The following is a 104,387-nucleotide window of genomic DNA, read 5'->3' on the forward strand; positions in this document are numbered from 1 at the left end:
TTCCTGGTGTTCCCTGTTCAGATTTGTAATTCACTTGTTAACTTGAGAGACAATCATTTCTTAAATCTTCTGGTGCCATCTCTTAAGTCTCAATTACTTTGTTGCTGTGGCCCCCAAGGCCAGATAACTGCTTAGAATGGGGAAGAAAGGTAATCCTGTTTCCTTGAGATTAGGGAAAGGGAGAGATGAGGGAGGAGGAAGAAGAAAGGACGAGAAAGAAACACGTCTGTTTTAAAAATAAATTGCTGTGGCAAAGCAGCCAGAGGTCTATTGAAAGCATAAAGTGATCCACTGTTACAATGTTGGGAGGAAAACATTTAGTTTTTCACCAAGAAGTTGTAGATTTCTCATTAAAAGACCCTTTATCAAGTTGAGGACGTTCCTTACGGAGTTTTTATCAAGAATGGACATTGTACTGGGCTTGGGGGCACACACCTGTAATCCCAGCAACTCAGGACACTGAAGCAGGAAGACTGAAAGTTCCAGACCAGCCTGGGCAACTTAGTGAGACCCTGTCTCAAAATAAAAAATAAAAAGGACTGGGCTGTAGCTCCGTAATAGAGTCCTGCCAGGTTCAATCCCCAGAATGGAAAAATAAATAAGATTTTAGAATATCAGGGGCTTGGAATATAGCTCAGAGGTAGAGCACTTGTTTAGCACGTGGGAGGCCCTACCTCCCATCCTCAGGACCACAGAAGAAAAGAGACTGATGTCCAATTCTGTTTCTGTAGCCACAGATAACTGTGTAGTTTTATTTGTTTTCATTTTGTTAATGTGGTAAATATGGTTATTGATTTTTGACTATTAAACCAGTCCTGCATTTGGGGTATAAACTTCAATAAATCTTGATTTTTTTTTTTTTTTTTGTTTTTATACATTGGTCTTAATTTGCAAAAATTCTGGTTTGAATTTTTGCATCTACGTTTGTTTTTTTGTCACTGTGCCCAAAATACCTGACAAGAATAACTCAGAGGAGGAAAAGTTTATTTTGGCTCATGGTTCCAGAGGGTCAGTTGGACCTGAGATAGAGATTCAGGATAAAGGGAGAGAAATACCCACAAGCCACTGAGATATAGAAAGCACAGCTGTAAATCTGAAGCAACATGCCACTGGCCCATGCCCTTGGCCCTTGTCCTTGTAAAATTAGGGAAATACGCAAGGGCAGAGAAAACTGGCCTGAAATTAAGCAGTTCTACCCTGGATCCACCTCCAGTCGGCCCCTGGTACAGCCCCACTGTAAATATTGGACACCTCAGCGCAAGTCAGGGCTGCTTCTCACTCTCAAGACAGATGCATTCTCCCTTGAATGTGGCTCTACCTTCCTAAGTCAACTCTGTCTTTGCCTGGCTCATGCTGACATTCTTTTCCATCCCGTAAGTCAAGAACCCCACTGGTCCTGAGTTCGATTCCCCCTCTGCTCTGGGAATTCCTTGGACGTTTCCTCAGAGACCTCTTCTCTCCTGTGACAGGCCAACTCCATTGCCCTGGGCCCAAGGAGAGGCAGAACGTGGTGGAAGGTAGTGGTGAAGGAAAGCTGCCCTGCCCCTGGCAGCCAGGAAAGAGGGAAAGTCCTGCGGCAGCTCCTGGTGGCCCCGCCTCCAGGCCCCTCCCCCACTACACTTGCAGCCTGGTCAGTCCTTTCAAACTGGATGGACTCACGAGGTCACAGCTCTCACAGTCAATCATTTCACCTCTGAATATTCCCGCATTAACGGGAGCTTTGAGGGGACACCTCATATTCACACCACAACGATGCTTAAGAGGAATATGGTTTATAGTTTTCTTGTAACGTCTTTGATTTGGTATCAGGGTAATGCTGCCCTCAAAGAAAAATTGAGTGTTTATGTAGATTTGTTGCTTCTGAAAGAACTAATTTATAATTAGCTTTATTTCTTCCTTAAATGTTTAGTAGAATTCACCAAAGAAACCATCTGGACCTGAAGTCATTTTGGTTTTTTTGGGGGGTACTAGGGATTGAACTCAGGGGCGCTTGACCACAGTGCCACATCCCCAGTCCCACTTTGCATCTTTAGAGACAGGGTCTCACTGAGGTGCTCAGTGCCTAATCTCTTTTTTTAACTGGTTATCCATGACAGTGGAATTCATTCTGACACATTGTAGACAAAAGGAGCCAACCGCCCCTGCTTTTGCTGAGGTTGGCTTTGAACTTGTGATCCTTCTGCCTCGGCCTCCCAAGTGTGCACCACCATGCCAGGCTGCACCTGGAATCTTCTTTTTGATAAGGTTTTTAACTATTAATTCCATTTTAAAAAATGCATATATAGTGCTAGAAATGTGGCTCTGTGGTGGGGAACTTGTCTGACGTTCTTTTGGGCTCTTAGTTTGATCCCCAACAACACAGAAGGGAAAAAATAAATAAAGGATATACAGCTACTCACATTTCCTATTTTTTCTTGAGTGGGATTTGGCCGTCTGACATGTAGAGAATCTGTTCCTTTTGCCTAGTTTGTCAAATGCATAGACATAGGTTGTTCATAATGTTCCCTTATTCTTTTAATATCTAAAAACTAGTGATGTCAACTTTCTCACTCCTGATATTGGTAAATTCTGTTTTCTGTCCATTCTTCCCCATCAGTATGGCCAGAGGATTGTCAATTTTATTTATGTTCTCAAAAAAAAAAATCATTTCTTTGTTTCATTTTATCCATTTTTCTAATTTTTATTTCATCTATTACCACTTTGATTTTTATTATTTCCTTTCTTCTTACTTAGTGTTTGTTTGTTCTTTTTAAAAACTTTATTTTTTTACTTTTGGGGTACCAGAGCTTGGACTCAGGGGCACTCGACCACTGAGCCACATCCCAGCCCTATTTTGTATTTTATTTAGAGACAGGGACTCACTGAGTTTCTTAGCACCTCACTTTTGCTGAGGCTGGCTTTGAACTCTCCATCCTCCTGTCTCAGCCTCCTGAGCCACTGGAATTACAGGCGTGGGTCACTGCTCCCAGTTTATTTGCTCTTGTTTCCTAGGTTAGGATCCAAGATCACTGGTTTAAGACCTTTCTCCTTTTCTAACATACAGATTAGCCTCCATAAATTTCCTTCCATGGCCCGCTTTAGCAATAAATTCAATATATTGTCTTTTAATTTTTTTTTAGTTCGAATTAGTGTCTGATTTGCCTTTTGATTTCTTCTTTGACCCCTGCGTTACCTGGAAACACATTATTTAATTTCCAAAGATTTGGAGATTTTCCAGCTAATGTATGTTGTTTGTTTCTAATTTACTTCTACTGTGATCATAGAATATATTTTAAACGATTCGAACCCTTTAAATGTCTTGAGCCTATTTCATGGCTCAGAATCCAGACAATTTTGGTGAATGTTCTGCATGTACTTGAAAAGAATGTGCATTGCACTGCTGTGTGGAACGTTCTACAAATGGCGAATGCATGGACTTGGTTGATGGTCCTGCTCATAACAGCTGCTGACATTCTGTTTCTACTCTTTGGTTAAGAGAGGGACATTGAAATCTCCAGCTGTAATTGTGACTTTTCTTATCAGTGTTTGCTTCATTTATTTTGAACCTTTGTTATTAAGAATACTAAATATTTAGCATTCTTATTGATCATGTTATCATCATGAAATGATGTTCTTGATCTTGATCCCTGATAATATTATTTACTCAACATCTACTTTGCTCAATATTAAAATAGCAATGCTGGGCTGGGGTTGTGGCTCAGTGGTATAGCACTCACCTGGGAAGCCTGAGGTCCTGGTCCTGGGTTCGATCCTCAGAACCACATAAAAATAAAATAAAGGTATTGTGTCCACCTACAATTTAAAAAGTATATTTAAAAAATAGCAATGCCTGCATTTTTTTTTTTTTTTTTTTTTTCCCTGTCTGGGGATGGAACCCAGGGCCCTGCACATACCATATGCTGGGTACCACCAAGCTACCTCCCCAACCCTCTGTTTTGAGACAGGGTCTCGCTAAGTTACTGAGGCTGGCCTTGAACTTGTACTCCTGCTGCAGCCTCCTGATGGCACCTTACCAAGCTGTACTTTCTTGTTGTTGGCTTGGTGTGTCTCCTGCATTCCTTTAACCTGTTCGTATCTTTTTGATGAAAATGTTTCTTATTGGCAGTCCGTAGTTGGGTCTTGTTTTTTAATTTCTCTATCAATTTCTTTTAATTGGCCTGTTAAGACAATTTATATTTAACATGATTACTGATATGATAAAGGTTATGTTTGTGATCTGGAGACTGCTGGGGAAGTCAGCTAGAGCAATCAAAGGGCTTTCCTTTTTTTATTTCCTATCAGGGATTGCTGTCTTTTGTTGCCTATTGTTCAATACCTTGAAACCATTGTTCTGTATATTTTGTCTGAGTTGGCTGTTTTAGGCAAGAGGATAATCCAGTCCATTACTGCATTGTCACAGAAGTCTGGAAACCTCTTTTAATAATTAATTGAGACATTTTAAATGTATAAGTTCTTTCTTTCCTTACCTGTCATGTAGATATTTTTAAAGTGAGAATTGCCCTGAATTCAGAGTAATTCAACTTATGCAGCATATGATAGTGATGCTCTGTGTGTGTGTGTGTGTGTGTGTGTGTGTGTGTGTGTGTTTGTGTGTGATGCTGGGGAGTGAACCCAGGGCCATGTGCATGCTAGACAAGTGCTCTACTATTGAGCTACATCCCCAGTCCAATGCGGCTACTCAGAGAGGTAACCAGGTAACCATGCGGTTCTGGGATCATAACATTTTTCAAGATATGTTTAATAAAACCCACAGAAGTTTTGTATGACTCTTCAGATTTGTAACATGTCATGAAATATTTATTTCAGATATAACCCATAGTCATTTTATTTCATCTTTCAAAATGCTTAATATTTTCAACCTCCCATTAACCAAAAATAAGTAAACAACTTTTCAATTTATGAAAGATATTAGGTGTTAACTTAAAATGTGGAAGGAGGCACATGGTTTTTCAAAATTCTTTTCGGGCGATCTGTAAGTTTTTATTGAAGATAATCATGAACCTCACCACGTCCTTTGCTGAGAGCTTTTTGAATGGTCTCCCCTGCTCTCAGGATGAACTCCAGACATCTCACGTTGCTCCCTGGGTACTTGGATCTGTGGCTGTGCCTGTTGCCCTTGCAGCCTGCTCTCTTACCACTGCCCCTCACTCCACTCTCTACCCACATTACATGGCTTCAGTTCCTTAATCAGGACATGTTCTCTTGACTCAGGTCTTTTGCCATAAATACTTTCTCTCTGGAATACTTCGGCTCCCCTTCCCACAACTGCAACTCTTGGGTTACATGTCTCCTACCCCTCTGGCCTCCTGTAATCTTTCCCCAGCATTATTTTATTTTTAATTTGTGTTAGTGGTTGATGAACCTTTATTTTATTCATTTATTTATGTGTGGTGCTAAGGATTGAACCCATTGCCTCACACATGCTAGGCAAGCACTCTACCATTGAGCCACAACCCCAGCCCTCCCCAGCATTATTGCTCACCAGTTTCTGCTGCATTTATGTGTTCACTCGTCTCTGTCCACAGACAAGCCCTGGAAGCAGTTCTCTGTCACTCAGCAGCAATGAGCAAATCCATAACCCAAACACACATTTCTAAACAATATTCTCCAGTAAGAGAAACCAGGGCTTCTTGGAGAAATGGCAGAATCCAAGACCAAGGCAGGGACGAGGTAAGGTGACTAGGGAAGATCTGTTTGTGCCAGTAAAGAAGTGCCAGAGAATGATGGGGATATGTCAAAGAACACAGAAGTCAGTTTGAAAGAGTTTTACTGGTCAAATCTGAGATAATGTAACAAGATAAACAGTAAACATATCCACAGAATCAGTTAGGAATCCATTAGTCTACACCCATATAAATGAACAAATGATTAAAAGGAGAGAAAAGCTTCTCTTATACTGGAATGTCAGCTAACAAAGGTAGAGAGAATAAATGAGCTAGAGAATCATCATTTCACAACCATTATAAAAAAAAAAAGTTCAGGGCTGGGTTATAGCTCAGTGGTAGAACACCTGCCTAGCAAGAACAAGGCCCTGGGTTCAATTACCAGCACCTCAAAAACATGGCGTTTCCGCCCTGTGGCTTGACAAGGTCCGGGCATGGGGAAGGGCTTGGCAAGGCCACCATCCTAGGAAATTGCCCACCATCTCTCCCAGGAATTGCGTGTTTTCTTGTAATTATCATAACTATGCAACTGCAAATCTTATTCCCTGGAGTATTGTGATAAGAATTTAACCTCAATGAGTCTGCAGAGCTTTGGGGAGGATGAGGAGTGCTTTAAAAATGTACCAATATCACACATAATAAATCTGAAGGTACAGAGTTTGAGGAGTTCTTCAGGAAACTATGGTTACAGGAATTGCTTGCTCCTATGCTGACCCCCACCTGCCCCAGTTAATGCTTTACCAGCAAAACAGCCTGACACACAGGAGACTTGTTGTCCCCACAGTACTAGGACCACCCTACTTAACTTACAAGATTGGGGGACATTTGTAGTATCCACCTAGAGGGAAACAAGTGAATAAGTATAAGGACCCACCTCCCACAGATCCACCTCTTCCCTAAACAGGAGTGTGCAATGAAAATGGTGAGTGAATAATTAATATTAATGGTAAATGGACAAATGTCCAATATTTGTCCTTCCTTCAAAGGCTTGGACATGAAGGGCTACCCTGGAAATGTAAGACTAAAGAACAAAGAAACAGCATAGGCAAACAACTAGAAAAATATTATCTTAAGATCAAATGCCTCTGCATGTTAACTGGTTATGAATAGTTCATGCTGGCTTAGGTCTCACATATGTATTACAGTAGGTAGAAGATAAATCAATAATGTAAAGAATATTAGGATAAAAATTAAGCACTCACACTCTTTGTTTGGCAGTAAACAACCTTAGTTTTAACTGAGCTTATTTAGGTAATAGAGTAGACCTTTAAGGTTAAATCAAAAACATAATAATATGAGGTAAAGATTAAGTGCATGTTCTGCTTAGCAGTTTGGTAAAATTAGCTTAAAACAAAATAGAGTCATTATGTTGACAATAGGTCTGACACCAAAGGGTAAACAAAGGCCAGTAGGAAAGAGGAAAATATCTTTCACTGTAATTTGCTTATGTGAGTAACTTTAAGTGAATATAGAAAGTTGACCTTAATGCACCTGCTGTGTTGGACACCTGCTGAAAAGTGTGGTTAATGACAAATCTTCTGGTAATTTCTCTATAACTTGTATCTTGTTTAATCCTGCTTTACTTAATATTATAAAAGAAGAGCTAACATAAATCTGAGTAGCACTTGCTTCAAGTTGCTCCAGGGGTTCATGTCGTTTCTCTGCGCTGACTCCACCCATTCTTCAGGGATCCTCCGAGTTGCTCAGGCTGGCTCCCGTCATGAAAATAATAAATTTAGACCAGGAACAGTGGTGTACACCTATAATCCCAGTTACTCAGGGCTGAGTGAGGCAGGAGGATAACAAGTTCGAGGTCAGCCTGGCCAATTTAGTAAGACTCTGCCTCAAAATAAAATAAAAAGAGTTGGGGATGTAGCTCAGTGGTAGAATGCTTGCCTGGTGTGCGCAAGACCCTGGATTCAATCTCTGGTACTGCAAATGATGATAATACTAAATTCAGTCAAGAAATATCAATGAAATTGGTAAAATCAGTGAATGAAAGTTGGATGAGGAACAGGTTTTATTTACATTGTCTCAGAGTATCTCCCTACAGAACAATTATTAATTATACAAGGCAAAAGAGTAACTTTACAGTGGCAGCATCTCCTTACTAAAGTGATCAATAGTAAGGAAACAGATCCACATCACATGTCACTGTGGGCGCAGTGAGAAAAGCACAGCACTATTCCAATAGTCCTGTACCCAAAATGCATAGCCTGAATCTAATGAGCAAACCCCAGGCACACCCAAAGGGAGGCAAATTCCACAAAATAACAGGCTTGCAGTTGTGCCAGTTATCTATAGGTCTGTAACAAACACTTCTAAAAACATGCATGGCTTAAAACAGCAAAACCATTTGGCTGCAATTTGGACAGGGTTCAGCAGGGGCAGCTTCTCTCTGCCCTGTTGTGACAGCTGGTACACCCCTAGCCTGGCTCACCAGGTCTCAGTTGGGTGGTTCACTAGCAGGGAGCTGGGTTTGCCTCCAGGCCTGCACAGCCGCACCTCTGCCACCCGGCTAGGACAGCATGGCTCTCCACCTCCAGGGCGCCTCTCCATCACTTCAGGGAAACTGGATCTCTCACCTTGTCTCAGGACCCCCAGGGAGGGCGTTTGGGTGTGTGTGCGAGAGCCAGTTGGTAGCGGCAGCTTTTCTAATCTAGCCTTAGATGTCACAAAGATTTACTTCCCTCCATTCCATTCATTGAATTGCAAGCCCAGCTCAGATTCAAGGAGAGGGTTCTGGAAGAACATGTAGAACTGGAAATTTGGCACAATGCTTGAAAAATACCATTAGCCACAGTAAGAATTTGTTAAGTGAAGGTCAAGGCAGGACAGCAGCTCTTCCAGTCTGAAGGGCGCACCCAGGACAAGTGGGCAGAATACATGATACTGGATTGTATCTGTTTGCTACAAAGGATCTTTTTGGGACAGTTGGAAAACTTGAATGGCTTCCCTAGGGGAAGGAATATGGGAGTTCTTTATGCTATTACTGCAACTTTTCTGTAAATTTTAAATCACTTGGAAATGTAAAAAAATCAAAATTCATTGCTTGAAAATCTTATGGTTAATCCTTTCAGAAAGGAATTACTGCTTATATAATAAACACCCAAGTCCCAAATATGATGCATTCACATTTTAATATTTTATTAAAGCTGAAGACCATTGGATATTATTAGTATTATTATATTTTCTTTGATTATTCCTGTTAAATTTGCTGTCCCACCTATGCTTTCAAATTTGGTCACCTTTTCTTAAAGTTAAACTGATTCACATGGTGAAAAATGATTCAAATCCAGTCCCTTCTTCATTTCTAAGAAAAAGAGGAAAACAACTTTGTTGTCCTGCCTTTGAAAAGTTTCTAAATCTGGTGATGCATAGACTCAACAATAGTAGGGATAGTGGTGATAGTGTTGGTGGAAATGAAGGTCATGGTGGTGGTGGTGGTGGTGGTGACGGTTGAGGTGTGATGGTGATGGTTATGGTTGAGGTGTGATAGTGGTGGTTGTGGTGATGGTGGTAGTGGTGAAGGTGGAGGTGGTAGTGGTGATGATGGTGGTGGTGATGGTAATGGTGAAGGTGGTGATGGTGATGGAAGAGGTATGACAGTGGTGAAGGTGATGGTGGTGATGATGGTAATGAAGGTCATGTTGGTGGTGATGGTGGTGGTGGTGATGGTTGAGGTATGATGATGATGGTGGTAGTGGTAAAGGTGGAGGTGGTAGTGGTGAAGATGGTGATGGTGATGGTAGAGGGTGACAGTGGTGAAGGTGGTGATGGTGATGGTAGAGGTGTGATGGTGGTGATGGTGATGGTAGAGGTGTGATGGTGGTGGTGGAGGTGTGGTGATGGTAGAGGTGTGATGGTGGTAGTGATGGTGATGATGATGGTAGTTGTGAAGGTGGTGGTGGTGGTGTTTCAGGTGTGGTGGAGGTGTGATGGTAGAGGTATGATGGTGGTAGTGGTGGTGATGATGGTGGTAGTGGTGAAGGTGCTGATGGTGATGGTAGAGGTGTGATGGTGGTGGTGGCTGAGGTGTGGTGGAGGTGTGGTGATGGTAGAGGTGTGATGGTGGAGGTGTGGTGATGGTAGAGGTGTGATGGTGGTGGTGGTGGTGATGATGATGGTAGTTGTGAAGGTGGTGGTGGTGGTGGTGGAGGTGTGGTGGAGGTGTGGTGGAGGTGTGGTGATGGTAGAGGTGTGAAGGTGGTGGTGGTGGTAGTAAACCATGTGCCAAGGCCTACTTGAAATTCTCATATGCATTAAGTCATTTAATCTTCACAGCAGTCCTGAAAGGCGGACATCATTATTATCCCCTTGTCACTCTTTTAAGATTGAGAAACAGTAGGGAAATTAACTGGTCCACGATCATACAGCCAGTACACCAAAAATGGGGACTCAAATTGTGCCAACTGACTTTAGCCTTCTTATTGCTTTTTTTTTTTTTTTTTTTTTTTGGTACTGGGGATTGAACTCAGGGTCCCTCAACCACTGAGCCACATCCCCAGCCCATTTTTATATTTTATTTAGTGACAAGGTCTTGCTGAATTGCGGAGGCTGGCTTTGAACTTGTGATACTCTTGCCTTAGCTTCCTGAGCTGCTGAGATTACAGGAGTGTGTTACTGTGTCTGGCTCTTATTGCTTCTTAAACATTCAAACTACTTTACCAAGGTAATCTCTGAAGGCTGAGGTATCACTGGGGACATTTTAAGGCAGAGGAAAATGTCTTGTTATCACTATCCCTTTTATCCATTTCCAGTACCATGATTTTATTCATTTATTTTTTACAGTGCTAGGTGTTGAATCCCAGGGCCTCATGCATGCTATACAACCACTCTGCCACTGAGTTATACCCCCAGCCTCCAATACTATGATATTAATGAGGGGGTTCTGTTTGGTTTTGGTTTTTTGGCAGTACTGGGCTGAACCCAAGGATTCTCTACACTGAGCTACATTCCAAGACCTCAGGCCTGCTTTTTTTGAAACTAGGTCTTGGATACTTACAACTAGGATACTTACAAGCTGACTGATGAACCAACAGCTAGCTAGGATGTTCACAGATTGACAAGTGGTTGGGAGGTGGGGAAAATGGCTGCACCTGATGGGCGGGAGAGCAGCTTTACACATTACATACATTTCCTAACATTGAACTCTATATTCAAAGGCCTCAATTCAATTAAGATACCACAAATTTGAGCTGGCTAGAAAAGAACAGGGTATTGATCAATTTTTTGTCATGGTGACAAAATACCCGAGAAAAGCAACTTGAAAAGGAAAGATTTATTTTGACTTGTGGTTTCAGAGGTTTTTGTCTATGGTGAGCTGACTCCATTGTTTCTGGGAATATGGTGAGGCACAGCACCGTGGTAGTAGAGTTTGGAGGAATAACCCCGCATGGCAGCCGGGAAGCAGAGAGAGAAAAGGAAAAGACTAGGGACAAGACATCACCCTCCAGAGCGTGCCCCCAGTGACCTGCTTCCTCTCAGGAGGCCCATCTTCTACAATTTCCACTACCTTACACTAATGCCAAGAGATCATGAGCCCAGCAGCGGACTGATCCACTGATGAGGTCGGAGCTGTCATGTTCCATTCGCTTTCCAAAATCCCCACCTGTGAACATGGCTGCACTGGGGACAAAGCCCTCAACACACGAGTCTTTGGGGGTGTTTCTTATCCAAACCATGACAAGCAGCATGGCCAGACTTTACTTAGGGACTGCTCTTCCTGACAGGAGACACTTCACACTGCCCTCCTAAGCCTACGCCCACTCTCTTAGATGCCTCAATAAACCTCTTTCTCCACCCCATGCCCCAAAACCAAAGGCTGAGGAAGAGGAGGAGTCTGAAGATGGCCCTGGGAAGAAGGCGCCCGTCCCAGGTTTCCCAGTTCCAGACCTGAGCAGCAGGAAGCTGCCCTTGGCCACGTGGGTGACTAGGGACTCACTACAGTTCAGCCCTGGTTGGTAAAATAGCCATAGAGACTAAGGTTAGAAACTTTGGACATGTAATAAGAGATATTACCTTGGGCCATGAATGTGAGTCCTGTGGAGGCTGACTCCTCACTTTAAAAGGAGAATTTTGGGGAAGCCCCTGAGATCCAAAGGTCCAGAAGAGATATCCTCAGCAACAGGGGCTGTGGGTCAAATCTCCTGAGAAAGCCTACAGAAAACTAATTATTAAAATGTTCAATGAACTAAAACCAGATCTAAGGAACAAATACAGAAGGTGAAAGACCATTTCAATAAAGTAAGACCATTTCAATAAAATAATAGAATATTGAAAAGAAGCTAATCAGAACTCCTGGAAATGAAAGACACAAAGAACAAATGAAAAATTTGCTTAGAATTATCACCAACAAATTAGATTGCATAGAAAACAAAACTTTAGGCCTTAAAGACAGGACGTGGGGACTTGAATACTTAGTATATAATAAAGGGAAAAAAATAAAAGACCATGATCAAAATATACAATAACTCTGGGACAACATCAAGAGACCAAACCTGAGAATCATTAGGATGGAAGGAACATGGAAATACAAGCTAAAGTCATTAAGAACCTCTTCAGAGAAATAATAGCAGAAAATTTTCCTAACCTTAGAATTGACAGACATTAGAGATAGACATTCACTTGCAGGATGCATATGGAATCCCAAATAGACAAAATCAAAAAAGAATTTCTTTGATTTTATATAGAAGATACATCATAATAAATAAAAATGCCTAACATTGAAAATAAGGAAAGAATATTAAAAGATGTAAAAGAAAAATATCAGGTCAATTTACAAGTAAACCAATAAGGCTCACTTCTGAATTCTCAAATAAGACCACAAAAGTAAAGAAAGCTCAGAAGAAGTTATTCCAAGCTCTAAAAGAAAACAATTGGCAGCCAAGATTACTATATTCTGTTAAGCTATCTTTCAGACTCAATGATGAAAACTTTCCATGATAAGGATAAACAAACAATTCATGACCACTAAGCCAACACTACAAAGGATAAATATATACTATCTATAGGAGAAGTAAAAAACAAATCCCAAACCTCCCAAATGATGCTCACTATAAGAGTAAGACCAACTTAAATACAGCAAACAAACCACAATGGCAGGAAATTACAAACACCTATCCATGATAACACTGAATGTAAATGGTCTCAGCTCTCCAGTTAAAAAACATACATTGGCAGAATGGATTAAAAAAATAAGATCCAACTATATGCTATTTACAAGAGACTAATCTCTTGGGCAAAGAGACACTACAGGTTAAAAGTAAAAGGATGAAAAAAATAATTCCATGCAAAAAGAATCTAAAACAAGCAGGAGTAGCTATTCTTATATCTGACAAAGCATATTTCAAGCAAAAATTAATCAGAAGAGACAAAGAAAGTTACTACATACTGGTAAAGGGAATAAGCCAACAAGAAGATATAATAAAAGTAAATATTTATGCCCAAAATGTCAGTGTACTTAATTACATTAAAAAAAATGCTTCTTGACATTAAGTCACCCATAGACCCCAATACAATAATACTGGGTGATTTCAACACACCCCCTTCACCAATAGACTAGTTATCCAAATATAAAATTAATAAAGATATTTCCAACCTAAATAATACAATAAATCAAATGAATCTAACAGACATCTACAGAGTATTTCACTAAAAAAAAAAAAAAAAACAGCTGAATTCACTTTTTTAGCAGCAGCTCAAGGGAACTTTTCCTAAATATACCATATTCTAGGTTACAATGTAAGTCTTAGCAAATACAAAAAAAAAAAAAAAATCATCCCCATCATCCCAAGGATCCTATCAGTTCATAATGAAATAAAACTAGAAATCAATAGCAAGTAAAAGAGAGAAAATACATAAACACATAAAGATTGAACAATACTCTTTTAAATGAAGAATGGATCATTGAAGAATGAGAGAAGAAATTTAAAAATCTTACAAAAACGACAACAAAGATGCAGCATATCAAAATTCCTGGAGTAATATGAAAGTCCTAAGAAGAAAGTTTATAGTATTTAGTAAAATGCTATAAAAATGCTATTTAGTAAAAATGCTGTACATTAAAAAAATTAAAAGATCCCAAATAAATAATCTGATGCTATACCTCAAGGCCTTAGAAAAGGAAGAACAAAATTATTCCAAAACCAGAAGACAGGAAATAATTAAGATCCAAAATTAAAATAAGATAATTAAAAGCCAAAATTAAAGACATTCAGAATTTTAAAAAAATTACAAAGGATCAATGAAATAAAATATTGGCTAGTTTTAAAGATAAACAAAATTGACAAATCCTTAACCAAAATAACCAAAAAAGAAGACTCAAATTACAAAATTAACAGATAAAAAAAAGGAAATATCATCAGAGACATTTTCTGAAATCCAGAGGATCATTAGAAACTATTTTGAAAATTTATACTCCAATAAACTGAAAATCCTAAAATACATTGACAACAATTTCTAGACACATTTAACTTGCCCAAATGGACCCAGGAAGATACAGAAAACCGAAAGAGATGACAATCAAGCAATGAAATTGAAACAGCAATTAAAAACCTTCCACCAAATAAAAGCCCAGGACCAGATGTATTCTCAGCTGAGTTATACCAGACCTTCAAAACAGAACTAACCACAGGAGGCTGGGGTTGTGGCTCAGTGGTGGAGCACTTGCCTGGCACATGAGAGACACTGGGCTCGATCCTCAGCACCACATAACACTAAACACATAAAGATTGATAAAGGTATTGTGTCCATCTACAACTAAAAAACATATTAAAAAAATAACTTAACACTAGTCTTTCTCAAATTATCCCAAGAAAATGAAAGGGAGGGAACACTCTCAAATACATTCTATGAAGCCAGTGTAACCCTGACACCAAAGCCAGACAAAGATGCATCAAGGAAAGAAAACCAAAGACCTATATCCCTGATGAACATAGATGCAAAAATTCTTAATAAAATTTTTAACAAACCACATTAAAAAACATATCAAGAAGAAGGTACATCATAATCAAGTAGGTTTCATCCCAGGGATGCAAGGAGGAACGATCAATAAAGGCAAATCAATCAGCGCAATTCACCACTTACATAGAATTAAGGGCAAGAATAATATGATCATCTCAATAGATGCAGAAAAAGCCTTTGATAATCCAGTGTCCATTCATGTTAAAAATGCTGGAAAGCCAGGCACGGTGGCACACCCTTGTAATCTCAGTGGCTCGGGAGAATTACAGGTTTAAAGACAGCCTCAACAACTTAGCAAGGCTGCAAGCAATCTCATAAGACCCTGCCTCAAAATGAAAAATATAAAAAGGGCTGGGGATGTGACTCAGTGGTTAAGTGCCCCTGGGCTCAATCCCTGGTACCAAAAAAAAAGTTAGAGAAACTAGGGATAGACAAACTTACTACATTATAAAGGCTATATATGACAAACCCAAATTCAACATCATACTGAATGGAGAAAAACTGAAAGTATTTCCTCTAAAATCAGGAACAAGACAAAAATGTCCATTCTCATGACTCCAATACAGTTCTTGAAACTCAAACCAGAGCAATCATGAAAGAGAAAGGAATTAAAGGGATACAAATAGGAAAAGAAGTCAAATTAGCTCTGTTTGCTGACTACAGGATCCTATATCTATAAGACCCAAAAAATCCACCATTAGACTTCTAACAAAGTAGCAGGATAGAAGACCAACATTCACAAATCAATGACTTTCCTATACTCCCAACAGTGATTTTGCTGAGAAAGAAATCAGGAAAACTATCAAAACAACATAAAAAAACCTTGGGAATTCATCTAACTAAGGAGGTGAAAAACCTCTACATAAAAACTAGAAAACTTAAAGAAGAAATTGAGCAAGACCTTAGAAGATCTTCCTTAGAAGGACCTCCCATGTTCTTGGATAGGCAGAATTAATATCAAAATGGTCATACTGCCAAAAGCATTATACAGATTTGATTCAATCTCCATCAACATACCAATGACATTCTTCACAGAACTAGAAAATAAAATAGTCAAAAAATTCATTTGGAAGAATAAAAGACCCAGAATGGCCATAGCAATCTTGAGTCAGAAGAGTAATGCTGAAGCATCACAATACCTGATTTCAAATTATATACTGAAGTATGGTAGCAAAATCAGTATGGTATTAGCATCAAAGTAGACATGAAGACAATGGAATAGAAGTCACAGAGACAAACCCACATACTTAGTCATCTGATACTTGACAGGTCCCAAAATATATGCTTAAGAAAAGACAGCCTTTTTAACAAATGGTGCTGGGGAAACTGGATATCCATCTGTAGAAGAGTGAAACTTGGTCCCTATCTTTCACCCTGTACAAAAGTCAACTCAAAGTGGACCAAAGGCTTAGGCACTAGAGCAGAATTTCTGCAACTGCTAGAGGAAGACATGGGGTAAGCACCCCAACATACTGGCACAGGCACTGACTTCCTTAGCAAGGCCCCAAAGCTCAGGAAATATAGTCAAGAATCAACACGTGGGACAGCATGAAATTAAAAAGTTCTGCACAGCAAAGGAAATGAGTGTGAAGAGAGAACTTACAGAATGGAAAAAGATCTTTGCAGCTCCTTGTCTGAAGGGCATTAATATCCCCAATACACATAAAGAGCTCAAAAAGCTGAACACCAAAGAAAGAAAGAAAAAAACACCCAAATAACCCAATCAATAATTGGAAATAAGAGTTAAGCAGACATTTCCCAAAAGCAGAAACACAAATGACACACAAATATCTGAAAAAATGTTCAACATTCCCAGTGATCAGGGCAATGCAAATCAAAACTACATTGAGGGGCTGGGGTTGTGGCTCCAGTGGTAAGAGCAATTGCCTAGAATGTGTGAGGCACTGGGCTCAATCCTCAGCACCACATAAAAATAAACAAACAAAATGAAGGTATTGTGTCCATCTACAACTAAAAAATTTAAAAAACTACATTGATATTTCATCTTACTCCATCCATAATGGCAATTACTGAAAATACAAATATATGCTGGTAAGAATGTGGGGGAAAAGGTGCACTCATACATTGTTGGTTGAACTGCAAATTAGGACAGTCACTCTGAAAAGCAGTACAGAGATTCTTCAAAAATTAGAAATGGGGAACCAGGCGTGAGGGGTATGTGTAATCCTAGTATCTCAGAAGGCTGAGGCAGGAGGATCAGTGACTGAGTGCCCCTGAGTTCAATCCCTGTTACCAAAAAAAAAAAAAAAAAAAAAAAAAAGGAACCACCATATAACCCAGGCATACCACTCCTTGGTATTTATCCAAAAGAACTAAAATCAGCATACTACAGGGATACATGCATAGAATATTTAGAGCAGCACAATTTATAATAGCCAAGTTGTGGAACCAGCCCAGGTTCTCTTCAATAGATAAAAGGATTAAGAAAATGAGGTATATATACACAATGGAGTTTCATTTACCCATAAAGAAGAATGAAATTATATAAAGGGATGGAAATGGAGAACATCATGCTAAGTAAATAAATCAGACTCAGCAAATTAATAGTCAAATATTTTCTCTCATATGCAGAAGATAGAGCAAAATAAGGTAGAAAAGGCAGAGGGTTAGATTTCATGATAATACAGGGAAGATCAGTAGAGTAGAAGACAGGGGGAGGGAGGGAATGCGGAATGAATTTGACAAAATGACACCGCGTGCACACATAAATATACCACAGTGAAGTCTACCTTTCTGTATATCGATAAACGCCCAATTAAAAATAAATAGATACACAAAAGGAAGACTATTAGAGCAGAGGAAGGAAAATAGGGGAAAGGAGGAAGGGAGAGAGGAGGCACTAGGGACTGAAATGGAACAAAGTAAATTTCAGATATGTACGGTCATGTCACAATAAACCCAAGACTATGTATAATTATAATGCACTAATAAAAGCAAAATGAAAATTATGAGGACGATAATAGTTCAGAATCATAGACAATACAGTTCAGGTGATCTTGGATTTATGGGGAAATGTCAACCCAGACCTAAGTACAGGAAGGAGCCGCTAGATGGTGGCATTGGTGCTTGTAATAGAGGACGGGAGAGACTCCATTCACATCGCAAGCCAGCAGTGGAGACCTGTTTTGGAAAATTTCTTGTAAGTCCACAGCTCACACTTCTGCTGTCTAGCCTGTAGCTCCTTGGTGTCTGTGTTTTTGCCAAGTCAGGTGTCCCCGTCTTTCCACTGATTCTGAGAGACCATCACTATCCTTTAGTAGATTCTCCAGTAAATAAAATATAAGCTTATTAGGATTTTCAGTAGTTAAAAAAGAGGGGGAAAAGGAAAAAGACATTATTCTTCAAAATTTCCCTAAATTCAAGAAATGCTGGGAACTTTCTTCCAAAAAGGTCTAATAAATGTTTGACAAGATTAATAGAAAAGCATATATGTTCACACCTTCATAAAGCCTGGTGAAAATTCTAAATTCCAAGAATAAAGATCTCATGTAATCTGCCTTGTAATCTGGTTTTACTTGGTCCCTATCATCCCTTTCCCCTTTCTCACTTCGGTGGGATTGGAAACAGTCACACCATGCCCATCCTGTCAGGTCTTTTAGGCCAAAGTAACTCTATTTTGAAAAACAGCACCTGCCCATCGAGGCAAAACTTCCCGGTAGTGACCCCCAACCCCCGCTCAAAAAAAAAAAAAAGAGTCCCAATAAGCCAATAAGCAAAACCACAGCAGATGTCAAGTAACAGTCACAGGGCCACACCTTCCTGATAGGCCCACCCCAAAAGAGTCCCAATAACCAAAATGACAGCAAAGATGTAAAGTAACAGTCACAGGGCCAGACCAGTTATTTTTTAACTACTCCATGGTACATGACCATAGTTTAGAAGTTTTTCCTGCAGGTTGCTGCTCCTTGCAGAGGGGCAGCCTGGCAGACTGTCAATAGACCTTTGCTTGAACTCAGAGCTGTATCTCTCGTGGATATTTGCACCAGTTACCGTAACACATCCCAGTGACATATTTTGGAAGCACATAACATGCTTGGTCTCGCAGGTTCACAGTTGAAGAGCAATTTGCTTCAGAATGAATGATTGCTTGAATCTTACCCAAATCAGAATTAGATATTTTTTTTCCCCCGCTTGGTGCTGGGGTCAATCCAACTGAGCTATATCCCCAGCCCTAGGTATTTGTTTATAGCTGCCACATCTATTTCCTACCACTCCAACACTTGAAACAGTGCTGTTGGAGTAGAGGATTCAACATTTGACACATCTCAACACGGTTCTGTTGAAAGATCATCCTCCTTCTTGGGGGCCATAGGCGTGTTATGTCTCCATGTGCAGTTGCTTTTAATAATAATAATCAATATATCCTTAGATTCAGATTATAGAGAATACTGGGGAGATTTCATGGTGCTGGGACACAAAATAACACACAATAAAGTTTAATATTAATACTTAGATGAAATCATAAATAAGCAATTATGATTTGCTCAAATGTGTAAGGAGCCTGTGATTTCTTTTAGTATACAAAGTCTCTAAAAGTTATATATAGGTATATGAGAGTATATTCCTCTGAGCTTTGATGTGGTGTTTGGTCTTCATTGCTTTCTTAGGATTTATGATTAAGTTTATTTTTCCCATTTAATAAAAAAAAATAGGTTGATCAAAGTACAGTTTGTATTCTTCCTATGTCTAGTTCTTTAAAGATCAAAATAGTTTTAGTCTGCCATTGAGTGCATGAAATAGAATAAATATTAACTATCAGATGATTCCTCTTTCTCTGTTAGTAATAACAAAAACTTTCCACTGTTAATAACTAACATTAGAGTTCTTGGAAAGGGGTAACTTCTATAGAAACTTAATGATGTATTCTTTCAGGGAAATTAAAACTAAACAGAGGATGGTGCCCTCTACCTTGCTGGGAACTGTTTTTCTTCTTATTAAAGCTATCATACAATAAGAACATGTTTCTTAATAAGATCATTAATTATACTCTTGAAGATTTTTTACTTAACATTTCATTGTATTAACCATGAAATGATGTAATCAACACCAAAGAAAAAACACACAAAAAGCTTCTGTGAACAATAAAGATTCAGACTCAGCCTCAGAACACTTGGTGTCTCTGCTGTTTCTCCAACGGCACCACCGTCTCCCATTCACCTAGTACCCCCGCCACCATGGCTGCTAGGGCTGAACCCCAGCATATAGCCTTTGGATTTAAAGGTGGTGCTAAAACAAGTCTTTGGGAGCTATTAGGATAGAACGTATGCATTTTGCACGTGAAAAGGGAGTCAGGGTGGAATGCAACAGATTGAATGTGTACCTCAAAACTCATATCCTGAGACCTAATCCCCAGTGTGATGGTATTTGGAGGTAATTAGGTCATGAGTGCCCTTATTAAACATTCCAGAGAGTTCCCTCATCCCTATTCCCAGGTGAGAACACAAGATGACAAAGAAAATGGCTGTTTATGAACCAGGAACCAGATCTGCTAACAATTTGATCTTGAATTTCTCAGCCTCCAGAACTGAGAAATTTGTTCTTTATAAGCAAGCCATCAGGTCTATATCTTTGTAACAGCCTAAATGGACGAAGACAATGCAAAAACTTGATTTATGTTTTAAATGAGATAAAGCTCATTGTAGGCTCACTTTTACAGTGTTTTTCCCATTGGTATTTAATTACTGCTATCTACTGAGGAAAATAGCATACATATAATGTACATATTTTATAAGGCTGTTTATAGGTGATGTATTTTCTATGCATTACAGATAATGCTATTTGTCCCCTAAGGTTTTTCCCCCCTTATCATTTGAATAATGTGTACACATTGACTTGGGTTAATGCAAGAAAATTTTTCCAATATTTAGCTCTAATAATTTTTCCTATTGTTTGTAATTTTGGCCTATTTGGATCCAACAACTAGAGGGATCCATCTTCTAGGCAAAGAGAATACTTGGAAAAAGAAATTATTTAAACATGGACATGACATCATTAAATGGTCTACTAGTACATAATTAAAAGGATAGTGGACATCTATTGAAACAAATATATTAACATCTTGGATGGATCTCAAGGACATAAAAAAAGAAGCTAATCCCATAGGTTACACACTCTGTGATTCCACTTGTATTTTTTGAGGGGGATTGAATCCACTGTGCTACATCCCCAGCCCTTTTTATTTTGAGACAGTCTTGCGAAGTTGCACAGGCTGGCTGGAATTCGTGATCCTTCTGCCTCAGCCTTCTGAGTGGCTGGGATTACAAGCATGCACCATTGCACCCAGTTGATACAACATTCTTCAAAGAACAAAATGGAACAGATTAGTGATTTTCAAATAATGAGAACAGTTTGGTGCAACTATAAAGGTGTGGTACCATAAAGGCAGAACACTTAAAAATGTGGAACAAGGGACATACCACCAACTAGTGCATGTAAAAATTGATGCAATCTAAATAAGGCTAGTTAATGTTTTACAGATGTTAACTTCCTGAGTTTGTTGTACTATAGGTATGTAAGGTGCTGCCATTGGGGGAAGCTAGGTGAAGAGCTACATGGGACTCTGCTGAATTTGCAATTTCCTGAGAGTCCAGGATTACTTAAAAATAAGGAGTTTTTTTTTTTTTTGGGGGGGGGGGGGGGGGGGACAAGAAACACTAGCTCATTAAATATTTTCTTATCTTTGAAAATAAAACCATCTGCTGACTGTTCATGGCTTCATATGTTGCATTCTTTAACCTTCCCGATGACTTGGAAATGTTACAAACTTTAAAATTCATTGAAATTGAGACTAGGATAGGTAATTGTCTAAGGCTCTTGGAGCAATGTTGCATACAATGTTGTATACCCGACTCTTGGGTGTTTAAATTCTGATCGGTCTCACTTACTTGACATTGTAAAATATTCTTCTATTTGGCAAAATTTAGAGGATTTTATAGCTGTCATTTTCTGTTGTTAAATAAAAAAGACTCAAAATTCCTAAGGGATAAATAGCGAAACAGTTAAAAAGGAACCATCAGTGGTTGGAAGTGCACATGTACAGGCAGCATGCGCATAAAATTACAAAAGTTAATAAAACGTAAAGTATTATCCCCAGCACCACAGAAAAAAAAGTAAAGTATTAAAGTGGAAAAAATGTAGTATTAGTACCAGAACAGGTTAAGCAATGCCTGAAATAACACACAATTGGGGATTCCATAAAATTCTTGGAAAACCTATCTCTTGGGCATCGCTGAACTATTAAATCTGATTTCTCGGTATCTCCAAGAGGTGGAGGTGGAGATACCGAGAAATCCACTTTGCCAAGAGTCCCAAGAAAGGGGAGCCACTTAGAACGCATCGCGCTGCCACCCGGCAGCTCCCAAGTCCTTCCACAGCGGCAGAGCGTCTCGGAAGCAGCCCCGGCCCGGCCCGCCCGCCGAGGCCCGAGCCCGCTCTCGGGTTCCCGGTACGTCTTCCGCCGCGGGGGACGGCGGCCGGCACTCCGCAAATGCCACTCGGCCAGGCCTTCTCCCACGGCTCTGGGGCGCGAGCGACCTGGCGTCCTGCCACCACTCTTCGTGTCCTCAGGTCCTCTCTCGTCCGGTCCACGCAAGCACCACGGCTAACTTACTACACTCGCTGCGTCCCGAACCCAACCCGCGTTCTCACCCCAACGCCAGCACCGCCTGGCGTGCCCTTCACGTGACGGCGCAACCCAATGAGCTAGGCCCACGCGGTCCAGACGGCCGCATGCGCTCACAGAGCCGCCGCGATACGCTGGCGTTAGTGCCCCCCGAAGATCCGGGCCGCAGGGAATAAGGGTTCCCATGGAGCGTTGTTTCCGAGCTTGGCCGCGGGAGCGGGTCCTGATTGGCTCGCTCTGGAGGCGGGGAGGGGACCTATTTGAGAGAGGGACCGCTTCCTGAAGCGCGAGGCAGGAAGTTACCTGTTCCTTGGGAGTCCGGCGGAGAAAGTGCTCTCTGCCGCGCTGGTGCCGGTGAGGGCTGGAGGTGGCTGGGAGCCGGCCGTCGGTTCACGCAGCACCACGGCCGCCTCCTCCAGCCCCGAGCCCGGCGCGGCCGCCCGGGGGGCTCCTCCGGGATCCCTGAAGCGGCTCCGAGGAACGCCTCCCCAGGCGTCGGCGCCGGCCGGGGGACGGGCTGTGCTGTTGGGCGCTCGGGGCGGCAGTGGGAAGAACCCCCGCCGCCTGTCCTGGAAGCCCGAGGCCCGGGTCCTGAGCGCCTGCCTTGGACCTGAGTCTAGACGGAGCCAACACGCTCAGCCCCGGCCCGCCGCAGGCGGGGCTCTGCCTCGTCTCTGACATGTCGCCCACCCTCTCCCACAAGGACAGCAGTCGGCAGCGGCGGCCAGGGACTTTCAGCCACGCTCTGGACATGAAGAGCGGCCCCCTGCCGCCGGGCAGCTGGGACGACAGTCACCCGGCCTCGGCGGGCGGGGAGGGGGACCGGGAGGCCCTGCTGAGGGACGCCGGCCCCGCGGACTTCCCCAAAGCCCCGCGCGGCTGCCGGGCCGAGCTCAGCAGCATTTTGCTGCTGCTCTTCCTTTACGTGCTCCAGGGCATCCCGCTCGGCCTGGCGGGAAGCATCCCGCTCATCCTGCAGAGCAAAAACGTCAGCTACACCGACCAGGCGTTCTTCAGCTTCGTCTTTTGGCCCTTCAGCCTCAAGTTGCTCTGGGCCCCGCTGGTCGACGCGGTCTACCTTAAGAACTTCGGTCGGCGCAAATCCTGGCTGGTGCCCACACAGTACGTACTGGGACTCTTCATGATCTATCTGTCCACCCAGGTGGACCGCTTGCTCGGGAATGCGGACGGCAGGACCCCCGACGTGCTTGCCCTCACTGTGACATTCTTTCTGTTTGAATTCCTGGCCGCCACTCAGGACATCGCCGTGGATGGCTGGGCGTTGACTATGTTGTCCCGAGAAAACGTGGGCTATGCTTCCACCTGCAACTCCGTGGGCCAAACAGCAGGCTACTTTTTGGGCAATGTTTTGTTTTTGGCCCTTGAATCAGCCGACTTTTGTAACAAATATTTGCGGTTTCAGCCTCAGCCGAGGGGAATTGTTACTCTTTCAGGTAGGGTATTGAACTCCTGCGCTGTCAGGTTTATTCCGTGTCTGAGCCCTTCGGACCGTGGGACGTTGCAGGGAAGCTCATTATTTAATTTGCTGGAAGTGTTTGCGGGAGACAGTCGGGGTGTGTTTTCTGTCTCGTTAAAGTGGGCTTTGAGGCATCGGTGAAGCTGTTGTCAGTACCCCGCAGTGGACAGGGAGCGGTAACCCGGAACATAACAAAACTCTCAGGCTGGGAATCCTGGGGCACTTGCTGAGTCACAGATGCACCTTTTTCCAAAGTCTAGCTCCCGGGGCTCACATTTTTCCTCTTTGTTTTGTTGGATTGAGATTTCTGACTCCCTGCTTTCAGATCCGTTTCCACCCCTAGTCCTGTGCCAGTTGTCCTCATCTAGCCTTCTGGTGAATGGAGCAGGGTTCATTCATTCACACAGGGAGGCGCTCATGTGACAGGATTCAAAGGACCTTCTGTGAATAAGACACTGTCCCCTGGCCCAGGAATGGGGAGGTGGTTCATCTTGGGGAGCCTAGAGTTGCAGGCCCTTGACTGCCTCCGGGATCAGGCTTTGCATTGCAGATAGCGGTTGATTTTGTTCTTTGTTGAATATATAAAAATATTTAGACTGACTTGTTCTTTTGAATAGTTGTTTTAGTAACTGTGGTATTTGAACTTTTTTCTCCAAGAGAGTCTAAAAATAGTTTACTTTTTGATTTAACTTATCTGCTTCTGTTTTGGGGTCAAACATTTTAGCTTTAGTCTCCTTTAAGTTTTTGCAGCTTTTTTTTTTTTTTTTTTTTTTTTGGTGGGGGGCGGTGCTGGGGATTGAACCCAGGGCCTTGTGCTTGTGAGGCAGGCACTCTACCAACAGCTGTACCCCTAGCCCCAGTATTTTTTTTTTTTTTTTTTTTTTTTTTTTTGCGAGAGTTCATGCTTGCTAGGTACGTGCTTTACCACTGAGCTACCTAGGGCCCTTGCCCTAAATTAATAATTTCAAGGAACTTAGAGTAGAGAAAGAATCACAAAATAAACATTGCTTAGATAATTAAAGAAGAGCCAAACATAGAGGCACTGTTTAGAAAATCTGAGTATTAAAAGGAGGCATAATTTTTAAAAATTATTAATATGTTCTCTGATTGCAAAGTAGTACTCTAAATAGTAAATTTAGAACAGAAGGCTAGGATGAGAGTAGAACCCCTTAGAAAGAAAGCCTTATTATGCTGAGATTGACTTTTTCATACCTTCAGGGATCCAGAATAATCCTGAACTTAAGAAATAGACTTTATGTTTTTCAAGAATCCCTAGAGGCAAAGAGAGAACTTTTAAGCTGCAAGAAATGATGGAAGGGGGCTGGGATTGTGGCTCAGTGGTAGAGCACTTGCCTAGCATGCCTGAGGCACTGAGTTCGATCCTCAGCACCATATAAAAATAAATAAAAGAAAGATATTGTGTCCATCTGCACTAAATATATATATATATATATAATATTAATAATAATGAAATGATGAAAGGAACCCAGAAGAAAAAAGATTAGAACATAAAGTTTTATTCCTTGAAAAGATCATACATTTCAATTTTTTTTTGTTGTTGTTCTGGGGATTGAACTTCCGGGGCACTCGACCACTGAGCCACATCCCCAGCCCTATTTTGTATTTTATTTAGAGACAGGTTCTCACTAAGTTGCTTAGCACCTCTCTGTTGCTGAGGCTGGCTTTGAACTCCATATCTTCCTGCCTCAACTTCTCAAGCCACTGGGATTGCTCGTGTGCACCACTGTGCCTGGCTCTTTATTCTTATATATGAGGAATTATATAATTAGTCAAGTGACTAATTAGTGGTAGACATACTGGTAGTTTGGTTCCTGGCTCCTTTTCTGGTGCTTTTCCTAAGGTTGGCAGGATAGGCAGTAGGAAAAACCTTGAAACCTAAACATAATCATTTGCTGACTGGGCTTTTCTACCAGAGAAAAGCAACACTGTGATTCCTGAGGTCTAAAGAGCCTGCAGTAGAAAGCCTGACTCCAGAAATCACAGATTGAAGTTTTAGTTTTAATTTTTAACTGACCTAGGCCATTTACTCAGCACTGAATGCCAGTTTGGTGCTAGCCAGGTGGTAGGTGTTAATGATTTAATAAAACCCAGGAATTTTCTGCTTCCAAGGAACTCAGTTTATAGTGAAGATTTGTGAACCACAGTGATGAAGTGAGTAAATGGATAATGTAAATGAGTCAACTGAGTTGGTGTGACAGTTTGTGAATTGGAGGGAACATTTTCATGTCAAATGATGACATGAAAACCCATGCCCCTATAAAGGTAAGAGCTCAACTCCAATCAGTTGTTGTCTTGTGGCAGTAGGATCCCAGGATTACTAGATCTTATATATATTCAAGAAAAGCTGGAAATTCCCTTGAGTGCAACTAGACCTGCTTTTTAGAATTTAATTCTAAAAAGGACTAATTGGCACAGTTATATAGACTAGCTATATCGGTTGTTATACATCACTTAGCATCCATATCTACGCTTAAAACATTACCTTGTGTTCTCCAAAAGGCAGAAATATACAAGTGGAGAACAGATCTGCAGTTCTTAGGGTTGTGGGTGGGGAGAAGATAGGTAAGTATTAATGGATTGCATGAGGGAGTTTGGGAGGTGATAAAATTGTTCTGTATGTTTTCCCCCTGTACTGGGGAATGGACCCAGGAACATTCTACCACTGAGCTACGTCCCCAGCCTTGTTTACTTTTTATAGTTTGAGGCAGGGTCTCTCTACATTGTCCAGGCTGACCTCCAACTTGTGAGCCTCCTGCCTCAGCCTCTGAAGTAGCTGGTATTATGGTTGTGTACCACTATCCCTGGACTGTTCTGTATCTTGGTGGTGATTTGAAATCTGTACATGTGTTAAAATTCATACAGCTCTATACCGAAAAGTTCAGTTTTAATGTGTAATAATTTAAAAGTAAAATGTATTTTTTAAAAACTTTAAAAAACCTCATTCATTATCTGAAAAGCTAATGTCATTCAAAGTATAGTGATATAAAATCCTTGAGTTTAGCTCCCTTTTTAGCTTTATAATTGTTATTTCATAAATGAAATCATTTAGTATGTATCCTTTGGAAACAGACTTTTTTTGTCCAGTGTGATTGTTTTGAGGTTTATCAAAGTTGTATGTATTGTTTGTTATTGTTTGTTTCTTTTTATTAATGAAAAGTATTTTATTTACTTTTTTTTAAACAGTACTTGAAATTGAACCCAAGTAGTATTTTAACTCTGAAAAACATCCCCCAACCCTTAACTTTTTTTTTTTTTTTTTTGGTGGTGCTGGGGATTGAACCCAGGGCCTCGTGCTTGCAAGGCAAGCACTCTACCAACTGAGCTATCTCCCCAGCCCCTTGTTAATTTTTTTTTTTTTTTTTTTTTTTTTGAGACAAAGTCTCACTAAATTGTCCAGGCTGGCCTTGAACTCATGATCCTCCTACCTCAGCCTCCCATGTAGCTGGTATTAGAGGCGTGTACGACCGTGTCCTGCAAAAATATTTGTTAGACATACCACAGGCTTTTCCACCACAGATCCACGAAAGAGTGTAGTTAGTTTCTAGTTTTTGATTCTACTATCTGAAGATAAGTCTTCCTTTCCCTGGAATAAATGTCTAAGATAACAGATGGTAGGTTGTATGGAAAGTTCATTTTTAGTTTTGAAAGGCCCTGCCAAACTATTTTCCGTAGTAGCCGTACCATTTAATCTTCCTGCCAGCAATGAAAGGGCGATCCAGCTTCTCTCCATCCTTGCCAGCATTAGTGTTCTTGCTGTTTTTTGTTTTAGTTGGTCTGATGGTTGTATAGTCTGTTAATTTTATAGCATAGTGTAAGTTGTAATAAAATAACATGGAATAATTACTGTCTGAAGACAATTAAGTTGCTGAACTGCAACTACTGATTCCAACCTCCCATCTTCATGTGATATGAGTGCTGAAAAACTCTAAGCAGTGCCAACAGTTTTATAAATATGAATTCAGCCCAAAAGATTGAAGGATATCACATTGTACAAAGGTTGTACAAAAGTTGATGCAAGAACCTCATATCATAAGCTTCAGAATGGAGGTGTATGTTTTTAGTTTTTGTGAATTTTGTATCTGGTCAGAATAGTGATTTACTGGCATATATTCCGTAATAAAAGCACCAGAGTTAGGATGACTTGGAAGCACTGAATATGTTGGCCCCTTAACCTCAGTCTTGTGTGCTGGGCTTAGTTTGAGTCTAGTATTTTGGAATAACACGCCCCTTAATCGCAAGCTGGCTGCTTCAACTGGTGCTTGGCTAATGAAATAGCAATCTCTTCTACCCGTGGAGGAAAACCTGACATTCTTGGAGTTAATGAAATGATATGTGATTGCATAAGTGGCATCTTCCTACTGGGTTATGAAATATAAGAAATTAGGAAGATTTCTAAATTAATCTTGTATTTACCCTATATTTGCATTACATGCTGTCTTTTAGAAACTGAACCCCTAGGAAGACATGACTGATGTATAAGCACAGGTGTTTTCTGTGAGTTCTCTTCGGTGGCTTGGGTATTTTAGCAAAGCTTACGGGAGAGATTTGTGAAATAAAAGAAAGGCTTATTTCTGCTAAAATGCAGGTGGGGACTCAGGGCCAGGCCATAATATTATTGCTTCAGTTTCCTCTGCTGTGAAATTGAGAGCCTCAAACTAGAAGGTGAATATTCAGAACCCTTCACCCTGACTGGTGGAGTAGAGCTTTGCCAAAACCAAGAAGGTGAGAGGAAGACGAAACAGATACTAGATCAGCAGGTGTCATTCTGCTTTCCCACCACGGGCTTCTGAAGGACTGGCCTTCCTCTCTGCCCTGTTTGAGAGAGCTGCAGGGAGGGGAGCTGAGCCCGAGGCAGGTTTGTCAGTCAGGGCTGCTGACTTCTTCTCTCTCCTGATCCTGGAAGAGTCCGTCTACACTGCAAAGGCCCAAGGGCCTCAATGAAACCCTTAAAGCGTAAAGTTTTTTCAAAGTCTAATGTTTTATCATAACTCTTGGCAGTTTTGCTTTCTCCAACATATTTTTATTGAAGTATTTCCCTATAAATTATCAAGAAAGCTGGCAGTGGGTTTGGTAGCTCAAGCCTGTAATACTGTGGAGGTTGAAGCAGGAGGATCTGTTTTTTGTTTTGTTTTTTTCTTTTTGAGTTATAGACAGACACAATACCTTTATTTTATTTATTTATTTTTATGTGGTGCTGAGGATCAAACCCAGTGCCTCACACATGCTAGGCAAGTGCTCTACCACTGAGCTACATCCCCAGCCCAGATCTCACGTTTTGAGACTAGACCTGAGTTTGAATCCCACCATTGGCACTGGTTCATGATCTTGTTTGCGTACAAAGTAGGAATAATAATACCTGTTTTGGTCAGAGGTTTTTGAAATCTAAATGAGATATCCTGTGTTTTTTCCCTGTGCTTAGAATAGGTGCTAGTTTTTGTATGCTTTTGGTCTCTGATGAATTGTTCCATGCCCTTAATTTTTGCATTGGTGATACGCTGGATGAGATCTTATAGCTACTTTACAATATTTAGTCTTTTTAAGGTTTGTTTAAAAATCATGTTTATGAAACTTGAACATCAACTTAGACATCGGGAGCGTATGTTTACATATGAATACTTTTGCAGATAAAATACATGTATCAGAATTAATCAAATTGTTAATGCAGTATTTACATATTTTGGTAATGATATACTTTTGCAGTGATTGGCATATCATGCTGTGGATGTTCTCTAACATCAAAGTAAGATTAGTAAGTAATGCTTTGCTGGGCATAATGATGCATGTTTTTAATCCCAGCCACTTGGGAAGAGGGTCACAAGTTCCAGGCAGCCTGGGCAACTTAGTGAAACCCCAAGTTAAAAAAAAAAAAGAGTTCAGTGGTAGAGCACTTGCCTAGCTTGGGGAGGCCCTGGATTCCATCCCCAACACCACAAAATGAAAGGGTGAATAAATGAACTTTTAAAATAAGTAATATAATGGTCAGTATTTATGTATTATTATTTATTTTAAAGTAAATAATCTAATAGTGTTTGTAAACTTCTGGGAGAGTCCAAATTGTTTCTTGGCTATTGGTTTTTTACTCTTTTGTTTATGTGAGGTATGGAAAGTCCTCGAAGTAGGCTCTAGGGACTCATTGTCTATACTTCCTTTCCAGTGTACTGTTATTTTTTTCCTCATAGCACAAAGAAATTAAAAATGATCTTTGCTGCAAGCATTACTGAAATCTGATTGTTCTTGTTCCACACTTGTAATCCAAGATACTTGTGAGGCAGAGGCAGAAGCAGGAAGATCATAAGTTTAAAGCCAACCTGGGCAATTTAGCAAGATCTTGTCTCAAAATGAAAGAGGGTTGAGGATGTGGCTCAGTGATACAGTGAGTGATAGCCTAGTATATGTGAGACCATGGATTAGTTCATAGCACTACCAAAAAAAAAAAAAAAAGGAAAGAAACAGGAAGTGAGGAGGAAGGAGAATACACTAAAGAAATTAACATGGTGGTTTTTTTTTTTTGAGGGGTGGGAGGATTTGTTTGTTTTGTGCCGCAGTCCAGCCCTAGCAGGGGTCAGGAGTCCTAGGTGGATGGGAGGCCTCGGCACGGTGGAGAAACAGCACACAGAGACAGAGACACCAAGTGTTCTGAGGCTGAATCTGTCTTTATTTTTCTGCCAGCCTTTTTATAGATATTTTTCTTTAGTAATGATTATGTCATTTTTGGTTAGTTTAAAACAAGAAAAACTTTCAAAAGTTATAATCTATGCTTCTTCTCAAAGTACACATTCTCTCTGTATGACAGCCCGGACCAAAGCAACCTTGTCTCCCAGCCAGATTAAAACAACCTTGTCCCTCAGCTAAACTGAGGCACCATGATCTGCCCGCCTTCAACCTTCAGAACAAACACGTCACCAGATTTTCTGAGAAACCACCCCCACCATGAACTCCAGTGTTACAGTGAAAAGCTTTTACTGATATTAAAGGGCAAAGAAATCAACTTATAATTAATATTTAGTCTATTCTAGTTTCATATAATGACGGACTACAATCTTATTCTGATTCTCAAAGAATTAGACTAAACATAGGAAAAGTACAAATTATATTTATGACTAACCTAAATGTTTTTATTATGTAAAGTATCTCTAGAATCAACTATTGAATCTAGGAAAGCAACAAAGTTTAAACACTGCATCCAAGCTCAGAGGAATGTGTCTTTATCCATCTATTATACTAAAGCAATCACAGGCTCCTTTTAACTTGAACACTGCTATAATTGTTTATTTTCATATATTTTATCTATGTATTACTGCTAAATTTTCATTGTGCACTATTTTGTGTCCCAATACAGTCCAATAAGTTTCTAAATGATATATTGATTATTAATATTAAAAAGTAACCACACATGGAGACATGCCAAGCCTATGGCCCCCAAGAGGGAGGACTATCAACAGAACCGTGTCAAGTGTTGAGTCCTCTATTCCAACAGACTGTGTCAGGTGTCGGATCCTCTACTCCAACAGAGCTGTGTCAAATGTCAGAGTGGCAGGAAATAGATGCAGCAGTTTTGTTTTGTTCCTAGAGAAATAGAACTCTTGAAGTAGTATATAACTGGAAAACATTTTTAAAGATTTGCATAGAAACCACTAATTGGAATTTCTGGTCACAGTGAAAGTAATATATATATTTTTCAGGGCTCCTGAGTTGCTGGGATTACAGGTATGCACCACTGTGCCTGGCTAATTTTTTATTTTGAAACAGAGTCTCACTAAGTTACCTGGATTTGCTTTGAATTTATGATCCTTCTTTCTTTGGGATTACAGTTATGCACCATCATGCTTTGTAAGAAGATTTAAAAAAAATTTTTTTTAAATTTATTTTTTCTACATGTTTTGATGATGTATTACAGTTGTACACAGTGATGGGATTTATTGTTAAATATTCATACATGCATACAATATAATAATAGAGATTATTCTTTTATTTTTAAAAATTTTTTTTTTTTTACTATTATTATTTTTTTTACGATGCCAGGGATTGAACCCAGAGCCTTGTGCTTGCAAGGCAAGCATTCTACCACCTGAGCCATATCCCCAGCCCCGAGATTATTCTTAAACATTAAAAACATTGGAAAGTTTAAAAATGGAAAATCTAATATAAATAATAATCATCTATTGATTATTGTCTGCATTGTATTCATGTAATAAAGAGCTGAAATGGTGTGTGTAAATGTTACTGATGAACCTTCTGGGATATGAAAGTCATCTACCCCTGTCCCTGTCCTTGTATCATTCAATTCAGTTACACTTTTTCCATGTTAAAGTCTTGAATGTCTATTCTGGGTCTGTGTAATTAATGCAGGTTTAGTAGAAATAGCACTGTTGTTACCTGCTGTTCCTCGTGGGAGGCCTGATAGACACATAAATGTCAGTTGTTTTTGGTTTTTATTTTTTATTTTTAAATTTTTTTTTAGTTGAGGAAAAATTGTAAATGGAATTATTTAGCATCAATGAAGTTATGTCATTTCAAAAGTTAATTATAGATTTAAAACATTCTTAATTTCAGATTTTCTTTTTTTCTGGGGAACTATATTTTTAATAACAACAACATTAGTTGCCTTTCTGAAAAAAGAAAACAAAGAAATATCGGTAGTAAAAGAAGAAACGCAAGGAATCACAGATACTTACAAGCTGCTTTTTGCAATTATAAAAATGCCAGCAGTTCTGACATTTTGCCTTCTGATTCTAACTTCAAAGGTAAGAAACTGATACAGCAAATGTACCATTCTGTTATATAATTACCAATATCATGGAGTAGTTTCAATAACTTTTCATAGTCCCTTTCTACCACCATTATAATTTAACAATAAAAAATTTGTTTATTAAATGTATTTTAAAGCATGTGATGATATCAAATATAATTTCAAAGTAAGCTAAATGGGGATCTTGAAAAGAGTTATATCAATGTGAAGAACTACTAATTTATTTAATTAATGACATTAATGCTGGAAGTAGAAATGAATGCCTTAAAAAAGCAATAGTTTTCTGTACTGTTATAACAAGTATACCATTAATTCTGGGGTAGTGAAATTATTTACTGAGAATGTGTTTTACAAAGGTATGGAAGTCTTTGAGTATTAGAAATCTGTTTAAAAATCCATTGAATTGTTTTTTAATATTGAAATATCCATAAAATACATGAGATTACTGGTGACTTTTACTCTGTATTAAGATGTCTCCATTTTATAGTTCTGGAACATTTACAACATCATGTTAAAAGAAAGGTAAGTGTAGTTTGTTAGAGGGAGCTTTCCTACTGGAGGGATTCATATTCCTTAAATTTGGAATCTTCTGGAATTTAAGTTTTATCTATGTAAACCTATCCACACACACACTTCACTGCTATCTTTTGATTCCCCTAGAGGAATTAGTACAACTTCATTGCTTTCTTCTCTCTCTCTCTTTTTTTTTTTTTTTTTTTTTGGTTGGTTTGTTTTGTTTTCCACCGTACTTAGGATTGAACCCAGGGCTTCCCACTAGGCAAGTGCTTTTCCACTGAGCTACATCCCGGCCTTTTTTAAAAGTTTCATTTTGAGACAGGGTCTCAACAAGTTGCTGAGGCTGGCCTTGAACTTGTGATCCTCCTGCCTAAACCTCCAGAGTAGCTGGGATTACGTGGTGCACCACCATGTGTCTGGCTTTGCTTTCATTTTAAATAGTGAGTTTTTCCTCCTCTTTGGTGATAGGGAAAGTAAGTTTAGAAAATGCTGAAAAGACTAATTAGAACACATTTTAAAAAGTGAAAAAAAAAAAAATGCTGAAAAGTTCAAGCAAGATAGCATTACCGAGGTACATCATTTAGAATTTTATTGCACATGCTTGTAATCTTACTGGCTTGGGAGGCTGAGGCAGTAGGATCACGAGTTCATAGTCAGCCTCAGAAATTTAGCAAGACCCTGTCTCTAAATAAAATACAAAAAAGAGCTGAGGATGTGGCTCAGTGGTTAAACGCCCCTGGGTTCAATTTCTAATACCTAAATAAATAAATAAAAGTTATTGGCATTTTTGGCATCTTTTCTTCTAGCACCCTTTTTTTCTTTATATGTGTATACATGTCTATATATATATATGTTTCGTATGTATATTTACAAATACACTTTAGAAGTAGAATTGGATCGTATTGTATGTAATTTTTTAATCTTATAATACATTCCTGTATCATTAAGTGATGTTTGAAAACATGCCTTTTTTTTTTTTTTTTTTTTTTTTTTTTTTTTGCAGTGCTAGGGATTGAACCCAGGGCCTTGTGCTTGCGAGGCAGGCACTCGACCAACTGAACTATATCCCCAGCCCGAAAGCATGCTTTTTAATAGATACAAAATGGCTATAGTAGTATCAATTTGCCCTAACCCACTCAGTCATTTTTTTGTTTTGTATTCAATTTGCTTATGTTTTTTAATGATAAAATGCACCATTTTTGTGCTTCTCTTTATTTGGTGTTCTATTTTTTCTAATAGATTATGCAATGGGCAATTAGTAGGTCAGAGAATGTGATTACTAAACTGCTTTTCAGAAGGTTGTACTAATTTTTACTGTCCCTAGCTATGTGTAAGGAGTTGCTTCAATTACAGAAGCCATCATCCTATATTCTCCTTTTAAGGTAAACCTCGCCAGAAGTAACATCTCTCCCAGTATTAATTAAAACTATACATTTATTTTCCGTGCTTTTAAGTTTTATATATAAATGGACTATACAATGTGTATCCTCAAATCTGATGCTTGTATTCTTCAACTCAACACAATAGTGCAGTATGTGCAGTTTACTCATTAATATTTATTTATTTTTGGTACTGGGAATTAAACAAGGGTACTTTACCACTAACCTATATCCAGCCCCTTTTATCTTTTATTTTGAGACAGGATCTCACTAAATTGCCCAGGCTGGCCTTGAACTTGTGATCATCCTGCCTCAGCCTCCCAAATCACTGGGATTACAGGTGTGCACCTCTGTGCCTATCTTTTAGTTGTTGTTTTTAAGAATTAACTGCACTCCCCACCCACCGCCACTGCCATTTTTATTCACTCTCTGTTATACTACAGTGAAACATTAGATGACCTCAGGAGCATTATTGTGATCTATTAGAAATCATAAAAAATATATACATGTGGTAGCAACACCTCATTTCAACCGGACTTATTTGTAGTTATTTAAAAGTTTTTCTTTTAAACTTAAAATATACAATTAAGTAAGTGTGGATTTTTCATACTGTTTGTTCCAGCAGATTGAACTTTTTTGAAGTAGAGATTTAATTGTAATCAAAGCCTATATAACTATTACAGATACTAAATTTTCTGTTGTTTATTAAATATCATTAGTAAAACATAGGGTAAAGTGTACCTTATATAAATTGATTGTTGTACCAAACATAATAACATGATACTTACTTGTAACTGTCATGGGTCAATAATGAAATTGAGGGTTCTTAAAAAAGTCTGTGCTTGAAAGAAAGTATTTCATGAGTGACAAATTAAAATACTTTTTTTTCCCCCCAGATTGGTTTTTCAGCAGCAGATGCAGTAACGGGACTGAAATTGGTAGAAGAGGGCGTACCCAAAGAACATTTAGCCCTACTGGCAGTTCCAATGGTTCCTTTACAGATAATATTGCCTCTGATTATCAGCAAATACACTGCAGGTCCACAGCCATTAAATATATTTTACAAGGCCATGCCTTACAGGTAAAAATGAAAATTTACCACAGATTAAAGTGGAGCATTCATCAGTAGCACTGATATCTGAGTTTAGCATGTGTGGGAAAAGGCTTGAAAAGCATCTTCAGTGTCAATGTCATTTGTATGCACTTTCATTTCTTCAGCTGGTTTTAGATTACAGGCTTCTTTCATATGATAGGCACACGAATTTCTCTTTCTGGTTGTTTATTCTCAAATGGAAATCAACTTAGTGCTCCTTTTTTGCAGATTACTGCTTGGATTGGAGTATGCACTCCTGGTTTGGTGGACTCCTAAAGTAGAGCACCAAGGAGGATTCCCTCTGTATTACTACGTCATAGTGCTGCTGAGTTATGCCTTACACCAGGTGAGCTCGCGGTGGCTTTCCCAGGAGGCGAGCTGTTCTGTGCCAAATCAAGAAGGTGTTTTTCTTCAGCTGTCTTAAAACAATAATGCATGTTAATATTTCAGCATGAGTCTCACACTGAAGAAATTAGCTAATGGTGAACTTTAAAATTTAGAACTTTTGATTTTTAATGAGTTCTATTCCTGGAAAGGGAGCTTTTTATTTATTCATTGATTGATTCATTCATCTTTTAAGAAAGGTGTTGTTTGACTTTAGATTTCATTAGAGAGTTTCTAAAGTGTATTAAAGAAATTCAGATAACCAGACACTTTGTGGGAAAAATGGTATAAGGACAAGTAAATTTGGGAACTAATCCTTGACATTTAGAACTGATTCCAAAGCCAGTTAATTTTACTCTTGTTAAGTATTCCTCTCTGTCCGTAGATTTGGGTTCTTTCTTTCTTCATTTTCTAATATCTTTTCTTTCTCAAAGTATTGAAAACTAATGATGGTCATTGGATTAAAGGCACTAGGATAAGATTTAGCTTCTGTATTGAAAGTTACAGTTTACTGACTTCGGAAGCCGTGTGTTGAGCTGGGTTTGCTTTGTTACTTGTGTTTGTAATCCCTAAAAGCAGCTATCTCCACTTTGCTTTAGCTTCACCTAAGCTACTGTTGCAGAATGAGGTATTTTTGTTTTGGATGCAAGTGATTTGAGTAAATGGCAGAGCCCCACCCAGCAGTGACTTTGAACTCAATTGCAGTTATTGCTAACATATATTTCAAAGTCACTTTGGATTTTTCTATGAAACCTAGCCTAAACCTTTTGAAAGTTATATTTACTAACTTCCTAATATAGTTTTTCATGGAAACCTAAAGATATGGCTACCAACTAATCTGAAGGTGTTTTGTTGTTGTTTGCATACAGTTAAATCATTTAGGAGAATTCCAATAGTGGAACATGTTAGATCGTTTGCAAAATCATTGAGGCCAGGCTAGACTTTTCCCCCTGTTTTGCCCATACTTAGTTAATGCTAGGCACATAATGGAACTTAAAAGAAGTGTTTTAGCCTAGGTGTGGTGGCACACACCTGTAATCCCAGTGATTTGGGAGATTGAGGCAAGAGCATCACAGTTGGAGGCCAGCCTCAGAAACTTAGTGAGACCCTGTCTCAAAACAAAAATTAAACAGGGCTAGGGATATAGCTCAGTGGCAAAGCACACTGGGGTTAAAGTACAGATAAGTGAATGAATGAGTGAGTGAATAACTTATTGTCTCTCAGTGTCTGAAGGAGTACTCCTAGAAACACTGTTTCCATCTTCCTAAATGGAAGGTTAATTTAGGACTTTTTAAGTTCTTTTTGCTCTGACAAAGGTTTTTCTCTTTAGTTTGTTACATAAATTTTGAAAAGTTATTTTCCTTATGTGTATGTATAGGATAAAAAAGTTCTATTTTTATGTTTCTTTGGATGTTTACATGTATAACACAGGTATGCATATACATCTCACATATACACACAGTCACATACACAGTATGTATTTAGGTACAGAAATGACGTTTTACGTTTTGCCGTCTGCACCCTTTAGTGCACCCGCCGCTTTCTCTGTGGAGCTCCCTGACTACTCATGGTGGAGTTGATACCTGGTGTCTGAGCCCCACTGTACTCACCACAGCTGTTTATTCCTTGTTCCTCATCTGTCACACATTCTGCAGGCGCAAAAGGACTGTTTCTTATTTGTCTTTGTGTTGCCATGATCTTAAAGCCTGCTTATACTATGTGCCCAATAAACGTTTTTTGAATTGAGTTCAGTAAGATAATGAAAATTGGTTTTCAGGATTATGACTTTGATGTTTTTGTTTTGTTTGTCTTGTTTTGGTGTGTGTGTGGCACTGGGGATGAACTCGGGGCCTTACACATGCTGGCCAAGCCTGCTACCACTGAGTTATACTCCTAGCCCAGTTTTGATGTTCTTAGCTTTATAGGTAAAATCCTAGGGGTGGGGGTGTTGTGTAGTGGTCGAGCATGTGCTCAGCATGTGTGAGCCTCTAGGCTCAATCCCTGACATCAAAGAAGAAAATGTCTAATCATATGAAAATTTTACATTTTTCCTGTAGATTACATTGTACAGCATGTATGTGTCTATAATGGCTTTCAATGCAAAGGTCAGTGATCCCCTTATTGGAGGAACATACATGACCCTTTTAAACACTGTATCCAATTTGGGAGGAAACTGGCCCTCTACAGTTGCTCTTTGGTTGGTGGATCCCCTCACAGTGAAAGAGTGTGTAGGAGCATCAAACCAGAATTGTCGGACACCTGATGCTGTTGAGGTAAGTGTGTTTTAATATTAGAAAATATTAAATCAGGGCTGGGGATATAGCTCAGTTGGTAGAGGGTAGAGTGCCTTCCTTGCAAGCACAAGGCCCTGGATTCAATCCCCAGCACCACAAAACAAAAAGAAAAAGAAAAAGAAAAAAAAAAAAATTGACATAACTTTCTTGTTTGCCTCTAGGAGTACTATGTACCATACTATGTACCATATCTTTTTTTTTTTTTTTTTTTTTTTGCAGTGCTGGGGATCGAACCCAGGGCCTTGTGCTTGCAAGGCAAGTGCTCTACCGACTGAGCTATCTCCCCAGCCCCCATATCTTTTTTTAAAAAAAATCATATTTGCCTGTAGTTTCTAGCAAATGCAAATGGAGCCAGGCATGTTGGAGCATGCCTGTAATCCCAGAGGCTTGGGAGACTGAGGCAAATTCAAAGCCAGCCTCAGCATCATAGTGAGGCCCTAAGCAGCTTAGACTCTGTCTCAAAATAAAAAATAAGAGCTGGGGAGATAGCTCAGTTGGTAGAGTGCTTGCCTTGCAAGCACAAGGCCCTGGGTTCGATTCCCCAGCATCGCCAAAAAAAATAAAATAAAATAAAATAAAAAATAAAAAATGGGCTGGGGATGTGACTCAGTGCTTAAGTGCCCTGGGTTCAATCCTTGGTACCAAAAAAGAAAGAAAGAAAAAATTGCAAATGGAAATTTGCTTGTTGTTTATCTGTCACAACTGATAACAACTGTAACAATGTCTGTCAATCAGACAAGCAAAGAAGGGAAACTCTCCCTCATCCCACCATGAGGGTAACTGTCCTAATGCATAAATAACAGCCAAGTTTTATAATAATAGGAAAGAGGGAAAATTGCACTGGCTATTCATATAACAATTGTAGCTAAAACTGAATGGTGATAGTTTGTTGATAAACTATTTCAAAGTAACATTAGTCGTCTTCTAGAGTAAGTTCATTGAAAACTTATTTGCATTTTCAAATATGAAAAACTTCATTTTGAAAATGAGTATTGCTCACAGCAAGAACCGAAAATTATTTTTACTTGTTAGTAGTATTAGGTTAAGATACATTAGCATATTTTGTCATTTTGAGTGAAATGTTGAAATGTTTTAACAAAATGTATTTTGATTAATCCTTTTAATTAAAAAGTGGAAACTTTAATTACTGGATACCTTCCATTTTGAAATTGTGGAATACTTCTTATTATTTCTTTTTTAACAGCTTTGCAAAAAACTTGGTGGCTCATGTGTTACAGCACTGGATGGTTATTATGTGGAATCCATTATTTGTGTTCTTATTGGATTTGGTTGGTGGTTCTTTCTTGGTCCCAAATTTAAAAAGTTACAGGATGAAGGACCATCTTCATGGAAGTGCAAAAGAGGCAATTAATGCACACACTATTGGATATTCTAGAAGGTAACCATAGTTTAGTTTTAATTCAGAGAGCTATGATAATCAGTGCACAGGAGTATAAAATATTATTTTAAGCAAGGAAATTATTAATATAAAATGCCAAATGTTAAAAAGTAGTAACCTTTATGTATGATCATATTTTTTCCTTGTCTTTTCAATATATTTAAAGTTTTCTTAAGGCCAGGATATTGATTCTAAAACAACTCTTCTGGCCTTTTTATTTGATGTATGTCTTTTTAATTTACTGACCAAAGCATATTTTAAGCTGCAATGCAGTAGTCATTGGTGGAAACCACACAGTCAAGTATTATCAGTACCTGTCATTGAGCTGAAACCTTGGTATAGTATATTAGAAGGAAGACAGCTTGGTATTCAGGTTCTAACTACAACTAATCTGACCTTGTTGCAGTTAAAGTCTTATTCGGAATTATAAATTTGTTAATTTTATGTGGAATTTGCTGAGAAGAGAATGTAGACTACTGAAACATCATTTAGTTGTTTTTTTTTTTTTTTTTTTACCATATCCACATTTTTCAAATGGATCTGTGTTAAAAAGACTATTTTAAAATGTATTTCCTGCTTTTGTAAGCATTAAAGGTTTATAAGATTATTCAAACTATTTTTTATAAAATGATTCTGTTTTTAATTTATTGATTTCTCCTGCTCCTACCCTGATTTTGGGGAAAATATTTTGATTCCTTGTTAACTTTTACTCTGAAGCTTACATATGTTTTAGTTTGTCACAAGTGCTTCGTGGCACACAGACGGCTAACGAAGGGATCGAGTTTAGTCTTGTTTGTATGTGTGTGGCAAAGTTTTGAAAATAAAAAATTAAATGTTATTAATCAAGTAGTTCTTTTTTTAATTATCGAAAGGGGGAAAACAGTAAAACTTTCCAATTAAGTGAAATTTACTATATTTTAAAATTATATTTAAAGAGACAGACATTTTGTGCCTTTGACAAATTAATGTGGTAGGAGAAAGTTGAATGTTTCTTAAGCACTTTACTAATGAAAATATCTCATGATTCCTTTATGCCAAATCAGGTACTGTATTTTCATTTATTAAAACCGTATTTGTGAACTGTAGTTTCTAGTGGAGAGTTGCTATTCCAGAAGAATTAAGCTCTGAGTACACTAGTGATTTCCAGTCTATAATGTGCACCCAGGGATACGGCTCTTTGCATATTACATGTTGGGTTGTTACTCTGACTCTTTAGAAATTACAAAATTTCTTCAAAGGCGAGGGGAAAGAGATTGAGTTATGAATCTTAGTAGTTTTATCTTTGTGGGAAAATACATACTAACTCCTGACTTTGTTAATTTTATAACATAGGTTGACTTTTAGAGAGGGGTCTTTGTAAGTAATGGAGGATGAATGGGTGGGATAAACAGCACCCTGAAGAAAGGTGGGCGGTGGCCTCTAGCATGCACGCACTGCCGTTGGGGAGCCTGTGTCAGGCGTCAGAGTCAGATATTGAAGAATCACCCGGAAAAATACTCACCTGGAGTCAAGGAAGGAGGCTACACAAAGCCGGGGACTGCAGTACTTTGTGACATGGTTGTCTCTTATTATGTATTATAATCAAAATGTTTACTTGAATAAAGAAAATCCACTTAACTATCACATGTGAAATGAATTTTGATTTTTAATTTTTGGATTAAGAAGCTCAGATTTCTTTGTTGTTTCACATAATACACTTTCATAATTTTAAGTCCATATGTTTTTAGTATCTTGAAGTTTTAAAACATATATTAAGCCTTTATAAGGTGAAAGCCAATGATTGCATTTGTTCTAGAAATGAACCAAAAATTATTTTCAATTACAGTCTCTAGTAATTTGGGAACATATTTGTAATGTATCCTAAAAATGACTTGTTAATAGTGATGTGCAACTGTGTTGCATACATTGATCATGAATGGCATTTTAAAATGATTTACCTGAATCTCATTGTAAATTAATAGTACTAAAAAATGCTACCTTATTTTTATGTGTGTTTTTTGATTGGTTGATCCTGATAAATCAGGTTCTGCTTTCAAATCTGGGCATTAAGTCTTCCAGCTAATGCATATATGTTGACTGGCTAATCGTGGATTGAATATATCTCTCTTTTTGTCAGTATCTCCGTATGTACTTTGGTTTACAATCTGAATACAGCTGAATTTGAAGAATTCAAGATAAGCTAAGACTAAAACTGAAAAATCTGTCCATTTATGAATAATTTTTCCTTATCAGTTGCAAAAAGTTTAACACCTCAGCAGATTTCTCTAGAACTTTTTTGTAATAAACTTTTAAATCTAATCTGCAATCTAAAACTATTGTTGGATTTTATCCATTTGTTTCAAGGGTAGCCTAACCAGATGTCAGTGGGACCCTGAAACCCTTGAATTGCTTAGAAAAGTCTGAATGTGTAATTTTTTATATTTCCGGATAGAACTTTTGTTAAAATCTTGAATGGGCTGCTGTTCAAAAACATGTAATAGCCTTGGCCTTGATTGTGGGCTGCACTGTGAATTACAATCATAAAATTGAAGTAATAGCTATAGATGTGTTCAAAGCATCTTAAAAAGAATATGTAGAGAAGAATCTGTGATGAACCTTGAAGATGGCTGCGTGGATAGTTCTGAACTTGAACCTTGAAGGGATGAGAGCAGATGAGGCACTGTTAATAGAAGAGAGGACACAGTGGTGGATTCTGTCCTACAAAAGTCATCTCCTAGCCATCTCCCCTATGCATGGCCTTTATTTTTGCATGTTGCTGTATATTAAATGATTGAGATCATTGTTTCACATAACAGATGATCAGATTTGTTTTTGCATTTTGGGGAATCGTGTTTTCTCAAGTAGTTAGAAGAGTGAGTGAAGCCGTGAAGCACAGGCCTTGCTAACAAATGAAGAAACGACCTCTTGGGAATGTCCCATGCAGGTTTCCAAAATATATTTTACCATAGTATTAGAGAAAGAAAATAAACTTTAAAAATCATTTCAATATAGATAGGATTAACATTTAATAAAAAACATTTTAGTTTTAGAAAAGGTGATATTGTGCATTGTGGCTACTGAGACTTTTTTAACCCATGCCTTTATTAGATAAAGTATGATTATTTTCTTAGAAGATGTGACATATTATGATAGACCATAGTATTCTGTTCCATTTCAGTTTGTATCTGCTGAATTGACAGTGCTAAATTTTTAATGTAATTACTGTTTGATTTGGGACTTCGAATTCATACAAGTAAAAACTGATGTGAGGGTGTTCATTTTACCTCACTGATTTGTTAGCAAAGATAGAATAGGCAAAGAGAGTGCATTTTTGTTCCTAGAATTCTGTTCTGGTGGAGGCAGGTTCTGTATCAGGACAGACTTATGTGCAGAACTCTTCCTTAATGAAATAGGAATGTTTCTTTGATAATTGGGTTATAAAATTGCCTTTAGGAGGTATGTTTTGTTGTATGGGAGGGGAGTAAATAGTGTGTAGGAGAAAATAGTTTTACATAGCAGAATGAAAATTTTATAATAATTATATTCAATCTTTAAAAAGTTTTTACCCAAGTATATAATTAAAGAGATAATGTTAAAATATTAGCAGTTAATTTGCATGACTCATGATGTTTTGAATCATTTAGAAAAAGGTTCCTTGGCACATACCTGTAGTCCCAGCTACTTGGGAGACTAAGACAGGAAGATCACAACTTTAAGGTCAGCCTGGGCAACTTAGTAAGACCCTGTCTCAAAATACAAAATAAGAGGCTGGGGCTGTAGGTCAGTGGTAGAGGCGCTTGCCTGGCACATGTGAAGCACCAGGTTTGACAAAGTAAATAAAATGAAAGTGTTCTGCCCTTCTACAACAAATAAATAAACAAATAAATAGAAAAAGGCCAGGGGTGTAAGTCAGTTCAATCCCCAGTACATTAAAAAGAAGAAAGAAGACTGGCTGCTACATTTGGATAGCTTTTTATTGTCAATATTGACAATACAACTTTATAACAGTTTTTTGTGAAGAATAATGATTGACATGAACAAGGTATTAGTACATTTCATAGGGAATTGTCATAGATCTCTAAATTTTAATACCCTTCTCAGTTGCAGTGAATCAGTCACTAATACAGAATATAAATATTAAGGGCTATTATTTTCCTTAAAGTGAAAATGTTGAGAAAGTTTTATAGTCAGTTATTGAAATAGAAGTTTATTACATAAACCTACAAAATTAGGAAAATGTAAAATTAAAACAGTTAGATATTTTTAAAAGTTAATTTGACATATTTGATAAATTTCTGTATATATTGTCCTCAGATATTGCCTTGCAAGAGTTAATGTAAGGGTAGTGGGTGTAGCTCAGGAGTATTGCATTTGCCTAGCATGCTCAAGGCCCTGGATTCGGTCCCCAGTAGCACACACACACACCAAAAAAATGTATGAAAGTATTAAAAATATATATATATCTATATATCGAAAGCTGTCATTATTGAAACCTTTACAAAGTTGTTGCACCCAGGTAGTACTTTGAATCAAATGTGTAGCATACAACCATTTGTATTATCATTTTTGGAAGATCTAGCATTAGTCTTGATAATTTTGTATTGTTTTAAGTGTTTCGAGTGTATGTGAAATGTTCAGTTATGTTTGGTTAATTTAATAAAAAATGTGCATTAAACTTTGATATTTATGCAGTATTTTAGGATTTGGAATAAATTATAAATCCAGATTTTTTACATGAAGGATTATTTAAATGTTCAAAATGATTGTTATACAATCTCTAAAAAAATAAAACATTAATGAAATATCTTGTTTTATTTTAATTAATAGCTAAATTCACCTTAATATTATTGTTAAAATTAGAGTAGATGGCATTATTTAATTAGAACCAACTACAGTAATTTCCAATTACAGTACTTACCACCAAACATTTCTTTTTTTCTTATGAAGCCATCCTTGGCTCTAGTTATCTGTCATTTATAACCTGAGCAAATGGAGGGCAGATAGGTATATGATACTTTCCTTTAAGAGCAGATGATATGTAGGTAATTTGAGATCATAAAAAATTTCACTGAGGCATTTTATTACAAGATCTCATATTTTTGAGACACTTGTATTTTGGTATTAGTGATTACAATTTTAAAGGAAAGTGGAAATGCATAGAAAAATATTTCCGTACAAGTTGGTGCTATTGGAGCAAATTTTACTTAAATTTGGAATCTTTGCTGAAAAAGAAGTCTTTGAAGTTAGATTATGACTGCATAAATAGAAACAATCAAGAACAAATTCATTTGTAGGCTGCCAAAACAAAATACCACAGACTTGGTGGCTTAAACTATGGAATTTTTTCTTTTCCCCTCACAGTTCTGGAGCTGGAAATCCAAGATCATGGTGTCAGAGGTTGGGTTTCTCCTGAGCCCTCTCCATGGTTTGGAGACCGCCACCTTTTCAGTGTCCTCACATAACCTTTCCTCTGTGTGTTTGCATCTCTGGTGTCTTCTTATAACAGTCCTGTCAAATTAGAGCCCCACACTAATCACCCCTGGGGGGCCTCATCTCCATGTACAGGGTGATGGGACCTGGTACCTGAGAATCAAGTTCAATGCTAGGCTTCACAACTTAGTGAGACCCTGTCTCAAAAATATAAAAGGCTGTGGGTGCAGCTCAGTGGTAGAGTGCCCCTGACTCCAATCCCCAGGACCACAAAAATCACTGGAAAAAACACAAAACACAACTAAACCCACACAAATGTAGTCAATTGGTCTTTGACAAAAAAGAAAAGCAATACAATGGAGAAAAACAGTCTTTACAATAACATTGCTGGAACATCTGGACAGCCTCAAAGGAAAAATGTGGACACACTTCTCACCAAAATTGATTCAAAATGGACCTTAAGCACATGTGAACACAAAACTATAAAACTCCTAGAATGTAAGAGGAAGACGCTAGGCGGTCTTGGGTCAGATGATGACTCTTGAGATACAACTTGAACACAATCCATGGAAGCAATGATATCTTGGTCCAATTGTGCTGCTGCAATAAAATTCTATAGATGGGAAAATGTACAAACAAAATTTATTTCTCACAATACTGGAAGCCCAATATCAAGGTGCTGGCATGCGTGGTCTCGTGAGGGCCTTTCTGCTGTGTCCTCTCTGTGTCCTCTCACGGTTAAGAGGTCAGTGCTGTTTTTCCATGGCAGAAAGCAGGTCAGGGGAAAGCCTGTACTGGGGCTGCTTGGTACTCACCAAACGAATTGAAAACCCATGTCCATGTAAAAACTCGCAGTGGAGAGCAGCTTTACCCGTAATTGTTAAGACTTGAGAGCCACCAAGAGTCCTTAAGTAGATGCAAACAAACTGGTACAGTCATACGACGGATAAGTATTAGGCAATAAAAAGTGAGTTATCAAGCCACAATGATGTGGCCATGTGACATATATTCCCAAGTGAAAGCAGCCAACCTGAGAAGGACGCAGACCATGTGATTCCAGCTAGATGACGTTCCAGAAAAGTCGAAACAAAGGAGACGGTGAAAAGATCAGTCATTGCTAGAGATTACAGGGAGGCAAGGAGGGATGACTTAGGTGGAGCAGAGGATTTTTAGGGCAGTGCAAATATTCTGTGTGGCACTATAAGCATGGAAACGTCAGGATACGTTTGTGCAATACCAAAAGTGAACCCTAACAGAAGACACGGATGTTGGTAGTGGTGTGTAGTTTAATTTGCATTTCCCTAATGGCCAGTAATGCTGACACCCTGTACGGTTATAGCATATGCACATACCTCTTTGGTGAACTGACCACATCTCTTGTTCTTATTCTAATTGCATTTCTGCTCTTTTACTATTGGGTTTGGGTGTACTTTCTATATTCTAAATATGAGTCCTTTATTAGAAATGTGGTTTGCCTGTTTTCTCCCAGTGTATAGTTTTAATCATGCCTCTTATCAGGGTCTTTCACGGAGCTAAAGTTTTACATTTTGGTGAAACCTAACATCAATTTTCCTTTATGGGTCATGTCTGCGGCCAAGCACAATTCAAATACATGCCTGTGGTTATGTTTGGGGGCGGTGGAAGGAATTACGTGCTTCAGTTTCCTTTCTTGCTGGCACCTGCGAAAACCACCCCGCGGCTGGTTTAACTGCAATCACAAACCGATCACCTTCCCGGCGTGAACAGGTGTGCTCTCAGCGCTGCTGCCTGGGCCTTGGGAAAGCGCGGACCCCGCTCGAGGCCGGCCGGAGCGGCCAGCCCTCGCGCGCCCCCTGCCGCCGCCCAGGAGCACCGCGGCCCCGGAGGGACCCGCCCGCGCGCGCCCCCTGCCGCCGCCCAGGAGCACCGCGGCCCCGGAAGGAACTGCCCGCGCGCGCCCCCTGTCGCCGCCCAGGAGCACCGCGGGCGACATGGCGGGGCGGCCTGCGGGTCCCGCGTCGCGGCCACCCGAGCCCGGCGCGGCGGCGCCCAACGCGGTGGCGCGGGTCTCTCGGTGGGCGGACGACCACCTGCGCGTCGTCCAGGTGCCGCGGCGCCGTCGGGAGCTCGGGGCCTGCGCGGGGCCGCGCCGGGAGGACGGGCGCGGGGAGGGCCGGCCGGGGCTCCGCGATGTCGCCCGGGAGCGGGGAGGCGGGGACGGCAGCCGTCGGCCTGGCGCGCGGGAGGCCGGGCGTGCAGGGACCGGGGCGGGCGGGACCCCGCGCGGCCGCTGGAGCAGCGTGGGAGCGAGCCAGTCGGGACGGCCTGTCTGATTTTTCTAGTCTATGCCAAGTACGGTCCACACGCTCCGATTGTTCCTGTTACTGCAGAGTAGACCTTTCCAAAAGCAGCATCTCGTAAAAAGTCGCCGTCAGTGGGATGCGTGTGGCTCCGTTCAAGCCCCCACAGGTGTCCCCGGCCGGGACGGTGGGACCTCAGCGGTTACTCTGCCCCTGAGAGGCGGCCTGGAGCCGGGGTCACAGCTGCAGAACTGAGACCGGGGCCCTGACCTGGGAAGGGAAAGGAGGCCGGGAAAGAGGAGGAGCCGGTGACCAGGAAGGCCAGTGAAGAGGGAGTGAGAGCTGGTCGTGGAAGGATGGTGGACTCTAAAATCCTGTTGTCAAGCTGGATGGCTCTGCAGCTGAGCCGCCCAGGCCGTGTCTGCCTACACTGCTGGGCAGCCTGTCCTTCGGCTGCCCCTTGTTAAGTGGACCTAGCTTTCGTGAATGGATCTCACGTGGATCCCAGTAGATGAGGCCTTCTCTCTTGCGGTTCAGTGGGAATAGATGCGTGAGTGATTTCAAATTAAAAATTGGCCTCAGGACTGGGGGTGAGGCTCAGGGATTGTGTGTGCTTAGCATGTGCAAGGTCCTCGTCTCAGTCCCCAGTGCGTGCACACACACGCGTACACACACACACACACACACACACACACACACATCAATTGTCTTCAGAAGGATCATGGGAGGAAGCAGTGTTTAAGTTAACATGTAGGTAGATTACTCCAGATAACTCAATCATAGGACCAGATGTACCCCTGTGCATATCTCCATTCTTTCCTTATGCACCTAGTTGCCTTTATTGGAGAAGGTATGTTAGATTCTCACTCTTTTTGAGGGAGTTGCCATATTTCTATTTTTTTCATTAAAGTCCTTTAAGTCTACTTCAGTTTAAATGAATTAATTTAAAAGCATCATTAAGTTTTCCCCAATCATTTACCCCTAGATCTTTACCAAGGTGCTGTATTTTAAGGTTTTAGTGTTAAGGTTTTCCACTAAATAGTTAAATTCTCACCGTGGATGCAAAGTTATGCTTAGGACTACAGGCATAGAACAGAAGTGTTGAACTCTTCACAGTTCAAGGAATTCATTGGTGAAGTAATACCGTTTAGTTATTGTGTAAGCCAGATTGCTGGAAAAGACGGAGAGTAATGGGTGGAGAGTTTTGGGAAGAAATGGGTGGTCTGGGGAGGGTGTGTATCATCCACACTGTTTGATACAGGGAGGAGAGTCTTCTCTTTCCCCTCCTGATTAGCACTTTCACTGTTGTGACTGATAACTACTGAGAATTAATCACTAAGTCTCTTTTCTGTAGCACATCAGCACTGGAATGGCCATAGCTGGAATAATATTATTTGTGAGAAGTGTTCGACTGGTGAGTTAAAAAAAGAAAAAAGGCAATAGGCAATTTATTGTCCCTTTAAATAGTTTTCATCTCAAATCATGTATCATTTTGTTATCTGCATTGGAAGCTTCAGTGTTTTACAACAGTGGGTATATGTTAAGATCTTGGTTCAAAAGTAACGTGCACAGGATTTTGCAAAAAGTAATTGTATGCCTATATTCACTTAATCACTTCTTTCTCATTTACATATGAATCTGAGCTGGGTATTTTGGCACACACTTCTAATCTCAGTGACTCAGGAGACTGAGGCAGGAGATTGCAAGTTTGAGGCCAACCTCAGTAATTTAGTGAGGCACTGAGCATCTTAGCAAGACCCTGTCTCAAAGTAAAAAGAATAAAAAGCACTGGGAATGTAATCCAGTGATAGAGTACCTGTGGGTTTAATCCCCAGGATCAAAAAAAAAAAAAAAGAGAGAGAGAGAGAGAAAAAAGGATTAATTGTTAAAATATTTTAATTACTAAGTTTACATTCCAAAACACTGCAAATCTCTCTCTCTCTCTCTCTCTCTCTCTCTCTCTCTCTCTCTCTCTCTCTCTCTCTTTCTTTTTTTAGAACAGGATTGAACCAGGGGTGCTTAACCACTGAACCCCATCCCCAGACTTTTTATATTTTATTTTGAGCCAGGGTCTTGCTGAGTTGCCTAGGCTTCACCAACTTGCTGCTACTGGCTTTGGATTTGTGGTCCTCCTGCCTCAGCCTCCCATATTGCTGGAATTACAGACATGCACCACCATGCCCAAAACACTCAGATATCTTAAAAAGTGATTTTTAGTTTAATTATGTCCCTTTGCACTGAATAATTTTTGCTTTCAGTTGATTTTTGTGTGTGTGTGTTATTTTGTTGTCATTTTGGTCCTTTTGACAATGCTTTAATCATAGACATAGTGTAGATCCATTTGATAAGTTGTGTTGGTCAGCTTTCATCTCTGTGACCAAAATATCTGACGAGAACAAGTTTAGTTTGGCTCATGGCTTCAGAGGTTCAGTCCATACTAGGCCAACACCATTGCTCTGGGCCCAAGGTGAAGCAGAACATCATGGCGGAAGGGCTTGGTGGAGGAGAGCTGATCTGTTCATGGTGACTGGGAAGCAGAGTGAGGGCCGGGGACACGGGGAAGATGCACCGTCCAGGGCAGGCCCTGGTGACCCACCTCCTCCTGTCACACCCCACCTGCCTGCACTCACCACCCAGTCAGTCCATGCAAACTAGGATGGGCTGATTCCTTTACAGCTCTCACAGTCTGATCATTTCACTGCCGAACATTCCTGCATGGACACAGGAGCTTTTGGGGGACACCTCACATCCAGATCATAACATCAGTCAAGTTTTACAAGTATATTTTGTTTTTCAGTTTTTTTTTTTTAATTGTGGCATCTTAACCACTTCTAAGTGTACAAAAAATTCGGGGGTATTAAGTGTGTTCCTATTGTTGTGTGGTGGTCACCAGCTTCCCTTCTTAGAACTCTCTTCATCTTGCAGAACTGAAACTCTGCATCCATTAAACAGTAACTCTCATTCCCTTCCCCCCAGCCCCTGGTGACTGTCATTCCTATGTCTGTGTCTCCGACTTTACTACCCTAGGACCTCAAATGGATCCAGACTGTATTTGGTGTCTTTTTTTTCTTTCTTTCTTTTTTGAGATTGACTTAATTTACTTCGCCTGATGCTCTCTGTGTTCATCCATATGGTAGCATATGTTGAAATTTCTGTCCTTTCTAAGACTGGTCATCCTGGTCGTATGTGTGTACCACCTTTGTTTGGCCACCATCAAGCAATCTTGATGGCACCAGATTGCTTCAGCATGTTAGCTATTGTGAATAACCTGCTCTGATCAGTCAGGGACAAATACCTCTTTGAGCTCCTGCTTTCGCTTCTTCCGGGTCTGTGCACAGTAGTGAATGAGCTGGATCGTGTGTTATGGAACTCTCGTTCCATTTCCTGTAGTGGCTGTGCCACTCTGCGATCCCTCCAGCAGCGGTGAGCTTCCTGTTCCTGCACGTTCTCATCAGCACTTGTGATTTTCTGCTGTTTCGACAGGAGCCACCCTAGTGGGTACCAGTGATTTTTTTCCATTGTGATTTGGACTTGCACTTGCCTTTCCCTGGTAATTTTTGCGTTTCCCTAGTGTGTTGAAGGCCTTTCTGTGGGATTTTTGGTCTTTCATATATCTTCTTTGAAGAAGTGTTTAGGATTTTTGCCCATTCCTAGTCCGGGTGCTTGGTTTCTGTTGTCGCTGAGTTTTAGGAGTTTTGCCTGTGTTCTGAGTATCCATCCCTCGTCTGGTGTTTGCAGATGTTCCCTGCTCTGTAGGCTGCTTTTTCACTCTGTGGATAGCTTCCAGCCAGGGGCAGTTCTAACATTTCTATGCAATCTGATGTGTCTGTTTTTTTCTGTATGACCTGTGCCTTTGGAGTCACATCTGAGGTAAATCATTGCTGATCCAATATCATGAAGCTTTTGGCCCTGTATTTTGTTTTAAGAGTTTTGAAGTTTTAGGTATTCTGTTTAGATCTTTGATCCATTTTAATTAATTTTTGTAGATAAATGAACTAAGAAAAAAGAACAGACTCAAAGGATGAAAGTCAGAAGTGAAAGTGAGTGTATTACTACCAATTCTACAGAAATAAGAGAGCACTAGAGAGCTGGGGATGTGGTTCAGTGGTAGAGTGCTTACCTAGCATGCACAAGGCCCTGCGTTCAGTTCCCACAAACACAAACACACACACACACACACACACACACTAATATGATACATCATATTGGGTAATGTATATGAAATGGATAAATTCCTAAAAACTCAAAGCCTTCTAAGACTGAATCATGAATAAATAGAAAATCCAAATAAACCTATAACGAGTAGGGAGGTTAAATCAGTAATCACAAATCTCTCAAGAAAGAAAAGCACAGGACTTGTTGGCTTCACTCTTGAATCCTGTCAGGCATTTAAAGAACTAACCAATTCTTCTCAAACTTTTCCCCAAAACTGAAGAGGATAAATATTTCCTAACTCATTCTATGAAGCCAGCATTCCCCTGATCCAAAAACCAAAGAAAAATACAAGTTAAAACCACAGACCAATATTCCTTGTGTCCCTTACCTTATGCAAAATATCCTCAACTGAGTACTAGCAAACCAAATTCAACCCCATACTAAAAGGATTATGCATCATAAACAAGTGGGATTTATTCCTGGAATGCAAAGATGGTTCAGCATACAAACATCAATAGTATAATACACCACATATGTAGACTGTGGGGGGAATACTAAGTGAAGGTTTCAATTGATGCAGGAACAGCAGTTGGCAAAATTCAACATCCTCTCATGGTAAAAAGCACCCAACAACTAGGAATAGAAAACATAAAAGCCATACAGTGAACGTCAACATATGGTGAAAGACTGAGAGCTTTTCCTCCTGTATCGGGCCAGGAGGCCCACTCTCGCTGCTTCTATTTGGCATGTTTCTTTATCTTGCCTGATTGCTCTGGCTAGAACTTCTGACGTTTTGTATACATGGTTTCATTTAATGCTTATAATAATCCTGTGAACAAGGTATTCTTGTACCCGGTGCCTGTGTAGATGAGAAGCTATGTGGATGCTTAGGGAAGATGGTCCCGCATGGTTGGATTTCAGATGTGTGTCTTCTTGACCTTGAAACCCTTAAGTTTCTCCCTCTGGGATGCTTCTAGCTTTATCCATTTGTCCTAGGACACCTCCTTCACCTTCTGAAGCTCGGACTCGGCCTGCTGGTGGTGGCTTCTCTTTCTGAGTCTTCAGGAGAGCGGTAGTGTGTACCACGAGTTCGGGACTCACTTCCTTTCAGGGCATACTCCTGTGTTCCTGTACTTTGGGTCTTTCCCTTTTTGGCCCCTTTGCACGTGTCCTTTGTCTGAAACCTGCTTATCTCCTGCCCCCCGCTGTTCCCTGGCTGTTCTGTGTGGGCCTGTCACGGCAGCGCAGCCTTGAACTTGCTGCTGCTGCGGGACCCAGAGGAGCGGAGGCAGAGGGTCTTTCTCATGTGGACATGAGCTCCTTGGGAGTGGGAACATGGGGCTCTATTTCTGTCCCCTCCTCAGCTCCATAGCGATGACTCCAAACATGAAGGCACCTTGGACTGTAGTTGTACGTCCTGAACCAGCGACACCTCAGAGTTGAGGTGCGACTTGTGAGCCGACCTCTTCAGTGGCCTCGGGTGGATGCTCGTGGCTCTCTAGTGATGTGGCTTCCAGCTCTGTCCCTCCTCTCCACCTTGCTCTGCTTGGTGAAAGCCTTCGTGCACCGGAATCCTGGGAGAGGAGCAGAGGGCGGGTTCCCGGAGCCCACTGTCACTTCTCTCCCTCAGGATCCTGCTCCTGTTGATGCCGCCCCAGGCGGAAGGTCTTGCTTTTGGACGAGGAGAGGGGTTGCACGTTTTGTGTTTTTGCTGTTTTCTGTCTTGGCGTCTTTATCACACTTGCCCATTTTGAATTCCAGTTTCCGAAGCCTCTGAAGCTTCCCCATTTGCTACCCTAATTAACCCTCATTCCTTCTTCACTAGCCTGGGGAGCACAGGGCCGTCATTCACATTTGGGCCACCATTCTGCTTGCTGGGACCCCTTGAGCACTGGCCAGGCGCCTGGTGTTCACGTTCCTGCATGCACCAGCCCCCACCCTGATGCCGGGTCCTGATGCAGCACTCAGGTGGCTGGTGGTCAGACTGGAAAGGACCCTCGCTAGAGTTCTGTGGTTTGTTCATGGCAGTCCCTGAGTGATGTCCCAGCCTGAGAGCCGTCTGACAGGCGGCCTCTAACCCACGCTGGTGTCCTCACGCCTGCCTTAAGCACCTGTGTCGGGAGACCGGACTCTGGGGCTGATGAGCCTGCAGTAGAAAGCCTGACTCCAGAAATCACAGATTGAAGTTTTAGTTTTAATTTTTAACTGACCTAGGCCATTTACTCAGCACTGAATGCCAGTTTGGTGCTAGCCAGGTGGTAGGTGTTAATGATTTAATAAAACCCAGGAATTTTCTGCTTCCAAGGAACTCAGTTTATAGTGAAGATTTGTGAACCACAGTGATGAAGTGGTAAATGGATAATGTAAATGAGTCAACTGAGTTGGTGTGACAGTTTGTGAATTGGAGGGAACATTTTCATGTCAAATGATGACATGAAAACCCATGCCCCTATAAAGGTAAGAGCTCAACTCCAATCAGTTGTTGTCTTGTGGCAGTAGGATCCCAGGATTACTAGATCTTATATATTCAAGAAAAGCTGGAAATTCCCTTGAGTGCAACTAGACCTGCTTTTTAGAATTTAATTCTAAAAAGGACTAATTGGCACAGTTATATAGACTAGCTATATCGGTTGTTATACATCACTTAGCATCCATATCTACGCTTAAAATTACCTTGTGTTCTCCAAAAGGCAGAAATATACAAGTGGAGAACAGATCTGCAGTTCTTAGGGTGTGGGTGGGGAGAAGATAGGTAAGTATTAATGGATTGCATGAGGGAGTTTGGGAGGTGATAAAATTGTTCTGTATGTTTTCCCCCTGTACTGGGGAATGGACCCAGGAACATTCTACCACTGAGCTACGTCCCCAGCCTTGTTTACTTTTATAGTTTGAGGCAGGGTCTCTCTACATTGTCCAGGCTGACCTCCAACTTGTGAGCCTCCTGCCTCAGCCTCTGAAGTAGCTGGTATTATGGTTGTGTACCACTATCCCTGGACTGTTCTGTATCTTGGTGGTGATTTGAAATCTGTACATGTGTTAAAATTCATACAGCTCTATACCGAAAAGTTCAGTTTTAATGTGTAATAATTTAAAAGTAAAATGTATTTTTTAAAAACTTAAAAAACCTCATTCATTATCTGAAAAGCTAATGTCATTCAAAGTATAGTGATATAAAATCCTTGAGTTTAGCTCCCTTTTTAGCTTTATAATTGTTATTTCATAAATGAAATCATTTAGTATGTATCCTTTGGAAACAGACTTTTTTTGTCCAGTGTGATTGTTTGAGGTTTATCAAAGTTGTATGTATTGTTTGTTATTGTTTGTTTCTTTTTATTAATGAAAAGTATTTATTTACTTTTTTTTAAACAGTACTTGAAATTGAACCCAAGTATTTTAACTCTGAAAAACATCCCCCAACCCTTAACTTTTTTTTTTTTTTTTGGTGGTGCTGGGGATTGAACCCAGGGCCTCGTGCTTGCAAGGCAAGCACTCTACCAACTGAGCTATCTCCCCAGCCCCTTGTTAATTTTTTTTTTTTTTTTTTTTTTTGAGACAAAGTCTCACTAAATTGTCCAGGCTGGCCTTGAACTCATGATCCTCCTACCTCAGCCTCCCTTGTAGCTGGTATTAGAGGCGTGTACGACCGTGTCCTGCAAAAATATTTGTTAGACATACCACAGGCTTTTCCACCACAGATCCACGAAAGAGTGTAGTTAGTTTCTAGTTTTTGATTCTACTATCTGAAGATAAGTCTTCCTTTCCCTGGAATAAATGTCTAAGATAACAGATGGTAGGTTGTATGGAAAGTTCATTTTTAGTTTTGAAAGGCCCTGCCAAACTATTTTCCGTAGTAGCCATACCATTTAATCTTCCTGCCAGCAATGAAAGGGCGATCCAGCTTCTCTCCATCCTTGCCAGCATTAGTGTTCTTGCTGTTTTTTGTTTTAGTTGGTCTGATGGTTGTATAGTCTGTTAATTTTATAGCATAGTGTAAGTTGTAATAAAAAACATGGAATAATTACTGTCTGAAGACAATTAAGTTGCTGAACTGCAACTACTGATTCCAACCTCCCATCTTCATGTGATATGAGTGCTGAAAAACTCTAAGCAGTGCCAACAGTTTTATAAATATGAATTCAGCCCAAAAGATTGAAGGATATCACATTGTACAAAGGTTGTACAAAAGTTGATGCAAGAACCTCATATCATAAGCTTCAGAATGGAGGTGTATGTTTTTAGTTTTTGTGAATTTTGTATCTGGTCAGAATAGTGATTTACTGGCATATATTCCGTAATAAAAGCACCAGAGTTAGATGACTTGGAAGCACTGAATATGTTGGCCCCTTAACCTCAGTCTTGTGTGCTGGGCTTAGTTTGAGTCTAGTATTTTGGAATAACACGCCCCTTAATCGCAAGCTGGCTGCTTCAACTGGTGCTTGGCTAATGAAATAGCAATCTCTTCTACCCCTGGAGGAAAACCTGACATTCTTGGAGTTAATGAAATGATATGTGATTGCATAAGTGGCATCTTCCTACTGGGTTATGAAATATAAGAAATTAGGAAGATTTCTAAATTAATCTTGTATTTGCCCTATATTTGCATTACATGCTGTCTTTTAGAAACTGAACCCCTAGGAAGACATGACTGATGTATAAGCACAGGTGTTTTCTGTGAGTTCTCTTCAGTGGCTTGGGTATTTTAGCAAAGCTTAGGGAGAGATTTGTGAATAAAAGAAAGGCTTATTCTGCTAAAATTCAGGTGGGGACTCAGGGCCAGGCCATAATATTATTGCTTCAGTTTCCTCTGCTGTGAAATTGAGAGTCCAAACTAGAAGGTGAATATTCAGAACCTTCATACCCTGACTGGTGGAGTAGAGCTTTGCCAAAACCAAGAAGGTGAGAGGAAGACCTAACAGATACTAGATCAACAGGTGTCATTCTGCTTTCCCACCACGGGCTTCTGAAGGACTGGCCTTCCTCTCTGCACTGTTTGAGAGAGCTGCAGGGAGGGGAGCTGAGCCCGAGGCAGGTTTGTCAGTCAGGGCTGCTGACTTCTTCTCTCTCCTGATCCTGGAAGAGTCCGTCTACACTGCAAAGGCCCAAGGGCCTCAATGAAGCCCTTAAAGTGTAAAGTTTTTTCAAAGTCTAATGTTTTATCATAACTCTTGGCAGTTTTGCTTTCTCCAACATATTTTTTGAAGTATTTCCCTATAAATTATCAAGAAAGCTGGGAGTGGGTTTGGTAGCTCAAGCCTGTAATACTGTGGAGGTTGAAGCAGGAGGATCTGTTTTTTGTTTTTGTTTTTTTCTTTTTGAGTTATAGACAGACACAATACCTTTATTTTATTTATTTATTTTATGTGGTGCTGAGGATCAAACCCAGTGCCTCACACATGCTAGGCAAGTGCTCTACCACTGAGCTACATCCCCCCCAGATCTCACGTTTTGAGACTAGACCTGAGTTTGAATCCCACCATTGGCACTGGTTCATGATCTTGTTTGCGTACAAAGTAGGAATAATAATACCTGTTTTGGTCAGAGGTTTTTGAAATCTAAATGAGATATCCTGTGTTTTTTCCCTGTGCTTAGAATAGGTGCTAGTTTTTGTATGCTTTTGGTCTCTGATGAATTGTTCCATGCCCTTAATTTTTGCATTGGTGATACGCTGGATGAGATCTTATAGCTGCTTTACAATATTTAGTCTTTTTAAGGTTTGTTTAAAAATCATGTTTATGAAACTTGAACTTCAACTTAGACATCGGGAGCGTATGTTTACATATCAATACTTTTGCAGATAAAATTCATGTATCAGAATTAATCAAATTGTTAATGCAGTATTTACATATTTTGGTAATGATATACTTTTGCAGTGATTGGCATATCATGCTGTGTTCTCTAACATCAAAGTAAGATTAGTAAGTAATGCTTTGCTGGGCATAATGATGGTTTTTAATCCCAGCCACTTGGGAAGAGGGTCACAAGTTCCAGGCAGCCTGGGCAACTTAGTGAAACCCCAAGTTAAAAAAAAAAAAGAGTTCAGTGGTAGAGCACTTGCCTAGCTGGGGAGGCCCTGGATTCCATCCCCCACCACAAAATGAAAGGGTGAATAAATGAACTTTTAAAATAAGTAATAATGGTCAGTATTTATTTATTATTATTTATTTTAAAGTAAATAATCTAATAGTGTTTGTAAACTTCTGGGAGAGTCCAAATTGTTTCTTGGCTATTGGTTTTTTACTCTTTTGTTTATGTGAGGTATGGAAAGTCCTCGAAGTAGGCTCTAGGGACCATTGTCTATACTTCCTTTCCAGTACTGTTATTTTTTTCATAGCACAAAGAAATTAAAAATGATCTTTGCTGCAAGCATTACTGAAATCTGATTGTTCTTGTTCCACACTTGTAATCCAAGATACTTGTGAGGCAGAGGCAGAAGCAGGAAGATCATAAGTTTAAAGCCAACCTGGGCAATTTAGCAAGATCTTGTCTCAAAATGAAAGAGGGTTGAGGATGTGGCTCAGTGATACAGTGAGTGATAGCCTAGTATATGTGAGACCATGGATTAGTTCATAGCACTACCAAAAAAAAAAAAAAAAAGGAAAGAAACAGGAAGTGAGGAGGAAGGAGAATACACTAAAGAAATTAACATGGTGGTTTTTTTTTTTGAGGGGTGGGAGGATTTGTTTGTTTTGTGCCGCAGTCCAGCCCTAGCAGGGGTCAGGAGTCCTAGGTGGATGGGAGGCCTCGGCACGGTGGAGAAACAGCACACAGAGACAGAGACACCAAGTGTTCTGAGGCTGAATCTGTCTTTATTTTTCTGCCAGCCTTTTTATAGATATTTTTCTTTAGTAATGATTATGTCATTTTTGGTTAGTTTAAAACAAGAAAAACTTCAAAAGTTATAATCTATGCTTCTTCTCAAAGTACACATTCTCTCTGTATGACAGCCCGGACCAAAGCAACCTTGTCTCCCAGCCAGATTAAAACAACCTTGTCCCTCAGCTAAACTGAGGCACCATGATCTGCCCGCCTTCAACCTTCAGAACAAACACGTCACCAGATTTTCTGAGAAACCACCCCCACCATGAACTCCAGTGTTACAGTGAAAAGCTTTTACTGTATTAAAGGGCAAAGAAATCAACTTATAATTAATATTTAGTCTATTCTAATTTCATATAATGACGGACTACAATCTTATTCTGATTCTCAAAGAATTAGACTAAACATAGGAAAAGTACAAATTATATTTATGACTAACCTAAATGTTTTTATTATGTAAAGTATCTCTAGAATCAACTATTGAATCTAGGAAAGCAACAAAGTTTAAACACTGCATCCAAGCTCAGAGGAATGTGTCTTTATCCATCTATTATACTAAAGCAATCACAAACTCCTTTTAACTTGAACACTGCTATAATTGTTTATTTTCATATTTTATCTATGTATTACTGCTAAATTTTCATTGTGCACTATTTTGTGTCCCAATACAGTCCAATAAGTTTCTAAATGATATATTGATTATTAATATTAAAAAGTAACCACACATGGAGACATGCCAAGCCTATGGCCCCCAAGAGGGAGGACTATCAACAGAACCGTGTCAAGTGTTGAGTCCTCTATTCCAACAGACTGTGTCAGGTGTCGGATCCTCTACTCCAACAGAGCTGTGTCAAATGTCAGAGGCAGGAAATAGATGCAGCAGTTTTGTTTTGTTCCTAGAGAAATAGAACTCTTGAAGTAGTATATAACTGGAAAACATTTTTAAAGATTTGCATAGAAACCACTAATTGGAATTTCTGGTCACAGTGAAAGTAATATATATATTTTTCAGGGCTCCTGAGTTGCTGGGATTACAGGTATGCACCACTGTGCCTGGCTAATTTTTTATTTTGAAACAGAGTCTCACTAAGTTACCTGGATTTGCTTTGAATTTATGATCCTTCTTTCTTTGGGATTACAGTTATGCACCATCATGCTTTGTAAGAAGATTTAAAAAAAATTTTTTTTAATTTATTTTTTCTACATGTTTTGATGATGTATTACAGTTGTACACAGTGATGGGATTTATTGTTAAATATTCATACATGCATACAATATAATAATAGAGATTATTCTTTTATTTAAAAAATTTTTTTTTTACTATTATTATTTTTTTTACGATGCCAGGGATTGAACCCAGAGCCTTGTGCTTGCAAGGCAAGCATTCTACCACCTGAGCCATATCCCCAGCCCCGAGATTATTCTTAAACATTAAAAACATTGGAAAGTTTAAAAATGGAAAATCTAATATAAATAATAATCATCTATTGATTATTGTCTGCATTGTATTCATGTAATAAAGAGCTGAAATGGTGTGTGTAAATGTTACTGATGAACCTTCTGGGATATGAAAGTCATCTACCCCTGTCCCTGTCCTTGTATCATTCAATTCAGTTACACTTTTTCCATGTTAAAGTCTTGAATGTCTATTCTGGGTCTGTGTAATTAATGCAGGTTTAGTAGAAATAGCACTGTTGTTACCTGCTGTTCCTCGTGGGAGGCCTGATAGACACATAAATGTCAGTTGTTTTTGGTTTTTATTTTTTATTTTTAAATTTTTTTTTAGTTGAGGAAAAATTGTAAATGGAATTATTTAGCATCAATGAAGTTATGTCATTTCAAAAGTTAATTATAGATTTAAAACATTCTTAATTTCAGATTTTCTTTTTTTCTGGGGAACTATATTTTTAATAACAACAACATTAGTTGCCTTTCTGAAAAAAGAAAACAAAGAAATATCGGTAGTAAAAGAAGAAACGCAAGGAATCACAGATACTTACAAGCTGCTTTTTGCAATTATAAAAATGCCAGCAGTTCTGACATTTTGCCTTCTGATTCTAACTTCAAAGGTAAGAAACTGATACAGCAAATGTACCATTCTGTTATATAATTACCAATATCATGGAGTAGTTTCAATAACTTTTCATAGTCCCTTTCTACCACCATTATAATTTAACAATAAAAAATTTGTTTATTAAATGTATTTTAAAGCATGTGATGATATCAAATATAATTTCAAAGTAAGCTAAATGGGGATCTTGAAAAGAGTTATATCAATGTGAAGAACTACTAATTTATTTAATTAACATATTAATGCTGGAAGTAGAAATGAATGCCTTAAAAAAGCAATAGTTTTCTGTACTGTTATAACAAGTATACCATTAATTCTGGGGTAGTGAAATTATTACTGAGAATGTGTTTTACAAAGGTATGGAAGTCTTTGAGTATTAGAAATCTGTTTAAAAATCCATTGAATTGTTTTTTAATATTGAAATACCATAAAATACATGAGATTACTGGTGACTTTTACTCTGTTTAAGATGTCTCCATTTTATAGTTCTGGAACATTTACAACATCATGTTAAAAGAAAGGTAAGTGTAGTTTGTTAGGGGAGCTTTCTACTGGAGGGATTCATATTCCTTAAATTTGGAATCTTCTAGAATTTAAGTTTTATCTATGTAAACCTATCCACACACACTTCACTGCTATCTTTTGATTCCCCTAGAGGAATTAGTACAACTTCATTGCTTTCTTCTCTCTCTCTCTTTTTTTTTTTTTTTTTTTTGGTTGGTTTGTTTTGTTTTCCACCGTACTTAGGATTGAACCCAGGGCTTCCCACTAGGCAAGTGCTTTTCCACTGAGCTACATCCCGGCCTTTTTTAAAAGTTTCATTTTGAGACAGGGTCTCAACAAGTTGCTGAGGCTGGCCTTGAACTTGTGATCCTCCTGCCTAAACCTCCAGAGTAGCTGGGATTACGTGGTGACCACCATGTGTCTGGCTTTGCTTTCATTTTAAATAGTGAGTTTTTCCTCCTCTTTGGTGATAGGGAAAGTAAGTTTAGAAAATGCTGAAAAGACTAATTAGAACACATTTTAAAAAGTGAAAAAAAAAAAAAAATGCTGAAAAGTTCAAGCAAGATAGCATTACCGAGGTACATCATTTAGAATTTTATTGCACATGCTTGTAATCTTACTGGCTTGGGAGGCTGAGGCAGTAGGATCACGAGTTCATAGTCAGCCTCAGAAATTTAGCAAGACCCTGTCTCTAAATAAAATACAAAAAAGAGCTGAGGATGTGCTCAGTGGTTTAACGCCCCTGGGTTCAATTTCTAATACCTAATAAATAAATAAAAGTTATTGGCATTTTTTGGCATCTTTTCTTTCTAGCACCCTTTTTTTCTTTATATGTGTATACATGTCTATATATATATTTTTCGTATGTATATTTACAAATACACTTTAGAAGTAGAATTGGATCGTATTGTATGTAATTTTTTAATCTTATAATCATTCCTGTATCATTAAGTGATGTTTGAAAACATGGCCTTTTTTTTTTTTTTTTTTTTTTTTTTTTTTTTTTTGCAGGTGCTAGGGATTGAACCCAGGGCCTTGTGCTTGCGAGGCAGGCACTCGACCAACTGAACTATATCCCCAGCCCGAAAGCATGCTTTTTAATAGATACAAATGGCTATAAGTAGTATCAATTTGCCCCTAACCCCTCAGTCATTTTTTGTTTTGTATTCAATTTGCTTATGTTTTTTAATGATAAAATGCCACCATTTTTGTGCTTCTCTTATTTGGTGTTCTATTTTTCTAATAGATTATGCAATTGGGCAATTAGTAGGTCAGAGAATGTGATTACTAAACTGCTTTTCAGAAGGTTGTACTAATTTTACTGTCCCTAGCTATGTGTAAGGAGTTGCTTCAATTACAGAAGCCATCATCCTATATTCTCCTTTTAAGGTAAACCTCGCCAGAAGTAACATCTCTCCCGTATTTTAAAAACTATACATTTATTTTCCGTGCTTTTAAGTTTTATATAAATGGACTATACAATGTGTATCCTCAAATCTGATGCTTGTATTCTTCAACTCAACACAATAGTGCAGTATGTGCAGTTTACTCATTAATATTTATTTATTTTTGGTACTGGGAATTAAACAAGGGTACTTTACCACTAACCTATATCCAGCCCCTTTTATCTTTTATTTGAGACAGGATCTCACTAAATTGCCCAGGCTGGCTTGAACTTGTGATCATCCTGCCTCAGCCTCCCAAATCACTGGATTACAGGTGTGCACCCTCTGTGCCTATCTTTTAGTTGTTGTTTTTAAGAATTAACTGCACTCCCCACCCACCGCCACTGCCATTTTTATTCACTCTCTGTTATACTACAGTGAAACATTAGATGACCTCAGGAGCATTATTGTGATCTATTAGAAATCATAAAAAAGATATACATGTGGTAGCAACACCTCATTTCAACCGGACTTATTTGTAGTTATTTAAAGTTTTTCTTTTAAACTTAAAATATACAATTAAGTAAGTGTGATTTTCATACTGTTTGTTCCAGCAGATTGAACTTTTTTGAAGTAGAGATTAATTGTAATCAAAGCCTATATAACTAGTTACAGATACTAAATTTTCTGTTGTTTATTAAATATCATTAGTAAAACATAGAGGTAAAGTGTACCTTATATAAATTGATTGTTGTACCAAACATAATAACATGATACCTTACTTGTAACTGTCATGGGTCAATAATGAATTGAGGGTTCTTAAAAAAGTCTGTGCTTGAAAGAAAGTATTTCATGAGTGCAAATTAAAATACTTTTTTTTCCCCCCAGATTGGTTTTTCAGCAGCAGATGCAGTAACGGGACTGAAATTGGTAGAAGAGGGCGTACCCAAAGAACATTTAGCCCTACTGGCAGTTCCAATGGTTCCTTTACAGATAATATTGCCTCTGATTATCAGCAAATACACTGCAGGTCCACAGCCATTAAATATATTTACAAGGCCATGCCTTACAGGTAAAAATGAAAATTTACCACAGATTAAAGTGGAGCATTCATCAGTAGCACTGATATCTGAGTTTAGCATGTGTGGGAAAAGGCTTGAAAAGCATCTTCAGTGTCAATGTCATTTGTATGCACTTTCATTTCTTCAGCTGGTTTTAGATTACAGGCTTCTTTCATATGATAGGCACACGAATTTCTCTTTCTGGTTGTTTATTCTCAAATGGAAATCAACTTAGTGCTCCTTTTTTGCAGATTACTGCTTGGATTGGAGTATGCACTCCTGGTTTGGTGGACTCCTAAAGTAGAGCACCAAGGAGGATTCCCTCTGTATTACTACGTCATAGTGCTGCTGAGTTATGCCTTACACCAGGTGAGCTCGCGGTGGCTTTCCAGGAGGCGAGCTGTTCTGTGCCCAAATCAAGAAGGGTGTTTTTTCTTCAGCTGTCTTAAAACAATAATGCATGTTAATATTCAGCATGAGTCTCACACTGAGAAATTAGCTAATGGTGAACTTTAAAACTTAGAACTTTTGATTTTTAATGAGTTCTATTCCTGGAAAGGGAGCTTTTTATTTATTCATTGATTGATTCATTCATCTTTTAAGAAAGGTGTTGTTTGACTTTAGATTTCATTAGAGAGTTTCTAAAGTGTATTAAGAAATTCAGATAACCAGACACTTTGTGGGAAAAAATGGTATAAGGACAAGTAATTTGGGAACTAATCCTTGACATTTAGAACTGATTCCAAAGCCAGTTAAGTTTACTCTTGTTAAGTATTCCTCTCTGTCCCTAGATTTGGGTTCTTTCTTTCTTCATTTTCTAATATCTTTTCTTTCCTCAAAGTATTGAAAAACTAATGATGGTCATTGGATTAAAGGCACTAGGATAAGATTTAGCTTCTGTATTGAAAGTTACAGTTTACTGACTTCGGAAGCCGTGTGTTGAGCTGGGTTTGCTTTGTTGTACTTGTGTTTGTAATCCCTAAAAGCAGCTATCTCTCCACTTTGCTTTAGCTTCACCTAAGCTACTGTTGCAGAATGAGGTATTTTTGTTTTGGATGCAAGTGATTTGAGTAAATGGCAGAGCCCCACCCAGCAGTGACTTTGAACTCAATTGCAGTTATTGCTAACATATATTTCAAAGTCACTTTGGATTTTTCTATGAAACCTAGCCTAAACCTTTGAAAGTTATATTTACTAACTTCCTAATATAGTTTTTCATGGAAACCTAAAGATATGGCTACCAACTAATCTGAAGGTGTTTTGTTGTTGTTTGCATACAGTTAAATCATTTAGGAGAATTCCAATAGTGGAACATGTTAGATCGTTTGCAAAATCATTGAGGCCAGGCTAGACTTTTCCCCCTGTTTTGCCCATACTTAGTTAATGCTAGGCACATAATGGAACTTAAAAGAAGTGTTTTAGCCTAGGTGTGGTGGCACACACCTGTAATCCCAGTGATTTGGGAGATTGAGGCAAGAGCATCACAGTTGGAGGCCAGCCTCAGAAACTTAGTGAGACCCTGTCTCAAAAGCAAAAATTAAACAGGGGCTAGGGATATAGCTCAGTGGCAAAGCACACTGGGGTTAAAGTACAGATAAGTGAATGAATGAGTGAGTGAATAACTTATTGTCTCTCAGTGTCTGAAGGAGTACTCCTAGAAACACTGTTTCCATCTTCCTAAATGGAAGGTTAATTTAGGACTTTTAAGTTCTTTTTGCTCTGACAAAGGTTTTTCTCTTTAGTTTGTTACATAATTTTGAAAAGTTATTTCCTTATGTGTATGTATAGGATAAAAAAGTTCTATTTTTATGTTTCTTTGGATGTTTACATGTATACACAGGTATGCATATACATCTCACATATACACAACAGTCACATACACAGTATGTATTTAGGTACAGAAATGACGTTTTGCGTTTTGCCGTCTGCACCCTTTAGTGCACACCGCCGCTTTCTCTGTGGAGCTCCCTGACTACTCATGGTGGAGTTGATAACCTGGTGTCTGAGCCCCACTGTACTCACCACAGCTGTTTATTCCTTGTTCCTCATCTGTCACACATTCTGCAGGCGCAAAAGGACTGTTTCTTATTTGTCTTTGTGTTGCTATGATCTTAAAGCCCTGCTTATACTATGTGCCCAATAAACGTTTTTTGAATTGAGTTCAGTAAGATAATGAAAATTGGTTTTCAGGATTATGACTTTGATGTTTTTGTTTTGTTTGTCTTGTTTTGGTGTGTGTGTGGCACTGGGGATGAACTCGGGGCCTTACACATGCTGGCCAAGCCTGCTACCACTGAGTTATACTCCTAGCCCAGTTTTGATGTTCTTAGCTTTATAGGTAAAATCCTAGGGGTGGGGGTGTTGTGTAGTGGTCGAGCATGTGCTCAGCATGTGTAAGGCTCTAGGCTCAATCCCTGACATCAAAGAAGAAAATGTCTAATCATATGAAAATTTTACATTTTTCCTGTAGATTACATTGTACAGCATGTATGTGTCTATAATGGCTTTCAATGCAAAGGTCAGTGATCCCCTTATTGGAGGAACATACATGACCCTTTTAAACACTGTATCCAATTTGGGAGGAAACTGGCCCGCTACAGTTGCTCTTTGGTTGGTGGATCCCCTCACAGTGAAAGAGTGTGTAGGAGCATCAAACCAGAATTGTCGGACACCTGATGCTGTTGAGGTAAGTGTGTTTTAATATTAGAAAATATTAAATCAGGGCTGGGGATATAGCTCAGTTGGTAGAGGGTAGAGTGCCTTCCTTGCAAGCACAAGGCCCTGGATTCAATCCCCAGCACCACAAAACAAAAGAAAAAGAAAAAGAAAAAAAAAAAAATTGACATAACTTTCTTGTTTGCCTCTAGGAGTACTATGTACCATACTATGTACCATATCTTTTTTTTTTTTTTTTTTTGCAGTGCTGGGGATCGAACCCAGGGCCTTGTGCTTGCAAGGCAAGTGCTCTACCGACTGAGCTATCTCCCAGCCCCCATATCTTTTTTAAAAAAAATCATATTTGCCTGTAGTTTCTAGCAAATGCAAATGGAGCCAGGCATGTTGGAGCATGCCTGTAATCCCAGAGGCTTGGGAGACTGAGGCAAATTCAAAGCCAGCCTCAGCAATCATAGTGAGGCCCTAAGCAGCTTAGACTCTGTCTCAAAATAAAAAATAAGAGCTGGGGAGATAGCTCAGTTGGTAGAGTGCTTGCCTTGCAAGCACAAGGCCCTGGGTTCGATTCCCCAGCATCGCCAAAAAAATAAAATAAAATAAAATAAAAAATAAAAAATGGGCTGGGGATGTGACTCAGTGCTTAAGTGCCCTGGGTTCAATCCTTGGTACCAAAAAAGAAAGAAAGAAAAAAATTGCAAATGGAAATTTGCTTGTTGTTTATCTGTCACAACTGATAACAACTGTAACAATGTCTGTCAATCAGACAAGCAAAGAAGGGAAACTCTCCCTCATCCCACCATGAGGGTAACTGTCCTAATGCATAAATAATAGCCAAGTTTTATAATAATAGGAAAGAGGGAAATTGCACTGGCTATTCATATAACAATTGTAGCTAAAACTGAATGGTGATAGTTTGTTGATAAACTATTTCAAAGTAACATTAGTCGTCTTCTAGAGTAAGTTCATTGAAAACTTATTTGCATTTCAAATATGAAAAACTTCATTTTGAAAATGAGTATTGCTCACAGCAAGAACCGAAAATTATTTTTACTTGTTAGTAGTATTAGGTTAAGATACATTAGCATATTTTGTCATTTTGAGTGAAATGTTGAAATGTTTTAACAAAATGTATTTTGATTAATCCTTTTAATTAAAAAGTGGAAACTTTAATTACTGGATACCTTCCATTTTGAAATTGTGGAATACTTCTTATTATTTCTTTTTTAACAGCTTTGCAAAAAACTTGGTGGCTCATGTGTTACAGCACTGGATGGTTATTATGTGGAATCCATTATTTGTGTTCTATTGGATTTGGTTGGTGGTTCTTTCTTGGTCCCAAATTTAAAAAGTTACAGGATGAAGGACCATCTTCATGGAAGTGCAAAAGAGGCAATTAATGCACACACTATTGGATATTCTAGAAGGTAACCATAGTTTAGTTTTAATTCAGAGAGCTATGATAATCAGTGCACAGGAGTATAAAATATTATTTTAAGCAAGGAAATTATTAATATAAAATGCCAAATGTTAAAAAGTAGTAACCTTTATGTATGATCATATTTTTTCCTTGTCTTTTCAATATATTTAAAGTTTTCTTAAGGCCAGGATATTGATTCTAAAACAACTCTTCTGGCCTTTTTATTTGATGTATGTCTTTTTAATTTACTGACCAAAGCATATTTTAAGCTGCAATGCAGTAGTCATTGGTGGAAACCACACAGTCAAGTATTATCAGTACCTATCATTGAGCTGAAACCTTGGTATAGTATATTAGAAGGAAGACAGCTTGGTATTCAGGTTCTAACTACAACTAATCTGACCTTGTTGCAGTTAAAGTCTTATTCGGAATTATAAATTTGTTAATTTTATGTGGAATTTGCTGAGAAGAGAATGTAGACTACTGAAACATCATTTAGTTGTTTTTTTTTTTTTTTTTTTTACCATATCCACATTTTTCAAATGGATCTGTGTTAAAAAGACTATTTTAAAATGTATTTCCTGCTTTTGTAAGCATTAAAGGTTTATAAGATTATTCAAACTATTTTTTATAAAATGATTCTGTTTTTAATTTATTGATTTCTCCTGCTCCTACCCTGATTTTGGGGAAAATATTTTGATTCCTTGTTAACTTTTACTCTGAAGCTTACATATGTTTTAGTTTGTCACAAGTGCTTCGTGGCACACAGACGGCTAACGAAGGGATCGAGTTTAGTCTTGTTTGTATGTGTGTGGCAAAGTTTTGAAAATAAAAAATTAAATGTTATTAATCAAGTAGTTCTTTTTTTAATTATCGAAAGGGGGAAAACAGTAAAACTTTCCAATTAAGTGAAATTTACTATATTTTAAAATTATATTTAAAGAGACAGACATTTTGTGCCTTTGACAAATTAATGTGGTAGGAGAAAGTTGAATGTTTCTTAAGCACTTTACTAATGAAAATATCTCATGATTCCTTTATGCCAAATCAGGTACTGTATTTTCATTTATTAAACCGTATTTGTGAACTGTAGTTTCTAGTGGAGAGTTGCTATTCCAGAAGAATTAAGCTCTGAGTACACTAGTGATTTCCAGTCTATAATGTGCACCCAGGGATATGGCTCTTTGCATATTACATGTTGGGTTGTTACTCTGACTCTTTAGAAATTACAAAATTTCTTCAAAGGCGAGGGGAAAGAGATTGAGTTATGAATCTTAGTAGTTTTATCTTTGTGGGAAAATATATACTAACTCCTGACTTTGTTAATTTTATAACATAGGTTGACTTTTAGAGAGGGGTCTTTGTAAGTAATGGAGGATGAATGGGTGGGATAAACAGCACCCTGAAGAAAGGTGGGCGGTGGCCTCTAGCATGCACGCACTGCCGTTGGGGAGCCTGTGTCAGGCGTCAGAGTCAGATATTGAAGAATCACCCGGAAAAATACTCACCTGGAGTCAAGGAAGGAGGACTACACAAAGCCGGGGACTGCAGTACTTTGTGACATGGTTGTCTCTTATTATGTATTATAATCAAAATGTTTACTTGAATAAAGAAAATCCACTTAACTATCACATGTGAAATGAATTTTGATTTTTAATTTTTGGATTAAGAAGCTCAGATTTCTTTGTTGTTTCACATAACACACTTTCATAATTTTAAGTCCATATGTTTTTAGTATCTTGAAGTTTTAAAAACATATATTAAGCCTTTATAAGGTGAAAGCCAATGATTGCATTTGTTCTAGAAATGAACCAAAAATTACTTTCAATTACAGTCTCTAGTAATTGGGAACATATTTGTAATGTATCCTAAAAATGACTTGTTAATAGTGATGTGCAACTGTGTTGCATACATTGATCATGAATGGCATTTTAAAATGATTTACCTGAATCTCATTGTAAATTAATAGTACTAAAAAATGCTACCTTATTTTTATGTGTGTTTTTTGATTGGTTGATCCTGATAAATCAGGTTCTGCTTTCAAATCTGGGCATTAAGTCTTCCAGCTAATGCATATATGTTGACTGGCTAATCGTGGATTGAATATATCTCTCTTTTTGTCAGTATCTCCATATGTACATTGGTTTACAATCTGAATACAGCTGAATTTGAAGAATTCAAGATAAGCTAAGACTAAAACTGAAAAATCTGTCCATTTATGAATAATTTTTCCTTATCAGTTGCAAAAAGTTTAACACCTCAGCAGATTTCTCTAGAACTTTTTTGTAATAAACTTTTAAATCTAATCTGCAATCTAAAACTATTGTTGGATTTTATCCATTTGTTTCAAGGGTAGCCTAACCAGATGTCAGTGGGACCCTGAAACCCTTGAATTGCTTAGAAAAGTCTGAATGTGTAATTTTTTATATTTCCGGATAGAACTTTTGTTAAAATCTTGAATGGGCTGCTGTTCAAAAACATGTAATAGCCTTGGCCTTGATTGTGGGCTGCACTGTGAATTACAATCATAAAATTGAAGTAATAGCTATAGATGTGTTCAAAGCATCTTAAAAAGAATATGTAGAGAAGAATCTGTGATGAACCTTGAAGATGGCTGCGTGGATAGTTCTGAACTTGAACCTTGAAGGGATGAGAGCAGATGAGGCACTGTTAATAGAAGAGAGGACACAGTGGTGGATTCTGTCCTACAAAAGTCATCTCCTAGCCATCTCCCCTATGCATGGCCTTTATTTTTGCATGTTGCTGTATATTAAATGATTGAGATCATTGTTTCACATAACAGACGATCAGATTTGTTTTTGCATTTTGGGGAATCGTGTTTTCTCAAGTAGTTAGAAGAGTGAGTGAAGCCGTGAAGCACAGGCCTTGCTAACAAATGAAGAAACGACCTCTTGGGAATGTCCCATGCAGGTTTCCAAAGTATATTTTACCATAGTATTAGAGAAAGAAAATAAACTTTAAAAATCATTTCAATATAGATAGGATTAACATTTAATAAAAAACATTTTAGTTTTAGAAAAGGTGATATTGTGCATTGTGGCTACTGAGACTTTTTTAACCCATGCCTTTATTAGATAAAGTATGATTATTTTCTTAGAAGATGTGACATATTATGATAGACCATAGTATTCTGTTCCATTTCAGTTTGTATCTGCTGAATTGACAGTGCTAAATGTAATTACTGTTTGATTTGGGACTTCGAATTCATACAAGTAAAAACTGATGTGAGGGTGTTCATTTTACCTCACTGATTTGTTAGCAAAGATAGAATAGGCAAAGAGAGTGCATTTTTGTTCCTAGAATTCTGTTCTGGTGGAGGCAGGTTCTGTATCAGGACAGACTTATGTGCAGAACTCTTCCTTAATGAAATAGGAATGTTTCTTTGATAATTGGGTTATAAAATTGCCTTTAGGAGGTATGTTTTGTTGTATGGGAGGGGAGTAAATAGTGTGTAGGAGAAAATAGTTTTACATAGCAGAATGAAAATTTTATAATAATTATATTCAATCTTTAAAAAGTTTTTACCCAAGTATATAATTAAAGAGATAATGTTAAAATATTAGCAGTTAATTTGCATGACTCATGATGTTTTGAATCATTTAGAAAAAGGTTCCTTGGCACATACCTGTAGTCCCAGCTACTTGGGAGACTAAGACAGGAAGATCACAACTTTAAGGTCAGCCTGGGCAACTTAGTAAGACCCTGTCTCAAAATACAAAATAAGAGGCTGGGGCTGTAGGTCAGTGGTAGAGGCGCTTGCCTGGCACATGTGAAGCACCAGGTTTGACAAAGTAAATAAAATGAAAGTGTTCTGCCCTTCTACAACAAATAAATAAACAAATAAATAGAAAAAGGCCAGGGGTGTAAGTCAGTTCAATCCCCAGTACATTAAAAAGAAGAAAGAAGACTGGCTGCTACATTTGGATAGCTTTTTATTGTCAATATTGACAATACAACTTTATAACAGTTTTTTGTGAAGAATAATGATTGACATGAACAAGGTATTAGTACATTTCATAGGGAATTGTCATAGATCTCTAAATTTTAATACCCTCAGTTGCAGTGAATCAGTCACTAATAACAGAATATAAATATTAAGGGCTATTATTTTCCTTAAAGTGAAAATGTTGAGAAAGTTTTATAGTCAGTTATTGAAATAGAAGTTTATTACATAAACCTACAAAATTAGGAAAATGTAAAATTAAAACAGATATTTTTAAAAGTTAATTTGACATATTTGATAAATTTCTGTATATATTGTCCTCAGATATTGCCTTGCAAGAGTTAATGTAAGGGTAGTGGGTGTAGCTCAGGAGTATTGCATTTGCCTAGAATGCTCAAGGCCCTGGATTCGGTCCCCAGTAGCGCACACACACACCAAAAAAATGTATGAAAGTATTAAATATATATATATATATATATATATATATATATATCGAAAGCTGTCATTATTGAAACCTTTACAAAGTTGTTGCACCCAGGTAGTACTTTGAATCAAATGTGTAGCATACAACCATTTGTATTATCATTTTTGGAAGATCTAGCATTAGTCTTGATAATTTTGTATTGTTTTAAGTGTTTCGAGTGTATGTGAAATGTTCAGTTATGTTTGGTTAATTTAATAAAAAACGTGCATTAAACTTTGATATTTATGCAGTATTTTAGGATTTGGAATAAATTATAAATCCAGATTTTTACATGAAGGATTATTTAAATGTTCAAAATGATTGTTATACAATCTCTAAAAAAATAAAACATTAATGAAATATCTTGTTTTATTTTAATTAATAGCTAAATTCACCTTAATATTATTGTTAAAATTAGAGTAGATGGCATTATTTAATTAGAACCAACTACAGTAATTTCCAATTACAGTACTTACCACCAAACATTTCTTTTTTTTCTTATGAAGCCATCCTTGGCTCTAGTTATCTGTCATTTATAACCTGAGCAAATGGAGGGCAGATAGGTATATGATACTTTCCTTTAAGAGGAGATGATATGTAGGTAATTTGAGATCATAAAAAATTTCACTGAGGCATTTTATTACAAGATCTCATATTTTTGAGACACTTGTATTTTGGTATTGGCTATTTCAGTGATTACAATTTTAAAGGAAAGTGGAAATGCATAGAAAAATATTTCCGTACAAGTTGGTGCTATTGGAGCAAATTTTACTTAAATTTGGAATCTTTGCTGAAAAAGAAGTCTTTGAAGTTAGATTATGACTGCATAAATAGAAACAATCAAGAACAAATTCATTTGTAGGCTGCCAAAACAAAATACCACAGACTTGGTGGCTTAAACTATGGAATTTTTTTTTTTCCCCTCACAGTTCTGGAGCTGGAAATCCAAGATCATGGTGTCAGAGGTTGGGTTTCTCCTGAGCCCTCTCCATGGTTTGGAGACCGCCACCTTTTCAGTGTCCTCACATAACCTTTCCTCTGTGTGTTTGCATCTCTGGTGTCTTCTTATAACAGTCCTGTCAAATTAGAGCCCCACACTAATCACCCCTGGGGGGCCTCATCTCCATGTACAGGGTGATGGGACCTGGTACCTGAGAATCAAGTTCAATGCTAGGCTTCACAACTTAGTGAGACCCTGTCTCAAAAAATATAAAAGGCTGTGGGTGCAGCTCAGTGGTAGAGTGCCCCTGACTCCAATCCCCAGGACCACAAAAATCACTGGAAAAAAACACAAAACACAACTAAACCCACACAAATGTAGTCAATTGGTCTTTGACAAAAAAGAAAAGCAATACAATGGAGAAAAACAGTCTTTACAATAACATTGCTGGAACATCTGGACAGCCTCAAAGGAAAAATGTGGACACACTTCTCACCAAAATTGATTCAAAATGGACCTTAAGCACATGTGAACACAAAACTATAAAACTCCTAGAATGTAAGAGGAAGACGCTAGGCGGTCTTGGGTCAGATGATGACTCTTGAGATACAACTTGAACACAATCCATGGAAGCAATGATATCTTGGTCCAATTGTGCTGCTGCAATAAAATTCTATAGATGGGAAAATGTGCAAACAAAATTTATTTCTCACAATACTGGAAGCCCAATATCAAGGTGCTGGCATGCGTGGTCTCGTGAGGGCCTTTCTGCTGTGTCCTCTCTGTGTCCTCTCACGGCTAAGAGGTCAGTGCTGTTTTTCCATGGCAGAAAGCAGGTCAGGGGAAAGCCTGTACTGGGGCTGCTTGGTACTCACCAAACGAATTGAAAACCCATGTCCATGTAAAAACTCGCAGTGGAGAGCAGCTTTACCCGTAATTGTTAAGACTTGAGAGCCACCAAGAGTCCTTAAGTAGATGCAAACAAACTGGTACAGTCATACGACGGATAAGTATTAGGCAATAAAAAGTGAGTTATCAAGCCACAATGATGTGGCCATGTAACATATATTCCCAAGTGAAAGCAGCCAAGCTGAGAAGGACGCAGACCATGTGATTCCAGCTAGATGACGTTCCAGAAAAGTCGAAACAAAGGAGACGGTGAAAAGATCAGTCATTGCTGGAGATTACAGGGAGGCAAGGAGGGATGACTTAGGTGGAGCAGAGGATTTTTAGGGCAGTGCAAATATTCTGTGTGGCACTATAAGCATGGAAACGTCAGGATACGTTTGTGCAATACCAAAAGTGAACCCTAACAGAAGACACGGATGTTGGTAGTGGTCTGTAGTTTAATTTGCATTTCCCTAATGGCCAGTAATGCTGACACCCTGTACGGTTATAGCATATGTACATACCTCTTTGGTGAACTGACCACATCTCTTGTTCTTATTCTAATTGCATTTCTGCTCTTTTACTATTGGGTTTGGGTGTACTTTCTATATTCTAAATATGAGTCCTTTATTAGAAATGTGGTTTGCCTGTTTTCTCCCAGTGTATAGTTTTAATCATGCCTCTTATCAGGGTCTTTCACGGAGCTAAAGTTTTACATTTTGGTGAAACCTAACATCAATTTTCCTTTATGGGTCATGTCTGCGGCCAAGCACAATTCAAATACATGCCTGTGGTTATGTTTGGGGGCGGTGGAAGGAATTACGTGCTTCAGTTTCCTTTCTTGCTGGCACCTGCGAAAACCACCCCGCGGCTGGTTTAACTGCAATCACAAACCGATCACCTTCCCGGCGTGAACAGGTGTGCTCTCAGCGCTGCAGCCTGGGCCTTGGGAAAGCGCGGACCCCGCTCGAGGCCGGCCGGAGCGGCCAGCCCTCGCGCGCCCCCTGCCGCCGCCCAGGAGCACCGCGGCCCCGGAGGGACCCGCCCGCGCGCGCCCCCTGCCGCCGCCCAGGAGCACCGCGGCCCCGGAAGGAACTGCCCGCGCGCGCCCCCTGCCGCCGCCCAGGAGCACCGCGGGCGACATGGCGGGGCGGCCTGCGGGTCCCGCGTCGCGGCCACCCGAGCCCGGCGCGGCGGCGCCCAACGCGGTGGCGCGGGTCTCTCGGTGGGCGGACGACCACCTGCGCCTCGTCCAGGTGCCGCGGCGCCGTCGGGAGCGCGGGGCCTGCGCGGGGCCGCGCCGGGAGGACGGGCGCGGGGAGGGCCGGCCGGGGCTCCGCGATGTCGCCCGGGAGCGGGGAGGCGGGGACGGCAGCCGTCGGCCTGGCGCGCGGGAGGCCGGGCGTGCAGGGACCGGGGCGGGCGGGACCCCGCGCGGCCCCTGGAGCAGCGTGGGAGCGAGCCAGTCGGGACGGCCTGTCTGATTTTTCTAGTCTATGCCAAGTACAGTCCACCCGCTCCGATTGTTCCTGTTACTGCAGAGTAGACCTTTCCAAAAGCAGCATCTCGTAAAAAGTCGCCGTCAGTGGGATGCGTGTGGCTCCGTTCAAGCCCCCACAGGTGTCCCCGGCCGGGACGGTGGGACCTCAGCGGTTACTCTGCCCCTGAGAGGCGGCCTGGAGCCGGGGTCACAGCTGCAGAACTGAGACCGGGGCCCTGACCTGGGGAGGGAAAGGAGGCCGGGAAAGAGGAGGAGCCGGTGACCAGGAAGGCCAGTGAAGAGGGAGTGAGAGCTGGTCGTGGAAGGATGGTGGACTCTAAAATCCTGTTGTCAAGCTGGATGGCTCTGCAGCTGAGCCGCCCAGGCCGTGTCTGCCTACACTGCTGGGCAGCCCTGTCCTTCGGCTGCCCCTTGTTAAGTGGACCTAGCTTTCGTGAATGGATCTCACGTGGATCCCAGTCGATGAGGCCTTCTCTCTTGCGGTTCAGTGGGAATAGATGCGTGAGTGATTTCAAATTAAAAATTGGCCTCAGGACTGGGGGTGAGGCTCAGGGATTGTGTGTGCTTAGCATGTGCAAGGTCCTCGTCTCAGTCCCCAGTGCGTGCACACACACGCGTACACACACACACACACACACACACACACCAATTGTCTTCAGAAGGATCATGGGAGGAAGCAGTGTTTAAGTTAACATGTAGGTAGATTACTCCAGATAACTCAATCATAGGACCAGATGTACCCCTGTGCATATCTCCATTCTTTCCTTATGCACCTAGTTGCCTTTATTGGAGAAGGTATGTTAGATTCTCACTCTTTTTGAGGGAGTTGCCATATTTCTATTTTTTTCATTAAAGTCCTTTAAGTCTACTTCAGTTTAAATGAATTAATTTAAAAGCATCATTAAGTTTTCCCCAATCATTTACCCCTAGATCTTTACCAAGGTGCTGTATTTTAAGGTTTTAGTGTTAAGGTTTTCCACTAAATAGTTAAATTCTCACCGTGGATGCAAAGTTATGCTTAGGACTACAGCCATAGAACAGAAGTGTTGAACTCTTCACAGTTCAAGGAATTCATTGGTGAAGTAATACCGTTTAGTTATTGTGTAAGCCAGATTGCTGGAAAAGACGGAGAGTAATGGGTGGAGAGTTTTGGGAAGAAATGGGTGGTCGTGGGGAGGGTGTGTATCATCCACACTGTTTGATACAGGGAGGAGAGTCTTCTCTTTCCCCTCCTGATTAGCACTTTCACTGTTGTGACTGATAACTACTGAGAATTAATCACTAAATCTCTTTTCTGTAGCACATCAGCACTGGAATGGCCATAGCTGGAATAATATTATTTGTGAGAAGTGTTCGACTGGTGAGTTAAAAAAGAAAAAGGCAATAGGCAATTTATTGTCCCTTTAAATAGTTTTCATCTCAAATCATGTATCATTTTGTTATCTACATTGGAAGCTTCAGTGTTTTACAACAGTGGGTATATGTTAAGATCTTGGTTCAAAAGTAACGTGCACAGGATTTTGCAAAAAGTAATTGTATGCCTATATTCACTTAATCGCTTCTTTCTCATTTACATATGAATCTGAGCTGGGTATTTTGGCACACACTTCTAATCTCAGTGACTCAGGAGACTGAGGCAGGAGATTGCAAGTTTGAGGCCAACCTCAGTAATTTAGTGAGGCCCTGAGCATCTTAGCAAGACCCTGTCTCAAAGTAAAAAGAATAAAAAGCACTGGGAATGTAATCCAGTGATAGAGTACCTGTGGGTTTAATCCCCAGGATCAAAAAAAAAAAAAAAAAAAAAAAAAGAGAGAGAAAAAAGGATTAATTGTTAAAATATTTTAATTACTAAGTTTACATTCCAAAACACTGCAAATCTCTCTCTCTCTCTCTCTCTCTCTCTCTCTCTCTCTCTCTCTCTCTCTCTCTCTTTCTTTTTTTAGAACAGGACTGAACCAGGGGTGCTTAACCACTGAACCCCATCCCCAGACTTTTTATATTTTATTTTGAGCCAGGGTCTTGCTGAGTTGCCTAGGCTTCACCAACTTGCTGCTACTGGCTTTGGATTTGTGGTCCTCCTGCCTCAGCCTCCCATATTGCTGGAATTACAGACATGCACCACCATGCCCAGAAAACACTCAGATATCTTAAAAAGTGATTTTTAGTTTAATTATGTCCCTTTGCACTGAATAATTTTTGCTTTCAGTTGATTTTTGTGTGTGTGTGTTTATTTTGTTGTCATTTTGGTCCTTTTGACAATGCTTTAATCATAGACATAGTGTAGATCCATTTGATAAGTTGTGTTGGTCAGCTTTCATCTCTGTGACCAAAATATCTGACGAGAACAAGTTTAGTTTGGCTCATGGCTTCAGAGGTTCAGTCCATACTAGGCCAACACCATTGCTCTGGGCCCAAGGTGAAGCAGAACATCATGGCGGAAGGGCTTGGTGGAGGAGAGCTGATCTGTTCATGGTGACTGGGAAGCAGAGTGAGGGCCGGGGACACGGGGAAGATGCACCGTCCAGGGCAGGCCCTGGTGACCCACCTCCTCCTGTCACACCCCACCTGCCTGCACTCACCACCCAGTCAGTCCATGCAAACTAGGATGGGCTGATTCCTTTACAGCTCTCACAGTCTGATCATTTCACTGCCGAACATTCCTGCATGGACACAGGAGCTTTTGGGGGACACCTCACATCCAGATCATAACATCAGTCAAGTTTTACAAGTATATTTTGTTTTTCAGTTTTTTTTTTTTTTTTTAATTGTGGCATCTTAACCACTTCTAAGTGTACAAAAAATTCAGGGGTATTAAGTGTGTTCCTATTGTTGTGTGGTGGTCACCAGCTTCCCTTCTTAGAACTCTCTTCATCTTGCAGAACTGCAACTCTGCACCCATTAAACAGTAACTCTCATTCCCTTCCCCCCAGCCCCTGGTGACTGTCATTCCTATGTCTGTGTCTCCGACTTTACTACCCTAGGACCTCAAATGGATCCAGACTGTATTTGGTGTCTTTTTTTTCTTTCTTTCTTTCTTTTTTGAGATTGACTTAATTTACTTCGCCTGATGCTCTCTGTGTTCATCCATATGGTAGCATATGTTGAAATTTCTGTCCTTTCTAAGACTGGTCATCCTGGTCGTATGTGTGTACCACCTTTGTTTGGCCGCCATCAAGCAATCTTGATGGCACCAGATTGCTTCAGCATGTTAGCTATTGTGAATAACCTGCTCTGATCAGTCAGGGACAAATACCTCTTTGAGCTCCTGCTTTCGCTTCTTCCGGGTCTGTACACAGTAGTGAATGAGCTGGATCGTGTGTTATGGAACTCTCGTTCCATTTCCTGTAGTGGCTGTGCCACTCTGCGATCCCTCCAGCAGCGGTGAGCTTCCTGTTCCTGCATGTTCTCATCAGCACTTGTGATTTTCTGCTGTTTCGACAGGAGCCACCCTAGTGGGTACCAGTGATTTTTTTCCATTGTGATTTGGACTTGCACTTGCCTTTCCCTGGTAATTTTTGCGTTTCCCTAGTGTGTTGAAGGCCTTTCTGTGGGATTTTTGGTCTTTCATATATCTTCTTTGAAGAAGTGTTTAGGATTTTTGCCCATTCCTAGTCCGGGTGCTTGGTTTCTGTTGTCGCTGAGTTTTAGGAGTTTTGCCTGTGTTCTGAGTATCCATCCCTCGTCTGGTGTTTGCAGATGTTCCCTGCTCTGTAGGCTGCTTTTTCACTCTGTGGATAGCTTCCAGCCAGGGGCAGTTCTAACATTTCTATGCAATCTGATGTGTCTGTTTTTTTCTGTATGACCTGTGCCTTTGGAGTCACATCTGAGGTAAATCATTGCTGATCCAATATCATGAAGCTTTTGGCCCTATATTTTGTTTTAAGAGTTTTGAAGTTTTAGGTATTCTGTTTAGATCTTTGATCCATTTTAATTAATTTTTGTAGATAAATGAACTAAGAAAAAAGAACAGACTCAAAGGATGAAAGTCAGAAGTGAAAGTGAGTGTATTACTACCAATTCTACAGAAATAAGAGAGCACTAGAGAGCTGGGGATGTGGTTCAGTGGTAGAGTGCTTACCTAGCATGCACAAGGCCCTGCGTTCAGTTCCCACAAACACAAACACACACACACACACACACACACACACACTAATATGATACATCATATTGGGTAATGTATATGAAATGGATAAATTCCTAAAAACTCAAAGCCTTCTAAGACTGAATCATGAATAAATAGAAAATCCAAATAAACCTATAACGAGTAGGGAGGTTAAATCAGTAATCACAAATCTCTCAAGAAAGAAAAGCACAGGACTTGTTGGCTTCACTCTTGAATCCTGTCAGGCATTTAAAGAACTAACCAATTCTTCTCAAACTTTTCCCCAAAACTGAAGAGGATAAATATTTCCTAACTCATTCTATGAAGCCAGCATTCCCCTGATCCAAAAACCAAAGAAAAATACAAGTTAAAACCACAGACCAATATTCCTTGTGTCCCTTACCTTATGCAAAAATATCCTCAACTGAGTACTAGCAAACCAAATTCAACCCCATACTAAAAGGATTATGCATCATAAACAAGTGGGATTTATTCCTGGAATGCAAAGATGGTTCAGCATACAAACATCAATCAGTATAATACACCACATATGTAGACTGTGGGGGGAATACTAAGTGAAGGTTTCAATTGATGCAGGAACAGCAGTTGGCAAAATTCAACATCCTCTCATGGTAAAAAGCACCCAACAACTAGGAATAGAAAACATAAAAGCCATACAGTGAACGTCAACATAATGGTGAAAGACTGAGAGCTTTTCCTCCTGTATCGGGCCAGGAGGCCCACTCTCGCTGCTTCTATTTGGCATGTTTCTTTATCTTGCCTGATTGCTCTGGCTAGAACTTCTGACGTTTTGTATACATGGTTTCATTTAATGCTTATAATAATCCTGTGAACAAGGTATTCTTGTACCCGGTGCCTGTGTAGATGAGAAGCTATGTGGATGCTTAGGGAAGATGGTCCCGCATGGTTGGATTTCAGATGTGTGTCTTCTTGACCTTGAAACCCTTAAGTTTCTCCCTCTGGGATGCTTCTAGCTTTATCCATTTGTCCTAGGACACCTCCTTCACCTTCTGAAGCTCGGACTCGGCCTGCTGGTGGTGGCTTCTCTTTCTGAGTCTTCAGGAGAGCGGTAGTGTGTACCACGAGTTCGGGACTCACTTCCTTTCAGGGCATACTCCTGTGTTCCTGTACTTTGGGTCTTTCCCTTTTTGGCCCCTTTGCACGTGTCCTTTGTCTGAAACCTGCTTATCTCCTGCTCCCCCGCTGTTCCCTGGCTGTTCTGTGTGGGCCTGTCACGGCAGCGCAGCCTTGAACTTGCTGCTGCTGCGGGACCCAGAGGAGCGGAGGCAGAGGGTCTTTCTCATGTGGACATGAGCTCCTTGGGAGTGGGAACATGGGGCTCTATTTCTGTCCCCTCCTCAGCTCCATAGCGATGACTCCAAACATGAAGGCACCTTGGACTGTAGTTGTACGTCCTGAACCAGCGACACCTCAGAGTTGAGGTGCGACTTGTGAGCCGACCTCTTCAGTGGCCTCGGGTGGATGCTCGTGGCTCTCTAGTGATGTGGCTTCCAGCTCTGTCCCTCCTCTCCACCTTGCTCTGCTTGGTGAAAGCCTTCGTGCACCGGAATCCTGGGAGAGGAGCAGAGGGCGGGTTCCCGGAGCCCACTGTCACTTCTCTCCCTCAGGATCCTGCTCCTGTTGATGCCGCCCCAGGCGGAAGGTCTTGCTTTTGGACGAGGAGAGGGGTTGCACGTTTTGTTTGTTTTTGCTGTTTTCTGTCTTGGCGTCTTTATCACACTTGCCCATTTTGAATTCCAGTTTCCGAAGCCTCTGAAGCTTCCCCATTTGCTACCCTAATTAACCCTCATTCCTTCTTCACTAGCCTGGGGAGCACAGGGCAGTCATTCACATTTGGGCCACCATTCTGCTTGCTGGGACCCCCTGAGCACTGGCCAGGCGCCTGGTGTTCACGTTCCTGCATGCACCAGCCCCCACCCTGATGCCGGGTCCTGATGCAGCACTCAGGTGGCTGGTGGTCAGACTGGAAAGGACCCTCGCTAGAGTTCTGTGGTTTGTTCATGGCAGTCCCTGAGTGATGCCCCAGCCTGAGAGCCGTCTGACAGGCGGCCTCTAATCCACGCTGGTGTCCTCACGCCTGCCTTAAGCACCTGTGTCGGGAGACCGGACTCTGAGGTCTGATTTAATACTTCCCTCTTATTTTACTCTGCATATGCCACCTTCTTTTTGTTTGTTTGTTTGTTTTAAAGATGACTTCCTCATACAGTGATTTCCTTTATAAACATAAGATTTACAGTTTTATTCCACCTTCTCAAGTGAATGTTGACAGATCTAGAATATGTTTCCTTCCAACTTCTGATAGGTTTTGTAACGTTCATTGACATTTGATCCAGATTTGCCTCTTACTAATGCTGTTCCAGACTTGTTCTCTGTCCCTCCACAAAAGCATTTGGAAACGAGCACAGATGTCATGAAAGTCTGCCCGTGACCTCTTCACATGTCCTTCCTAAGGGCAAGGATGTTCCCCTGTGTGCACCTGGACACATCACAGCTCAGACGCGGAACATTCTTGTCGTGATAGTTTCTAAAATACAGTTCACGTTCTGATGTTCTCGAAAATTCCTTTTATTATTGCTTTTTCCTCACTCCAAAATTCAATCGAGAATCATTCTTTGTAACCAATTCTGTCTCATTGGTCTCTGATTCTAGGATGTTGCTCCCGCTCGCTTTTCCTTCAGTTTTTGTCTCACGATACTGACGGAGTCCACACCAGTTGTCTTGTAGAATGTCTCGTGTTCTGGATTTGTCTGTTTCCTTGTTAAATTCAGTGTATACACTTTGGCAAGAAGGTTGTGATTACTTTCTATTTTATTGCATCAAGATTCATAACACCAGTTTGTCCTATAATATTGTGACCTAATAAAATTAACAGTGATCTCTTGTTATCCAATACCTAGCCCAGCACATATCCAGATTTCCTTGTCACATGGCATCTTTGTAAAATAGATGCCAGGCATGGTGGTGCGCACCTGTAATCCCAGCAGCTTGGGAAGCTGAGGCAGGAGGACTGCAAGTTCAAGGCCAGCCTCAGCAACTTAGCGAGACCCTGTTTCAAAATAAAAAATAAAAAGGGCTGGGGGCTGAGGCCACGGCGCGACATGGAGCCCAGGGTCATGGAGCCACCAGGGCAGGATTTTATAGTAGAGCATCTCAAAAGCCTGTACAGACTCGGAGGCTGCTGCTCCGGTCAGTATGATTCTTTTTAAGTTTTGACCAGGCTAAATATAAGAGAAGATCTCTGACTTCCCCTGAAATGAGCAGGTCTGCTCTGTCATGTGCTCTCCATCAGGATGATCTGCCTCGCCACTGATCCATAGCAATGGGGCCAAGTGTCCAGGGTATAAAACCATGAGCCAAGATAAATCTTTACTCCTGCCACTTTTGTCAGAGTGGTGGAAAGATAACTAAAACAACCAACTAAATTTCTGCAAGGGTGAAAATGACGGTTAGCAAAAGATTCATGCATTTAAAAAAATATCTAACTTTTTGTTTTGTCACTGAAGTTTTCCTTTTATTCACTGGATTTAGATGTCGGCCAACAGATTATTAAAACAAATGATCTAGGTCCCAGGAAGTATCACATTAACTGGAAAGAAGGCTAGATTCTGAATATTTCTGCATTCTGAATTTCTGGTTCACCTCCTGGTTGTGTTAATTGGAAAACATTCACATCAATTTTCTAATCTTTAGGTTCTTGGTCTGTAGAATGGGTGGAAGACACCTACTCTTTTTACATTACAGAGTTGTCGGCAGGATCAAATAAGGTTATTATTCCACTGTTATGGAAAAAAAATTTGTAATTAGTAAAGTGCTGTCATTAAATATAAGATTTGAGGCACAAAAAAAAGGGGGGGGGGGCTGGGGATGCGGCTCAGTGGTTAAGTGCCCCTGATACCTGGTACCAAAAATAAATAAAAAAAATAAGAATGGATGATCTGTCCAAATCAGGATCCCAGGGTTCCATCTATTGTTTTAGTTGCATTTCTTAAGTCTCCTTTGTTTGTTTATAACACACACACACACACACACACACACACACACAACCCCATTTCCCTCAAGCCATTGATTTTGTGGGGAAAACACCTCATTCATCCTTGAGGCTGCTCTACACTCTGGACTTGTCTGCTGCATTCTTATTTTTACAAAGACTCTGGTTCTGAGACTGTCTTAGGAAGCTGGGTTCTAATTTGCCTTTCCGTCAGGGGAGGTTCCTAACTCGTCATGAAGGTGGGTGAGGCTGTTCCCCTGGGAATGTAGAGGTGTCACGCCCTGAGCTTTCCCGGTGGTAGGGATGGAGGTGGGTGCCTAGTGTTGGCCTTTGTTCCCTTTCTCTTTTGAAAACTTTGGCTTTTAAGTGAGAAATCTTGTTGGTTGAGGCTCTAATTTAATTTGACCCAGCTTTGTTTAGGTTTTAGGTGTAAAGTCTCTTATATAGTAGTTTGAAAGAGAAAAATAGTGAATACGGAGTTCTGATGTTCCTGTGCATACTTTTGACTAAATCATGCCAAAGTATTAATATAAAATTAAGAATGAAATTTAAATTTTTAAATGTGTCTTCTTGTTAAATGTTTAGATGACAGTTTCACAGTTTTGATTTTAAATTAAAATGATAATGAAAAGTTGTGTTTCTCTCTTTCTAAATCAACAGACATCAAAATTTACACGCTCTTCAGATATCCCAGTAGAATTTATAAGAAAGAATGTTAAACTCCGCGGACGATTACACCGGATAACTGAGGAGGGTTTAGAAATTGAACATATTCCTATTACTTTGCCTCTTATATCTTCATGGAAAAGTAAGTAAGAAGCGAGAACAAGACCAAGTAACTATTATAATTATTGCTATTATGTTAAATAACTAGGTGGTATTTAGAAAAGAGCAAAAAAATGTCATTTTAATCCCTGATTACCCTCCATTGTTCATGAGGGAAAGTGGAAACCCTGGCCTGCAGTGTGAACACACTCACAGCTTAGGATCTTCGAAGCAAAGCAGAAGGGAGACCCTAGGGAAGGAAGGGAGCCGGGGCAGGGAGGAAGGCAAAGAGAAGCAGAAGGACACACGGGACCAGAGTACGTTCTGTGCATCTGTGAAATTGTCCAACAAAACCCGGCCTGCTGTGCAGTGGACATGCACCAATATTATCATTTTAACAAGCAAATATACTATAATAATATAATATTTCATGACCTGAACGTCGGGACACTTGGTCTCTTTGGCAGGCGTCTGGTGCTTGCCTCCTTTCCTGTGTAGTCCAGTGTGTGGTGGGCAGCCTCCTCCCCAACCTGCGGTGCTGTAAGGAAGCTACCGAAGCTTCTCTTAGCATTGGTATTTTAAAAAAATTGACTTGAGTGCATGGCACTGGCATGAAACTCCCGTCTCGTGAAGCTGTCTGTTGTCATGAATTCGTTTATACTGTCATGACTATTAGAGCAGCTGAGGTTGTTTACAACAAATCCATTTTTATATCAGGTGCTGTTTTTCCAAAAATCTAAAAAATACAAAATATTTAGTCACAGTTTCTTTCTTTCTTTTTTTTTTTTTTTTTTTTTTTTTTTTTTTTTTGTGGTGCTTGGGGATTGAACCCAGGGTCTTGTGCCTGAGAGGCAAGTGCTCTGCCAGCTGATCTGGTCTCACCCACCTCCAGAAGCAGAAGTGTAGTGGATCCTTGGCGGTGGCTTCTCTCTGGTCGTTCCTTTGCCTGACCTACTGCTGCTGCTGCCCTGCCTCTGTTCACTCGCAAGACCCAGGTCCCACCCTTGGCCTGCTCTGCGGGAGCCACATTGCTCTCCTCTCGAACTTCCAGCATCTTCTGTGTCAGCCCACCCAGGATGCACTGGGTTTTTAAAAAACTGCTTGCAGAGAGGCTGAGGTTGTGGCTCAATGGTAGAGCACTTGCCTCACATGTGTGAAGTACTGGGTTCGATTCTCAGCACCGCATATAAATAAATGAATAAAATAAAGGTCCATCAACAACTAAAAGAATATTTAAAAAGATGCTTGCAGAAAAGACTTGTTGAAGGGCTGGGAAAACGGAACGGTTTCCATCACAAATATTACTACTTTTAAGTAAAACCTGCTTAATATGCTTAAAAAAAAAAAGCAAAACACAAAACTCAAAAGTCATAGATTAGAAATCATAGGCTTTTTTTTTTTTTTTTTTTTTTTTTCTGGTGGTACCATGGATGAAACTCAGCCACTGAGCCACGTACCCAGCCCTGTTTTGTATTTTATTTAGAGATAGGGTCTCACTGAGTTACTTAGTGTCTCACTTTTGTTGAGGCTGGTTTTGAACTCTCCATTCTTCTGCCTCAGCCTCTGAGCCACTGGGATTACAGGCGTGTGCCACCACACCCTGCAGAAATCATAGACTTTGAAAAGTAACATTTGCTTTTCCAAAAAAACTTTATATAATATTTTGGGTTAACTACATTATGGGTCTGTCTTGCCTTATTCAGTAGATTTATTTCTGGAAGATTTATTGTTTGGTTCTTACTGACCACTTCACATTTTAAATACTCAGTAGGGACTTTCCCTGTTAAAGGGAACCCAGTGACCCTTACCATGGGAGGCTTAGGCATGAGGACTCAAGATCTAGTGTTGGATTTGATTCAGACCATCCACTTCACGTCTCTGGTCTCCCACTGTGAGGTCTTTTATGGGAGGGCGGCTGATGGTGGTGGCTGCATCAGGAGTTGGAGAAGACCTGGGAATATTTGGATTTCCCTCGCGCATCAAGGGCCATCTAATTTTTCATTGCATGTCCTGCCTTAATCTAATTGGTGTATTACTGTATCAAAGGCTTTTGCCAAAATCCAAGGGGACAGGTTTAAGAAGTCCATGTTTGAAGGAGAATGTATTTCCAGTGTCATATAACAGGGTTCTAGGACATCTTCTTGAATGCAAATAGTATTTTTTCCTTAGAGATTAGATGAGCATAACTTTCTACTTTCAATCACTTGACAAGTGCTCTACAAATGTTAACTATATTCTTTCTTTCTTTCTTTTTTTTTAAGACACTCAGTTTTTAATTTCCTTTTTGGAAAGTTGTAAATTTTTTTCCTAAAATAAAACTCTGAACGGGACATGGTTGTACACGCCTATATTCCCGGCACTGAGGATGCTGAGTCAGGAGCATCTCTTGAGCTGAGCTCCAGGCTAGCCAGGGCACCAGTGAGACACTGTCACCTAAAAATAAATAAATAAATGCATCTTGTCATTAAAGTTATATTCCTTAGAAGTTTATGAAGGGTTTGGGAAACCCTTCCTAAGTTCCTCAACTGCACAGCCTTCTCTAGCTTTATGTACACATTTGTAGACACGCCTGGGAAGGTTGAAGACTAGGAAGTGGTTTAAATCTCTTCCTAGTCTGGAGCTTTCTGGAATGGGTTTTCGAAATTCCTCCATCTGTTATTATAACTTGTATTATTCTAAAAGAAAACTTGAATATAGAAATAGGCAAACTGTATTTATAGGTTGGCACAGTGCATGGTGTCTGTCTGGGGGTGGGCGGGCGGCTGCGGGATTTGCTTTCACAGCTGCTCCTAACCCTGGCTCTCCTCTGCTGGCCTGCTCAGAGGAGCCCCAGGGCGTCTTGCTGGTGAGGCTGGCCGGCGTGGCCCTCACTGGGCCCGGGAGGCAGTGGCTGCAGGAGGAGCTGCGGCCTTCCCAGCTGCTCTGGTTCCAGCTGCTGGGGAGGGAGAACGCCACACTCTTCTGCTACCTCCTGGTGAATAAGGTGAGTAAGAAGTGTGAGCAGTGACTGACCGTCTTCTGTTATTACCTGTACGTAAGTAATTAACTCTAACTTTCAGTATGTGTGGGACTCTGAACATTTTGGTTTTTCAAATTGCTGTTAATAGTGTGTAAAGAGGGCTGGGGAGATAGCTCAGTCGGTAGAGTGCTTGCCTTGCAAACACAAGGCCCTGGGTTCCATCCCCAGCACCACAAAAAAAAAAAAAAAAAAAAAAAAAAGTGTAAAGAGCCAGGTGTTTCACATATAAATGTTATAAACTTGTGTCACCTGTGTAATATGCTCATGATTGAAAAAATGAAAACTTTTTTATGAACCCCTTTAGTTATGAGTGACTTTGGGCCATGGGGATTGGAAGTACTCGGGCCTCCATAGACAGGTGTGTCATGTTGCTGTGCTATCGGAAAGCCTGCAGAGCGCGTCCGGGCAGCTGGGAGCAGCACGGTGCTTCTGCAGGTCAGCAGTGCTCAGTCGGTCCAGTGCCCCGCCGTGTCCCCCGGTGTAAACCCAGAAACTGCCCAAGTGAAAACAGCTTCCTGTGGGGTCTTCGGCGTGGCAGTTTGGAAACACGCGGTCAGCTCTAAATCAGACTTCCAGAGAAGGCAGGGAAAGCGGGAGCTTGGATTGAGCCCAGAGAGTGGTTTATTGCAAGGCAGTGAGCATCCTGTCCTGGGGAAGCTTCTGTTGAGTTGAGGACAGGTCCTGTGGCAGGGACCGTGTGACCACGGAAGACAGAGCAGGGCCCGCAGATGGTGCGGTGGCCACGGGTGGGCAGGCTTCGTCTGGCACAGCCTCAGTGTGTTCTGGTGCCTCTGGGGTCCCAGGCAGTGGCCAAGTCCTGTGTAGGCCCTGCCTCCATGACCTCCAAACTCCAGCCTCCATGGCCTCCAGAGTCCAGTCTTCAGCATGGCTTCTACTGCGGTTTCCTTTTGATGTCACAGTTGGCAGAGATGTCGTGGAACCCATGCCTTTTGACTCTAGAGCCAGCATTGGTAGGTCCTGCTTCTGGTCCGAGGCCAGTCCCCTGAGGAGGTGCCTCAGAGCTTTCTCACCCGTGTGACGGGTGGCAGCCCTGTGGGACTGGGCTCCCTAGCTTCTCTCTGCCGAATCACAGTCCCAGGGTCTGGGACATGCTTTCTTTTGATGGGCAAAAGCTAGCTTTTACTCCTTGATCACTTCAGTGACATTCGGCTGTTGAATTAGAATTATGATTATCTAATTGAAAAAAAGTACAGTCGTGAAGTTCGCAACTAGCAGAGAGCCCCTTTAAAGCCCACGGCCCTGTCCCCCCAGCTCCCTGAGGATTGCTTTTCTGCAGCTGAGTTTCCTCATGCTGAGAATGGGAACCCAGGAACTGGGTTCCTGGGCCGAGCGGCAAGGTGGGACTGCAGCTGACCTGCGGGGGCGGCACCGCCCAGCCCCAGGCACAGGAGCTTTCCTGCCTGTGTCCTGCTTTAGACCGTGTCTAAAGGCCAGGGTCCCTGGGCCCCCTGCAGATGCAGATCCCAGCCAGGAAAGCATGGCCGCTGCCTCCCCAGCTTTGGCTGAGCTGCAAGCAGCACAGCCTTCGATTCCAGTATCACAGCGATGCAGAAAAAAGTTTATGGCTTATTTGTTTTTTTAAAGCAGGATAAAGAATTGTACCCAGACTGATTTCTGACTGTCTTCAGAGCCTGCGCATGTGGGTGTTCATGGAAAGGGAATGTGGAGAGATGAAGGGGTCCGAGTGCTGAGGCCGGAGAGAGCAGGGCTTCTTAGTCGTCAAGTCCCCTATCATATGACATGATGTTGTTGTATAACGAACTAGAACAGGAAATAATCTAGGACAAGGAAATAGGAAAGTGATTCCGATTTTAAGCCCCTTGTGGTGGTACACACCTATAATCCCAGCTACTTGGGAGGCTGAGGCAGGAGGATCTCCAATTCAAGGCCAGCCTCAGCAGTTTGGGGAAAGCCTGCTTCCAAATTAAAAATAAAAACCCTGAGGATGTAGCTCAGTGGTAGAGCACCCTTGGGTTCTATCCCCAGTAAGACTAAATGAATGAATGAATAAATGAAAATATTACTTTATTTCTTTAATATGGTCTTAGAAAATGTTTCCTAGTTTAAAATATGGAATTTTTACATTTTTAGAATTTAACTGTGAATTACTTGTCTAATGTGAAGATTATTTTATTAGATTAAAATCCCACAAGAACTGTAAAAATTACTGTGAATTACTGAGGGGGAAATCCATTTACCTAGTTACTTTAGGAAGTGAGGGATGAAATTTCCTGAAGGACAAAGATTCAAGGGCAGTACCATTTTTATGTTAATTATTTTGAGGGAGGTCTTTTAAAAATGTATTTACATACCAGCGCCCTCCTGAACACTGGAATTCTGGATCTAATTTAACAGTGATTCAGTGCATTTTCAATTTGTCTTTTTAAATTTCTTTTTTTGTACTGAGGATTGAACCCTGGGATGCTTAACCATCCCACCCCCAGCCCTTTCTTAGTTTTTATTTTGAGATAGGGTCTCCTCATTAAGTTGCTGAGGCTGGCTTTGATCCTCCTGCCTCAGCCTCCCAAGAAGCTGGGATTACAGGCATGCATCACTGAGCCTGGCCTGTATTTAGTTTCTTTTAGTATTTAGTTTCTTTTACTCTCTTTTGCCGAGGCACCTGTCTCCTGCCCAACTCTCCCAACAAAGAGCACCATTGAGCCAAGAAAGCATGTTTTTTAAATTTGCTGCCTCTGCACTGATTTGGGTTAGAGACCAAGGAGTCGCAGAGAATTCTCTTTTAAAGGAGTCAGTTGACTTTGAGCAAGGTTTTCTTCTGTAATGCAGTTTGGGAATTTAGTAATAGCTGTTTTAAGCTCTTGACCCTTTTGTTCAATATTTTGACTTTTTTTCTGTAGGACTAAAATTGATGAATGATTTTAATGTAAATATGATATTATGGGTATGATAACAATTTTCTTAAATAATTGGTACTTTTTTTTTTTAATTCAAGGGTGGCTATTTTAGTGTGAATCTGAATGAAGAAATTTTGAGAAGAGGCCTGGGCAAAACTGTTCTTGTTAAAGGGCTAAATCATAACACCAAAACCTATTGGAAAATTCACAGAAACTTACTTAAAGCTGAATTAACAGCCTTAAAAAAAGGAGAAGGAATATGGAAGGAAGACTCCGAAAAAGAAAGTTACTTGGAAAAATTCAAAGACTCTTGGAGGGAAATATGGAAAAAAGACAGTTATTTGGAAACAACTGGAGCAGATTTCAACTTGAAAAGAGAAAGTTATCATGACAGATTTAGAAGGACCTGTGAAATGTGGAAGGACCGCGTGAACAACCACTCCGTAGTGCTCAAACTCAGAGAACTTCTCAGTCGCGTTCGCTTTCGGAGAAAAGGGTAAAACAAATTCCCACGAGGTCCAGAGGTGACCTGCGAGGACTCAGACGTGTAGATATGGCCCTTCTCTGAGTGAACGGAAATTTCCCCAGATGAGCCAAGTTGGGTCTCTTGGCATTTACACATTAAAACGATTGCTGCTGTAAGTGTGATCTCAGAATTGATTTAAATAAGTTATGATTACTGTAATATGCTGCAGGAAACCAAACGCTGTAAAAGGTTCCCAAGGTGAAGGCTGTATATAATGCTTGAAAAGAAAGAAAAAGTCAACTACGGGCCGTTGCCTGGTCTGGGGCAGCCACACGTGACTTTTGTTGAAGGGTCTGTGCACACTTTTCCAGTTTTATCAGCTTTCATGATGATGTAACGAAGGAGCTCTTCACACCTGTGTCCAAGGCTGCTCTCCTCCCAGCTGCTTTCTAGCTGCTTGTGAACTTGGGGCAGTGCTAGGAGAGGTCACTGAGACCACTCTGGTAATAAAGGGGGACTCATTCCTCCCTGTTAGAAGCAGGGACATCCCGAGGACGAGGACAAGAAACCAGGTGCTGAATGGAAAGAACCGAACCAGATGCCTCAGGACACTGCTGCTTCCTGAAGTCACTGCTCAAACTGCCCTCCTTCCCGCAAGGCCCCCTTAGGGGTGATGGGAAATAATATTCCTATAAGACAGCGCCCCAAGAAAAATGGAGGGATGGTGGGGCTCAGGGGAGGGAGGGGAACTTGGCCAAGCATTAAACCTCTCCCAGTGCACCCTTTCCTGATAATAAAGGGCCCTAAAGGAAAGGGGTGGATACTGACCTGGATCTCCCGCATGGCAAATTAGTCCTAAACAGAAGCACAGCAAATAACAATGGGCATGATCTGAGTACTCATCCCTCGGGTCTGGTTTTAACCTGTGCAGCTAGCTCCAGACGGTCAAAACTGCTCCTGGGGGGCTTCCGGTGATGACATCATCCCGACTGTGCCCCATAAAACTAAATCCCCTCTGTAACTGATGGCCATTTTTTGCATCTGGAAGTGCCCGAGTCCGAATGAATAAAGCTTCCAGGGATCCTTTGAGTCTGCTTCCCATACTTTTTGCGCCACACCCCCCACATTTTTATCTTAGTAGATTCCATCCGGGCCTCCCTTAGACCCATCCTTAACTTTATGCAAGGACATCAAGGACCCTCACAGCCTGAGTTGGGCTCCATCTCCCTCCTGGGGACCTCTTTGGGATGCCTGTCCCAATGACAGTGGTGTTGACACCTTCATGAAGGCCAGGTGATCTCTGATGGTCAGACCCACTGGCTGGCAGCCCTTGCTGGGGCTCAGGACGTTGCTTTTTGGCTTCATCACTGTCTGCAGCTTGTCTGATGGTCAGAGGGTAAGATTAGCTGGGTAACTGCATAGAAGGTGGCTCTTTGTCACAGGACACGGTTATAACAGCCATTTGAAAAAGTGAAAAAGTCCCTTTGAGGCCAGATTTCTGACCAAAGCTCAGGTTCTTTGCCTTTTTCAAAGATAGGATTTACTACTTCTTAGTCCTTTTGGGATTCAAAACATATTACCCAAAATATGTCACATTGGTGTACCCAGTATTTTAAGTCAAAGGAAATTGAGAAGACCGCAGAAACAGGAAGTCACTCTGGGACGTCTCCCACCTTTGCCCTGAAGGGTCCATAAAAGAGTTATGAGCAGCCTTCCCTGGAGTGGGTGGGGGGGTCCTGCCCTGCAACCACAGGCCGGGCAGAATCTATACCACCAGGCCTTGCTGGGCCTCATTTGTCACGGTCAGATCAAGGCTGCCTGCCCGCAGATGCACATCCTGGTGACTGTCCACCCAAGTGCGCCTTCCCCTGAGCCCAGGGCCCCATTACTGAGGCTCCTGTGTGACACGTACATAAGTGGGTGGCACTGCGCTCTTGCTCACCTTCCTTGTCCTGGCAGGTGTCGCCGTGGGCCTTGTGAAGGGCAAAGAGAAGGTCACTTTCCTCCCTGTGATTTCTGTCTGAAACAACAGGCCCGTGGCCGCTCTGTTTCCTCTTGGCCTTCTTTTTATAGATCCAGTTCCCAGATCACCACCTTCTTCTTTCTTTTTTTTTTTGGGGGGGGGGGGGGGTCCTGGGGATGGAACCCAGGGCCTTGTGCTTACAAAGGCAAGCACTCTACCAACTGAGCTATCTCCCCAGCCCCCTACTTTTTTCTTTTTTGAGATGGGATTTTGCTATTGGAAAAGGGAGCTGAACTGCGGCCATGACAGGCTCCATTTAGGGCATGAAAGATTTCAGGCCTAGGTTTCTATCGGGAGCTAAGGAGCCAATGCCTAAGGTTCCAAACCACATATGTCAGTATGTTAAGACCTGGGTACCCCAAGCCAATGGAAACATGCCAAACCACGCATGCTGAAAGATTGGCCAGTCGTGCACTTTGCTCTGTTCAGATTTCCCGCTGTACTGTGGAGCTCATAACGATCCCGCTGCATCGAGACTCGGGGCCCTCGGCCGGTACCTGCTGCGTCAGTGAAGTCAGTGACGCTGTGAGTCCGAGCTCAAGCCTGCAATAAAGACCCTTTTGCTTTTGTGTCAGAGACAGCTCCCTGGAGGTCTCTGGAGATTTGTGATCTGGGCACAACAGCTATGTTGCCCAGGCTGGCCTGGAACTCCACGGCTTGAGTGATCCTCCTGCCTCAGCCTCCTCAGTACCGGGACCACAGGCTCATGCCACTTGCCTTACTTAAATATAGTTTTATCAAATGAATTTAGTGCTTTCTAATGGACTGGATTTTTTTGGCCCTTCATAATCTATTTTCCTTTAGATTTATGTTTCCTTTGGGGGGACATTCATTTTCCACTTTCCTCCCTCCCTCCCAGGGGCACTTGACCATTGAGCCACATCCCCAGCCCTTTTTAATATTTTATTTAGAGATGGTCTCACCAGGTCGCTTAGGGCCTCTCTAAGTTGCTGAGGCTGGATCCTTGTCTCAGCCCAAATCTCCGGGATTACAGGCGTGTGCCATTGCACCTGGCTTCCAATTGCATTCTTACACATGACCTGTTGACAGCATCACCAGTGCGATCTTAATTAATGGAGAGAAAATAGCCCCCACAGCCAGCGCTCCACGCCTGCTCTTTGGCTGCCAAAAGCGTATTCCAAGATGCCACAATGTAGCCTCTATTGTGTGCAATTTTAATGCAAATTAATTAAAAATTAATTTAAAAACTGAAGTAAATAGAACCAGGCTCCAGCCAACACCCAGAGGATGAAGCAGAAAAGCCAACTGCTTGATGACCCTGTTGGCTCCATGCCTGAGGCAGTCCTCCGGGGTTGGCTCTGCTGGGGCACATTCAGTTCTAGCTCTGGGGGCCCTCCTGTGGCCCCCCGTCACACAGGGGAGTCTCACTTCTGTCTTTCTCATCACATCTGCTCAACACCCACAGCAGGCTAGCCCGCAGCCCCTACATGCTGGCTCCCTACAGTCTGCGCGAGGAGGCACCGGAGTCTGCTCTGGAAGAAGGTCGTGGGAGCAGTCCTACCTAAGTCTTGCTGGTTTTCATAGTATTCGCTAAGTGATGGAATGGTGGCTTCTCTTTGCTTCACTCTTTTCATAATGCATTTTTTCCTGGTCTCAGGAAAACAAAGTACTGGCAGGTCTAGTGGCTTAGCAAGTTTCAGAAAAGAGACGATCACTATTTGTCACCTTGGAGAGATACTAGGCCCCCTGAGTTTGTAAAAAGAGGGATGTTGGGAGATGAAATGGTGATGTGGGAGCTGGCACCAAGCAGTCCCTCAGTTTGAATGGATTGTGTGGTGCAGGCGGGCGTGGATGGAGCACGGGTCACTGGGGGCTCCCTGGATGGGTGGTTCTTTCCTGTGCCTCTTCCCCTCACCCTGGCCCTCCTTAGCTGCCCTGAGCGGAGCAGCTTCCCTCTGCTACATCTTTCTGCCATGATGTTCAGCCTCACCTTGGGCCCAGAGCAATGGAGTTGGCCATTTGTGAACAGAATCTCTGCAACTGTGAATCAGAATTAACCTTTCTTAGTTAGCAAAGCTGATTAAAACAAGGAGTGCAGAGTAGTCCAGTCCTCCTCCTCCACCATGTGGATGGGGGAGGGAGGGTGGTTGCTGCTCACAGACTGTATCCTCCCCCTTCTCACCCCCAGATCTCCTTACACCAGGTGCTTGTGAAACCTGGATCTGGTTGATTTTCCCACCACTGGGGAGGACTGGGAAGTCGGCTGCCTGAAATGCCATTTTCTTACACCTTGGCTAGAAGGTGGTGGAACACCCGGGCCCTGGATCCCAGCAGGGCTGCATACCTGTTCCTCCTGCTCTCACTGGCAACTCCCCGAGTCTGGTAGAGAGCTCCAGCACTCCTAACTCCTAACTGCAAACACTGCTTTCAGAGAATTAACTGCATTGGAGGCAAGCAAATGGTGTGCCAAGAGTTTTCTTCTAACATTTTCCAGCACCATTTGATTCCACAACAGATAGGACTACACCTTTGAGATAAGAATCCTCCCTCTGGGTAATCTAGCCCCTGTGCTATCAAGGGGCATATCGACAGTCTGTCCCAATCCAGTGGCTTTTTATAAGTTGAATACTGGGTTAAGAAGCCAAGAAATGGCAGAAGAATTTGAGAAGTTCAGAGCGCCAGCAGAATCCTGGCAGTTTAACCCCTTGTAAAGTGGGTGGCGGATGCGCTGGGTGAGAGCTACTGCTGCTGCCCTACTGGGGGAAAGTTCCCAGCTCCATGGTGTGGAGCGTCTCTACTGCCACCAGCAAGGCAGCTATTTCAGTGAAGGCAAGTCACAGGGAGAAAGTGATGCAAACTGATGAAAGGACTAAGGAAAATGGAAGACTCGAGATTAAGAATTAAAATGGACAAGAACAGAAATTTAAAAGTAAAATAATGAAAAAGACTCTTTTATTGAGTACTGGTGATTGGACCCAGAACCCTGCACATGCTAGGTGAGAACTCTCCCATTCAGCCACATCCCCGGCCCTTTTTAAAATTTGTAGTTTGAGACAGGGTCTTGCTAAATTGACCAGGCGGGTCCCAAACTTGTGATCCTCAGCCTTCTGAGTAGCTGGGATTATAGGCACGCACCACCAAGCAGGGCTATGAAAAATATTTAAAATTAGTAGGTCTGGTGGCACATCAGAATCCCAGCCACTCTGGAAGTTGAGGCAGGAGGATAGCAATTTCCAGGCCAGCTGCAGCAACTTAGGGAGACCCTATCTCTGAATAAAATAAAAAAGAACTGAGGATGCAGCTCACTGGTAGTGCACTTGCCTAGCATGCACAAGGCACTGAATTCAATCCCCGGCACTGCAAAGATAAATAAATTAAAAAAAAATCAATTGTACAGTTTTTTTTTTTTTTTTTTTTTTTTTCACACCAGGGATTGAACTCAGGCGCACTTAACCACTGAGACACAACCCCGGTCTTTTTAGTATTTTACTTAGATAGAGGTTCTCACTGAGTTGCTAGCACCTCGCTTTTGCTGAGGCTGGCTTTGAACTTTTGATTCTCCTGCCTCAGCCTCCTGAGCTGCGGGGATTGCAAGCATGCACCACCACGCCCAGCATTGTACATTTGATCCTCCTCCATATCCATGGGTTCTGCACCTGTAGATTCAACTAACTGCAGATCAAAATTATCCAGAAAAAAATTGGTGTCTGCCCAGAACATGGACAGATGTTTTCCTTGTCATTATTCCCTAAACAATGCAGTATAACAACTAGTTACATAGTGTTAGGTGTTAAAAGTCATCTCCAGATGATTTAAAGTATATAGCGGGGTGGGGTTGTGGTTCAGTGGTAGAGTACTTGCCTCGTGTACATGGGGCACTGGGTTCAATCCTTGGCACCACATAAATATTGTGCCCATCTACAACTAAAAACTTTAAAAAGAAAGTGTATAGATTCTGTACACAGGTCATATGCAAATGCCACCCCATTTTATGTGAGAGACTGAAACTTCCACAGATTTGGGTATCCTTGGGGTCCTAGAACAGGTTCCCTGAGGATCCTGAGGGGTGACTGTCCTTCTATCAGTGGCGGAACATGTGAACATTCAACCATTAATTAGTCTTGCCAATATGATGAAGTGCACTTGAACTGAGATATTAATGATTCTAGAATTAAGGGGGTTGGGTTACCTAATAAAGTTCTCCAAAGTTCATCCTCTGGTTTGGGGTCCCAGAGTGATGTGAATTCCTTTTGGTCAGTTCTAGAGGTCATCCTCATCATCAGGAAGCCTAAGCTAAATGCCAGTGTTTCCAGTATATAATGGGGAAGATAGGCTGTCATTAGGTCCTAGGAATGTATTGACCTTCGGGACAGGAATTATTATAACTCCCAGTACTGGCAGTGTTTCTTGGTCAGTCAATTTGGGTGCCTGTATTAGTCAGCTTGTCATTACTGTAACAAAATGCCTGAGATAATGAACTTTAAAGGAAAGATTTATTTTGGCTCCAGTTTCAAAAGTTTCAGACCATGGTCACTTGACCTTATTGCTTTTGGCCTGTGGCAGCGGGAGCCCATGGCAGAGGAAACTGCCTCATGAAGGCAGGGAAGCACAGAAAGACAGGAAGGAGCAGGGGGCCCAGTATCCCCTTCAAGGGCATGTCCCCATAACCTAACTTCCTGACACTAGGCCCACCTCTTAAAAGTTCCACAACCTGGTGACCAACCCTTCCACACTTGGGCCTTTGGGGACATTTTCCAAACCATAGCAGTGCCCCATTTTATCCGCTGCAAGGTTGCCCTTATGCTGCAAGTTCTCTTCAAACACAGGCCTGGGGGCAGACACACCCTCTGGGCTCTGGACAATGTGGGAGGCCTTTCTGTTGATGTGATTGGGAAGTGTGGGATGGTAGAGGGTTGGGCCTTTCTTCTTGCAGAGATTTAATCTCATGCCCACCAAGTTAGTGGGCAGGATGTGTGCCTTTGGGCTACTACTGTCCTCCTTTATTTCTGTCCTGGAACTATGAATTCTTTTTCATTCTTAAAGGACACAGTAGAACATCATTTTTCAACCGTAGGCTGTGATCTATCAGTGAGATGTGAAATCAGCTTAATGGGTTCCGCCAGCAATTTAAGAAGAAAAGAATGAAGAGAGAAGAATAAAATACCTGCGAGTGCACTGCACACGGCCAAGATACATGTTATTTTGTTAAAATTGTTTTTTTGTTTTAAGAGTATTTGAATTTGTGTGTACTGGTTAGTAATCAAAAAATAACAAAAAATTTTTTTGAGATGTTTAGAGGTGGGGTCCTGCTGTGTTGCCCAGACTGGCCTTGAGTGCCCAAGTGACCACCTGTCTCAGCCTTCCTAGGATCTGGGACTACAGGCACCCACACTGTGCCTGACTCAAAATATCATATCATAGGCTCCTGAAAGTTTCTTCAGAAACTCTCATTTTCTAATACACTCTTCTGAAAAAGCCTTAACATAATTTTCTATCTGTACAGTGAGGAGGTTGAGTAATCAAGACAGATATGATTTTTTTTTAAATTGAGATACTAAGATCATTTCTGTTTTCTGCTTTATTTTGTTTATCAAAACACAGCTTGTAAATGTCTTAAAACCTTGTACCTGCCCGGAACCCAAGCGGTCAGCGCCCTCTTCTGTTCTACAGCTGCACTCACACCCGTTTTGGCACTGCCCAAGAAGTGGTGTTTATCTGCCTCTTCTCTCTCCTCCAAGTTACAGGGAGTAACTGTAATTCACACAGTACTTACTAAATTTTGGATCATGTTTGCTCCCTCCACAGCAGTTAGCCCAGTTTCTTACTGTGAACCAAATATATATTTGTTAAATCGATGAATGAAAGACGTCTTTTCATTTTGGTCGGAAACTATCTTTCTCATCTAATTTCCCCCCCATGATTTCCATAACACTATACCATGAAGATTAGTTTTCCTTAAATGATCTGAAAGAACATTTTATAAGCTAGTCAAATTTAAAAACATTTATTTTGAATACATCAAGCTCTCTAAATTCATATTTCATTTTAATATGCAAGCAAATAAAACAAAAACTAGGGGGGGTTAAATGCAAATTTTCCTTTTACTATGCTGGGGAAACCCTACCATTTGTTTTCTGATTAAGCCAACAGGGGTTAGTAGGGAATGCACACGCTCTTAGAATTCCAAATAGTGGGGAAGAGACTAATTTTCCTTGTGCTGTAAATTGCGTTTTGTTTTTTTTTTTCCTCTTAACTTTGCAAAGCTTTAGAATTTGCATTCCAACTGTTCACTAGTTTCTTCATTTTCTCTCTACAGTACAGTCTGCTCCTCTTTCTAAGTTTCTGTTCAGTGTCTAGAAAAAGGTTTGCTTTATTAGGTGAGTGGACCCCAACTGAACAGATGATGACGATTCGTTTTTCTTTTAATTACAGTACTGGATTCTGCAGGAGCGTTTGCGGAAGTACTGGAGCAGGGGCCCCGCGCGCTCCTGGAGGGAACTTGGGGTCTCCGACTTCCCACATTATTTCCTGTCTGTATAAAGCAATTCAATTAAACACCTTGCCCATTGGGGTGAGGGAGCTGTGAGCGTGGAGATCGCTGCAGATACTGACGTTGTGGGAGGTCTTTTTGGAAACAGAAAGCTCAGAGCTGAACCGCAAAGCTCTCCGGGAAGGAAAAGGGGCTCTGTTCTTCTCTGACGCTATTGTTAATTCTAAATCTAAAATACTTATTCCCTCCATGGGGGTGGGAGGCAATGAAACACGTTGGAGAAAAATAGAAGACCGGAAAAGTTCCCTTTACTTAGCATAATTTCAGCCTTTTAAAAACTACTCACTGTGTACCAGGAACGAAAACTTCCTGAGAAGTATAAATGGGGTTAAGAGAATATGACTTGAACTGATGCACTTAACTTAGGCATTCACAGGATGAAATATTTTGTCAAGATACAAAAATGGAAAGCACCGAGTTCAGAATGCTCCGGACTCATTTTTACAGGAGACAAGTTAACCTGCATTTTCTCCTTATTTGTAAGGTGAAATGTCGTATTAGCTTGTAACATATTCGACATTTCCATGTGAAAAGGGCAAATAATCATATAGGTTCTTTTTAGAAAAACTATGAATAGCCCATTTCAGAATGGATCAATTAAAGATGTCGTAGCCTGCTGGTAAGGAAAGAAGAGTCAGAGCGCAGCCTTGAAAAAATGCCTTTCCTTTGTCTGCCAAGTGTGGTTCAACATAAAGACTTTGTTAGTGTTTGAAAGCTTTAACTGGGTTGCCAACAACACGGTGAAAATAATTGACATTTTTGAAGCTCCTTTTGTACCAGGCATTTTGCCCAGGTCATCATCAGGTACAGGGGCCTTATTTAAATGAGTTGCTTTGGACACATCCATTTCTTTCAATAACCAAGATCAAAGTACTGCAAAAAAAAAGTGTTAATATATAAATATATGGATCTCAGTGAATTCTCCACATTCCTGGATAAAGCTGTCAACACACGGATGATGGTTAAGGCTGGAGACGGGCAGGGCTTCCTTATCATATTCTACTTTTCTGGATGTATGAAACTGCTTTGATAAACAGTGCAAAACCCAAAACAAAACGACTCTTCCAGAGATGGCCTTTCCTGCTTATGCTCCGGTGGCTGCCGCCTCCAGCTCAGCAGGACAGGTGACCCCATGGGGAGAAGTATGCCTCTCCTGATGGGAGGGAGGGATTGGGGCCCTTACTCTTGCCACTGCCCGCCCCCATCCCCTCCCTGGTACTTCCTGATGGACTCAGAAAATGTCTCTCCTGACCTCATTTTAAAACACCTCTGTTATACACACGTATGAAATGTACAAAAGTGTTTGTGTCTGAGGAAGGAGCACTGGAGGTGCACTTCTGGTCTTTTCTTTTGGCAGAGTTCCCTTCTACCATCACTGAGTAAGAGCAGCTTCCCCACTCCAAGTGGTTCTGGCCGGACTGCCACCCAAAGTACCCACTTCTGTGGCCACAGTGTGTAACCCAGGTTTGGCCACCCATGCACTCTCCGTAGGGTAGCAATTGATCTTGATCTGAGCCAGGTCAATTAAAATCCTTTCCTACAATCTTAATTGCTGATGGTTAAAGCAAAATGATTCCCTCCCCTACCCCCTCCACCTCTGGCCCCAGGGCCAGGGCGGAAGTTGAGATGCTGGGAACCTGGAGCTGTCCCCGGTCATGGGCCCCCAGGCCCAGCCAGCCTCCAGAGGAGGATCACAATGTATAGCAGAAATAGGATCAAAACACTGAGAAAAGCAGAGATAGGCCGGGCACTGCACTCCTGAAATCCTGGCAACTCAGGAGGCTGAGGCAGGAGGATCGTAAGTTTAAGGCCAGTCTGGGCAACTTACAGAGACCTGTTTTGAAATAAAAAAATAAAAAGAGCTAGAGATGTCGTTCAGTGGTAGAGTGCTATGGGGTTTAATCCCATATTGGGTGAGTCGGAAGGATGAGACTGACAAAAATTCTGCGCCTGCCCAAACTTTGGTCAGGTTTCTGAACCTTCTCCCAAGTCCATCTTTGCACTTTCTTGTAAAACCCAAGTTTGTTCTGTAAGAATTGCCACCTTGAATAATATCTGACCGTGCTCCATATCTGATCAGGATGCTTGCTGTCCACTGGGATCCCTTGATGTCTGATTGCCCTGGCCTTGTCTCCAGGTTTAGCCAGAGTCCTTCTCACTTTTGATTGTTCTTCCTCATGATTTTCTGTCCACTGACCCCCAACTGCTCCTTGGTTGTGACTTTTCCCTTTCAGCTGGAGTGCGGTCGAGCCAATCGCTCTTCCCTACTGTAAGAACCTGGTATTGTGGTCCTCGCACTTACTGCCATGGTCTTGAAATTAGTCTTCCTTACCATGCTTAATAGGTGTCGGTGAATTATTTGTTGCTTACCAGGAGGCAAATAATGCTCTTCACACCCAGACTGAAGTCCTTCATCGCCACTCCCACATTTAAAAAAAAAATTTGGTACTGGGGATTGAACCCAGAGGGACTCTACCACTGAGACACATTCCAAATCCTTTATATTTCTTATTTTGAGACAGAGTCTCACTAAGTTGCCCAGGCTGGCCTTGAACTTGCCCTCCACCTGCCTCAGCCTGCTGAGCTGCTAGGATTACAGGTCTGGGTCACCATGCCTGGCTTCCTTTCCCCTACTTAAGGTAGTGGTCAATCTGTTGATTTTTTAGCTAGTTTGATTTGGAATTTTCTTATTTGCATTTAGAAGTCTTAACCAACAGGAAGAGTAGAACCACAAGGACAGGTCTGCTCTCTGCAGCAAAAGTGCTTTCTACATTCCAGCCAGGACTCACTGTTAGGTCTTTAGGCCAAAGTAACTCCATTTTGAAAAAAACGGCACCTGCCCACCCAGGCATAACCTCTCCGGTAGCCCCAACCCCCAAAAAAGATTCCCAATAACTGAAACTGCAGCAAAGATGTCAAGTAGCAGTCACAGGGCCAGACCGGTTATTTTTTAACTACTCCATTGTACATGACTGTGTAGTTTAGAAGTTTTTCCTGCAGACTGCTGCTTCTTGCAGAGGGGCAGCCTGGCAGACTCTCTCCGTCAATAAACCTTTGCTTGAACTCAGAACTGTCTCTCGTGGATATTTGCACCAGTTACCCTAACACTGACCACCACAGCAGAGCCTGGCATGGCAAGCACTCAGGATATATGGGTTGGGACAGGGGTGGCTTCTCCTCAACAAGCTCTTTGGTCATGATTTCCCCACTTTCTCTTGCATTGGTTAACATAGGGATGTTACTTATCTTCTCCACTTTATTGCTCATGGATATAACTGAAGATTATTGCTGGTGAAATCAGAGTATCTTAAACATGGTTATTTTTGCAGCAAAAAGCATCATTTTTGCACAGCTAGAACAATCTCCTTCCAAGACTGAGACCCCTAGTGCAGTTTTCTCCCCACCCCCTTGCCCCCGCAGTAGGCGCACCACAAGGCACATCAATCATCTTTCTGTGTATCAGGCAAGTGGTACAGGATCTTCTGTGATCCTGATGTCAGTGTACATTCTGTATCAAGGCAAAGGTGATAGGTGGAAATCTGGCAGCTATTTACAAGGGAGACCAGGCGGCCATGTGTCAGTGTAATTAATGAGAGTCATCCCCCCGGAACGTGAGGCGGGTGGGGGCTGGGAAAGACATTTTTCACTAGTCAGTGGCATTTAAGAAAAATTGGTGCCTTCTTAGCCCTTTTAGTGCTGGAGGGACATTAAATCTAGGGACTGCTGTAGAGGGCTTCTACAACTACTGTGCAGATGGAGGCCCCTGTGCACAGGGAGGCTGGGGTGATTCAACCCCAGCCTCTTCAGCAGAGCTGAGTGAGGGGGGGGGGCACACATGGAGTGGTAAGTCCTTATTAAAAGGTCACAGCTTGCAAGAGCAGAACACCCAGAAAGTACCTCACTCTGCGTAGGGCGCTCGTTCATAAGAAGTTTTCGCGCAGATCCCATTCTCTCCAATTTCCTGTAGCCAGAGGAGGGGGTATCATTTGTTTTGTTTTTCTGTCACTCTGGTAACCATGGAGGTCTGCGAGAGCTAGAGAGGCTGTTTACCACCCTCAGTCTAACCCCTTTGTTGTTATTTCCTCTGATTGCCACAAAAGAGAAAAATAGTTCTGTCTTGTTTCCAAAAATTTAGCAATGTTACATTGTCTTGGTTTCGGTCAGTGGTTTTTCTTTGATTAATGATTTTTTAAAGAAAACTTGGAGGGAAAACTATATTAAAAGATTACAGAGGGTTGGGGGTGTACCACAGTAGTAGAGTATCTGCCTAGTGTATGCAAGGCCCTGGGCTCAATCCCCAGCATTACACACACAGGACATTATTGCACACTTACAATTCACACCAACTTCAGAAATTCTTTGGGAAAGGGTGAGGGGTTGGAGGGCTGGGAGATAGGGCTTTAGCTGTATCTGTAATGGTTTATTTAAAAAAGAAGAGGTGGCAGGGGTCTGGGGTGGGGGGTGGGGTGGAGCAAAAGGATTATATGGCGTCACTCTTGGTTTTGGCAGGGTTGAAATACTGCACTGCATAATTAAAAATTTAAAAGTTCACAAAATTATGGAAACTGATTGGAGCTATCCAAATGAAGAATGCATAGCAACCCAAGAGCTCTTACAATGAACTTTGTGTTTGACTTTATTTTTACACATGCATGTTTTCAGTTCTAGAAAGACAAACAGGAGGCTGGGGGCAGATAACTGTGGTTGATCAGGGGTTATCTTAGTATCTGTCATTTTCTCCCCCCCCCCCCCATTCACCATGGAGATTATGAGCAAAACAGGTCCCTAAAAAGCAGTTGTCTACATAATAATAAGCAATTTGTAGGCAGAGAATCATTTACTTAATTTCTTTTTTTGGTGCTGGGGTTTGAGCTCAGGCCTCAGAGCACACTAAGCAGTCGCACCCCAAGTCTTACTTAATTTCTTGTAAATTGGGGTTACATGTGGGCATGATAAATAAATAAATGAAATCTGAAGAGGTTTCTTTCTGTGGACGGTATGCATTTTTTCTTTTTTTTCTAAATTGATTTCTTCCTCACCCAAGTAGGAAGAAATTCAAGTGGCCTACACTGGCGGCGTTTTTCTTTTTTCCGAGAGTCCAGGATTGCTTTCAGGATAAAGTTTCTTCTAGCCTATGGTGCTTTGCTGTGACATTGTAATTGCCTCTGTTGAATTGAATAATACAAATGGGTTGTTTCTATGGTGTCCGCTAAGTGGGAAGAAAAGGTGAAACCCTATCCGCGCCCCCAACCCCCCAACTGTCTGTCAAAGTGAACTGTCTGTCAAAGTCAGGCCCGGCCCTCCAATCTTAGGCACTAGTTGGTAACTTTCTGAGCAAATTCACGTGTGAAAAAAGAAAATGACTTTGGTTGACGTTGTCACTAAGCCCAGAAGATCCCTGCCAACCCCTTGCTGCCAGCTTTCCTAGGACCTTCTTATTGGAGAATTTTAAATTGAAAGGTGAGCGAAAAGCGACGTCCTCAGTCCC

General features: G+C 40.8%; 2 protein-coding genes and 1 pseudogene across 8 annotated transcripts; all 3 read left to right on the forward strand.

The window, feature by feature from the left end:
- The first annotated feature begins 22,535 nt into the window (after positions 1 to 22,535).
- LOC306670978 (acetyl-coenzyme A transporter 1) lies at positions 22,536 to 43,448 on the forward strand. 4 transcript variants are annotated; one of them, XM_079156057.1, is made up of 7 exons: positions 22,542 to 23,723; positions 32,321 to 32,511; positions 35,308 to 35,492; positions 35,733 to 35,850; positions 37,946 to 38,161; positions 39,387 to 39,581; positions 40,914 to 43,448. In XM_079156057.1, the coding sequence occupies exons 1-6, from the start codon at positions 22,949 to 22,951 to the stop codon at positions 39,552 to 39,554; spliced, it is 1,653 nt and encodes a 550-aa protein (XP_079012183.1). In that variant the 5' UTR covers positions 22,542 to 22,948; the 3' UTR covers positions 39,555 to 39,581; positions 40,914 to 43,448. The 4 variants fall into 4 exon arrangements, with proteins under 4 accessions (XP_079012184.1, XP_079012183.1, XP_079012182.1 ...); XM_079156056.1 differs by having other exon boundaries at positions 39,387 to 43,448; XM_079156059.1 differs by lacking the exon at positions 32,321 to 32,511 and having other exon boundaries at positions 23,443 to 23,723; positions 39,387 to 43,448.
- A 16,164-nt stretch (positions 43,449 to 59,612) lies between these two features.
- Positions 59,613 to 71,219, forward strand: LOC306670979 (acetyl-coenzyme A transporter 1-like; annotated as a pseudogene). Its single transcript, XR_013766780.1, has 5 exons — positions 59,613 to 60,309; positions 63,089 to 63,272; positions 63,513 to 63,630; positions 65,732 to 65,947; positions 67,165 to 71,219. The product of XR_013766780.1 is annotated as an acetyl-coenzyme A transporter 1-like (transcript).
- A 3,504-nt stretch (positions 71,220 to 74,723) lies between these two features.
- Positions 74,724 to 91,438, forward strand: LOC306670330 (protein C3orf33). Of its 3 annotated transcripts, none has more exons than XM_079155048.1 (5): positions 74,724 to 74,862; positions 76,408 to 76,467; positions 83,900 to 84,047; positions 86,827 to 86,987; positions 89,998 to 91,438. In XM_079155048.1, the coding sequence occupies exons 1-5, from the start codon at positions 74,749 to 74,751 to the stop codon at positions 90,397 to 90,399; spliced, it is 885 nt and encodes a 294-aa protein (XP_079011174.1). In that variant the 5' UTR covers positions 74,724 to 74,748; the 3' UTR covers positions 90,400 to 91,438. The 3 variants fall into 3 exon arrangements, with proteins under 3 accessions (XP_079011174.1, XP_079011175.1, XP_079011173.1); XM_079155049.1 differs by having other exon boundaries at positions 74,724 to 74,831; XM_079155047.1 differs by lacking the exon at positions 74,724 to 74,862 and adding an exon at positions 75,199 to 75,608.
- Positions 91,439 to 104,387: the final 12,949 nt, after the last annotated feature.

Source organism: Sciurus vulgaris, assembly GCF_902686455.1.
Source record: "Sciurus vulgaris genome assembly, chromosome: 10".
Lineage (NCBI taxonomy): Eukaryota > Metazoa > Chordata > Mammalia > Rodentia > Sciuridae > Sciurus > Sciurus vulgaris.

What these genes read in the sequence shown, in the direction of transcription:
- LOC306670978 (XM_079156056.1), top strand. Translation starts at nt 22,949, where the DNA reads ATGTCGCCCACCCTCTCCCACAAGGACAGCAGTCGGCAGCGGCGGCCA. An exon ending in TTCTGATTCTAACTTCAAAG is followed by an intron (nt 32,512 to 35,307) that starts GTAAGAAACTGA and finishes TTTTCCCCCCAG; the next exon opens with ATTGGTTTTTCAGCAGCAGA. An exon ending in TGAGTTATGCCTTACACCAG is followed by an intron (nt 35,851 to 37,945) that starts GTGAGCTCGCGG and finishes TTTTTCCTGTAG; the next exon opens with ATTACATTGTACAGCATGTA.
- LOC306670330 (XM_079155047.1), top strand. Translation starts at nt 75,414, where the DNA reads ATGGTGGACTCTAAAATCCTGTTGTCAAGCTGGATGGCTCTGCAGCTG. An exon ending in GGTTCAGTGGGAATAGATGC is followed by an intron (nt 75,609 to 76,407) that starts GTGAGTGATTTC and finishes TCTTTTCTGTAG; the next exon opens with CACATCAGCACTGGAATGGC. An exon ending in TTGTGAGAAGTGTTCGACTG is followed by an intron (nt 76,468 to 83,899) that starts GTGAGTTAAAAA and finishes CTAAATCAACAG; the next exon opens with ACATCAAAATTTACACGCTC.